This window comes from Bos mutus, chromosome 21, assembly GCF_027580195.1.
Source record: "Bos mutus isolate GX-2022 chromosome 21, NWIPB_WYAK_1.1, whole genome shotgun sequence".
NCBI lineage: Eukaryota > Metazoa > Chordata > Mammalia > Artiodactyla > Bovidae > Bos > Bos mutus.
This window is the reverse complement of record NC_091637.1, coordinates 32322588-32450394: the sequence shown is the minus strand read 5'-3', so window position 1 is coordinate 32450394 and position 127807 is coordinate 32322588. Positions and strand designations below refer to the sequence as shown.

The following is a 127807-nucleotide window of genomic DNA, read 5'->3' as shown; positions in this document are numbered from 1 at the left end:
AGAGGGCACTGGGAAGGCAGGACTGGGTCTAGTATGTTTTTGCATCATTCCAGACCAAAAATACTCTGAAAGGGATGCAGCTAACAAGTAGTGCCACAGCTAGTGCCAAGGGCAGAGGGCTGGAGAGGTCACAGAGGCCAACAGGAGGGGTCCTCAGACAACAGAGGAAGATGCTCTGAGTTCTGATGCTCCTTCTGGAACTTAAAAAGTAACCTCTGGTGGGACTTCCCTGGTGGTCCAGTGGTCCAACGCAGGAGACCTTGGACATTGGACTCCAGACTTGGTCAGGGAACTAAGACCCCACATGCTGCAAGGCAATGGAGCCCGTAGACAACAACTACTGAAACCCACCCGCCCTAGAGCCTGAGCTCTGCCGTAAGAGAAGCTACCACAATGTGAAGCCCTCAGGCCACAACTAGAGAGGAGCCCCCGCTGGAGGCAGCTAGAGAAAGACTGCCTGCTGCAAAGAAGACGTAGCACAGCCTAAATAAATAAATATTTTTAAAAAATAAGTTAAAAGTAACCGCTGACCTCACCTTATTTCTACATCATTGCAATAGAAACTTCAGGCTGCCTTTGATTAGAGAAGAAACCCCTGGTGGTTGGATTTGTTTCTGTCTCAGATGGAAATGGCAACCCACTCCAGTGTTCTTGCCTGGAGAATCCCAGGGACGGGGGAGCCTGGTGGGCTGCCGTCTATGGGGTCGCACAGAGTCGGACACGACTGAAGTGACTTAGCAGCAGCAGCAGATGTTTGGACCAGTAAGGATGACTCCAGGTTGAGTTCATTACCCCATGAAGAAGTTCGTTTCAGTGTTGTAACCGGATGCTCCTCTGGAGGACTATTTAACAAGTATTTTATATGCCTGGCACTGAGTCTGCCCTAGGGTTACAACCATGAACAAGACAGTGGTCTCTTCCACATGTAAGGAATGGAACATCGTAAGCTATGTTAGTAAGTGAGAAAAAAGCAAGACCCAAATAGTGGGTATATCATGCTGTCACTTGTATAAAGAAAGAAATGAATATGTATTTGTAAATTTATTTATACACCGAAAAGGTTTGAGGGGATACGCAAGAAAGAGAGCAGTGGTGGTCTCCCAGAGGGAAACTGGGATTCTTGGGAACAGAAGGGAAGAGGGAGACTTTCCCCTATATGATCAATTATACATTTTAAGTTTCTTTTAAGAACTTTTTAGTGATGTATAATATATATACATAAAGGTGAAAATATGTGTACAGCATGATTTTTGTAAACTGAACACACCCATGTAACCAGCACAGAGATCAAGAAATTCCCAACTTGTCAAAGTCCTCCTATGTCCCCTCCCGGTCACTACTTGAGTTACCACTATTTTGACTTCTAACAACATTGTGTGTGTGTTTAAATTTTGCACATGTATGTATAACCTTTTCCAAAAAAATTTTTTTAATAGTAACTTAAATATGGTTGTTATCCCAAAGCAGGCAAATGGCTCTAGGGCTAAGCTGGAGTAGGAAATGGCAAACCTGAGTAGCACAAATCACCGAGTGGAAGTAGAAGAGATTGAAGTTTCTCAACCCACTATTTTCACTTGTTTTTGCCAATGACCCTCAGGATACCAGGAGTTGGTGCAACACAGCTAATTAATTAGTATTGAACTCAAACTTGAATCCTAGCATTCTGACTCCTCATGCAGGTATCTGGTGACAGAAATTTTAAAAGGGGGAGGTTGAACTGAGTGAGCTAGGAGAGAGAGATCAGCAGAGTTTTCAGAAGCACAGCTGTGTGTGTGGGCGTGTGGGTGTGTAAGGGAACAGTTTTCTGGAACTGTTGCCTATCACAGTCCAAACAGGATAATGTTTGGAAGTTTCTGAGCAGAGACGTAAGGAACAGAACCAAGTGCAAGGCAGCTGGCTGGATTTGCTCTAAGTGCGAAATCTTTGGAGATTCAGAGTACAAAGGCTTGCCTTGAACTGCACGCTTGAGCTAACAAAATCAAGTGCAATACTGTCTTTCTGTTCACTCAAATCTTAGAAACTACAAAACGATTTGTAATACAAAAGATTGGAAACAATGTAATGGCCCATCAATAAGATACTCAGTAAATAAATCATGATACACACATATACTGAACTAATAGTTCACATTTATTTAGCCTTACCAAGTGCCACACACTCTTCTTTTCATTCATTAATCTCACCATCACAGTATGAGGTAGCTGAAGTTTTGATCTTCCAAAAAGCATAAATATATATACATGTATGTGTGTGTGTGTATAAAGTAGATCCATATGTATTGACAAAGGCTTGGATTTTTCAGTGCTTGGCTGCAGGGCCTCAAAAGGAAGGCTAGAGGGTTGAAGGAGTATAAGCGACAGGAAAAAAAATCACAGTTTTATTAAATTAACATGAACTGAAATCTGAAAGTGGAAAATAAATTACAAAGAGGGAACCTTAGGAAGAGGAGTGTTAGGGGTTGTACATTTGTTTTTTGCTTTGAAAGCACAGGTTTCAAGTCTGTCTCTAGAAAGCTTACTCTCTCCTTCCTCCCACCTCCTTCACCAGACGAATCTGACTCATCCTTAAGGTCTCGCTCAAAAGTCACTTCCTCAGTAAGATCTTCCTTGACTACTCCCTGAACTGCTCCCTGTTACTCTCTCCTAGCACCTTCTTATTCTTTATTAGAGAGCTGATCACAATCAGTAATTATGCATGAGTTTCCATGTTCACTGGCCTCGTGTCTGCCTGCTTAGCCAGGAAGGCAGGAGCCACATCTGTCTTGCTGGCCCTGGTACCCTCAGTGCCTAGAGCCTAGTACCTAGTAGGCAGGTCCTTCATGAATATGTGTTGAATGACTGAATCAATAAGACAGCCACCTTAACACTGAGAGCTCTGTCTTACCATTTTCTCCTGCCTTTTTAAATATTTGTTTGAGTCTAGGAATAGAAGTATTTCCAAAGCTGTGATTAGAATTTTGTAAAGTTTCCCCCATAATACCTTTACTTCTAAAATCTAAAGGTTCTCTTAAATATCGCTCCAAAATATCTACTGCCTATGAAAGACATGTGTAAAAGACAGATACAGATTAAGTAAGGCCAGGGACTACCCTGGCTGTCCAGTGGTTAAGATTTTGCCTTCCAATACAGGCAGTGTGGGTTCAATCCCTGGTCAGGGAGCTAAGATTCCACATGCCTTGAGACCAAAAAGCCAAAACATAGAACAGAAGCAATATTGTAACAAATTCAATAAAGATTTTAAAAATGGTCCACATCAAAAACATAAAAAAATAACAAGGTCATGCTGCTGCTGCTGCTGCTGCTAAGTCGCTTCAATCGTGTCCGACTCTGCACAACCCCATAGTCGGCTGCCCACTAGGCTCCCCTGTCCCTGGGATTCTCCAGGCAAGAACACTGGAGTGGGTTGCCATTTCCTTCTCCAATGCATGAAGGTGAAAAGAGAAAGTGAAGTTGCTCAGTCGTGTCTGACTCTTAGCGACCCCATGGACTACAGCCTACCAGGATCCTCTGTCCATGGGATTTTCCAGGCAAGAGTACTGGAGTGAGGTGCCATTGCCTTCTCTGAATAAGGTCATACTACTAACCAATATCTAGGGTAAAAATTTGTTCTCATTTATTCATAGGCCAAATCTATAATCACTAGGATGGCCAAAGTAAGGAAGGTGAAAAATCTTGTATAGATAACAGTTCCCCATTACCAAATACCTTAGGGCCTGGTATTTACCTATTGCTATTCTCTGCTTTTTTCTATTCTTTTCCTTTTTCTCTAAGCTAAAATATGATCTGTCTTCTTCATCACACAGTTTTCTTATCCAACACCCCTATCTACCACTCCCAGATCACGGATTTATCGGTTACTAGTCTATGTCGGATGAGATGGCTGGAAGGCATCATCAAGTCAATGGACATGAGTTTGAGTGAACTCTGGGAGTTGGTGATGTACAGGGAGGCCTGGTGTGCTGCAATTCATGGGGTCGCAAAGAGTCAGACACAACTGAGCGACTGAACTGAACTGAACTGAGTCTGTTACGTCTATACCTGATACCCATTGTCTAGAGTTTACCCAACAGTCTGAATTGTAATTATTTGCTTATTTGTCTGGTCTCCCCCACTAGACCATGAGTTCCTTGAAGGCACCATGAGTTCCTTGAGGGCACCATGAGTTCCTTGAGGGTTCCTTAATGTCTTACTCATTGCTGTCCCTTCAGAACCTGGCATAATATATAGTTCAGAGAAGCTGGTACTCAACCAAAGTTTGCTAAAAGAATGGACCCATCCTTTTTTGCAAACAAGGTCCATGCGTTCATGCTCAGTCGCTTCAATTGAATCAGAATCTTTGTGAGCCTATGTACTGAAGCCCATCAGGCTCCTCTGTCCATGGGATTCTCCAGGCAAGAATACTGGAGTGGGTTGCCATGCCCTCCTCCAGGGTATCTTCCCAACCCAGGGACTGAACCTGCGTTTCCTGCATCTTCTGCTTTGCAGGTGAGTTCTTTACCACTGAGCCACCAGGGAAGCCCTAAACAAGGTCCATTTCCTGTCAAAGAGTACCAAATAGGTTTGGTTACCTTGGATACTTAATTGCTCCTGGGAAAATATTCAATACAGGTGCAAGGTACCAATTAGTTACTTTACTCTTTGACTTACCTGTGTTAGTGGGGAGGCCAGAGAAGAATGCGTAAGGTCCATAGATAGATCTTTATTTGAGCCAGTTTCAACTTCCTTTTAAAAAGTTTTGTTAAAAGTTTTGTTAATGAGAAGCAGAACTGACAGATTTGAGTTCCATCGTTTATTTCCCAGACTGAGTGCAGAGAAAACCTGAAGGGCAAAAACAGAGGGAGAGACAGAAGACTTGAAAGACTGCCAACCCCCTCGGAGGGAGGAATGGAGGAAGTTTGCTAAAAATGTTGATGGTCTGTGCAAAGCCCCAGCCAGAAGAGCTCTCTAGGTTTCAAAATTTGCCTCTTCCAGTTCCACATTGTCCCTGAGGATGGGAAGTATGCTCCTGGGCTGGATCCAAAAGTGAGGCCTACCTCCCAGTTTCCAAGGCTGCCTCTGGGGTCATTTTTGTGCCTCATCAAAGCAGATTTTAAAAAATCAACTTTTCAAAATACTCACCATCTCGTGAAATGGATGTGAGAAACAAATGTACGCATCCTACTTTTGGGGACTCTGTCCCTTCCCTCAGTTATTTGCTGCCTGAGGCCATTCTCTTATGATTATTGGACTATAGTTGATTTATAATGTTGTGTTAGTTTCAGGTCTAAAGCAAAGTGAATCAGTGATACATATACATATATCCATTCTTTTTAGATTCTTTTCCAATATAGGCCATTACAGAGTATTGTAGTTTCCTGTGCTATACAGTAGGTCAGGAGTCCCCAGCCTTCTTGAGGAAAGGGACAGGTTTTGTGGAAGACAGTTTTTCCATGGACTAGGGGTGGGGGAGATGGTTTCGGCTTTACCCACTGCTCACCTCCTGTTGTGGAGCCTTGCTCTTAACAGGCCATGGACTGGTTAGTACCAGTCCTGCCTGGGGGTTGGGATCCCCTGCAGCAGTAGGTCCTGATTAATTATCTATTTTATATATATTAGTGTATATATTGGAGAAGGAAATGGCAACCCACTCCAGTGTTCTTGCCTGGAGAATCCTAGGGACGGGGGAGCCTGGTGGGCTGCCGTCTATGGGGTCACACAGAGTCGGACACGACTGAAACGACTTAGCAGCAGCAGCAGTGTATATATGTCAATCCCAATCTCTCAATGTACCTTCCCTCTACCCTCACCCCCTGGTAACCATAAATATATTTTCTACATCTGTAACTCTATTTGTGTTTTGTAGATAAGTTTATTTGCACTCTTTTTTTTTTTTTAGATTCCACCTATAAGTAATATCATATGATATTTGTCTTTTTCTGACTTACTTCACTCAGCCTGGCAATCTCTAGGTACATCCATGTTGCTGCAGATGGTATTATTTCATTTTCTCAGGCTGAGTAATATTCCATTGTATATACATGCCACATCTTTATCCATTACTCATCAGTGGACATTTAGGTTGCTTCCGTGTCCTGGCTATTGTAAATAGCACTGCAGTGAACACTGGGGTACATGTATCTTTTTGAATTATGGCTTTCTCTATATACATGTCTAAGAGTAGGATTTCAGGACCATATGGTAGCTCTATTTTTAAGTCTTTAGGTTTGTCTTTTTTCCCCTTGTTTAATCATTTTGTTTTTTTTTAAATCTTATTGGAGTATAGTAGTATAGTTGCTTTACAATATTGTGTTAGTTTCTGCTCTACAGCAAAGTGAATTAGCCATACACATACACATATCCCCTCTTTGGGGGATTCCCTTCTCATTTAGGTCACCACAAAGCATTGAGCAGAGTTCCCTATGTTATACAGTAGGTTCTCATTAGTTATCTATTTTATACTTAGTATCAATAGTGTATATATATATATGTGTCAGTCAGTCCAAATCTCCCAATTCATCCTATCCACCCTTTCTCCCTTGCTATCCATGTTTGTTCTCTATGTCTGTGTCTCTATTTCTTCTTTGTAAATAAGATCATCTATACCATTTTTTTCATATTCCACATGTATTAATATATGGTATTTGTTTTTCTCTTTCTGACTTGCTTCACTGTGTTTGCCAGTCTCTATAAATGACCTAAATTCCATTCCTTTTTACGGCTGAGTAATATTCCATTATATACATGCACACATCTTTATTCATTCCTCTGTGATAGACATTTACATTGTTTCCATGTCCTCGCTATTGGAAATAGTGCTGCAATGTACATTGGGGTACATGTGTCTTCTTTTAAATATTTTTTTATTAGTTTTTGTTGCACTGGGTCTTTGTTGCTGCAGGCAGGCTTTTCCTAGTTGCAGAAGAGGGGCTACTCTCCATTGTAGCACACAAGCTTCTCATTGCTGTGGCTTCTTTTGATGTGGAGCACAGGCTCTAAGGTTTTTGAGCTTCAGTACTTTCAGCAACTGAGCTCAGTCATTGCGGCTCCCAGTCTCCAGAGCACAGGCAGCAGTTGTTCCAGGGCATGTGGGATCTTCCTGGACCAGGGATCAAACCCATGTCCCCTGCGTTGCCAGGTGGATTCTTAACCAGTAGACCACAAGCAAAGTCCAACATATATTTTTAAGCAAGCATGATCTTTTGTTTTATGCCTTCACATATGCAGGGCAGGAAAGATTGATAAGCTTTGAGCTTTTAGCCAGCGTATGACTGGTTCCTTTGGTAAGATGAGCTGATTTTTGAGTCCCACTTTGTCTTAGGCTTTTGTTATTATACTCAATCTTTACATCAAAAGAAGAACCAGATTAATTTTTAATTCTGTTTCCCCCTCCAAGTACTGAGAAGTTTGATCTTGGGCCCTGATTGATTGTGACTTACCTCCTGCTCCGTCTTCCCCGAAGAGTGTCTGCTATCTAATAACAAGGCAGACGTGAGGTGTAGAGGGGTCTGGGAGTGCTGGGAAGCTAGCAGTAGTGAAAGTGTATTAAGAACAGCCTCAGCAAGAATATACAGTGGAGAAAATACAGTCTCATCAATCCTCGGTGCTGGGAAAACTGGACAACTCCGTGGGAATGAATGAATTAGAACACTCCCTGACACCATGCACAAAAATAAACTCAGTTCAGTTCAGTCACTCAGTCATGTCCGACACTTCGTGACCCCATGGACTGCAGCATGCCAGGATTCCCTGTCCTTCACCAACTCCCGGAGCTTGCTCAAACTCATGTGCATTGAGTCAGTGATGCCATTCAACCATTTCAATAAACTCAAAATGGATTAAAGTCCTAAATGTAAGGCCAGATACTATAAAATTCTTAAAGGAAACCATAGGCAGAACACTTTCTTTTTTGACCCACCTCCTTGAGTAATAAAAATAAAAATAAACAAATGGGACCTAATTAAATTTTAAAACTTTTACACAGCAAAGGAAACCATCAACAACACAAAGAGACAGCCCTCAGGAGAAAATATTTGCAAATGAAGCAACTTACAAGGGATTAATCTGTAAAATATACAAACAGCTCTTGCAGCTCAATATCAAAAAAATGAACAACCCAATTTAAAAAAATGGGTGGAAGATCTACATAGACGTTTCTCCAAAGACATACAGATAGCTAAAAAGCGCATTAGGTGTTACCTCAAACCCATCAGAATGGCCATCATCAAAAAATCTACAAACAATAAATGCTGGGAAAAGTGTGCAGAAAAGGGAACCCTCCTATACTGTTGGTGGGAATATAAACTGGTACAGCCACTATGGAGGTTCCCTCAAAAACTAAAAATAGAACTACTCTCATGTGACCCAGCAATCCTACTACTGGGCATATATCCAGAGAGAATCATAATTCAAAAAGACACATTTGGGCTTCCCTGGTGGTCCAGTGGTTAAGACTCCACCTGCCAATGCAGCGGACATTCGATCCCTGGTCCAGGGAGATCCCACATGCCATGGAGCAACTAAGCCTGTGCACCACAAATGCTGACCTGTGCTCTAGAGCCTGGGAGCTGCAACTACTGAGCCCATGCTCTGCAACAAGAGAAGCCACCACAGAGAGAAGCCTGTGATCACAGTGAAGAGTAAGCCCCGACCACAACTAGAGAAAGCCCAAGCGCAACAATGAAGACTCAACGCAGCCTAAAATAAATTAAATACATATATAAGTGAAAGTCACTCAGTCATGTCCGACTGTTTGTGACCCCACGGACTATACACTTCATGGAACTGAATAATGGAGTGGGTAGCTGTTCCCTCCTGCAGGGGATCTTCCCAACCCAAGGATTGAATCCAGGTCTCCCACATTGCAGGTGGATTCTTTACCAGCTGAGCCACAAGGGACGCCCAAGAATACTGGAGTGGGTAGCCTCTCCCTTTTCCAGCGGATCTTCCTGACCCAGGAATCGAACTGGGGTCTCCTGCATTGCAGATGGATTCTTTACCAGCTGAGCTTTTTATTGATTTCTCTGTTAGAAAGGAAGTCTATAGCTGGGAAGGTCATTTCTTTCCCTCCTCCAAGGTATGCAGTGTGGTTTTTGTGGCTGACCTTTTTTTTGGCCACACCAGGTGGCAAGTGCAGGATCTTAGTTTCCCCCACCAGGGATCAAGGAACTTGCACCCTCTGCAGTAGGACTTAAACACTGGACTGCCCAGGATGTCCCCTTTTATGGCTCTCCTTTTAATCACATTCACGAGTTAAATACAGTTCTTATTCTTAGAAGTCTGTAGCATATCCAACCACCTGTTAGCAGCCTACACACCTCCTCTCAATCTTCTCCCCAGGGTCACTGCCCTGGGCATGAGAGAGGGGGGAGGGGTTCCCCTCCAGACTGCATTCTCATTCCAGCTCATCATTTCATTCACTCAGCAAACATTTATTGGTGCAAGTCATAGTGCCAGGCACCAGGCACTGAAAGATGAATAAAACCAAGTCCCTGACCTCAAAGTGCTTACCATCTAATAGAGGAAGCCTGTCATAAATAATTCAACCTTGCCCAAAGAGAGGCTGGAATGTCTTGACTAACAATAATGTCTTTGTTTGCATGGGTATCTTTTGCCTCACCAGATAATCCAGTAATGTGACATGTTATCAGCCAGACCTCAGGAGCGGCTGGAGAATGAGGTCGGCCAACCAGGTCTGTATGACCAAGTTCAATAACAAACTTTGAACACCAAGGTACAGGTGAGATTCTCTGGTTGGCAATATTCCATGAGTTTTGTCACACAATTACTAGGAAATTTAAAGCTGTCCATGATGCTACTGGGAGAAGACCAGTGGGCAAGATCCTTGTTCGGAAGTTTTCTGGACTCCACTCCATGCATTTCTTCCCTTGGTTGACTTAAATGTTTCATTTCACTGTGATAAACTGTAACTGGGAGTCAAACAGTTTTTGGTGAGTGTGCTGAATCCTTCTGGTGAATTATCAAATCAAAGGACAATCTTGGAGACTATCCTAACTTTGGGAAATAGATATGTAATGGAATGGGGAGGGCACAAAGACGAGAATGGCTAATTCCACCTGCAGAGGTAATGTTCCAAACAGGTATCTTGTCTATTCAACATGTAGATAGGTAGGGACTTCCCTGGTGGTCCAGTGGCTAAGACTTCATGTTCCCAACACAAGAGGCCTGGGTTTGATCCCTGGTCAGGGAACTAGACCCCACATGCCGCAACTAAAAGTTTGCATGCTACAACTCAAAAGATCCCGTGTGCTACAACTAAGACCTGGAGCAGCCAAAAACACAGATGGGTAGGTCTATTCATCAAGTGGATGAAATCAGAGCGAGGAGGGCTGGCTTGGGGGTTGGGGGGGAGAAGTATGAAACACGTGTTTGTACTAAACCATAAAGCAGCATGGCTAGAAAGGAGCAGTAAAAGCGGCAAGGTACTCCATGAGACGAGACAGACATACTAAGGCCAGGCCATGAAGAAACTCGCACAGCAGGCCAAGGAGCTTCACGTGTGCACTGCAGGCCATGGGGAGTCCTTGAAGTAACATGGTCAGATTTGCATTTTTACAAAGGGTCACTCTGCCAGTTGTTGTAACAGAGACTGATTAGAGCTGAGGGGGAGGTGGGGAAGACTGGTGGCAGGAAACCCAGGTGAGAGACGCTGGTAGTGCTGCAGCAGAGAAATGATGAAGACTTGAATTAAGGCCTGACTACTGACGAGTCACTCTCCCACTCATTTCAAACTCGGCTTGTCCCAAACTAAGCTCATTATCCTTCAGCCCCGGAGTCCCTCCCAGTCATGTTCTTCCTGAAATGCTTGTCCTTGTTAATAGCATTTAGGCACCCAAGTTAGGAACTTAAGAATCATTCTGATGATTCCTGTCCATTTCTTTTTTTTTTTCTTAATGTCTTTATGCATAATTTATGGCAAGACAATTACTCAGTCCTCCTTTTTCACAGATTTGGTATTTGTAAATTTGCCTACTTGCCAAAACCGGAAACCTCCCAAATCAACACTTCACACTTTTTACACTCATTCACATTTTGTCGTTGTTGGACATGACTCGGTCATGTCCGACTATTTTGCGACCCCATGGACTGTAGCACGCCAGGCTCCTCTGTCCATGGGATTTCCCAGGCAAGAATACTGGAGTGGGTTGCCATTTCCTCCTCCTCCTGTCCATTTCTTTCATTTCACAGCTAGCGAGTCACCATGTCCTTAAGTCCCACCTCTCTCTTCTCCATTTCCTCTACAATCTAAATTTGGAGTTAACGTTAAAATAAGTAGTATCCAATCACAGAAACTGACAACACAACCGTCTTTGAAATGGGTGGCAGGGGGTGATTTCATAATTCACAGAGAAATATGACCAGGAGACACATTCTATTCAGTGATTGATAAATCATACTGGCTCATTTAAAAATATGAGGGCATACCCCTGAGAAACATCCTTCAAGGTACCATTTAACAGTATCAAGTTGTATGTGGTGATGTTTGGCTACGTTCTTTGATTCCTGCATCTGTCCCCAGAGAGCATTCTTTGAGGGAAGTAGTCCTTCCAGACCCGATTATTTTTGGGCAGAGCCTGGTCAAGTCTCTACTGATACTGGCATGCACAGCTCCTGAAATGATACAGTTGGCTGCTGAGAGCACAAACTAGAGCATTCAGAAGATCATTAAACAGAGACTAAACCTCTAAGCAGCCTACAACATGCTTTTTGGCAAGGGGAACACGATGTTCCTATTACAGAACTGACCTAAATTCAGGAAGCAGCTTACTGATGTAGGCACGCTTAAATCTGCGGCCAGCTGGGTCATTACTGGGTAGGGAAGGGGGTTTCTTCCTTCTCCAATTTTACAGTGTCAGCCTGAGTGGCCCTCTAAGAGCCCAACACTGAGGCTAGTTCCAATGGGGTGCTGAATTTGTATAATTAGGCTCTGCTTAACCACAGCTTCTGCCCAGATCCGTTCCCAGAATTGATCAACACAAAGAAACAACTGCATGTCAGACAAGATCTGACCTGGATCCCTCTGAACATTTCTCCGCAGGATACTAGTACACTGGAGTGGAATAGTGAAGACCTTTTGTCTACTAAGAGAAGTCCTAGAAGAGTGGAAAGCAGTATGGGAAGCAGATTGAGGCCATGGGAAATGGGACACATTTCCTGAACAAAGAGCAGAAACTAACTGGTTGGTGTTAGAGGCCGCCTTCCACCCCCGCAGCTGCCACAGAGCTCTCGTCCACAAATCTGAGTGGATGCCGCCTGCACAAAGCGCTTCATCAGCTCTCTTTCATCCATGATATAAAATCCAAAACCTCTGTATAACACACCTTACACACACAGGCCACTTAGGGTCAGGGCCATCTCTTTCCAGCCTCCTTTCCCACAGCTTCCCAGCCCCACTTCACCCTCGAGCCATGCTGAACCAACTTCAGGCCCCAGAGCAAGTCCTGCTCAGCTCTGGAGGGATGCAACTGCATCAACTCCTGCTTCTGTGAGAAACTCCCCCCTCCTTGTCCACAGAGCACATTTCTGTCCCTCCTGAGTCTCAGCCCAGCTCTGAAACCTCCCTCTGCTCCTCCCACTCTCCCCCGCCCCCCTTTCTGCACTAAAGCCATCATCCCACCATCTAGATGCTGGTGAGTTTATTTCCTCACTGGATCCTGAGCTCAAGGGCAGGGATGAAATCCTATTCCACACCACAGCCCACTCTACACCCCTGGACCTAGCACAAGGCTTATTTTCTGGAAGATGTTCAAATGTTGGTGGAAGCAGTGAATGAACTCTATTTGCATTTTATCTCTGGCTGTGTCGAAACCAGAGAAAATCACACTTGTCTTCTCAGAAGAGGGAACATATTCAAATACCAAGAACTGCAGTTCCTGGTAAGACCTTTTAGAAAATGACGTTACCAACAGCAGCAACTAGAAACTCAGCAGAATGCTTAAGCGCTAAACAGTGAAATGGGCCAACACTTGACAGTCATGGTTTGGGTAGCCTGAAGGAGTGGAGGTGGGGGAGATTCCTGACAGTCTAAAGTTTAAGAACCACAAATAACTTCTTAAGAATGACATATATTTACACTGTGGATCTGTGATACATTTTCACAGGAGTTGCTGCTCAAATCCGAGGACCACTCAATGTGGGAACCCTCCCTACTGTTAAAGCCAGCATTTCAGATAGTAGACAAGCTCTTCCCAGCTGGAATGGCTTCGGAAGGTCTGCCCTAAAATGAAGTCACTTTGTTCTTGTGACTGTCCACCTCCCCAGCCTTCCTCTGAGCCAACCACCATCCTGTGGCTCCCAGAGGAGGCTGCCCTGCCTAGTTCTCCATGAGGCTCTCCGGGTGGTTGGGGCTCTGGGGAGGGCTCTTCAGCTTGGGGGTAGACAGGTGCTCCAACTCATAGTGTCCATTCTCAGAGACCCTGGGTGTGAGCTTCCCCATTATGCCCTCCTTCTTGCTCTTCTTGTGCTCAATAATCTGCTGGAGCTGGTAGCCAGCATATTCTGGCTTGGTAGTCAGTGGGCAGGCTGGCACAGCTACGCCAAGAACATCTGACACCATGTAGGGGCGCAGCCAGCCCACCAGAGGAGTGCTTCCAGGGCTGTAGTGGGTCTGCTTGTGGTAGAAGAGAAGCCCATCCACCTACAAGAGAGGAAACCTGGGATGAGAAGGGACTCTGGGGCTCATGTCTCCAGGAGAGCTATGTACACTGCGGCCGTCCCTATGGTCCAGTTCTTTCTTCCTGGGTCACTGCCGGATGACAGAGAGTCCTCATTCTCAGACATGCATCTCTCTAAATGAAGAAATGGCCTAGAAAACGAAATTCTAATATACAGAAACATACACAGTACTTTCCCGTTCACAGGGTGCTTTCCTACCCACTATTTCACCCTCTTGAAGTGCGTGTTAGTCACTCAGTTGTGTCCGACTCTTTGCGACCCTATGGACTATAGCCCACCAGGCTCCTCTGTCCATGGAATGTTCCAGGCAAGAATACTGGAGTGGGTAGCCATTCCCTTCTCCAAGGGATCTTCCAGACCCAGGGATGGAATCTGTCTCCTGCACTGCAGGCAGATTTTTTACCGTCTGAGCCACCAGGAAAGCCCCATTTCACTCTCTTACCCACCATGAAAGTGTCTGAGAGTTGGGGCTGCTCCAGCTCCAGGAGTTCTGGGGCATCCCCCAAACACACTGAGGATGAAGGAGAAATCCACCTTGAGCCCAGGTCTTCTCTCCTCTGATTCCATGTACTTCCTACCACCTGGAGGTCCCAGGAGTGGGGGATGTGCTCCATGCAGGGAACAAAGCAGGGAAACTAGACAAGCCCCTCCAAGATGCCAGACTGCTGAGTGCAAGGGAAGCAGCGGTCAAGCAGCCAGCATTTCTGGCTGCCTGAACCTCCCCCTAAATTGTTTGAATGCTACATTCTGGGAAACTCAGTTTTTCTCAACGGGAAGACCTCCCACAGTTCCATATTTTCTTTTCTGTGATTCAGTGACTCATCTCTAAAAAGCATTTATTGTCACTGGGGCATAAGGGTTATAAATAAAGATGGTGTTCTTACCACCTTCTTAATTGACTCCCAGAAATGAAGGCAGCTCAGCCTTTGCTATTTCCTTATTCGGGAAGCTGTGATCCTTTTAGCAAAATTATATTCAGTTCAAGCAAATACTTGTGGGTGACTAGGCAGTATTTTAAAGGGTACGATGGGCAAAGGAAGTCTGTGTAGAGGGTACAGGCAGATTCTGAGGAGGACAAAAGGCCCCAGGGCTGAGCAGACCCTGAGGACCTGAGACTCTGAGTTGAGCACTAAAACCCTGGAGGTCCTAGGCAACCTGGGACAAGTCAGTCACTCTGCTGCCCTGCCACTGCTCAGCATGCACTGCCATCCCTGGGGACCATCTGCTGGTGGGAGGAAGGAAGGATTAGGAGTTCAAAGCCCTGTAGTCTGTCGGCCACAGAAGCGCCTTTACATCACAATCAGCAGTGGCAGTCAAACATGGGGCTGATTCTCACGCTTATAGCACAGAGGACACAAGGACCCAGCAATGGAGCCCTCACCTCTCTCTGGGCCTCAGTTTCTCCATCTGTAAAATGAGGGAGTGAGATGAGCTTTCCTTTCAGGGCCCTTCCAGCTCTGGCCATCTGACTTACCTGACTCTGAAGGGTCACGAGCACATCCTTTCCCAAGAGTCAGCTTTCAGCCCTTTTTCTGATGCTTTGACACAGCAAAGTCAGAGGCACTCTTAAGACTCCATGTAGCTGAGTTTCCCTGTGTCCCACAACCACATCAGAGCAATAAAGACAATGGTTTTGTTACCTCAAAAGGGAAGTCCATAGATAGCACCTTACACAGGCTCTCAGGGGTACAAGGGAAATTCTTCAGTCCCACAAATTTAAACTGAAACATAAATTAGAACAAATAATTATTATATGTTACAAACAATACTGGTTTCAGCAGTTGAAGACCTAAAAATATATCAAAGAAGAAAATTTTCAATCTCAGCCTAACCGGCCCCCTCTACCTGTCCTCTGAATTACTAGGCATAGAATTCTCAACCTTGTTTTTTACAGGAGAACCATCTGGGAAACTCTTAAAAATTACTGATGCCCAGGCCTCCCCCTGAAATTCTGAGTGAACTGCTCTGGGGTGGGACCCAAGCATTTTTGTTTTTTAAGCTCTCCAGTTGATTTTAACATATGGTCAAGACTGAACCACCAGGTTCTAGGTGTGGGGATTCTGTTATTCTCCCAACCTTATGACCGCTACCCCAAACGAAGTGCTGGTGAAATGCCACAACAGCAAAAAATTTTATACTAAAGCAACATAACAAAGTGATGAGGATTATGACAACCTCTCAGTCAGATTGCTTGGGTCTGAAGTGCACCTCTGTCCATCATTTAATCTCCATATGCCTCCATTTTCCTGTCTATAAAAAGGGATAATAAAAGCATCTACTGCACAGGGTTGTCAGGCAGACTCAGCGAGACAGTACACGCAGAGCACACAGACCAGCGTCTCAGAGGAAGCAGCGCCCGTGTTCTTTCTGGGCCTTATTGACAATGTCACTGAAGTACTGGCTCCATTTAATGTCCTGTAACTGGCTATCTAGTTGCCTTTAAAAATGCTGTAAGCAACCCAAGCAAATGCCAGTCTATAGAGCTTAACAAATAAAACGCAATGAAAATAGCCGTCCTGTGTTTAATCCCTGAAGGAACAGCAAAGACACTTGGGCTATCATCCTGGACCGTGGGACCTTGGGGAAGGCAGCACCCTCTCTCTGAGCCTGCATCCTCATCTATAAAAAGAGGGAACTCACTAGATGAGGTCACTCTTAGCTCAGATATAAAAGCAGGGGTTCTCAAAGTGTGGTCCATGGACCAGCAGTATCAATTTCACTGGGAAACTTGTTAGAAATGCACTCTCAGGCTTTACCCCAGACCTACTGAATCAGAAACTCTGGGGGTGAAGCCCAGGAGCTTGAATTTCAACAAGCCTCCAGTGGCTATGGATGCAACCTATAGTTTGAGAACCACCGTACTAGCATCCTAAATAGCATTATTAATAAAAGAAGGTATTAGCATTTTCTATCAACTGCTATTTATTGAGTGCTCACTAGAAAGACTTGCACATTTACATCATTTGGTTCACAGAACAGCTCTGTAAGGTAGGTGTTATTAACCCTGTTAAACAGATGAAGAAATGAAAGCCAAGTGAAGATATTAACTTAACCAAATAATTGTTAAAAGCCAAAACTGGAATCTGGATAACTATTAAGTCCATACTTTTCCCACTATGCCATGCTGCCTCAAAAAGACAAAATAAAGATAATTTTATCCATAATGATTGAATTCAGACAACAGAGCACTCCAAACTGATCCCCAGAACGAACTCTGCAGTCCTAGCACCAGGCCTTACTGGATTGCGCTTGGTTTTCTCTCCCAGTCCTTCTTCTTCTGGTAACTTTGAATGCAACCAGTAGAATCGGAAATCAGTCTGCCAAAGAGACAGGGAAAGATGAAATAAGGCTCACTGTTTCATGAACAAAATATTGTTTTATGAACAAAAACACCCCATTCTAAAAATCTGCTTGAGGGTCAAAAGGCACAGATGTCGTTGTAAGATAAATAAGTGCTAGACACTGAAAGCGCAACACGGTGACTACGGTCAGCTTTGCCGCCTGGTATACGTGACAGCTGTTGCGAGTTGTTGATCCTAAGAGTTCTCATGGCAAGGAAAAAAAAACTATTTTTTCGTATTTTTTTTGGTATCTATATGAGATGATGGGTGTTAACTTACTGTACCATCTATGTAAGTCAAATCATTGTGCTGTGCACCTTGAACTTACACAGTGCTGTATGTCAGTTACACTTCAATGAAACTGTGAAAAATAGTCACCTGATGGATGAAAACCTAAGCCCTCCTCTCATTACCCTCAATTCTGTTAAACACTGCTTTAAGGTCAGGAAGATGTCATAAAATCTTTGGATATATTTTCCTTAAATCCAACAGGATTATTAATAGCAGTAATGCCAATATTTATCAGTGAAGGCCTACTATGTCTCAGGCTCCATACTAAGGACCTTACGCACATAATCGTATTAATCATCAACCATCCTCTCCAAGTTGTATCATGACTATCTCCATTTTATGGGTGAGGACTCAGGCTCAGAGAGATTGTGTCACTCACCCGGGTGCACACAGCATTACCACAGGCCCAGGACTCTGCAACTCCAGAGCACACTGTGTTAACCTCTGTCTTACTTTACCTGAGGGTTAGAAACGACTTTGTAGTTGTAACTTCTCATAAACTACTACTTCTGATACATACCCTTCTGATGATATTTAGGGGCTTTTCTTTTTCTTTTCAAATTTCCAAAACCAAAAAAATAAATAAATAAATAACCCACAGTCTTTTTTCTTTATATTATCAAAATATAGGTGGCTTTAGTTACCAAATGTGTAGGCTGTGAATGTATGTTACGACATCCTTCAACAGAATTAAAGAAAAATAGATCCTGGATTGAATTTGTGAATTCTGAGTTTGGGGCTTGGCTCTGTGTTTGGGCAAGGTACTTAACATCTGTGGCTCTCAGCTTTCATATCTAAACGATCAGGAGTAAAAACAATAGTACATACTTATCTTTTAGAGTTGTTGTAAGGGATTCAGTGAGATCATGCTCACAAAGTGCTTAGCGATGCAGGTCTTGGCTATTATTTTTTGAATTAGATGCATGTTAAAATTCTGAACTACCACCATCTGGCATGATTTGGAAACCTAGGTTGGGGTAATGGCTATGGAAAGAAGCAGCCTATGGTGATAACCTGTGATTCGCATGCTTGGGCCTCTGTGAGGATCACCTGGAGGCTTATTAAAACATAAGCCCCATGCCCATAATTTCTGATTCAAGAGGTTGAAGAATCTGCATTTTGAACAACTTTCTGAGGCCACACATTGAGAACTACAATGATAAACTATTAACAGCTGAGAGGGAGCATTAAAAACCCACTACTATAAAACTGGACAGAGCTTGCCAGGTGGCTCAGGGGGTAAAGAAGCCACCTGCCAATGCAGGAGATGTGGGTACAATCCCTGAGTTGGGAAGGTCCCCTGGAGTAGGAAGTGGCAACCCACTCCAGTATGCTTGCCTGGAAAATTCCAAAGAAGCCTGAAGCTGGTCATTGCACAGAGCTGGACATGACTTAGTGACTAAACAACAACAAACAAAACCGGGACAAGGACAGGGAGCACGGGGGAAGAGACAGACCCTGTGGGGAGACCTGGCCTCTCTCTCGATGACTGCTTGTCACTTGTAAGTATCACCAATCTGAGAAAAATGTTGTGGGAAGCTGAAACTTGAGGGGAGAATATTGGGGGGGGTGGCCATCATACTAAGGAGGCCTTGACATTCAGGGTCAGGATGTGGCTGGCAAGGAGCAGAGGTGGCAGAAGTCTACCTGGTGCTGCTTACCACTGCACCTTCTCTCCTGGTGCCGCCTGCACGAGGCAGCATCCCCGCCACCTGCAGTCTTCCCTGCCAGCAAGCCTCCCACACTCTGGAGAGAGGGGTGGCTACAGCTTCCACGAAGCCCCAGCCTATCCCTCCGCTCTGTTTCTCCTTCCTCCCCTAGAGAATGGCTATGCTTCCCTTAGTTCCTCCTACCTCTTTTTAGAAATGAAGCTAATTTAAAACACACTCAAAGATGCAAGGAACATTAGGTGATGTTCTTGATATACCACATCCTGTGAACACCAAGAAGCTGGTCACGGACTAAACCCACGTGCTGAGCCACTTTCCTGGGAAAAGAGGAGAAAGCAGGAGAAGACATGAGGCGAGCGTCAGTCCTCACCTGGCAGTCATAAAACGGGTGTCCCCGCCAGCACATCACGTCCAGAACGTAGTAGGTTTGGTTCACCTCACTGTAAATGCAGTCCAGAATGGTGTAGTCTGTGGGCAGAAAGTCAGTACAGGGTTCCCATCAGGGCTCCCTCCACCATAATCTAGGGAGCCCCATCTTCGGGGCTTGGGAACCACATCCAACAACCCTCAGTGATCCCAGGAAGGCCCAGCACTAAGGGACAAAGTCTTCACAGCCTTTTCTGGCCGCCTGGTATAGCCCAAAGGTGGCCTGAGGTGTGTGAGTATAGGAGGGGTCAAGGCCATGCCACATGGGATCTCTGAACCTTTAGGTAAGGTTTAAGAGAAGCTCAAGTTTGAAGGCAAGTAACCTTCCATTTTAGTTGACGATTACTTTTGAGTTCCCATCATAGGTACTGCGTTCTGTGGGGAGTATTAACTGTAAGTCCTCCCTGCCTTTAGGGAAGTTATAGTCCAGTTAAGGAGATAAAGTGATCGAAGAGGAGAAAACCCAGCGCTGCAATGTGTAGCCCAAACCAAGATAAACGAGAGTTCCAGGAAAAGGGGACTGGAACATCAGGACATGCTTCACGAACAAATAGGATACAAATAGTCTGGTGGGATCAGAGGACTGAAATAACAGGGCGGGGGGCAGGGGAGGGCCCATTTCAGGCCAGAGTGAAAAAAAAAAAACGGAGGGATCTGGGCTCAGGACAGAGGACAGCAGGAAGCACTAAGGGAGCCTGAGCCGGTAGAGACAAGAGAACTGTGTAGGCCCAGCTCTGCCAACTCCTCGCTGAATGACCGCAGGCAAGTTATTTAACCTTTAGTCTCCTTGCCTGGGCCCAGGTGGGAGGGAGAAGCTAAGATGAGGACAAAGATAAAGGAGAAAAGGGAATTTGGCAGGAAGCCCCAGAAACAGCTTACTGTATGTTACACTTGGTCTTCTGAGGGACCTTTCCCCAGAAAATCACACCTGTCACCTTGTGACGAAGTCCATGGGAAAGTGCTGCTGCTGCTGCTGCTGCTGCTGCGTCGCTTCAGTCGTGTCCGACTCTGTGCGACCCCATGGACGGCAGCCCACCAGGTCCCCCGTCCCTGGGATTCTCCAGGCAAGAACACTGGAGTGGGTTGCCATTTCCCTCTCCGTGGGAAAGGTACACTGACTTTAATTCAGTTAAGTTAAAAGTGAAAGGGAAGTCGCTTAGTCGTGTCCAACTCTAGCGACCTCATGGACTGCAGCCCACCAGGCTCCTCCATCCATGGGATTTTCCGGGCAAAAGTACTGGAGTGGGGTGCCATTGCCTTCTCTGTGGGAAAGGTACACTGACTTTAATTCAGGGGTTTAATTCAGCAGGCCTCACAAGTGGCAACTATTCTGCAACTGAGGCGGCCTGACCTTGAAGGAGAGCCCAGTGGGCAGAACAGTATCTTTGTACAGTTCCAAAGGTGTTCTTTCAAAGTGGGTCTTTAAAACAACTAGGCAAGTAACCGAGCACTGTCTCTTACTGATTATAAAACTTAAAAAACAGACAACTTTACGTAGGCACCTTTCTCTGTTGTTGAGTTTCGCCTGTTGCCTCCTGGCAGAAGGGAAGGAAACGTGTTGACACAGTAGCCACTCTTGGTGTAGGCACTGGTAAGACCCTGTGGGGAAAGGCAGTTACATCAGGCATCAAGGTCTCCTCCCCTTTTTGTTTCCACACTCTGCACAGGTGCCATCCGTCCAAGGATGGCTCTCACCAAATCCCTCCCGCAGGAAAGCGTTTCAATCCCTGGGCGGGCACAGCTGCCTGACAGATAAGGAACACAGAGCGTGCAGAGAACCCCTCAAGTTGCAGGCCAGGCACGCTGGCACACGCGTGGGAGCGGCTACTCACCTGGGAAGCCACGATAAGGGATCTTTTTCCAACAGGGCACACGACCACAATCCATTCCTGCCCCAAATCTGAAGGGACGTCAATTAACCACTCTGACAGCATTAACTGGGAACACAAAAAATGGTGTTGAAAGTGAACGAGGCTGATGATCCGAGTAGAGAATGGACTTGTGGTGAGAATGGCGAAAGGTGAAGACGGGATGAACTGAGAGCCAGCGCTGACACACACACTATCGTGTGTAAAAGAGACAGTGGTGGGAAGCCGCCATGAATATTTAACACGGGAGCCCCACCTGGCGCTGTGATGATCCAAAGGTGTGGGATGGGGGTAGGAGGGAGGCTCAAGAGGGAGGGTGGCGATATATATATAATTATGACGATTCGAGTTGTTGTATGGCAGAAACCAACACAACATTGTAAAGCAATTTCCCACAAATTAAAAAAACAAACAAACAAAAAACTGTCAACAGGAGTGTGCTGCTCCTGTGTTTACAGTGACAAAGAATTTATGTCCTGGGACTTCCCTGCTGGTTCAGTGGCTAAGACTTCTCCTTCCCAATGCAAGAGGTCCAGGTTCAATCCCTGGTTAGGGAAGATCCCACAAGATGGATGCAACTAAAGATCCTGCCTGACAACTAAGAACTCGATGCAGCAAATAAATAAATATTAAAAGGAAAAGAAATATATATATATGGCTTCCCTGGTGGCTCAGATGGTAAAGAATCTGCTGCAAGGCAGGAGACCCAGGTTCAATTGCTGGGTCAGAAAGATCCCCTGGAACAGGAAATGGCAACCTGCTCCAGTATCCTTGCCTGGAGAACTCCACTGACAGAGGAGCCTGGAGGGCTACAGTCCACGGGCTGCAAAGAGTCGGACAGGAGTGAGTGACTAACACTTTCACTGCATGTACATATTATAATGAAAATACACGTAAAAGAATGAGAACAGAAAACCGACAGTGGAGCCTCCACCTCACTCGCTCTTAGTAATCAACTCATCTCCTGTTCACCCTGAACTTTAACTTCTCACCTTCATTATCTGCATCCATATACATTCTTACTACCTCACCTACTATACTGGAGGATGCAACCCTCTTTCTTTCCTTACTTTGTCCCCCCAACTACCTTTATCACACCATTATGTTCTAGGGATTATACCTCAGAGATGAATAAAATCCTTTACCTTGAGATGCTCTAAACTGGATCAAGTCCCAAACTACTGACCCAAATACTACACCAAAAGATGTAAGGAAATCTACCTCAAAAAAAGAAGAAAAAAGGCTGTGGTAAAAGGAATTTGAAAAGATCTGCTCTTTCATTCATCACTGGTTCCTCCCATTGATACCACCTATCAGGTAATCCCTCCCACTGAATCTATCGTCTCTCCCATCTCTCCTTCCCTGTAGGCCACAAAATACACAACCCCTAATCCTCAAATCCAAGGCAAAAATAAAACTTTATACTCTACATTTCTATTAAGCTCTTCCACTTTCTCTTTAACTATGAATACTTCATATTTCCTGCTGCTGCCTTCCCACCCACTCTGACACCCTCAGTCCAGATTCGCTGCCTCACATCCCTGCCTGACCTCCCCGCAGCTGAGCATCTCTATTCCCTCATGTCCCCCTCCTTCCTCCGCACCTGGTGCGATGCTGCCAGTCGTATTCTCCTTGACACATGCTTCCTTGGCTCCGTGACACACCACTTTTCTGTTTTTCCTCCAAACAGTCCTCCACACACTCTCCCAAACATGTAAATAATCTTCAGAGGGCTGTTTTAGGTCCCCCTTTTCTTTTCCTCTTAGATGCTATCCCCTGTTGGGGTGAATCTCATCTACTTCTGTAGCTTTACTTGTCATTCCAAAGAAGATGCCTCCTAATTCTCTTCTTTTTCATCTCCAGAATTCTTTCCTTTGCTCCAATTTTGTATTTCCAGCTGTCCACTTGGTATCTCTTTCTCTGCTGGTCCTCTCTGTACCTTAAACTCAGCATATCCAAAACAGAATTCACTCCCTTCTGTACCCTAAGTACTTCCCATCCCTGAAACACCCACCCTTCCCCTTCTGCATTCTGTGCCCTATTAATAATATCATCACCTCCCTCTGTGTTATTCAATCTTAAATCCAAGGCATAATCAACAATCCCTTAAACAACAGTAGTAATGCAACATCAAAAGCACAAATGACAAAACAAAAGATAAATTAAGATTACATCAAGCTGTAAAACTTCTGTGCTACCAAAAATATTAAGAAAGTGAAGACAATGGAGAGAGGAGCGAGGAGGGTTCAGGATGGGGAACACATGTATACCTGTGGTGGATTCATTTCGATATTTGGCAAAACTAATACAATATTGTAAAGTTTAAAAATAAAATAAAATAAAAAAGAAAGTGAAGACAACCCACATAATGGAAAATATCTGCAAATCATGTATCTCATACAGAACTTATAAAGATGTATCTCACACAGAACTTATAAAGAACTCTTACAACTCAATAACAGAAGACAAATAACTCCACTTTCATATAGGCAAAGAATTTGAACAGACATTTCTCCAAAGATACTGGCTAATAAACACATGAAAAGAAGCTCAACATCATTAGTCACTAGAGAAATGCAAATCAAAACTATGGAACAGCACTTCACACCCACTAGGATGGCTAAATCAAAACGCTGGACCATAACAAGTATTGGCAAATATGCGGAAAAACGAACTCTCACACATCGTTGATGGGAATGTAAAATGGTATAATCACTTTGGAAAACAGTCTGGCAGTTCCTCAAAAGGCTAAACACAGAGTTATCATACGGCCTAGTGACTCCCTCCCAGGTATATATCCAATAGAAATGAAAACGTATGTCCTCACAAAAACATGGTAAACAAATATTCATAGCAGCAATATTCATAATAGCCCCAAAGTGGAACAATTCAAATGGCCATCAACTGATGGATGGAAAAACAAATGTGGTATATCTATACAACAAAATATTACTTGAAAAGGAATGAAGTTCTGACACATGCTGCAACATAAATGAATCCTTTTGCTAAATGAAAAAAGCCAGACACACTTTTACTGCCCTCAATAAACTCACCATCAGCTCTTTTAGCAAACCTAGCTCCCTACCACAATCTCTCTCTTCCAGGCCTTTCTACACACTGATGTGGCAGTCATCCCATGAAGTCCCACCTCTGCCCCTGGCTCAAAAATTCTCAGTGCTTCCTCACAGTCTAGGCCAGAGTCTAAATCCCTGTACATATTTCTGCTATATACCACCCCCAACCCTATGTTGCTCCATCCACACATACCCTCTGTACATCCCTCCTGAACACATCATATATTCCTCTCCCACCTCTGGGCTCTTGTTCAGCCTTATTGTGCTGCCTGAAACACCCTGAAATACTCTGTACCTCTGCCTGTCCTACCCACGATTCAAAGCTGTCTTCTCTTTCATTAACCTTTTCCTGATTTTGAAACCCTGCTTCCTTCCCTGCTGGAAGTTAATATCACTTTCTTACTGAAAAAAAAAAAAAAAAATATACTCTACACTTACTGGGCTATTGCACGGGCTATTTCCAGCCCATGTGTACTTTCTGAGCATAGCCTAGCTTAACAAAGAACAGGGCCTTCAACAATGTTTGCTGGGGACTTGCCCAGTGGTCCAGTGGTTAAGAGTCATGCTTCCACTGCACAGGTTTGATCCCTGGAACTAAGATTCTGCATGTACAAGGCTTGCACAAGTTCCTTGCACAAAGTTCAATAGAACTCAACTGTACTTTGTCACGGAAGACGTCGTCTGTGCTATATTTGAGGCAGAGAAAGAGAATGGGAGTGTGTGTACCCAGAAACCATATTCTAAAAGTAGGAGAGGACGCTGAGGTGACAAGACACTCGGGTTACAGAGAGAAGTATGCAATAGCAGGGTAGACCCCTGGCCCCACTCAGATACATGCCCTACCTCTGGAATACCTGGGTTGCCTAGAGCACTGGACAGTCTCCATGCCTGCCTCCCCTATGGCACCACAAGCCACAGTGGCTTCTCCTCTGGAATCAGCAGGGCACTAAGTCAAGTTTGCCGTAGTGTCTGTTATAGTGGTCTCAACCTCAGCTGGCTAGCCTGGGGGTGCTGGGCAGTTCCCAGTGTTCAAGGGCAGCTGTACTTCCAACCTCCAACCACCTGAATGTAAAGGTCCAAGACTGGCATATTAGTCCACCACTTGAGAAAGATTACTAACCTGGGGGGAGGGGTGGGGCACAGTGCTGGGATGGGCAGGCCTAATCCAAAACATCTGTACAATGACTAGTAAAGAAAGACAAGAATGGAATCAACTAGCATATCAATAGCTCAGCGGGTTTTGGCAGCAGGTCAGAAGCCTTTGCTAACAGCATGGGGTGATGATTCTGAAACCCACTATGCAGATTCCATCAGCGACACCCATCAGCACACAGAGCTGTAAGCCATCTCTTCATCTCGGAAATGTTCTCTACATCAGCACTTTCAACGCAGTTCCTGTTCTTCCTATCTCGTTCCTCTCTGTTCATGGTAAGTAAAGAGCTCTGACTGCACAGTAAATGGAGCAGGACCAGCTACACCTAATCTTCTCTGGACCACTCACTTGATTAGCATAGCGTTTTGGTAACTCCTTGCCAGTGTCAACGTCCATTTCCTCATCATCTTTCTTTTCTTCTTCTTCTTCACTCTCCATCCCCGTCCAGTCATCTTCAGCCAGTCTTCTGGCATGGTTCACATAATCCAGACGTTTTCTGAGGGGGGAAAAAAAGGCATAAGGCCAGGTCTTTATGTCTCACAGGAAGACACCCTACAATGTGACAGATGTAATTCAAAGTCTCTAAATTCAGGAGCAATTTGGAAATTGTGGTGGGAGTAAGAGATGATAGAATTTCCTTTGTAAGCCTTAACTAGTGACCACCTCCTCACAGATCCTAAATAGGAAACCCAGTTTAAGCACACTCGGCTTTCTTCAGAGTTTCCTAGGAACAAGCAAAGTACAATATTTAAAGGAATTTTCAAGTTTTGCTAGTGGCTGATCCCACTCCCTCCCACTCCGCCCTAGACGCCCATCTCCACGTAGGTGAGAGCTGACACTTCTCTGCCTGGCAGACATCAGTCTGAAGGCTCTCAGGGACTGCAAGGAGGAAACGCTGGGATGCAGTGAGAAGTCTGAGACAGGTACAGCTTCTGTGGCTTTCTGAGGAACAGCAATGCATCTCTCCTAACTTTCAAAAAAGACCACTTAGAAGAGCTAAGGAAATCTAATAATAATGTATCAACATTTATTCATCAGCTGTAACAAGTATACTATAAGATGTGGGAAATTCCCTGGCAGTCCAGTGGTTAGGACTAGGCATGTTCACCACTGTGGGCCTAGGTTCAATCCCGGGTCAGGGAACTAAGACCCTGCAAGCCGCTCAGTATGACCAAAAAAAAAAAGAGTGAGAGAGAGAAAGGAACTTGATGTCTAGAAGACAGATTTTTCACCATGTACTCTTTTATGTATTGTGAATTTTGAACCATATGAATGTATTATCTATTCCAAACTAATTAATCACAATTAATTAACTGTGGAGGTTATGGAGAAGGAGCGATCTGAGAATGTAATCTGCAAGCAACCCAGAAGCCCCAGGGAACCATCTCTGCTACACACGTCTAGCGAGGAAGCAGTGGGCAAAATGGAGACTGCATCGAAACTGCAGCTGTTGACAGTTTCTCCTAATCCTTAATTCCTTACCCAGAGGAGGCCTGTGTTGCACCGAGAATAAAAGGACAGGCCTCGCCTTCAGAGCAGCCCAGCCTCAAACGCTCGCTATTCTATAAACTCTCTTTCCCTGTTTGCTCAGCTTGGCACTGAGACTGAAGTGTATGGAAGACATTTCCTCAGATTCCCTGTGGAATTATTTGTCTGGAACTCCCAAGGGTTCCACAGAAACATCTGGGCTGAAGGAAGACAGGAAGCCCACACCAACCAAAGCCAGAAGTCAGAGTGCAGGAGAAGCCACACAGGGAATGTGGGGAATGGAAGTCTGGGCGTGACTTTCATAAGCCCTTAAACTGCAAAGCTCAGTACTGCTGCCAGGAAAAAAGAAAAGAAAAAGTTAACCAGATAGTTGAGCTTTTGCTTTCAAACTTCAGTCTCTTTCTACTTCCTCATCTTTTCCCAAGCTCTGGATGTCAAGGATGTCTACCTCTGCCAGGATTTATACCTCCCGACCTTGTGAGCAAGAACAATCTACAAAGGGTCCACTTTGAAGGGGGTTCTGTAGAGACAAGCCTGGAGCCTCCTGTGTGGTTCACAGCTGCCAGCCTACAGAGAGAAGCTAAGGAGTTAAAACATCTCTTACAATTTCTGCAGTTCCAGTAACTGGCGCCGCCGCTCACTCTGCTCCAAGGAACTGTACTTGGACTTGTACTGGGACAGGCGGGGGTGTGGGGCGGCTGTGCTGTTCAGATCTTGAGACACAGAAAAGCTACCAGCCAGGGCTTGACTCAGTTCTTCCATCTTCCCTACAAAGGAAAACATAAGAAAATGGTTCATTCATTTTGTATCACCTCCTGGGTACAGGCAGTTATGATGTAACATGATGGCTACATTCCTAAGAAACCTCACTTAATCCAAAATCACAATTATTTCCATTGGGGAAAAAAGGAAATTAAAGGGTGAGTTACATATGAGCAAAAACTTTTTCCCTCACAGATATTTTAATAATGGTCATTTTGATAGTTCTGAGTGTATAAACTTCAACATCAATCACTAAGCAAATCCACCTGGTGACTGAATCTAATTTTTGCTCTTTGTCATCATTCACCAAGGATCTTGTCACTAATTCCTTCTTACTATCACTGACATTCAGTGACGTGATCAAGTATCTAGTTTTTTCCTGAATAGTTCTAAAAATCTGTTTTTCGATAACTAATGTAATTGTCTTTTTAAGACAATTTTTTAAAAAGTAATTTCAGATGCAGTTTGATGGGCTGTTTAGTTTTCTAATAAATGCGAACTCACATCAAGAAAATCGAGCTCCAGGAGAAGTGCTGGTTCTGAAGCCCTGGGAGGAAGACAAGGAGCCAAAAACCCAAACCTGGCAGTTACTTTCTTGGTCTGTAGTTTGTTTTGTATGTTTGTTTGGGGCAGGCAGAAGCAAAGTTTCAAGGTCACATATGCAGGACTCACTTGGAAAAGAACTAGAATATGGAAGGCCACCTCCCAGTTCAGTGAACACCAGCTGCCCTAAGAGTGTAAAGGACTAACCCGTGGCACATTTGGGAGACAGAGGGTGGATGTCACACTACAGACAGACCACCAAGGGCAACCCTCAAGAATGGGAGCGGAAAGAGACGACTTCACACTTCACTCACCCTTCCCTGAATGAAAGCATGGGGCAGTACAGAAGCTTGTCGCTCAGTCAAATCTGATTCTTTACAACCCTATGGACTGTTTGTAGCCCACCAGGCTCCTCTGTTCACGGGATTTCCCAGGCAAGAATACTGGAGTGGGTTGCCACTTCCTGCTCCAGGGGATCTTCCCCACCCAGGGATGGAACTCAAGTCTCCTGCTTAGCAGGTGTATTCTTTATTATTGAGCCACCCAAGAAGCCCGGCACAGGCGCTTACCCAAGGATTAAATGTGCGCCTCAGGGAATTCCCTGGTAGTCCAAAGGTTAGGACTCTGCTTTCCCTGCCCAGGGCTCAATCCGTGGTCTGGGAACTAAGATCCCACAAGCTGCTATGGCCAGGAAAAAAAAAGTGTGCCTCAGACTGGAAGAAAACAGGAATATTTGGGAGAACTGGACTCACACAGCTGGGCTGGCCCAACCCTTCAAGTTCTGGTACAAACCAGAGGGCACCACTAATGCTCAGCTCCGCCCCAGGCCAGCTCCAGTCCTCTCAGCATCAAAACCAACAGGTTCATTTCAGAGCCTCCATAGTGAGAAATACACTCTATGCGCCTCTACTTGGCAACGAGTTATTTTCCACTGCACACTTGAACTCATTTTATTTCTTAATTTACAGCATTAGGGTTTTTTTTTTAATGCCTACCGCAGGGTTTGTGGGATCTTAGTTCCTCAACCAGGGATGGAACCCCACTGTGAAAGCACCAAGTCCTAACCACTGGACAGCCAGAGAATTCCCTAGTTTTTTGTTTTTTTTTCTAATTTGAAAGGACATTTTGTGTGTGTGTGGTTAAAAACACATGACATAAAGTTTACCACTTAATCATTAAGTGTATAATCCAGCTGTGTTAATTACATTCACCGTTGTGCAAGCAATTTCCAGAACTCTCTACTCTTGAAAAATGGAACCTTTATACTCACTAAACATGAATGGAAAACAAAAAAAACCTTAAAGTTTATCAGTATGGATTTGAGGCGTACTGACACACATATGTTATGCAACTGGGGGTGGCCATTCATGGTTGAGGCTAGGTGGTAAGTACTTAGGATTCTAAATTGTATGCTATTTTCTGTATTTTTCTATACTTTTGTGTAAGTCTGAACACTTCCATAATAAAAAATTTTAAATATTCATTATGTCTTCGGTTTACCAAGTAATGACCAAACCAAAAATACATTTATTAGGCCTCATCATGCCTTATCGTGGTGTGGGCTCACTCTCTGCCAAGAACTATAAAATCCTTAAAATTGATGCGTTGTACACTGGGGTGGGGCGACTCCCCTCCCCCACCCCCACCCCACCCCACCCCACCCCCCCCGCTCCCCTGTACCACGCTTTTATGGCTGTCCTTGGCTAGCTCCTGCTCTTTCAACCCATTCTTCGGATGGAGATGACTTGGCGGTCTCATCCTCCATCTCCATTCACCCTCTCACTCTCAATTTCCGACCAGCTCAGACCTCCCCTCCGAGCTCCAGACCCCGCGTGTTCCCCGCCACGGCTCCTTCCTCCTTTCCCTCCCCCTCCAGGGACCCCCGCGTCGAATCCCCCAGACCAGGATTTGGGCCTCCTCGGCGTCTCCCACTGGGCTTCAGTTCGGGGGCCTCTACCTGCTCCACTCGACAGTCCTCCCCGCCACATCCCCGCACTGTTTTTCTCTGTGGACGAGTGCATGACTCGTCCTTCCCCCACAAAAGTACCCCGAGGGGTCCTGGCTAGACAGCCGGGAACTTGAGAGTTGAACCCCGCCCAAGGAGAGGCCCCGGTCTCGCTCGGCGCCCCAACCCAGACCATGCCTCGGGAGGCCGGGAGCGTGAAGCCGGCCCGAGGGAGTCACGGCCGGGAGCCTAGGGACAATTCCTGAGCCGACGAGGCCCAGACTCGAACTCAGGACTCACCAGGCCGAGGTGACGATTCCACGCGCAGCCTCCACCACCGCCGGGCCGACCAATCAGCTGCCGTGAGAGAGCCAGCCCCGCCCCCTTGGCCGCCGCCGGGCCCACCCACCTCGCGCTGGTAGTTTCCGGCTCCTCTCGCCGTTGAGAACTCTGGGAGTTACTCGGGGATTCGGTCACAGGTTTGCGGTTACTTCCGTCCTCAACGGCCGGGTATTTTCCAGTCCGCTCGGATTTGGGGTCCGCCTTCTCCTCCTGTGTTGTGACCCGCCTGCAAGGTGACTTGGCTGGGCCGAGGCCTCACTCCCTGGCACAAGCTGCTCCAGGTTTCTTCGGCTAACAACAGGAACTCCGATCTCGTGCCCGGGCATTCAAGTTCCTCCAGCGCCTGCGTCCTGTCGCCTCCCCCAGATCCGCACAGTCCTTAAGGGTCCAGCTGCAGTCCACTTCCACTCCCGTGCCCGTGCTTATACGGGCAATGCAAGTTGCCCTGAATGACTGCTCCTCCTCACCCGCCCGCGGATCCCTAAGTCTCAATCGTCCCCTCCCCATTTCAGTTCAAGGTTTCCTTAGAACACTGGAAACCTTGATTACAGCCCGTTAGTCGGCTGTGAGCTTGGCAATGGTAGGGACCTGGTTTGATTTCTGCCTCCGGCAAACGGCAAGGTACTGGTGAAGGAATGATTGAATTGGTGCTAAGGGTAGAGGGAAGCAGCTGAGGTTTAGGAAGTTAATCAAACTAGACAGCGGCCTTTGTAAACTAGGACCGTAGAGATGCAAAATAGAAATGTGAATAGCCATTTATTGAATACTTACGTTGAAGTGGATACCGAGTTTCACACGCCCTATCTTATTTAAACTTAAAATAATACAAGGAAGTAGAGACTGAAGCGAGAGAGGTTGAGTAACGGTGGAAGTCACACAGCTTTTGAGCCAAATAGTTAAGTTTGCGGCATGGTTGTCTCACAAGGAAGTTGATTATTACTATACTACAGAAACAGTGTTGGCACGTTTTGAGTCCAAGGAATGCCAAGGTGTGGATGTGTTGCATATTTTATATACACGATTCCATCCATTTGGAGGTCAGATTGATGGAAGGGTAGAGGGGTCCCGGAAGACCAATTAAAAAAAAAAAATTTTAGAATTTATATAGGTGAGCTTTAACTTGCAATGATTAGGCTGTGCACTAGGTTATTTGATGAATTGGCAGATAAAAGCTGATTTATGAGACCGACTTTGACACCAGGATATTAAGTATTTTGTGTCTTAGAACCACAATTCTCTACCCACCACCACGGAGGTCACAGAAAATAAAAGCCCTATACATTGGAGGAAAATAGACTGACATGGACAAACTCATGCACTGAGGTCCAGGAGAACGGCTCCAGTCCATCATTCACACCAGATGAATAACTTCCCATGTCACCGAAAAAAACAAACTAAATGGCACTCAGCCCAGGAGCTCATTTGGGGCCAGTTTACCATAAGGGGAACTATGCTCTACCTGCAACAATGATACCATAACTGTAGACTCTTGCACTCCACAAGGTTGGCCACATACACCTGTATTTAATGTCTTTAAACCAATTTACTTTTTAGAAAAGCCTAGTACTTTAATTGTGCCCATCTTTGCATGACATGTTCCCTTGGTTTCTCTAATTTTCTTGAGATCTCTAGTCTTTTTCATTCCATTGTTTTCCTCTATTTCTTTGCATTGGTCACTAAGGAAGGCTTTCTTATCTCTCCTTGCTATTCTTTGGAATTCTGCATTCAAATGGGTATATCTTTCCTTTTCTCCTTTGCCTTTAACTTCTTTTTTCAGGTATTTGTAAGGCCTCCTCAGACAACCATTTTGCCTTTGCATTTCTTTTCCTTGGGGATGGTCTTGATCACTGCCTCCTGAACAATGTCACAAACCTCTGTCCATGGTTCTTCAGGCACTCTGTCTATCAATAAAGGACAGAAATGGTGTGGACCTAACAGAAGCAGAAATATTAAGAAGAGGTGGCAAGAATACACAGAACAACTATACAAAAAAGATCTTCATGACCCAGATAACCACGATGGTGTGATCACTCACCTAGAGCCAGACATCCTGGAATTTAAAGTCAAGTGGGCCTTAGGAAGCATCACTACAAACAATGCTAGTGGAGGAGATGGAATTCCAGTTGAGCTATTTCAAATCCTAAAAGATGATGTTGCCAGCAAATTTGGAAAACAGCAGTGGCCACAGGACTGGAAAAGGTCAGTTTTCATTCCAATCCCAAAGAAAGGCAATGCCAAAGAATGCTCAAACTACCACACAGTTGCACTCATCTCACATGCTAGCAAAGTAATGCTCAAAATTCTCCAAGCCAGGCTTCAATAGTACACGAACTGGGAACTTCCAGATGTTCAAGCTTGATTTAAAAAGGCAGAGAAACCAGACATTAAAGTTCTAACATCTGTTGAATCATTGAAAAAGCAAGAGAGTTCCAGAAAAACATATATTTCTGCTTCATTGACTATGCCAAAGCCTTTGACTGTGGATCACAACAAATTGGAAAATTCTTCAAGAGATGGGAATACCAGACCACCTTATATGCCTCCTGAGAAGTCTGTCAGGAAGCAACAGTTAGAACTGGACATGGAACAACAGACTGGTTCCAAATAGGAAAAGAAGTATGTCAAGGCTATCACCCTGCTTATTTAATTTACATGCAGAGTACATCACTCGAATGAAGCACAAACTGGAATCAAGATTGCTGGGAGAAATATCAATAACCTCAGATACCCAGATGACACCACCCTTATGGCAGAAAGTGAAGAGGAACTAAAGAGCCTCATGATGAAAGTGAAAGAGGAAAATTAAAAAGTTGGCTTAAAACTCAACATTCAGAAAACTAAGATCATGGCATCTGGTCCCATCACTTCATGACAAATAGATGGGGAAACAGTGGAAACAGTGAAAGACTTTATATTTTGGGGCTGCAAAATCACTGCAGATGGTGACTGCAGCCATGAAATTAAAAGATGCTTGCTCCTTGGAAGAAAAGCTATGACCAACCTAGATAGCATATTAAAAAGCAGAGACATTACTTTGCAAAGGTCCGTCTAAAGCTATGGTTTTTCCAGTGGTCATGTATGGATGTGAGATTTGGACTATAAAGAAAGCAAAGCGCTGAAAAATTGATGCTTTTGAACTGTGGTGTTGGAGAAGACTCTTGAGAGTCCCTTGGACTGCAAGGAGTTCCAACCAGTCCATCCTAAAGGAAATCAGTCCTGAATATTCATTGTAAAGATTGATGCTGAAGCTGAAACTCCCATACTTTGGCCACCTGATGCACAGAACTGACTCTTTGGAAAAGACCCTGATGCTGGGAAAAATTGAAGGCCAGAGAAGGGGACGACAGAGGATGAGATGGTTGGATTGGCATCACCAACTCGATGGACATGAGTTTGAGTAAGCTCCGGGAGTTGGTAATGGACAGGGAAGTTTGGCATGCTGCAGTCCATGGGATCGCAAAGAGTCAGACACAGCTGAGCGACTGAACTGAACTGAGTACATTTATTTGAAAGAAGAACACCATAAAATTACCTTAAATCACTTCCCACTTTAATAGAAAGTACCTATGAACTCAATAGTGAAGATAGTATAATGTTATAATCTAGATACTGATGTATACAAAAAAGTGTAAGGCTGTAGACTTTGTAAAAATCAGATTAGCAAATGTTGGAGAAGTCATAAGGAGTAACACAGAATTCTTCTTTTATATAATTAGAAAATTCACAGCAAACATCTACTTTCTCAAGTTAAGACTTAATATTATTTAAGGTGTAATTTGGGGATTTCCCTGGCAGTCCAGTAGTTAAGACTCTGGTTCCATCCCTAGTCAGGGAACTAAGATCCTGCATGCTGAGCCACATAGCCAAAAAAAAAAGGTGGAATTTGTGTACCCCCTAAAATCTGGTAGGGTTTCCCAGGTGGTGCAGTGGTAAAGAATCTACCTGGCGATGTAGGAGACACCAGAGAACTCGGGTTCTATTCCTGTGTCGGGAAGATCCCCTGGAGAAGGAAATGGCAACCCACTCCAGCATTCTTGCCTGGGAAATCCAATGGACAGAGGGACATGGTGGGTTACTGTCCTTGGGGTTGCAGAAGAGTCGGACAGGACTGAGTGACTGAGCACACAAAATCTAGTAAGCACCTACAGGCAGAAGAATCTCTACCTTGAAAATAGGAGATTGAGGGCAGAAAGGTGTCCACCCTTTTCCCAAAGAAGCGCCCTGAGTGTCACTCAATTAACAAATATGTGTTTAATGCCTGCTGTTGGTCAGGTACTGTGCCAGGCCCAAGAGATACCATAATGACCAAGACTGAGTTGATGCCTGCCTTTCAGGAACTCACAGCCCAACTGTGGTAGGAAAGATAAACATAGATGCCATAGCTGAATGCAGACCAGTACCAGGGAGCTCAGGTAACTGGGCAGAGAATGAGTTGGGTGGAGCTGCTGAAGCTACAGTGTTTGGGAAAGTCTTCTCCCAGGAGGTAACATCTGAATCTAGACCTAAATAATGAAAAAAGGAGCCAGTCATAAGGATAGGAAGACCAACCATTTCCAGTGGAAGGCACCATGGGTGCAAAGAGAGGCTTTGTGTGAAGGGTAGACAGAAAGCCTTTATACAGTTCATGAGGTTCCCTCGGCAAGTATACAGGATGGTTTGCCATTCCCTCCTCCAGTGGATCATGTTTGTCAGAACTCTGTGCCATGACCCGTTCGTCTTGGTTGGCGCTACACTGCAGGGCTCATAGCTTCATTGAGTTATGCAGGCCCCTTCACCATGACAAGGCAGTGATCCATGAAGGGGTGAACTGTAAAGAAGGTAGAACACCAAAGAATTGATGCCTTCGAACTGTGGTGCTAGAGAAGACTTCTGAAAGTCCCTTGGACAGCAAAGAGATCAAATCAGTCATCAACCTTAAGGGAAATCAACCCTGAATAATGATTGGAAGGACTGATGCTGCTGAAGCTGAAGCACCAGTATTTTGGTCATCTGATTTGAACAGCCTACTCCTTGAGAAAGTCTCTGATGCTGGGAAAGATTGAGGGCTGGAGAAGAGGGCGTCAGAGGATGAGATGGCTGGATGGCATCACCGATGCAATGGACCTGAACTTGGGCAAACTTTGGGAGATGGTGAGGGACAGGGAGGCCTGGCGTGCTGCAGTCGACGGGGTCGCAAAGAGTCATATACGACTGGGTGACTGAACAACAACAACAGACAGAAAGCCAGCAGGAGGGGGAAGCAGGAGGCAAAGGGAGTCACAGAGGCAGGCGGGACACAGGCCTGTGGGCCAAAAGGAGTTCAGATTTTACCTCTGTTACAAAGGTTTTTAAACAGCTATAACATAACCAAAATTGAGCTTCAGAGAGAGTACACTGGCTATTGGATAGAGAACTGAATTCAGCCAAGCGAGCATGGAGGTCAGGAGGTCAGTAAGCAGCACTAGCACTCAAGTTGTGGCAGTGGACATTATGGGAAGGGCTGGATTGGGGATATAGTCTAGAAAAGAAACCAAGAGGGCTTACTGTTCTTAAAAGGAAGATGTCACTAAGAATTATACATGTGTAAAAGTCTAGCCCCCAGCGAAGACTTTCCCCTTGAAGTTACTGAAATTGAAAAGGGAACTGCTTTCCCCTATGTAATTCAATATTTAAGGCCTGGAGGGGGAAACTGAGACTGTGGAGTTGAAATAACTCCCTGAGGCCATCACCTACGCCATCTTAAGGACCAGTGCTTCTCACTGCCCACTTGGAGACACCTGCAGGAGGGGGCTTTTTCAGCTGATTGTGGCAGGAAGGAGAAGTTGAACTGAGAGCGTGACAAAGTCGTGTATCAGTGGGAGGGGTCCCATGAGCCAGGATGCAGAAACTCAGTCATAGGAGACTATTAAGTTCTGGGACATGGCAAACCTCTTCTCCACCCCAGCATGGTTCCTGGGGCTCAGCTCTGGGTTGCAGGAAGCATGTCAGAGTGATTAAGGTTTTAGGCTCTGGAGTTGGATGGCTTGGGTCTAAATTTTAACTCAGTTACTCGCTGGCTCTGGGGCCTGCATGTTTATTTCATCTCCATATGCCTCAGTTTCCCACTTTGTAAAATGTGGCTAATAGCACCTACCTCATAAGATTATTATAGTTAAGTGAGTCATTCCAGGGAAGGTCTTTAGAACAGTACCTGGCACAGGCTAAGTCCTCAAAAATGTTGTTTTGTTTGTAGGCAGAGGAACCAGAGATCAAATTGCCAACATCCTCTGGATCATCGAAAAAGCAAGAGAGTTCCAAAAAAACATCTATTTCTGCCTTTGACTGTGTGCTGCTACTGCTGCTAAGGCACTTCAGTCGTGTCTGACTCTGCGACCCCATAGACGGCAGCCCACCATGCTCCCCTGTCCCTGGGATTCTCCAGGCAAGAACACTGGAGTGGGTTGCCATTTCCTTCTCCAATACATGAAAGTGAAAAGTGAAAGTGAAGTCGCTCAGTCATGTCCAACTCTTAGTGACCCCATGGACTGCAGCCTACCAGGCTCCTCCGCCCATGGGATTTTCCAGGCAAGAGTACTGTGTGGATCACAATAAACTGTGGAAAATTATGAAAGAGATGGGAACACAGACCGCCTGACCTGCCTCTTGAGAAACCTATATGCAGGTCAGGAAGCAACAGTTAGAACTGGACATGGAACAACAGACTGGTTCCAAATAGGAAAAGGAGTACGTCAAGGCTGTATATTGTCACCCTGTTTATTTAACTTCTATGCAGAGTACATCATGAGAAACACTGGGCTGGAAGAAGCACAAACTGGAATCAAGATTGCCAGGAGAAATATCAATAACCTCAGATACCCAGATGACACCACCCTTATGGCAGAAAGTGAAGAGGAACTAAAAAGCCTCTTGATGAAAGTGAAAGAGGAGGGTGAAAAAGGAGGGTGAAAAAGTTGGCTTAAAGCTCAACATTCAGACAGCAAAGATCATGGCATCTGGTCTCATCACTTCTTGGCAAATAGATGGGGAAACAGTGTCAGACTTTATATTTTGGGGCTCCAAAATCACTGCAGATGGTGATTGCAGCCATGAAATTAAAAGATGCTTACTCCTTGGAAGGAAAGTTATGACCAACCTAGATAACATATTCGAAAGCAGAGACATTACTTTGCCAACAAAGGTCCGTCTAGTCAAGGCTATGGTTTTTCCAGTGGTCATGTATGGATGTGAGAGTTGGACTGTGAAGAAAGCTGAGCACTGAAAAATTGATGCTTTTGAACTGTGGTGTTAGAGAAGACTCTTGAGAGTCCCTTGGACTGCAAAGAGATCCAACCAGTCCATCCTAAAGGAGACCAGTCCTGGGTGTTCACTGGAAGGACTGATGCTGAGGCTGAAATTCCAATACTTTGGCCACCTCATGCAAAGAGTTGACTCATTGGAAAAGACGCTGATGCTGGGAGGGATTGGGGGCAGGAGGAGAAGGGGATGACAGAGGATGAGATGGCTGGATGGCACTACCGACTCGATGCACATGAGTTTGGGTGAACTCCAGGAGTTGGTGATGGACAGGGAGGCCTGGCGTGCTGCGATTCATGGGGTCGCAAAGAGTCGGACACGACTGAGCGACTGAACTGAACTGAACTGAGTAAGATAACCTTTCTCCAGCTTCCCTGGTGGTCCAGTGGTTAAGGCTCTGCTTCCAGGACTTCCCTGGTAGTCCAGAGGCTAAGATTCCATGCTCCCAGTGCAGGGGGCCTGGGTTCGCCTGGTCAGGGTACTAGATCCCACAGGCTGCAGCTAAAGGTCCCAAGTGCCACATCTAAGACCCAGCACAGCCAAATAAATAAGTAAATATATATTTTTTTAAAAAACTGCAGACAGCAGTGCTTACCCAGATTAAAGGGTTTGAAGCAGCTTGTCCAAGTTATGTACAGCCAGAAAGCCATAGGGCCAGGATTTTAATCCAGGCCCCACTGATTCCAACGTCCTAATCTTTACTCTGCAAGATCAACCGAACAACCAGTGGTTAGGACTCTTGAGTTTTGTTTTTTCTATTTGGATTCATTTTTGTTGTTTGTTTATTGGCTGCGCTGGGTCTTCATCGCCGTGAGTGGCGGCAAGTTGTGGCAAGCAGGGGCCACTCACTGCCTTGGCTTCTCTTGTTGCAGAACTTGGGCTCTAGGGCATGCAGGCTCTGTAGTTGCTGTGCACCGGCTTAGCTGCCCTGAGGCGTGTGGAATCTTCCTAGTTTAGTCACTCAGTCATGTCGGACTGTCACTCTGTCGTCCCCTTCTCCTGCCTTCAGTCTTTCCCAGCATCAGGGTCTTTTCTAATGAGTCGGCTCTTCGCATCAGGTGGCCAAAGTATTGGAACTTCAGCATCTTCCCAGACTGGGGATCAAACTGGCAAGCAGACTCCCAACCACTGGACCACCTGAGAAGTCTGTTAGAACTCTGATCTTTCACCACCCAGAATCCCATAAGCCTCGAGACATGACCAAAAAAAAAAAAACCAAATTCTCAGGCCCACTCCAGACCTCTTAAATCAGAAATTCAGAAGGAATGGGAAGCATCTGTTTTCACGGGCTCTCCGAGTGAGTCTGATGCCTGCTCAAGTTGAGAACTGCTCTAAGCCATAAGCGTATGGAACTTGGAGCCAGCAGCAAGCAAATCCAAGGTGCATGTGTGTGTAAATAAGTGACTGGGGTTTCGATAGTGGCTCAGTGGTAAAGAATCCGCCTGTCAATACATGAGACATGGGTTCGATCCCTGATCTGGGAAGATCCCACATGCCACGGAGCAACTGAGCCTGTGGCCCAGAACTATTGAGCCTGTGCTATGGAACCTGGGAGCCGCAATTACTGAAGCCTGCAGGCTCTAGAGCCTGTGCTCCAACAGGAGAAGGCACAATGCGAAGTCTGTGCACTGAAACTAGAGAGTAGCCCTTGCTTGCCACAACTGAAGAAAAGCTTGAGCAGCAAGGAAGACCCGGCACAGCCAAAATAAATAAAAATACTTTAAAAACTTAAATAACTAGAACTGAGAAAAAAAAAAAAGAACCAGAACTGAAACAACTGAAACTGTAAAACTTGTAGAAGAAACCACAAGGGAAAATCTTTATGACATTGAATTTGCCAGTGGTTTCTTGGTTACGACACCGAAAGCACAGGCAACAGAAAAAAGTAGATAAATTGGACTCCATCAAAAGTAAAAACTTCTGTACATCAAAGGACACTATGGGGAATTCCCTGGCAGTCCAGTGATTAGGACTCTGTGCTTCCACTCCCAGGGGCCCAGGTTCAATCCTGGTTGGGGAACTAAGATTCCCTAAAGCCGCATGGCATGGCCAAAAAAAAAAAAAAAAACAACCCAGAAAGCAAAAATAAGGACGTTGTCAAGAGTGAATAGACAACCTACAGAGAAAATTTTGTAAATCAAATATCTGACAAATGGCTAGTGTCCAGAATATAAAAAAGAACTACAGCTCAACCAAAAAGACCTATCTTAAAACAGGCAGGAGAGGACTTCCTTGTTGGTACAGTGGATGAGTCTGCCTGCCAATGCAGGGGACATGGATTTGGTCTGGGCTCTAGGGAGATACCACGTGCCTCAGACAACTAAGCCCATGCACCACAACTACTGAAGCCCACGCTCTAGAGCCTACGAGCTGCAGCTACTGAAGCCAGCATGCCCTAGAACTGGTGCTCTGAAACAAGAGAAACCACAGTCATGAGAAGCCTGCATACCACAGCTAGAGAGTAGCCCCCTCTCGACACTAGAGAAAGCCCTCAAGCAGCAGGGAGAATCCAGCACAGCCATAAAAAAAAATAAACAAAGTAACCCAAGGGAAGAAGCTCAGATCTAAGATTTTCCATTGTCCTCTCCCTATGGGGTCAGGACAGCATTCTTCTGCTAGCTTCCATGGATGACAATATGCACAGAATGCTGCCCCCAGCGAAGATCACCAGGCCAGAGCCTTTATTGGGGCTCCATTACATAGAAATGGTTAACTGTCAAAATAGGTAGCTAGTGGAATTTGCTCTATGACTCAGGGGACTCAAACCGGTGCTCTCTGACAACATGGAGGGGTGGGAAGGGGTGGGAGGTGGGAGGGAGGTTCAAGAGAGAAGGGGCATATGTATACCCATGGCTGATCCATATTGAGGTATGGCAGAAATCAATACAACATTGTAAAGCAATTATCCTTCAATTAAAAATAAATTAAAAAATGAATGGTTAACTGTCCACCTCGGGGCAGTTTTCAGCCCCTTCAAGACTACAGCTATTATTCCAAAACTCCCACCCTTCATCATGGTGTGGGTGTGGCTCAGAGCCCCACCCTAACTCACACTGCTGTTATCTGACTGTGCCAAGGGCACCAGGCAAACAAAGACATTCCTATCAGACATGACAGTCCAAAGGTTTAGGGATTACCTCCCAGAAGAAAGGGTGATGACCTTTTGGGGCAAAGTTATATTCTTCTTTTTTTTAAAAATATTTGTTATTTTGACTTCCTGGTGGCTCAGACGGTAAAGCGTCTGCCTGCAGTGCCGGAGACCTGGGTTTGATCCCTGGGTTGGGAAGATCCCCTGGAGAAGGAAATGGCAACCCACTCCAGTATTCTTGCCTGGAAAATTCCATAGACTGAGGAGACTGGTAGGCTACAGTCCATGGGGTCTCAAAGAGTCGGACACGACTGAGCGATTTCACGTTTTTTGGTTTATTTTAGCTGTGGTGGTGGATCTTTATTTGTTGTGACATGTGAGTTTTTTTTTTTTTTTTTAGTTGCAGCATGAGAACTCTGAGTTGTGGCTCATGGAATTTAGTTTCCTGACCAGGGATTGAACCCAGGGCCCTGGCATTGGAAACACAGAGTGTTAGCCACAGAACCACCATGGAAGTCCCCAAAGTTAAATTCTTTACTACACCATAATACCAGTGAGAAGTGGCTATGGCAAATAAGTGTGATAACTGTTCAGAATGACCAGACCCTGGGAGACCCAGAGTGAGGCCTGTTAGATTCTCCTCTGGCTTGCTCAGCTCCCAAATCCTCAGCTGCTAGTAAGTCCAGAGATGTAAACAGCCAACTTACTGTAGCCTCTGTCTTCTTCAGATAGGGACCGGGACTTCTCTGTATTAATTTCTCACGAGCTTTGAGAGCACCATGCCTATCACCAGGGCAGGAGCTAAGGAGAGACAAATGAAGGGTGCAAAATTTAAGCAGGTGCTCATTTTTGGGGTCTAGCAAGTGCCCTGGGTGCCTTCTCCCCTTTAAAAAAAATATTTATATGGCTGCACCAGATCTTAGTTGCAGCATGCAGGATACAGTTCCCTGTTGTTGCTTAGTTGCTAAGTCGTGTCCAACTCTTTGCGACCCTATGGACCATAGCCTGCCAGGCTCTTCTGTCCATGGGATTTTCCAGGCAAGAATACTGGAGTAGGTTACCATTTCTTTCTCAAGAGGATTTTCCCAACCTAGGGATCGAACCTGTGTCTTTTGCTTGGCAGGTGGTTTCTTTACCACTGAGCCACATGGGAAGCCCACATTTAAGGCTGAGTTGTGAGGCATGCAGGATCTTGGTTCCCCGACCAGGGATCAAACCTGTGCTCCCTGCGTTGGGAGCTCACTAGACCACTAGGGAAGTCCCTCCTTTGCCTCACCTTGATCCAGCCCAGCTGGTCACTACAAAGAGGTTAAATTTGAAGCAGTTATTAAACACCTACTGTATGCAAGTCCTCATCCTGGGGCCCATGGTGGTGACACAGCTAATTTTCCATCATGCCTGAGCCACACTCTTGGGCAGTCACACTAGCCATAGGCAACTTGAGACTAATATTAAAATACCATGCAAGTTAACTGCTGCTGCTGGGGGATGAGACAAATGCAGTTCAGCCAAGTTGCCAGTTTTCACAGCCAAGGCATCCTAGACCAGCTGACAGCCAGCCAGCCTACCTCCAGACTTGAGACAGCATAGTCAAAGTCAGCAGAGTCATTAATCCAATACACACTCAATCACAGAATCTAAGTGAGCCCAGCAAAGATCTGAAGTGCCAGGTGACCTGCAAATTCATGAGCTAAATCAATCCTTACTGTTTTAACTCTGAGTTTTGGGTTGGGTTTGTTATACACCGTTATTGAGGCAATAGATAACTGATACAGAAATTGGCCAGACCAAACCAACACAATAATAGGAAGCAACTATCCTTTGATTAAAAATAAATAAATTAAAAAAAAATTGCTCAGACCAGAGGTGCATGTGACTAAGTAGGCACAGAACTGGGCAATGCCAAAAGCTCTGACCTAAGTACTTACAGAATGAGGCCTGAGTTCTCTTCTTTCCTTTTGTTGCTACTCCTCTGGCTTGTACAGCCCCCAAACCCTCAGTTGCTCTTGACTACTGTGGTCAGAGGCATTTTTACCTCGACATAGCTCACATGCAAAATCATGTGCAAAGGCCTCAGGGGGAAATGGCAGCCTGGGACCTGCTTTTGTCCACAACGTTCCCAGGTCAGCTTGGTCCTGTAATTTTTTTTTTTTTTTTTGCTATGCCACAGGGCATGTGGGATCCTAATTTCCCAACCAGGGATCGAACCCACGGCCCCTGTTTTGGAAGCTCAGAAGTCTTAACCACCAGGCTGCCAGGGAAATCCCGGTCCTATCGTTTTGATTCTTCAGATCCAGCCAGAGTCTCTTGGACATCCCTTGACAATGAGGCCTGCCCAAGAGTCCATCTGGGCACACAAGCTCATTAGAGGGCTTTGTGATATCGTCACATCTTCATTTCACAGATGAGCAAACAAGGCTCTGAGGTGGGAGGAAGCTTATTTGTGATTAAACAGTCAATAAAAGATGGAGCCTATGTTCCACCCCTGGAAACAACAATTTCTTAAATATTCCAAGTTAAAATACCATAGTAATTTGAAAAAGGTTGAAGTGTTATTAAGGGCACTTTTTCAAACTTTAACAAAGGTTTTGACTCATCAGTGGATTGTGAAATTAACTTAGTAGGTTGGGACCAGCATTTAAAAAAATTAATAATGACACATAGTTTTATAAAACTTTTGTTTCAGTTATCTACACATTAATACTTAGGAAGCTGGCCTAAGTTGTGATGGCACACCAGGCTCCCAGAGGCTGAGGAAAGCTGACCATTCTTTTTTTTTTCCCCTTGTGATGAGAAACTTTTAGTATCTACCTAGTTAGTTATTTATTTTGGCTGCACTGCAGCAGCATGCAGAGTAGGGATCAAACCCAGGCCCCAACAGTGAAAGTGCTGAGTCCTAACCACCAGCAACAGGGAATTAATTCCCAAGCTGCCCTTTCCTTGATTCACTGAATTTGGGGAAGAAATGACTTTCAGTTCCCTGAGCTCTTTGTCCAAGCCTCTTTCTAAGAGAGGTTAGTGTCACTGCTTTTCTCTTTAACGAGAGCATTTCAGTCACTCTTTGATTAAGAACACTGCTTTTTAAAGCTGTTTCTTTTCCAAAAACTTGCTGCAGGTATAAACGTCGGACTGAGATCATACAAAACTGTAATTTATCTTAGCATAATGCACAATCTTCATAGAAAAGTTGGAAAATACTGAAAAGCACAAAGAAAAAGATTAAAACCCAATACTACTACTACCCAGAGACAATATTTTTTCCATTATTTTGTCTATGCTTATATGTCTTCAAAAAAATGCGGACACTATTAGTACTGTTTTACGTTTTATTTATTAACTTTTTGAGTCCTTAAATATCTTGTTACAATAATTTTTAATAGTTGTGCTTCATCATAAAGATATCCGGTAATTTAATAGGTCCCCTTTAGACGTATTTTCAATTCTTCCCTATTATATTCTATTTTGGGGGCTTCCCTGGTGGCTCAGACAGTAAAGAATCTGCCTGCAATGTAGGAGACCCAGTTTCAAACCCCGGGTTGGGAAGATCCTGGAGAATTCCCCTGAAGAAGGGAATGGCAACCTACTCCAGTACTCTAGCCTGGAGAATTCCATGGACAGAGGAGCCTGGCAGGCTACAGTCCATGGGGTCGCAGAGTTGGACACGACTGAGCAACTTAAACACACACATACATGGTGATGAAGATCCCTGTAATTAATTTTTTGCAAATATCCATTATTTATGCTGAATTCTTAAAAGGGGCAGTTCTAGGTCAGAAGGTGTATAATGTATGTTTCTAAAGTTCTTGATACATGTAAAACCGCTCTCCTGAGAGCTTGTACAAACTTGCCCTCCTGCCCCCTGTGTAATAAATTTTTTTTAATTATTTATTTTAATTGGAAGATAATTACTTGACAATATTATGATGGTTTTTGCCATACATCAACATGAATCAGCCACAGGTATACATACATCCCCCATCCTGAACTCCTCTCCCACCTCCCTAGTCTTAATATCAATTTTGCCTTATATATTACCACAGAGACATTACTTTGTCAACAAAGGTCCGTCTAGTCAAGGCTATGGTTTTTCCAGTGGTCATGTATGGATGTGAGAGTTGGATTATAAAGAAAGCTGAGCGATGAAGAATTGATGCTTTTGAACTGTGGTGTTGGAGAAGACTCTTTAGAGTCCCTTGGACTGCAAGGAGATACAACCAGTCCATTCTAAAGATCAGTCCTGAGTGTTCATTGGAAGGACTGATGTTGAAGCTGAAACTCCAATACTTTGGTCACCTGATGAGAAGAGCTGACTCATTTGAAAAGACCCTGATGCTGGGAAAGATTGAGGACAGGAGGAAAAGGGGACGACAGAGGATGAGATGGTTGGATGGCATCACTGACTCGATGGACATGATTTTGAGTAAGCTCTGGGAATTGGTGATGGACAGGGAAGCCTGGTGTGCTGCGGTTCATGGGGTCACCAAGAGTCGGACCTGACTGAGCGACTGACCTGAACTGAATTACCACAGAATCTTCTTTACTTCTCTGTGGTTAAGAGATCAGAGACAGAATGCCCATTATATTTTCTGTAAGTTTCAGTTTCCTCCTTAGCATGCTTGATTCCAAATTCTTGGTCAGTTTCCAGAGGTTCGGATTGTGGCGCTGTTGCCATAGGTAGCAGTCAGTTGGAAAGACTCAGGAAAATAATAGAGCCATACGGTGATAAAATGACCTGATGTACCAGTGAGATATTATTCTTTCCAAAAAGAAAGAACTATATTGGAAATTTCTCCAAGTCATTTTGTAAAGAAAGACATGTTTCAAAGCCCCACCAAAAATAGGCAAGTAAGTGGGAAGAGAGTAAAGGACTAATCAAAGGCAGCAGAGAGAACATGAAAAATTAAACTTTTTACAAGTTTAATCTGGAGCCATTCTGTCAAACTAGATGTCACAGGTAAGAAAATTTATATTGTTGTTGCGTGTGTTTGAGGATGTTGCTCATTTGGGTTCATCAGTTTGTTGCCTGGAAAGTCATAAACTTGTTGTTGCTTAGTTGCTAAGTCGTCTGACTCTTGCCACTTCATGGACTGTAGCCTGCCAGGCTCCTCTGTCCATGGAATTCTCCAAGAAAGAATACTGGAGTGGGTTGCCATTTCCTTCCCCAGGTGTGTGTGTGTGTGTGTGTGTGTGTGTGTGTGTATAACAAAATTTGTCATTTTAGCTATTTTTAAGTGTACAATTCAGTGGCATTATATTTGCAATGTTGTACAACCATTATCACTATCTATTTCCAATTTTTTTTCACTGCCCCAATCAGAAACTCTGGACCCATTAAATAATATTTCCCATTCTTTCCCCCCACTCTATATTACCATATTTGTGACAAGGAAAATGGAAGCACATAGAGGCCAAGTAAAATAATCGTTACACAGCTAGTTGGGCACAGACCTGGTAGCCTTCCGAATCACTTGTTTTGCAGTGATTTTTTTTTTTTTTTTTTTGGTTTGTTTTTTAAGCCCAAAGTTTCTGGTTACAGGTTCTAGTAAGTTATTTCTTTCCACTCTTTCCCCCCAAAGAGAGAAGAAATAGCTTTTCTAAAGAATCTTGAATTTTACTCCTAACTTTCTAAACCCAGTTTCCTTCATGAGAACTTTGAAGTTGTATCTGCTTGAGTGATAAAGGCAGGATTCAACTACTCCAAAGGGACCAGTCTGCCTTGCCCTGTGGGGTCTAGTGAGAGCTGGAGGGCTATAGGCGGTTTCTGCCTTCTAGAACCACCAAATTCTCCCCCATAAGATCCCTAATTCTAAGAGCCCTGAGGACACTCCTCAAATGGGCAAGAGATTCTGCTCAGCCACCAGAGCTGAGGAGTGGGATTCTTTCTTCTTCCTTTCTTAAAGGAATGGCACTGAAAAGAATACGGCCTTTGGAGCTGCATGAGCCTAGACCCGAACCCCAGCTTTGGACAAGTTATCCTCCCAAATTTGTTTGCCAAACTGAAAATGTCTAAATACCACCACCTACCTGTAAGGATTGTTAGGAAAAGAAACGGCAGCCTAGCATAGACAGGACCTCAATGAATGTTAGTCAAACCTTGGCAACTCAATGCCTGTTCCTTGTTCAATTCAAACCTTTACACCCTGTTGGGGACCAACCATGTTGTCTAGAGCTGCTGCTTCTCTGCTGGCTTGGAAACTGAGGTTCAGGAACTCTTTCTAAACCCTGATGTTTCCCACAGGCTGGCTGTGACAATGTTTGTACTTTGTTTGTTTGGACACACCCTGTGCCATGGGACATCTTTGTTCTTGACCAGGGATCGAACCACCAGCCCCTGCTTTGGAAGCACAGAGTCTTAACCACTGGCTCGCCAGGGAAGTCCCCGCATGACTCTTTTTTTTTTTTGGAGGCTAATTACTTTACAATATTGTATTGGTTTTGCCATATATTGACATGAATCCACCATGGGTGTACATGTGTTCCCCATCCTGAACCCCCTCCCACCTCCCTCCCCATCCCATCCCTCTGGGTCATCCCAGTGCACCAGCCCCGAGCACCCCGTACCATACATCACACCTGGACTGGTGATTCATTACACATATGATAATATACATGTTTCAATGCCATTCTCCCAAATCATCCCACCCTCGCCCTCTCCCAGAGTCCAAAAGACTGTTCTATACATCTGTGTCTCTTTTGCTGTATCACATACAGGGTTATCGTTACCATCTTTCTAAAGTCCATATATATGCATTAATATACTGTATTGGCGTTTTTCTTTCTGGCTTAGTTCACTCTGTATAATAGGCTCCAGTTTCATCTACCTCATTAGAACTGATTCAAATGTATTCTTTTTAATGGCTGAGTAATACTCCATTGTGTATATGTACCATAGCTTTCTTATCTATTCATCTGCTGATGGGCATCTAGGTTGCTTCCATGTCCTGGCTATTATAAACAGTGCTGCGATGAACACTGGGGTACACGTGTCTCTTTCAATTCTGGTTTCCTTGGTGTGTATGCCCAGCGGTGGGATTGCTGGGTCATATGGCAGTTCTAACTCTTAAAAGAAGCATTCCAGCTCCACCACTTATTGGCTATGCAATCTGGGGTAGTTTGACCCATCTCTGCCTCAGTTCCCTTATTTGAACAGTAGAGAACTGGGCTCCCCACATCACTGAATTGTTGGGTTAAACGGATTAAGATACGTAACGCACTAAGTGTCTGACATACAGTAGAAGCATTTGCTATTATTGTCATCTCCAGTGTCACCTTCTCGTTTCTTCACCAAATGTTGCTTTACACCTGGGGAAATGCAGATGGTCCAGGGAAAAGCAACCCACTGGTCTTGGCGTTCTGTTATTTTCCTTGTAGTGGTACTGAGTAAATGCGATAGTCTTCCTACCAGTGAGCTGGCTGCATTAGAACAGATCCTCTCCCTTCATGTTCCTCCATTGTCAACAGGCTAGGCTCCCTGACTCCCAATCCACCCTTTGTGTCCCTCAATAAAACCCACTCTAATTGGGCAACAAACCTTTCTCTAAATTAAAGGCTGGGCAGGTATTGATGGTGGGCTGTGATGGATAGGAGCTGTGCAGCTGCTGCTTTGGGCAGGCAGCCCTGGAGCCTGCTGAGGTCTCCACTCCTAAGATTTTTCCAAGACCCTCCTGGGCTACTTCTAACCGCTAGATAGACAAGCTACAGGGTGATTATTTCCTTAGGCAAGCAAACACTTCAGCCCTCTAATATGGTATTTCCTGAGGCTGGAATAGCAACAGGAAGTCCTGTGGGGAAGAGTTCTGCCAAAACACTCATTCTGAGGAAGGGATCAGTAAACTGACAAATCTGCTCAGCCCTGTACAACATCCTGCAACCTCCACACGTGGAACTCAGGGCAGGTCTCACCCACAGGCAGCTAGCTGCCATCACTATTCTTCTGTGGGTTCCTGAATTCAAGGAGACCTATAGATGCGACTCTGTGTGACAAACCCAGACAAAAATTTGCACTTAAAAAGCAGTTAGGCCATTTATTGGCATTAGGAAAGCATTCCTTTAAACAACAGAAAGAACTCTGAACAATAAAATCGCATCTATTTTATGAAAACTTGAGACCAACCTCTATGACATCTGTACACAGTTTAATCACGAACAAGAGCAAGGATTCCAGTTAAATAAATTAAACCACACTGTCCTGTTACAAGGAAATGAAAGGAAAGCTGGAGGCGGGGGTAGGTCCTCCCCCATCCCAAATCCTTGTATTCACACCACTGTTTCAGATCCAAGAACATAACAATTCCCCAGTGCAGCACCAAAACCGCTTCCCATTGTTTCTTACGGCAGTCACTGAATTACCAATTGTCCGAAGGCTAAGAAAATTTCGTGGAAAAAGGGCGTACCCTTTGGCTCCGTGCGTGGCCTGTAGCTGAGGAGGCAAGTTCTTAAGAACAGACGACTGGCTGATACATGCAGTCCTGGCGAGGGGAGATCCGCTAGGCATCCAAATCGAAGTCGTCACGCTCCTCATTGTACTCCAGCACGTGCCGCTTGATCTTGGACGAGTCAACCCAGGTGACAAAGTCCTCCATGCTTCGCGTGACAAGGAAGGCGGGGTCGGTGACCACGTCGGGGCCCACGCGCACGTGGCCCTGCTCCACGAATGCCACAGCGGCCTGGAGGTGCTGCGCCATGCGCAGCTTAAGCAGCACGGTGGGCAGCCGGCGGCGGCAAAAGGACGAGGCCGTGACGAAATCGCAGAGCTCCAGCGATCCCCGCGTGGGCACTAGGCCGAGAGCATACAGCTTATCCAGCAGCGCGGCCGAGGAGCGCACGCGAAACGGGTCGCGCTCAGGCAGATCGCGCAGGCGCCGGGCCAGCTCGCGCACAGCACGGCTCAGCTGGTTGTAGCGCGTATAGTCCTCGCGCCGCTGCAGCCGATAGCGCCGCAACACGCGTAGCTCATGCAGGTTGTGATCTGTGACCTCCCAATTCAAGAAGTCCACCTGCTTGAGCAGCTTCTGCTCGTGAAACTTAAGCTTCCGCACCATGATGGCGGCTCAAACGCTGCCAGACCAGAGGCTCAGCGCGCATTCCAGCTGCCGCGCGACTTCCGCCTCAGTACGGCTAGACCCGGCCGCCTTGGGGATCCTGCGCCAATGAAAGGAAGACTCAGGGCCAGGCCTCCCATGTCCATTGGTCAGGATGAGGCCACGCCCCGTGATCGTATCTCGCGTTTCTTCTCCGCGTTCTCTGAGGGAGGCGGAGGGAAGAAACGCCTGGAGAGGCCGGGGATGGGAGGGGCGGCCTCCTAGGCGAGTCTGCGCGGTTTTAAGTTGCCGAGAATTAATTACCTAGTGCCGTAATTATTTCCTCTCGTTTAGGTTTCTGTCATTTAGGGCCTCTCTGGAGAGCCTCTAACAGAAGAGCTGAAGGGGATAGTTCCGGGAAAGAGGGGTGACCGCCGCGCTAATATGGATTTAATGTGCTAACTGACCTTGGCCGGGGCGGGGGGGGGGGGGGCTGTCCTCCCACCTTGTGGGGGCTTCTCTGAGCCGACAGGGGCACAGCCTACTAACCGCAAGTCCATTACGAGGCGGGCGGAGGTTTTTCAGCCTACCAATTGGTGCTTGAAGCCACTGAACCTATTCAGTACTGATTCCCAGGCTACTTCCTGCATGCCCAGAATCAGGATCTACGCAGGAGTCACTTGAAAATCTGTATTGTTAACAAGAATGCCACGTGATTCATAAAATCCAGTAAATTTGAAAAGCTTGGATTAGTACAAATCCTGACTCTTTAATCCGGGCTGAAAAGAATTAGCCTGACAGGTTGGATTTCTGGAGTATTTAGTGAACACACAACACTTTTCCTGCAAATTATGTCTGTTTTAGTTTAGTGTAGCGCTAACAGGACTAACTTCTTTATTTACCCAAGACTTTGACGCCACCTAGCTTCTTTGCCTATAATTTTATTTTTGTATGCTTTTCATTGTTTTTTAAAGATACAATATTTGATATGGGCGATACTATATGTAACATATGTGAGATACAAAGAATACTTGTGGACCCAACAGCCAGTTTAAGAAAGCATCACCAGGACCTATTCAACCACTCTCCCAGTCAGAGGTAAAGATATCTGCTCTCCTGAATTTAGTGTTTATCTTTGCCTTTTGTTTAAAAAGAAAAATAGTTTTATCATTTTATGCATCCCTAAGTATACTGCAGATGGTGACTGCAGCCATGAAATTAAAAGACGCTTACTCCTTGGAAGGAAAGTTATGACCAACTTAGATAGCATATTCAAAAGCAGAGACATTACTTTGCCAACAAAGGTCCGTCTAGTCAAGGCTATGGTTTTTCCTGTGGTCATGTATGGATATGAGAGTTGGACTGTGAAGAAGGCTGAGCGCCGAAGAATTGATGCTTTTGAACTGTGGTGTTGGAGAAGACTCGTGAGAGTCCCTTGGACTGGAAGGAGATCCAACCAGTCCATTCTGAAGGAGATCAGCCCTGGGATTTCTTTGGAGGGAATGATGCTGAAACTCCAATACTTTGGCCACCTCATGCAAAGAGTTGATTCATTGGAAAAGACTCTGATACTGGGAGGGATTGGGGGCAGGAGGAGAAGGGGACGACAGAGGATGAGATGGCTGGATGGCATCACTGACTCAATGGACTTGAGTCTGAGTTTGTGATGGACAGGGAGGCCTGGCGTGCTGCGATTCATGGGGTCGCAAAGAGTTGGACACGACTGAGCAACTGAACTGAACTGAACTGAAGTATACTGAGAATTTTCTTACTTGAAGCATAGCCCATGGATCAGCAGAGAGCTGTTGAAAATGCAGAATTTCAGACCCCATTCCGGATTTACAGAAACAGAATCTGCATTTAACCAGATCCCCAGGTAATTTGCATGCATGATATTTGAGAAGTGTTGCTTAGATGATATCACATATGGAATTTTTTTATATATAGCTGCAGTTGCTTTTTAAAAAACTGCTGCATTATATTCCATTGTTTTGTTGTTGTTCATTGCTCAGTTGTGTCCAACTCTTTGCGACCCCATGGACGCCAGGCTTCCCTGTCCTTCACTATCTCCTTGAGTTTGCTTAAACTCATGTCCGTTGAGTTGATGATGCCGTCCAATCATCTCATACCCTATTGTTCCCTTATCCTCCTGCCTTCAATCTTTCCTAGCATCAGTGTCTTTCCCAATGAGTTGGCTCTTCGAATAAGGTGGCCAAAGTATTGGAGCTTCAGCTTCAGCATCAGTCCTTCCAGTTAATATTCAGGGTTGATTTCCTTTAGAGTTGACTGGTTTGATCTCCTTGCAGTCCAAGGGACTCTCAAGAGTCTTCTCCAACGTCACAGTTTGAAAGCATCAATTCTTCAGCACTCAGCCTTCTTTATGGTCCATCTCTCACATCCATATATGAGTACTAGAAAAACCATTGTTTGGTTCTATCCAATTTATTAATCCATCTCCTGTTGGATTTTTCTTTTTTTGGAGTGACTATTTTTTAGCAGTACTACATTCCTGTAGGTTTCCTGTTGCACCTATGCAGTAACTTCTAGTATACATCTTGAAGTTGAATTACTGAGTTGTAAAGGATCCGTGAACATGTAAAGTGCATGCTCAGCTTTACTAGCTATTGTCAAATTGTTTTCCAAAGGGGCTGTACCAATTTATATTCCTTTGTCACTATATGAGAGTTCCCTTTGCTCCTCATTCTTGACAGTGCTTGGTTGGTAGACTTTTTGAATATTTGTGAATCTGATGAGTGTGTGATGGCATTTTACTGTGATTTTAATTTACATTTCCTGATGAATAAAGGTTTCATATATGTTTCTTCCTCTGTGGAATGCCTCTTTGTGTATTTTTCTATTGGTTTGTGGAGTAGGTAGCATAGTGACCCCCCCTCCCAAGATGTCCACCCAGAGCCTGTGAATGTTACCTTATAGGAGAAAAGGGATTTTGCAGATGTGATTAAATTAAGGATCTTGAGATAATGACATGGTCCTGGATTAACTGAGTCAGTCTCATTAATCACAAGTGTCCTTAGAAGTGAAAGAGGGAGGCAGAAGAGTCAGGGAGATATGATGATGCATGCACAAGTCTGAGGTGTGATTTCTGACTTTGAGGATGATTGGGAGCCAGGAGCAGAGGAATGTGGGCAACCTCTAGAAGCTGGAAAAGGCAAAGAAATGGATGTTTTACCTAGAGCCTTCAGGAGGAACATGGCCCTTGCTGACACTTTGATTTGAACCCAGTGAGATCCACTTTGGTTTTCTGATCTTGAACACCGTGAAAGAATAAATCTGTGTTGTTTAAAGCCACTGAGTTTGTGGTAATTTGTTGTAGCTGCAATAGGAAACATACAGATTATTTACTTTTTTTTTTTTCTACTTTATTTGAAGGTGTTCTTTGTATATTCTGGATAGTAATCCTTAGCTAGTTATCTATGGTGTGCAAATATATTTTCACAGTTTGCACTTCGTCCTCACCCTTCATATTCCCCCAGCCTCACTCCCTTCCATCTTCAGCCTTTGTTCAGTGTGTGGGGGAGGACTCTTGGTTAACTCCCTTCTCCCCAGACAATACACATAATAAATAAGTAAATTATATTTGTTAGCAGATGATAAGTGTCATGAAACAAAATTGAGCAGGATATAGGAGAGCTTGGGGTGAGGATGGGCTGTAATTTTAAACAGGGCATGTGAAGGTAGGTCTTACTGAGAAGGTAATATTTCATGGTGGGTTAGCCATGTGGCTATCTAGAGGAAGAGCATTTCAAGAAGAGGAAGCAGTGAGTGCAAATGCCTTAAGATAGAAATGTGCCTGGCATCTCAGAAGAGGAATAACAAAGCCATCTTGGCTGGAGCAGAGTGGGCTAGTAGGTGAGGAAAGGGGGCTCAGATAACAGAGGCTCCAAAGGCTCTCTTAAGGTCTTTGGTTTTTAGGTTGAGTGAGATGAGGACACTGGAGGGTTTTGAACTGAGAACTGACATCTAACTTATGTTTTAAAAGAACCACTCTGACTGCTGTGTTGAGAACAGACTGTCAGGAGGCAGAGGTGGAAACATTGAGGCAATTAGGAAGTTGTGGTGATGCAAGTGAGAAGGGTGGTAGCTGGGACCAGGAAAGCAGTTGTGAGATGCCAATGAGAGAGGAGTTCCAGAATAAGGAGAAAGGTCAAAGAATGGCTCCAGTTTTGGACCTAAGCAAGTGGCAGAAAGTACTCATTACCTGAGATGGGGGAGATTGCCAAATAGAACAGATTTGGGTGGCAAGATTAGAAATTCAGCTTTGGACATGTTGGGTTGGAGATGTCTACTAGACATGCAAAGAGAGATGGCAAGGAGAGCGACTTGTAAGTCTGGTAAGTCTGGGGTTTTATTTTTTATTTTTCTTTTTTGCCAAACCTTGAGGCATGCAGGATCTTAGTTCCCCAACCAGGGATAGAACTTATGCCCCCTGCAGTGGAAACATCAAGTCTTAACCACTGGACCACCAGAGAGTTCCCTCAGTTTGGTATCAGCCCAGAGAAAGGCCTGGGCTGAAGATTTAAAATTTTGGATATTATTGGCAGAAAGATGGTGTTTGAAGAAGTGAAAATAGAAAAAGACAAGAGGACCACGCTACTAGTAGGGCACTCTGGTGTCAAGAATTATTGACTTTGTCCATTTCTGGCATTCAAGATGTCGAAGCAAGGTGTGAAATTCTGGATTTCCTTGGGTCTTCCAGCTGGAGCCATGATCAACTGTGCTGACAACACGGGAGCCAAAAATCTGTATATCATCTCTGTGAAGGCAATCAGCGAATGACTGAATAGACTTCCTGCTGCTGGTGTGGGCGATATGGTGATGGCCACAATCAAGAAAGGCAAATCAGAGCTGAGAAAGAACATACATCCAGTGATGGTAATTTGACAATGAAACTCATACTGAGAAAAGATGCTGTGTTTCTTTATTCTGAAGATAATGCAGGGGTCAGAGTAAACAATCCCTGGAGGAGGAAATGGCAATCCACTCCAGTATTCTGTCTGTGCACGGACAGAGGAACTTGGCGGGCTACAGTTCACGTGGTCACAAATAGTCTGACACGACTGAGCAACTGAGCACATAGTAAACAGTAAAAGCAAGATGAAAGGTTCTGCTGTTATAGGACGAGTTGCAAAGGAGTGTGCAGACTGTGGCCCAGGATTGCATCCAGTGCTGGCAGCATTGCACGCTTCTTCGATGTATTTGTAAAAAAGATGTAAAATAAAAATTATTCCCTCCCCCCCCCCGGAAAAACAAAACAAAACAGAATTATTGGAGAGAAGCGGATGAACCAGTGTAGTAGAAGGGAAACCAGGAGAGTGTGGCTGGCCAGTGCAAATGAAGAAAGTGTATCCAGGGGGAAGGAGTGATCAACCTGGTCAAATGCTACAGAGAGCCTAAGTACAAGAGAAGGGCTGAGAATAACCATTAGGTCATTGATGACTGATAAAGAGTTTCAGTGGAGTGTGAGATTGAAAGAATGGCTAGAGGGGTTTAAGAAGAGAAAGGGAGGAAAAATGTTGGAAGCACCTGTTAGAGATGGCTATTTTGAGGAATTTGCTGCAAAGGTGAGCAGATGAAGGGACTTGCTAGATGGTCCAGTAGTTACGAATCTGCCTTGCAATGCAGGGGGCATGAATTCAATCCCTGGTCAGAGAACTAAGATCTTACGTGCTCAGGGCAACTAAGGCTGCAAGCAGCAACTTCAGAGCCCTTGTGCTCTGGAGCCCATAACATGCCATAACAAAGATCCTGCATGCCACAAGTAAGACCTGATGCAGCCAAAAGAAAAAAAGCAGAGGTGGGGTGCGGGGGGGAGTAGTTGTGGCGGGGGAAGTGGAGTCAAGAATCTATTTTTTAAAGATGTGTATTGACTCTTCCCTCAGTATCAACATCTTGTTGGTTGTCATTCCAGTCTCTTCTACCCCCATAAAATCCCAAATTTACTTCTCCCCAGACCGTTACCGCAGGCCTTCATCATCTCTTGAATGCATTTCTGTAGTAATAGTCCAGTGTGTCTACCATGCTAGCCGCCAGCAGAATCAGCCTGGAAGCCACTGGCCATAGTTCTCCCTTGCCGATTCCTTTTCTAAAGGAGGAAAGCTGGGATGGGGATGGATGCTGTTTCCTGTGTCTGAGTCAGGGTCCCAGCAGGAAAGAGAGAACACACTCCAATTAGAATAACACGAGGAGAATTTAATAAAAAATTTCCCAAAGGAATGGGCAGGGTGTGGGGAAACCGCAAAGGTTAGTGCAGTTGCCTGAGAGTAGTAACTGTGGGTCCTTTTACCCATAGGTTTGAAGAGAGTTGGGAATAGAAGATATAGGTTCTGGAAATCTCTGTGAAGCTTAAGAGTGAGTTTTCCTCAAGAACCTGAAAATAGGGTGGCCACTGTGAGACAGAGACCACCTCCTCCCTCAACAGATATGGAAGTAAATCCAAGGTGTGAATGTGTATACATATGTGACTTGGGCTTCCCTGGTGGCTCAGTGGTAAAGAATCCACCTGGCAATGCAGGAGTTACAGGTTTGACCCCTAATCTGGGAAGATCCCATATGCCATGGAGCAACTAAGCCCGTGTGCCACAACTATTAAGCCTGTGCTCTAGAGCCGGTGCTCCACAACAGAAGCCATTGCAACCGCTCTAGAAGCTTGCGCACCGCCACTAGAGAGTAGCCCCACTAGCTGCAACTAGAGAAAGCCTGCGTGCAGCAACGAAGACCTAGCACAACCAAAATAAATAAAATTAGCAATATGTGACGGAAGTATTTGGGAACCAACTAAAGACCATCAAGGTGGTGGCTGGGGGTCCCTCTGAGGGGTGGGGTTGAACTAGGGGTTAGGCCGAGCGCCGAAGATACTTTCAAACTGTGGTGTTGGAGAAGATTCTTTAGAGTCCCTTGGACCTCGAGGAGATGAAACCAGTCAATCCTACAGGAAATTAACCCTGAATATTCACTGGAAGGACTGATACTGAAGGTCCAATGCCTTGGCCACCTGATGCAAAGAGCCAACTCATTGGAAAAGACCCTGATGCTGGGAAAGATTGAGGGCAGGAGAAGAAGGGAGTGACAGAGGACGAGATGGTTGGGTGGCATCATCAACTTAATGGACATGAGTTTGAGCAAATGCTGGGAGACAGTGAAGGACAGGGAAGCCTGGCATGCTGCAGTCCATGGGGTCACAAAGAGCTGGACACAACTGAGTAACTGAACAACAACTAGTCGGGTGAGTAGAAATCCCATCGATTGTCAGGAGCAACAGTTAGAACTGGACATGGAACAACAGACTAGTTCCAAATAGGAAAAGGAGTACGTCAAGGCTGTATATTGTCATCCTGCTTATTTAACTTATATGCAGAGTACATCATGAGAAACGCTGGGCTGGAAGAAGCACAAGCTGGAATCAAGGTTGCTGGGAGAAACATCAATAACCCCAGATATGCAGATGACACCACCCTTATGGCAGAAAGTGAAGAGGAACTAAAAAGCCTCTTGATGAAAGTGAAAGAGGAGAGTGAAAAAGTTGGCTTAAAACTCAACATTCAGAAAACGAAGATCATGGCATCTGGTCCCATCACTTCATGGGAAATAGATGGGGAAACAGTGGAAATAGTGTCAGACTTTATATTTTGGGGCTCCAAAATCACTGCAGATGGTGACTGCAGTCATGAAATTAAAAGACGCTTACTCTTTGGAAGGAAAGTTATGACCAACCTAGATAGCATATTCAAAAGCAGAGACATTTCTTTGCCAACAAAGGTCCATCTAGTTAGGGCTATGGTTTTTCCAGTGGTCATGTATGGATGTGAGAGTTGGACTGTGAAGAAAGCTGAGCGCCGAAGAATTGATGCTTTTGAGCTGTGGTGCTGGAGGAGACTCTTGAGAGTCCCTTGGACTGCAAGGAGATCCAACCAGTCCATTCTAAAGGAGATCAGTCCTGGGTGTTCCTTGGAAGCACTGATGCTAAAGCTGAAACTCCAATACTTTGGCCACCTCATGTGAAGAGTTGATCACTGGAAAAGACTCTGATGGTGGGAGGGATTGGGGGCAGGAGGAGAAGGGGACAATGGAGGATGAGATGGCTGGATGGCATCACCGACTTGATGGACATGAGTTTGAGTAAAGTCTGGGAGTTGGTGATGGACAGGGAGGCCTGGCGTGCTGCGATTCACGGGGTCGCAAATAGTCGGACACGACTGAGCGACTGAACTAAATTGAAATAAAGGTAAAATGTTTACAACAGTCTAGCACTCAACAGGAGAATGGCAACCCACTACAGTACTCTTGCCTGGAGAATCCCATGGACGGAGGAGCCTGGTAGGCTGCAGTCCATGGTGTCGCAAAGAGTCGGACACTACTGAGCAACTTCACTTTCACTTTTCACTTTCATGCATTGGAGAAGGAAATGGCAACCCACTCCAGTGTTCTTGCCTGGAGAATCTCAGGGACGGAGGAGCCTGGTAGGCTGCCATCTATGGGGTCACGCAGAGTCAGACACGACTGAAGTGACTTAGCAGTAGCAGCAGCAGCACTCAACAAACACTAAGGGAGTAGCTGCTTCTTAACAAGTTTGGAGAGAGGTTCTGCAAACAGAAGAAAGATCACAGAAAAGGGGTGTCCTGAAAGCAGCTGTGGGAAACATATTCAGGCTCTGGTCCTGGCCATCCTAGGCTGAACTGAGTCCTTAGAATCAAGGCTGCACCTATGGTTGAGGGGACCAGACCTCAAGGTTTCTTGGCTGAGAGAACCATTGGTTCTTCCCATCCTGGGGCATTCAGTTTCACTGGACTCAACTTCTGGTAACTGGGCTTCCCAGGGAGCAGCTCAAATTGCCTTGATCTATTGATGCATAAATTCAGGTGTGCCTGGACAGTTCAATTTCTCTTTGCAAAGTAATACCTGGGCTTTTGGGGTTTGCACATAAACCTTTATTCTGGTCAAATGCCAGCTCTGTGTGGGGCATTGGATCAACTCACTGAACCAGTTAAATTGGCTTTTGGAGCCAGAAGCCTGCAAATTACACCCTTCAAAACAACTCAAGGTGGGGAATTCCCTGACAGTTTAGGGGTTAGGGCTCTGTGCTTCTAGTGCAGGGGGCATAGGTTCTATTTCTGTTGGGGAACTAAGATCCTGCATGCTAAGCCGCCAAAAGGAAAAAACAAAATAAAACAACAGCCCAAGGTACCCACCTTTACAGCACCACCTTGTGCCAGTCAATCTATAAGTGGGGAGTATGAGCATGAGGGGGGAAGGAGGTTCTAGATAGAGGAGGCTATCTAGACAAGGCTCAGGGCATAGCCAGGAAGGGGAGTAGGGGCTGAAGCCTTTGTTCATCTTAGGTACCTCCTGTCTACTTAAAAAAATTGGACAACATGAGAGTTGCAAGTTAAGTTTTATCTGGGGCAAAATGCAGATTGTAGCCTGGGAGACAGCACCTCAGATAGCTCTGAGAAACTGTTCCACAGAGGTAGGGGCTGGGGGGAGGACAGTATATATGTGATTTTGGTAAAGGGGGAGTACATTGTAATCAAGCAAATATTTTTTGTAGGTTTCTGCTAGTCTTGTGAAGCTTCTTTTCATCAGCATTAAGGATTTTAGTTTTAGTGCTTTTCTTAATATGAAGAGACACAAGAATTGGGCTCATAAAATCAGCTCCCGAGAATATCTATCTGAAGACCTGTCCTGCCAGTTTTTCCCTGAGCACAGAGTGCCTCATTTCTGCTTTCCACCCTGAACTCCTTCAGGGGTGTTGAAGGCCAGTGCTGTAGCAGCACATGCTTTAATCCTTATAGTTAGATAGGTAGATGGCAAGTGCCAATTTGTAGTTGACACTCCTCCTCCAGGAAGTGTTCCTTGATCCTTGTTCAACCCAGGTTAGGATAGGTGCCCTTCCAGTCACATTTCATGGCACTGACCACACTGGGCAGGGAACGTCGCTTTATTTTCCTGATCCGTCTGAACTTCTGGTAGGTGAAAACAATGCCTTGTTCGTCTTTGTAGCCCAGGAGGCCTGGTACAGAATACTCAGTTAATGTTTCCTTGAGTGCATGATCAAATGAATGAGACAAAGACAGAATGAATGAACAGAGGACAAGAGTTGTTAGGTCGCTCAGGCGTGTCCAACTCTTTGGTACACCATGAACTGCAGAATGCCAGGCTTCCCTGTCCTTCACTATCTCCTGGAGTTTGCTCAAACTCATGTTCATTTAGTCGGTGATGTCATCCAACCGTCTCATCCTCTGTCACCCTCTTCTCCTCCTGCGCTCAATCTTTCCCAGCATCAGGGGCTCTTTCAATGTGCCAGCTCTTCTTATAAGACAAGAGGGGAGATTGTAAACTCTCCAGGGCAGGCACCCCCACTACCTTCTGGTACCCTGATCCCCAGTGCCCAGCACAATGTCTGGCAGAATCAATGACCAGGGTCAAGTACCCTTTACCTCTTCCCAGAGCCCCAGCCCGACCATTCCTCTAGTCTCCGTGGTGCTAGCAGCCAAGACACCGGTCTCCGCCAGCCGCCGCACAAAGCACGGCGGAACCTGATCGTGCCTACTCTTGTTCCCCGTCACTACAGATGTACAGTCTTGTCTTTCTCCCTGAAGGGAGTCGCCCAGGACAGGGGTTCTCCTGGCCCTGTCCGTATAGGGTACTAGGAAAGCTTTTTCCGTGAGGGCATCGCTGGCTCTGGGGCCCCCTCCAGAAAACAATCCCCAGGCGGCGCCACGGCGGCGTTCCGCCGGGGCGGTGGCGGGGCGGGGAAGCGGGAGCTGGGGTCTGCGGGTTTCCGCGCACCCTTCCTCCACCTCCCGGGTCCCGGCTCTGGCGCTCTCCTTGTAGCCCCGCACGTGGCAAACGCTCAGAGTTTTCCTCACTTGCGTCACGGAAAAGGCAAGAGGGTGACGGAGCCCGGGAGGCTAGGCGGCGGCTGGAGAGCTCCCCCGCGCGGCGTTTGAGCCCCTCGGGGCGAGAGGTGTCTCTCTGAGAGCGCGGACAGGCTGCGGGGGTGCGGATGCCCTAGGGTCTGGCCCCGGAGGCTGCCTGCCTCTCGTCCGCGATCGATCGTCTCCTTGCTCTCGCATCCCGATCTCCCCGCGAGTGAGTGAAGGCGCCCGCCACAACAGAAAAGAGAGAAGTAGGCGGGAGCCAGGCTGCTGCGTCCCAGGCCCGCGGGAGGGCGGAGCCGGGCCGTCCCTGGCCAGCCAGGACGCAAGGAAGTGCCGCGGAGTTTGCCCAATTCCCCAGCCTGCTTTTCCTTCTCCCTCCCTCTCCCCACCCCTCAACCCCCGCCTCCCCTTCACCCGCCGGCTATTCCCTCCTTCCTCGGGACGCCACCTCCCGGAATCGCCTTTTTTTCTGTTGTTTTGGATCTGGCTTCTCGCTGGCGGCGCCGAGGAGCCGCGAACGCTAGAGAAGAACGCGGGCTCGGGGCGCAGCCCGCCGCCCACCGGCGGGATCCCGCAGGGCAGAGCGGAGGACGGACGGACAGGCGGCGGGACTGACTGCCGGCCGCACGGTCAGCTCTCCGAGCTCACTCTCCAAACTCCTGTTGAGTGTGTGCGTGCACGCGAGGGGTGCGGGGTCTACGTCCGGCGAGCCGGGGCGGGTTACCAAAGGATTACCTTTGGACGAGGGTCCTTGGACTCGGATCAGGGTCATCTTCAGGCTCAGAAACTGCTGAGGAATTAGACAAACAAAAGAGGCCACTCAGCTAGTGGCCAAGAGTCGCCCGAGCGCCTCGTCGCGTCCCCTCCTTTCCCCCGGGTTGGGGCTGGCCGCTTGGGGGCGGGGAGAGGGCACCCGAGCCGGCTGGGGGCTGGGGGCCGGGCCGGGCCGCCGGGTCGCAGAGTTGGCCGGCCTGTTGTGTAAGCCTTAGTCCTTGTTTTCCCGGCCTGGCTTGTTGTGAAGCCGGACACATCCACCCCTGGATTCGATTCAGGAGGCTGCCGCTTTTCTCCTTGCCCCTCTTGGATTTTCTGGATTTTTAAAAACCCAGTGGTCCAGGAAGAGGAGGAGGAAGGAGGAAGGAGATCTGCAGAGGAATGTGAGAGCCTCCCGAGGCCCAGGCTGGAGGAGCCAGAAGGAGCTGGGAGCCAGAGCTGCCGGAGTTTCTGGGACGGTGGTTTCCGAGTGATTCTCTTCTATTTTAGAACATTGTTCCAGCGGAGAGTGTCGAATTCTTGCCTGCTCAGGGCTGGTTTTCTCCGAGTCATTTGACTTTTCTTCTAGGAGTGGGAGGAGAGACTCTCCCCTGCAGGGGCTGCGGAAGGAAGGGAGGAAGACCAGGGACATGAGCCGGCCCGGCTCACAGGCGAGTGCGGGCAGACCTGGTAGGGCCGATTCTGGGCCGTGGACATTGCTTTGAAGAGAGGGAGGCTGGATACCTTCTGTGGGTGCTCAGACCCCACAGTAAGGGCTGAGAGACTGAGGGCTGTGGCCAGCCTTGAGTTGCTCGTGCATCCCCGGACACCCTAACAAGTGTCCTCAGTTCTGGGCGGGACTCTCCTCATCGTCTCTACCACTGGCCCAGACATGGCACTCAAAGGGCGAGCCCTTTATGACTTCCGCAGCGAGAACAAGGAGGAGATCAGCATCTGGCAGGACGAGGACCTGGTCATCTTCAGTGAGACCTCGCTGGATGGCTGGCTGCAGGGCCAGAACAGCCGTGGGGAGACTGGGCTCTTCCCTGCCTCTTACGTGGAGATCCTCCGTTCTGACACCGGCTCCAACCATGCCAACTACTCCAGCAGCCCCGCAGGCTCTCTGGGCACCCAGGTGAGCTTATATGACAGCTCCAACACTTCCAGGAGTGGCGGCGGCAGTGGCTTTCTGTCAAACCAGGGTAGTTTCGAGGAGGACGATGACGATGACTGGGATGACTGGGATGACGGATGCACGGTGGTGGAGGAGCCACGGGCCGGTGGGCTGGGCACCAATGGGCACCCTCCGCTCAACCTCTCCTACCCTGGTGCCTACCCCAGCCAACACATGGCCTTCCGGCCCAAGCCACCCCTGGAGCGGCAGGACAGCCTGGCATCTGCCAAGAGAGGCAGCGTGGTGGGGCGCAACCTCAACCGCTTCTCGTGCTTCGTGCGCTCTGGCGTGGAGGCCTTCATCCTGGGTGACGTGCCCATGATGGCCAAGATCGCTGAGACATACTCCATTGAAATGGGCCCTCACGGCCCCCAGTGGAAGGCCAACCCCCATCCGTTTTCGTGCTCCGTGGAGGACCCAACCAAACAGACCAAATTCAAGGGCATCAAAAGCTACATCTCCTACAAGCTCACACCCACCCACGCCAGCTCACCTGTCTACCGGCGCTACAAACACTTCGACTGGCTCTACAACCGCCTGCTGCACAAATTCACTGTCATTTCGGTGCCCCACCTCCCAGAGAAGCAGGCCACAGGTCGCTTTGAGGAGGACTTTATTGAGAAGCGGAAGCGGCGGCTCATCCTCTGGATGGACCACATGACCAGCCACCCTGTGCTGTCCCAGTATGAGGGTTTCCAGCATTTCCTCAGCTGCCTGGATGACAAGCAGTGGAAGATGGGCAAACGCCGGGCTGAGAAGGATGAGATGGTGGGCGCCAGCTTCCTGCTCACCTTCCAGATCCCCACAGAGCACCAGGACCTGCAGGACGTGGAGGACCGCGTGGACACCTTCAAAGCCTTCAGCAAGAAGATGGACGACAGCGTCCTGCAGCTCAGCACGGTGGCCTCAGAGCTGGTGCGCAAGCATGTGGGGGGCTTCCGCAAGGAATTCCAGAAGCTGGGCAATGCCTTCCAGGCCATCAGCCATGCCTTCCAGATGGACCCCCCCTTCAGCTCCGAGGCCCTCAACAGCGCCATCTCTCACACGGGCCGAACCTATGAAATGGTTGGTGAAATGTTCGCTGAGCAGCCCAAGAATGACCTCTTCCGGATGCTCGACACACTGTCTCTCTACCAGGGACTGCTCTCCAACTTCCCCGACATCATTCACCTGCAGAAAGGTAAGAGCCAGTGTGGGCTGGAGACTCTGACAGCGTCTGCGCTCTGCAGGGCACAGGGGCTATGAGGATGGCCTAGATGGAGCAGAGCGGCTCAGCTAGTCTTTCGGTCTCTGTCTCATCCGTTCATTCAGCAAGGGTGTTGAGCACCTAGCAGATGACAGGTGCTATTCTAGGTACAGGGATATTTATGGGCAGGGCTGGTCCCTGTCCTCATGGAGTTCACTGTTTACCTTCTTGTCTGTTCATTCATTCACTCACTCACTCATTCATTCATTCATTCATTTTCTCTGTTTCTGTCTCATTTACTCATTTACCCATTATACATCGAGTCCTCCAAGTTATTAGGCTGGGTTCTGGGAACACAGAGCTGACCAGGGCCCAGGCCTTGCCCTTGAGGAGCCCACAGGCTTGTGGGGGACATGGACACAGACCCAGATAACGAGAGCACAGAGCGTACCTATCAGAGCATAACGCTTGTCAGCAGCTCACCTCCCTGCCTTTGCAACTTCAGAGACTGTTCTCATGGCTGCACATCCTATCTGTGAGCTTCCTCCCTATCTGTGTTCAGGAGGGTTGGCTCTCCCCATTTTGCAGATGAACAAGCTGTGTCCACACAAGGGTGGCTGCACAAGGAGTCCATGGCCTAGCTGGGACTGTCCCTTCCTTTTGCACCTCCCCAAGGACACATGCATTTTGGCCACCTCCCAAGCTCAGCTGTGTGTTCAGTTCTCACGGTCTCCTCCCTAGGGGAGGGACAGGATGGGTCCCTGTTACTGTGGGGCTATCAAGGAACTGCCAGGGAAGTGACTCATAGCCGGGTCACCGAGGGGCACCCGGACTGGGCTGAAGGAGAAACCGGGGGTCCAGGGCACTGCCCACATGGTCCATCCGATTCCCCCTTCCTGAGCCTGGCTTCTCTTCTTGCCTGAGCACTGAGTCAGGAGCTGACCGGCAGGTGGCTGAGTCTTGTGGACTACAGGCAGGGCAGGAGGGAGGTGTGGTCCTCCCCAGGGCTGCTTGGTAACTCAGGAAGAACGTCTGCAGGGCGTGGGGCTGGATCCCAGGCCCCTGAGCCCTGAGGTCAGGCCTGGCTTGGTGGAGAGTTTTCCTCTGGGCGGGGCCAGGAAGCCGGCTCTGCACTGAGCCTGGGGGACAGCAAACATCACGCCCTACCCTGGTCACTGGTCGTAAACCAGCCTTGTTTTCCTTTTGTTGTTGTTGTTCAGTCACTAAGACGTGTCTGATTCTTTGCAACCCCATGGACTACAGCACGCCGGGCTTGCCTGTCCTGCTCTATCTACCGGAATTTGCTCAGACTCATGTCCATTGAGTCAGTGATGCCATCCAACCATCTTTAGGAAGTTAACTTCTAGAACTTCTCCAGCTTCCAGACTCTTTTCTCCCCTTACTGTCTCTTCTTCCTCCTTCTCCTCTCTGTTCTTTTTTTCCTTCTCCACATTCCTCTCTTCCTCCTTCCCTTCTTTCAGCTTCAGGAGACATGACCTGAGTTCTGGTCCTGGCTCTGCCCCCAATTTGCTGTGTGTCCCTGGGCAGTGCCTTCCTCTCTCTGGGCATTAGTTCCTCAGTCTGTAACACAGAGTGGACACTGTGAGCTCTCAGGCCTTCAAGGGGGTGGGGTGGGGAAGAGAGTCCTGGGGAGGGTCTGGTCGAGGACAGAACGATGCCTTAGTTTCGGCTCTGAGTTCTGGGCAGGGACAGGGCAGGGGTGGTGGCTGGGGCCGGCTGGCCCACTGGGGCAAGTGTCGCCTTAAGTAGAGCCACGCTCTGCTGCTCTAGGGCCTGGGAAAGCTGGTTCAACCAGCTCCTCGGATGGCGTGTTCCTGTGTGGGCAGCAGGAGAAAGGTGAGCAGGGGCAGTGATGAAATAGCTGCCACATGTGTGGCTGGGGACCCTCCATCTAGGACAGAGCTAGGGGCAGGAAGGCAACCCTGGACTCAGGGCTCCCAGGCTCCCATTAGAGCAGGAGGGATAAAGGCAGTCTGGCCTTTCTGGCCCTGGATCAGGGGCACAGAGCTGAGAGGGCCACTTCTGAGTTTCCACTGGAGGCTAAGATGAGGGGTCAGTGGTCCTCTGGGGGTGATGTATTCAACTTCAGACAGATGCCGCATCCACCTTCCCTTACCCAGAGGACCCCTCCCCATTTGGCCAAGGGCTTTGGGGCTTACTATTCCACTTTCTAGGCTCTGTACCACCACTCCCAGCCCTGTGTGGGGCAGGTACTACAGTGGTTAGGGAGCGGGGCTGGACTCTGGCTGAGACAGAGTTGGGCAGGCTTTGGGGAGCCACAGCCTGCTATGGGGAGAAGAAGTCCCATGGTGGCCCTGTGGATAGAGACCTTTCACAGAGGGAGGAGCAGGAAAGTTGGGCCCTGGGTGCCCAGGATGCTGTCAGCCTGTTCATACACTTTCTAAAGCATGGCGTGCATGTGGGAGAGGCTTTGGAAGGAAGGAGACAGGAGGCCTGGTAGGGTTTAGGAGACCAGAATTTGGACAAATGTTGTCTTTGAGGTGACCCTGATTGAATTTCCTCCCCTGAGAAAGCTTAGGAAAATGGGCCATGGAACCCATTTGGTGCAGAGGTGAAGCCTACCAGCCTTGTCTGCCCACCAGCCCAGTCCCTGGAGCTCAGTCCAGGGGTTTCTCCTAAAGGGAGAAGGGTAACCATGTGATTAATCATTCAAACCAAGGCAGTCTTTTGGGGGGAAAAGAGAGCCTTGATAATAGTTAATCTGGGACAGCAAGGGGAAACAGTGGCTGTCCAGGGCCCCTGCCTGAGAGCCAGCCAGGGCAGGACTCTGTCCTAAGACTCGTCACAAACCACGGAGGTCAGTGTGGGTCCCCCCATTCTCCGATGAGGGGCAGTGAGGTGGGCTGATCATCAGAGCAGGATTGGAGCCCCAGTGTCTCTAACTCCACAGCCAGGTTGTAGCCACTGTGCCAGACAGATGGGAGAGGGGGCTCCCTAAGGGCTGGGTGCCTGGGGTAGATGAGCCAGAGGGGAAGGACCAGGGAGGGAGTTGGTGCTCTCGCACCAACTCAGCTGGCATCCTCTGTGGAGGATGGACGGAGGCCCTCCAGAAGGCAGGCCCTGGACCACACAGCATGCATGGAGGGGTCACAGTGCTCACAGGTTGGCCAAGGCAAAGTGGCCCTTGCAGGACCAAGTTCTACCCTGGGGGAATAGGTGGGTCTAGCCTCTGTGCTCTGGGCCATCACAAGCTCTCCTTCTGCGTCCCCTCCTAGGCTCCCATGAACAGAGAATCATATGGCCCTGAGCCACCACCAGCTGGGTCTTGGCTGTGACTGAAAAGCAGTTTGCACCTAGCTGCACATAGCTTCTGGAGCTCTTATCCTGGAGCTCCTGGAGCTCCATCCCAAGTACTTTAAACATATTAGTTCAATTAAACCTCTGCTCTAATTAGAGGGCGAGGACCATCATGATCCCATTTTACTGATGTGGAAACTCTAAAGTGCTATACTGCCCTGAGCAGCTGTCAGCAGCATCGTACGTAGTCCAGCCTGTCCTGTTTACAGTGGGGAGACCTGCAGTCCTTGTTGGAGGTGACACAGTGGACTAGGACCCAGACCTCCTGCCCTCAACCTAGGGTAGGGACAAGGTGGATTCAGGGGGAGTTTAGGGAATATGCCTGAGACCCTGGGGATCTGAAACTCCAACCTTCCCGTCCCTGTTTCTGGGATCCGGTCTATAGGACAACTGCCATGGCAGGAGGTGCCCGGGGTCCTCAGCTCTCATGGTGAGTCCTAGGTGGAATGTGGTGGGGTGAGGGGGGACTGGCCCAAGCCCTGACTCCCGGTTTGTCTCTGGGGTGCGTTAGTGTTAGCTGGTACCAGTCCCACATCTGAGTCACAGGGTGGAGGGTGACAGAGAGCAGGGTGGGGCCTCCTCTGGCCCCCAGAGCCTTCGCCCCCCATCCCTGGCTCCCTGCCTGTCTGTGGATACCTAGCAATTGCAATAGATTCATTCCTATATCTGGGCCTCGATTTCCTTCCTCTAAGGCCGTGGACTTGTGCTTACTCGCTCAGTCAGGTCTGACACTTTGTGACCCCATGGACTTTGTAACCCACCAGACTCCTCTGTCCATGGGATTCTCCAGGCAAGAATACTGGAGTGGGTAACCATTCCCTTCTCCAGGGGATCTTCCTAACCCAGGGATCGAACCTAGGTCTCCTGCATTGCAGGTGGATTCTTTACCATTTGAGCCACCAGGGAAGCCCAAGGCCATGGGCTATTTAAGACCTTAAATAGCTTCTTAAATGCAGGTCCATCCCCACTGCACCCAGACTTTCTCAGGAAGGTGGAATCCAGGCTGATATGTTTCCTTTGCTGAAGCCTAACTCTAGTTTCTTTGTCCAGCTATTTTCTACCTTTCTTCTTCTGGTTCTTTCTACCTCTTGGGACCTTCTCAAATTCCTGAGTCCATTGTCTGGACGCCTCACGTATGTGCCTGGAGGACTTGGCCTGGGCCCCCTGCAGTAGAAGTGGTGTCCACTCCCCGCTCTGCAGGGCTCCCTCAGGGCCAGATATCCCACACTTTGTGGGCAGGAAGGAGGCTGGGAGCCCCTGGACAAGTCCTTTCCCACCAGGGCCTGAGTTTCCTCTGAAGAGTACTGGTGTGGTGGTGGAGGTGAAGGTGGCCCTGGGGGTAGGGGCTGGACAGCTGTCCTCTAAGGCTGCTCTAGTTCTGAAGCCTCTCAGGGGGGTTTCATCTTGGTCCCATGGTCAATCCCTCTCCTTCTGCCCAGGTCTGGGCGATCAACCTAGGGAAGGGACACAATTTGGAAGAATCTGAATGAATCAATAAGGATGGAACAAGAGGCAAGAAGAGGTGGTTCAAGGAAGGTGCTGAAAGGGCTGAGCGGGCTGGGAGCTGGGCACTGCAGAGTTCTTTTGGGTGCTGTGTTGGCAGTCCTGGAAGTGTTGCAAATGTGAGTTGGCTTGCCCGAAATGCCACTATTTGCCGATTAGCACACACTTGCCGTCTTCCGTGGGTACTGCTCCTTCTAAAGGCAGGGTTATTTCCAGCACATAGTAAATGTTCAGTAAATGCGTCCTGAATGCATCCAACAACTTGAGAGTAAACAGATTACGTTTCAAAGGTCCCTGAGAGGCTCCCCCTTAAGGAAGAGGTGAGAAGCATTAAAAACAAGCCTGTTACTCATGTGCGGTGGGTGCTTTTGAAGCGCTCCGGGAGCATGCTGTCCTCTGTACCAAGCCTGCCCACCTCCACACTCTTCTTCACACTGTGGATTCCCTACAGCCCTGCGAGGAGTGCCTGCCAGGCACAGGCAGACTGCCTCCCCGGCTCAGCAACTGCCCACTGGCTTCAGCGCAGAATCAGTCAAGTGCCCGTTAATTCAGAACTGAAATCCTTTCACCAATTGCTTGTTGATTCACTCAGGTTCTTCCAAATTGGGTCCCTTCTGCAGGTTCATCCCCTGGTTCCCCGTCTGTCACCTGGTTATGACAATGGCCTGCTCTAGTCGCCTGGGGACTGGGGTGAGGAGGGAGCAGAGCCTATATGAGAGACGCACACAAAGGAAAACTCCAGGTGGTCTCTGTTTTAGAATCAGCAGTGTGATGGTGGCAGGGAGAAGGATGCTCCCTGTGGGAGTGGCACCTGATCAGAGCCTTGAATTATGCATAAGGATCTGGGAGGCAGAGAGAGAAAGGGTGCGTTTGATGAATATGGGGGTCAATGCAGAACAGGTGCAGGGGTCAACTCCCAGAGGGCCTCCCAGGCCAGGAGAACGGGGGACCTTGCTCTGCAGGCCAGAAGGAAGCCAGGGGAGACCTGGAGCTATGGGTGCCAGCTTGGCTGCTCTTCAGGTGCTATGGAGAACCTCTCAGAGGTTGGGACTGAAGTGGGGAGACCCGTGGGGGGCCTGTTGCAGCAGTCCAGTGAGATTGAATCTGTTTAGCAGACACATGTCAGAATCTGCGTGGGCTAGGCTTTGTTCTAGGTGCTAGAGACATTGAGCTCATACCTGGAGGGATGCAGTCAGAAAAACCACAGAGAGGTAAGAGCTGTGGTAGAGGGAAGCCCAGGACACCTGGGAGCAGGCGAGGCACCTGATGCAGTGGGACTGCCCAGAAGGCTTCCTGGAGAAGGTGATATCTGAGCTGAATGGGGAACCAGCATGAGGGCTGATGAGGCCTGTGGTGGATGGGGACAGCCTGGTCGTAGAAGTCAGTACAGCTAACAGGGCTGTGACCAGTCAGGTGTACGCTGCTGGCAGTGCCTCATGTTTGGAGGGAAGATGGTACATCTGGCTTAGGACATGCTGAAGGTGAGGGTTCGGGGAACATCCCTGTGGAGACATCAAGTGGCTGGACCGTGGGTCTGGAGTCCAGGAGGGAGGACTGAGTTGAGCCGATGACGGTACTGTCTGCCCTCGAAGGGTCTCAGGGCGGGGTTAGGGAGCGAATGGGAGAGACCGGAGCCCTAACCGCCCTTGACCTCCGCTCTGCCTGTGCCAGGCGCCTTCGCCAAGGTGAAGGAGAGCCAGCGCATGAGTGACGAGGGCCGCATGGCGCAGGAGGAGGCTGATGGCATTCGCCGGCGCTGCCGCGTGGTGGGCTTTGCCCTGCAGGCCGAGATGAACCACTTCCACCAGCGCCGCGAGCTCGACTTCAAGCACATGATGCAGAACTACCTGCGCCAGCAGATCCTGTTCTACCAGCGGGTCGGCCAGCAGCTGGAGAAGACGCTGCGCATGTATGACAGCCTCTGACCGCTGGCCCAGGCCCTCGGCCCGCCCCCAGGGCCTTCCCACACCAGCAGTGCCTGGAGGGCGGGGAGTTGGGGGTGGCCTTTGGAGGAGTCATGAATATCCCTGGGAAAGTCCCCCACCCCTTAGAGCTGGGGGCACAGCAGGGATGGGAACGGGGCCAGGAGCCCTCCAGGCCCAGGCCTGGGCTGCTGGTCAGTCACTTGAGGCCAGGCCAGGGTCTTAGCTTCCCCGGAGCCTATAGCACATGCCCACCTGGCCACTTCCCCCTCATTCGTTCAGTAGACACGCGGGCCTGCTGCAGTCAGACACTGGGCATCCAGGGCTGTGACACGCCTGCTCTTGTACCCAGTTGAGGTGGGGGTCAGACGCAGAAACAGGCGGGGGCAATACAGAATGATCGATGGTAAGGAATGGGCTTCTGGAAGCTCGCGGAAGGGACCACTCGTTCTGCCGGTCAGGGATAACTCCATGGAGCAGGTGACATGTGAGCAGTGTGTCTTGAAAGATGACAAGGAACTGCCAGACAGTAAGTGGGGACAGTGAAGGGGGAAGGCATTCAGAGAAAGAAACACCTCTTCTCCTCTCCTTTGTCTTTCCCCAGCAAGTTTGGTGCCCCCTTGGTGTGTCCCCTTGTGTGACAGAGGGTGGGGATCTGCCTGGCTCCCATGGCCCTGGCCCTGCCCTGCTCCCCCCGACCCCACAGGAGGGGCTGCAGGCCAACTCCCTCCCGACTCCCCCTTCACCAGCTGAGCCCCCTTACCCCCTGGCTAGGGGACCATGCAGCATCTTTGCCCTGGGCTCAAGGTGCTGAGACAAGCCACAGACCCCAGGATTTTGGTGGTACCTGCCTGGAGGGGACACCCGCAGGTTACTGGGTATTTGAGTTCACCAGCCATCGCTCTCACACTCCTGGCAGGCTTGGACCTCCGGCTCCCAGGGGCCAGCTTACCCGTCGCCCCAGGGATCCTGGACCCACCTGCCCATCACCAGGCTCACTGTGATGCCATCCAGGTCCTGGTGGGATTGTGCTGTCTCCCACTAATGTTTACATCCTCAAGGGGGCTCTTCCCACACCCCCAGGTCGGGGTATGGTCAGAAACTGACAGATGCCACTGCTGGCCTTCCCAGGAGGTCATGGCTATTTCTGGCTGCTGCTGCTTCAATCTTCATTCTTTCTTGTTTTCTTGATAAACCTTTTCCAATTAAGATAACAAAAGTATGACTCCTTATTTGGATCCCGGGGCAGGGGATGAGGGTGGAGGGAAGGGTGGAGCCCTAGTTGTCCCTGGGAGCAGCTGGACCAGATTCTGAGGTCGTGATGGGCACAGCATTCACTCCAGAACCTCAAAAGTTGGTGGGGGGAGGGCAGTGCTGGTGGTCGGGGCTAGCTGGGGGCCTCTGGGTGGCCATGGACCCCAGCTCAATGCACACCCTTTCGAGACCTCACTCTCCTCTTTTCTCAAACGGGTGGAGTCCTGCCAGGGCTTTGGCCCTGCTGCTCTGTGATCCAGGACTGAGGGTCACATGAGGAAGGGACAGTCTAGACAGGGGGTTCATCTCCAGGAGGGCATATCCCAGCCTTGTCCCCAGGAAAGCCCAGTCCAGGAGAGGGGGTGGGACTCAGACCCTGTGTCCTTCCCTGGGCCGTCCAGTCCAGGGTGCCCAGACCTGCAGTGGCTTCCTGGTTGGAAACTGAGGTGGACCCCCAAGCTGTGCCCTTGGATGTATCCTAGGCAGGATGGACAGGAATCTGCACACAGGAAAGAGGAGGGCTGGAGGGTCAAGGTTCTCTTGGGGGCAGTGGAGACTGGGCGGAGGAAGGGAGGCTGGGGTCCGGGCATCAGGGGAGGCTTTGGCTGGGCTGGGGGCTGCGGGAGCTCACGGCAGTGAGATAGAATAAGGGGCGGCAGGTACAGCGGGTAGAGGCAGCAGAGGCTCCCTGATTGGGGCAGAGCGTCCTCAGAGGAACTTCTGGAATGGGCCCCTGGCCCTGGGTCAAAATTAGGTCAGATTTGGGACTTTCTGTGGAATTTTCCCCTCTCTCCTCCCTGTCCTCCTTTCATTTTCCAGCCCATCTGAGGCCCTTCCCACCCTTAACCTCTTCTCACTTCAACCTCTAGGCAGCCTTCTGCAGTGAGCTCTCTGACTATGGGGAGAGGCGAGGGTGAGGGGGTGGTCTTCCCAGGGCTCGTCTGTGTTGAGTGATGGGAATGCTCTTAACACCAGTGCCTGGAGAGTCCCCTGTTCATGCTTCCTGCCCTGGGAAGAGTGTCGCCTCTTGTGTCTCTTGAGAGGGGTGACCCCCTCCCACACCTTCCGTCCTCAGGGTGAGGGGGCTTAGTCTGACACGTTTCTCAGGAGGGGCTGCACGCAGGAAAAGTATCGAGATGTGAGGTAAGGGAAGGGAAGGACGGGCCAAGCCTCTGAGGTCTCTAGGCTGGGACGGACGTCTGTGTGGTGGAAGCGGGGATGTCACAGCCCTTCTCTCTGTGAGGATCAGGGTGCTGGGGGAATTTGAGATTGATTTGGGCTGGCCAGCCTCTTTCAGCAAGGGCCGGGGGACCAGTGTGCGTGGGGGCCCAGTCTGGTGGTGGCTGGGGCTACTGGCCGGCCTTAGTCACACACCAGGCAGATGTTCCAGACTGAGCTGGGCCCAGCTGCCTCTAGTTTCCTCCCTTGGGAGGAGGGTGGAAAACAAGGCCTCTCTTTCTGCCCTGGGCAGCTACCAGGACCTGGAGGTGGGGGGCAGGGGACCCTGAGCCTGTCTTGGCCCAGCCCAGGGAAGGAGTCTGCTTTGTGGCCTCAAATGGGGGTTGGAGAATGGGGATGGCTCTGTGATCCTGCACCCTATTGCTTCCTGGGCACAGGAGGGCCATGGACCATGGGGCCACTGCTGGGCCACGGCTGTAGCAGAGCCAGGTCTGGTCACAGACACGGTTGCCCAACCCAAAGCAGATACAGCCACACAGCCTGCCCATGGGCACACAGGTCACACCTGGCTCCACACACACACACACACACACACTCGCATGGTCACATGCTGACACACCTGTACTCCTAGCCACAGTGCAGCAGTCACACATCCCCAGCCACGTCCACACTTGCCCACACCCACATGCACGTCGTCTCTCTCAGTGACTTTGTCACTCATGGCCCCACCATAGTCCTGTGCACGCAGGACTCACCCAGTGGCACACACACTCAAGCCATGCGTGGCCACAAAGTCGCACGTGCACGTAGCGAAGGTGTCACACACATAGATGCTCTTAGAGTCGGCCTGCATCATCTCCTGGGGGAACCAGTCTGGATCCTTCATTATCTGACACCACCAAGTGCAGTTCCTCGTTGCACAGACGGGAAACCTGTCTATATCACCCAGTGGGGATGGGGTATGCTCTGGGGTCAGAGACCAGTTCCCAGTAGGCTCTGTGGCCTGGCCTTGGCCACTCCTGGGCAGTTCCTGGGGCCAGACTGCCTCTGAAGGCCCCTGGCTGAACCCACTCAACTAAGCTCCAGGCATCTCACATCTAAGAGCCAGGATGTGGTGGGCAAGTCCCAGGCCTGGGCGGGAGGAACATTCCTGCACCATCTCCTCCCCAAGCCTGCAAGGACTGGGCCCGCCCTGCCTGCCCGCCCGCTGACTCAGGCCTCCAGGAGCCAAGCCGGCTTGGCTCCCTCACCCACCCCAACCCACCCCAACCTGCTTCCCCACCACTGCAGCTCTGATCCCTCTCTCTGCTGCTTGGGGCAAGAGGAGATGGTGAGGCCTTGGCAAAAAGACCATGAGGAAGCATAAAAATTCACCTCCCCCAGATATAGCTCAGAAGGGCTGATTGTGAAACCCTGCTCCGGGCTTTGGCAAAGCTTTTTTCCTTTGGTTTTGTTTGGTTAGTCAAACCCCAGTGCAGTCTAGTCTGTTTAAAAAGCAGTGTCTCACACGGTTGTGTCCTCCGTGGTCCACATGGCAGCCCTGGTAGGCAGTTATGCCATTTCACAGACAAAGAGGCTGAGGCTTGGCCTGAAAGAGGATGCGACCTGGCTAGGATCACACAGTGGGTCAGGGGTGCGGACAGACTTGAACCCAGCTCTCTGGCCTCATTCCCTAAAGTCACCTTGATTAACTCCAGAGGGGTTGGCAGATCTTAGCTCCAGAGGTGTGAAAGAATGGGAGGCTGGCAAACTAACTGCTGAAATGTGCAGGGACTGTGAGGGTGGGGTGAGTCCCGCCAGCCCCCCAGGGATGAAGAGGCTGAGGGTGGCATTGCACAGCGAGGTCTGCAGTGACTCAGGGTCTCCATTTACAAATGAACACGTGCGAGGAACATCACTTCATTTTTCTGTAATGACCTGAATTTCCCTTTTGCTTTCTCGTTAACCCACCCAATAGAAAAGTAATCTGAAATCAATCTTGGGACCCTCCTTTCCCCAGGGAGGCATGTAAGTTTTGGGGTTGGCACGTTTGAAGACTCTAGGCAGGCCCCTGGCACTTTGAATTTTAGAAGCTGAATCCCTGATCCTATCACTCGTGTGAAATTTTGCCTGCATTCCTCATTAAAGGTCATTCATATATACTTACTTGAGTTGGGTTCAGTTAATTACTTGACAACGTGTTGTCGTGTAGATATTTAATTAAATTTTATTCATTTTGATTTTGTCTTTATTTTCTTCTGTTTTTTGGTGTTTTGCTACTTTTTGTCTACTTGGCTACAAACATGGCTGTGGACCCTGGCACTGGGCCTGTGTGCCCACCGTGGTCCCAGGTTAGACTGGACCTTTGGCTCATCCTCCTCAGTCTCCTGCCTTCCCACCACCTGCTCCTTTGATCCCACCCTTAAGCCTCCATGGGTCTGGCCCTTTTTCAGTTTGGGGCACTCCAGGTTCCTTCAATTGTCCCTGTGCCTCGTGGGCCTCAGGGAACCTCAAGGAGCTGGAAAATCATTCCACAGCCTCCACCGCACATTCAAGCACGAGGCGCTCTGGGAAGCTGCTTACAGACCCTGTGCAACCCTTTGTCTTGGTCTGGTTCTGCCTGGGAAGGGGTTCAAGTCCCCACTGCGTCTGGATCTCCCAACATCTGGGGCATCCACCATCCCCTGGGCAAGGGGTACTGTGGTGGACAATGGATGGCCAGTGTTTCACAACCACCCAATATGCAAGAGATAATCAACATCATTTCATAGACCGGGAAATAGGGCCCAGTGAGGGAGGTGCAGAGTAGCAGAGCTGGTGTGAGTGGTACCCAGGGTCTGGGCTGCCTCTGGTGGGGAGGCAAATGACTGATGCCCGAGGTAGGAGCTGGGGGCTGGCTGGTGCCTGGAGGTACCTGAGGTCTCTTCTGGGCTGACTTAGTCCCTTGGCTGCCATTGGAAGGAGTGCTCTGGGTGAGGGTAGCATGAGGCTCTGGCAGACAACCCTGCTGCCCCCCAGACACAAAGCCCCTTTCCCTCCACCACTCAGAGGCAGGACCGACGTGGCTGAGCCTGAGTACAAACCACTCCACACCTGCTTGTTGTCAGGATGTTACTTAATGCTGCCATGCTTCCGCTTCTCCATTTATAACAGGAATTCCAGATGGCTGTTAGGGGGGATTTATGAGCCAAACACGTCAGCAGGACAGTGCCTGCACATAGCCAACGGCCCAGTAAGGAGAAGCTGGGATTACCAACCGCCAAGCAGCCCTAGAGACAGGCAAGACCAGGAATACCGTTACCCCGCTACATGAGTGAGAAAACTGATTGGACGAGCCCTCGAAGGCCACCCAGTGGGTGGATGTCAGGGCTGGGCCCGAGTGCACAACAGCAGCCACTGAATGGCTGCCACGTGCTGCTCCGTGGTGGGCATCAGCCTCAGTATTCCCGGGAACTGTCTCCTTGCTCACCACGGTCTGGAAGGTGAGAACCACTTCTGGATTTCTCCAGCAGACGGAGACTCAGAGGCAACGAGTCACCTGCGTGAGACGGCGCAGCTGCTTGGTGGCAGGCAGGACTGACTTCTGTGTGGACATAGCTGTGCCCTTCCCACGGCACCAGGTGCCCTTCCAAGGCTGGCAGGCTGGTTGGTGGGCTGGGGTAGGTGGGCAACTGTCCTGTGGTAGAGCGAGTGCAGGAGTGCTAGGAATCAAGGGGAATCAGTGGGGAGGTGGTGGGGATTGGTGGAGGTGACCATGCGCCTTCAAGGAAAGGCAGAGGGCTTGGCCCACAGTGAGCACTAAGCAAATATTGAGCGATAATTTTCTGTGGGCTTCTCTGATGGCTCAAGCGGTAAAAGAATCTGCCTTAGGCTGGGGTATGGGAGCAGGATCTGGAGGCGACTGGACAGATGAGGCTAGGGGCAGGGGGCTGGGTTCTGGTGTCCAGGAAGAAAGTGAGTCAGGAGTCTCCTTGCTCAAGGGGCCGACATGGGAGGTGGTGGTGAGGGTTGGTAAGGAAATGCTAGGACTGGGGACCCTGTGGGTGCTGAGGCTGAGCTGGAGAGCACGGGGGCTGTAGTCCTGGGGCTTCTGTATGGGGCAGGCAGGGGTGGTTTTAGGGCTGTATGCCTGGTGTCCCAGAGTGTGTGCATCCCCCTGTGTGCTTGCTGGGGGGCTGACGCTAGGTGTGAGGTCCCCACCGGGGCGCTCTGTGCCTGTAGTCAACCGGCTACACATGCTCCCCACTGTGTCCCCAGCCCTCACTTCCAAGCTCAGGTCCTGCTTCGGAATCATGCTTGAAAGTGAACGTGAAAGTCACTCAGGGGTGTCCGACTCTTTGCAACCCCATGTTCTATCCAGGCCAGAATACTGGAGTGGGTAGCCTTTCCCTTTTCCAGGGGATCTTCCCAACCCAGGGATCAAACCCAGGTCTCCCACATTGCAGGCAGATTCTTTACCAACTAAGCCACAGGGGAAGCCCAAGAATACTGGAGTGGGTAGCCTCTCCCATCTCCAGGGGATCTTCCTGATTCAGGAATTGAACCAGGGTCTCCTGCATTGCAGGCAGATTCTTTACCAACTGAGCTATCAGGGAATCATGCTTAGCTCCTCTCTTTTTCTCGCTTCACATCCACCCGTGAGCAAAGTTCCTCAAAAGAAATTCCACATTGGATCTGTCTCACCATCTCACCAAGAGTCCCAAGCCAGTGCCATGCTTGCCCAGACTACTGAGTAGTCTCCATACACTTCTGTTGTCTCCTCCTCCCGAAGATCTAACAGGAGCCAGGGTGAGCTTTTTTTTTTTTTTTTAATATTTATTTGTTTGGCTGTGTTGGGTGTATATATGTGTAGCTGCCGCACGTGAGCACCTCCTTGCGGCTACTACAAATACTCCAGTTGTAGTTTGCGGGCTTAGTTGCCCCTCGGCACATGGGATCTCAGTTCCCTGACCAGGGATTGAACCCGTGTCCCCTCCATTGGGAGGCAGATTCTTAACAGTTACTGGATCATCACGGAAGTCTCCAGAGTGCTTTTTAAGACCATATTATAAGTCAAATCACATCTGTCCCGTGCTTTTGACCTCCAGGGCATCCTGCTGTTCTTAAGAGAGATTCCTAACTCTTATCACAGCCACAAGGCCCCTTTGATCTCACTGTGGAATCCTGTGTATTTTGGCCACAGATTTCCAGACCTACTGAGCTGCTATTTCTCAAGCTTGTTATACCACAGGACCTTTGCATTTGTGGGTCTCCTCTGTCTGGAATGTTTTTTTTCTGCCTTCTAACAAAAAGCTATATTTCGCATCTAACTTGGGCACTTTTAAGTACTTGTAGAGGAGACTGTGTGATATCTAGAGTTTGCTGGAAGCAACGGGTGCTGGGAGTGAGACACTGGCCCAGGGTTGATAATTGTTCTTCCTCCCAAATGTCTGTGTGGTTTGAACCTCAGTTAATTCAGGTCTTTGCTTAAAACATCACCTCCTTGGAGAAGCCTTCCTTGACTTCTTAGTTCTAGTGCTTTGTATCTTTACCCTGCCTTTTCCCCTCTTCATTTTACTTATTATCAATTGCCAATTATATATGTACATGTATTTAACTTTTTATTTTGGAAAGTTTCCAGCATATACAAAATAGAGAAGCTAATACAGTATCATGGATCGCTGTGTATCCATGCCTGAGCTTCAACAATTATCAACCCTGGGCTGGTATCTTACTCCCCATGTTTGTTGCTTCCAGAAAACTCAAGATATCACACAATCTCCTCTGCAAGTTAGATGTTAAATGTATCTGTTTGTTAGAAGATAGCCTTCAGGGGACCTGGGGTCACTCTGTCGTGCCCAGCATGGTGCCTGGCTCATAGCCGGTGACCCAGAATGTCTACATGGCTGTGTCTCGGGTCTCTGGGGAGAAGGTGTGTGTGGGTTCTGGTTTGCACAGGTCGGCTGCTCTCAGGGAGTGAATTGGCACATGTCTGCGTGCACAGCCGCATGTGGCAGTCCCTTAAATTGTGTGTGTGTGCACACACGTGTGTGTTGCCACAGCAGCTGGTGGCTGAATGCATGCTTCTCCCCTGATGTCATCTCCCACACCCGCTAGGAGCCAGTGACTTGCTCTGGGGAGCCGTTCCCTCTTCCTAAGCAAAGTGTGGGTGCGAATGGGTGGGAGGGATCAGATCCTATCCACTGCCCCCACCCCAACCCCGCCCCCACTTTAGAGGGCTGGGTTCAAGGCCAGAGCAGAGAGCCCCTCCCTGTTCCTCTCTGGTTAGCAGGAGGCTGTGCTGTCCTAGCCGGCCGCGGGCAGCCTCCTTCCCTCCCTGGCACTGGAACCCTGCCCTGTTGGCCTTGGCTGGGTGAGGTGTGGGGTACATACGTATGAGGGTGGTGGTGTCCCAACCTGACCTACTCTTCAGGCTCCTCGGGTGACTCCTGGGTAATTGGGCAGACAGGGCCACTCACACTGTGGGTGACTGGGTGCAGAGCTCTGGTCCAGGTCTCAGAGCCCCCAACTTCCTACCCTGGTTCTGTGTCATAAGGGGTGGGCCCTGGGGTCACGGGCAGTGGGAAGGAGTGCTTCCAGCCCAGCACCGGGCTTACTCTTGGGGGCAGCTTCTGCTCAGACCTGGCTTCCACAGGAGCGTCTCTCAGCCTCCTCCCAGAGCCCTGTCTGCTCCAGGGCCTGTCTCTTCCTCGCTCAAGCTCTGCATCATCTTCCTCCCTCTTAATACTCCTACTGAACCTCAGGTAAGTCCTCTGACTCAATGGGGAGGCGGGAGGTCAGAGTGGGGCTGCTGGCTTCTCCTACCCAGAACCTGGCCCATTGCTGCACCCCTCACTCTCCCTGCCCAAGCCCAGCAAAGCACATGCTCCCACGTCCATCTTCTTCAGGTGGGGGATGCATGCATCTGGCCTTCCAGAAAGATTGAACATTTGTTCAGCACCTACTGTGCAGCAGGCACTGTGACGGCTGTGATAAATTACAAAGATCACAGCAACACCAACCTGGAAGCACCTACAACATGCCAGATCCACGCCAGGCAATTCAACAACTGCTGTTACAACAGCGACTCATCACAGCGTCGACATTTACTGACTGTTTACACACGTACTGAGTGTTCACTGTGTGTCCGGGCTCTTCTAAGAGCTTTGCAACAGCCATGACCCTTTGAAACAAAGCCTTGGTCAGTTTCTCTGCTAGGTCCTAACTCAGGCAGAGAAGCGGGAGCTGGCCTGGGCCTCTGGCTGGACACATTGCACAGATGCTGGAAGGGATAGGAGATGGGGCAGAAATGAAGCAGTGGGGCTCTAGGCAGAGAGCGGGTGGCCTGCTCCTCCCAGCTGGCTCTGTCCTCTCCGGTGTCAATGATCCCATCACGAGTTACAACAGGTGGGTGGACTTGTACAAGTTCACTGGGCGGGCACAGTCACCACCTCTGCCCTCCCTCCTTCAGTTCATGGATTCTGCCCCCAGACTCTGAGGTCCTCAGGGCAGACCGTGGGGCAGAAGGGCGAAGGTCCTGAGGTCTGGAACCTTCTCGGAGTCCTCAGACCTTGCCCCAGCCATCTTTGCAGGTGACATGCTCACAAGGCAACCTTTTAGCCGGGTTGACTCAGAAGGGGCCTTTCCGGCCTGAGTCACCGCCTTCCAGGAGTGCCCAGGCTCTGCCAGCCTCGCCCACCTGCTTGCTTGCTCAACAGCCCTTTACAACAGGCTCCACCTTCCTCAACAAGACCCAGCATGGTTCCCTCTGCCGCTCTCTGGTTCTTGGCGGTCTCTGCCCTGGTCAGCATGGCTGGCAGCCCTGGCCCACCTGCGTTTGCTCTGCTGCCTTTGTGGGAACCAGGAATCCCCCTGCTGGGAGAGGCATCCTTGGCATCTGGAGGGTTTGGAGACTCAAGGAGGCCCAGCTCTGCCAGCGGATTGCTGTGTGACTGTGGCAAGACACTCCTGTAAGGTTGCGACTCTGAGCCCCCAAGCTGAATGCAGGCGATCCAGCAGTGGTTAGACCAGCTGGGCCAGGAAGGTTCTGTTGAGGGGTTGGAGTAGCAGGGGAGCCTGAGTGGTAGGGGTTCTAGTTTGTCTCCCCCCTCCTGCCCTGTGTAATTCATTTTGACTCTCTCTGGTGGGCTTCCACATTTAACTTGGTCAAAGTGTTCTGCCCATGAGATTCTGAGCAGATAGACTCCAGGTGTCTGGGTGGGAGGGAGCCATGGTTCAGGTATGGAGGGACAGAGAAGAGTCTGGGAGGGAGAGAGTCAAACTTGCCCCTTAGAAACCTGAGATCTGCCTGGGCTCTAGAGGGGAGGCGGAGCCGGAGCAGCAGCGGGGAGCCTCATCAGCTCTCCTGGGGGATAAGGGGAGCTGGGAAAGGAGGTCTGGGTGGGACTGGTATGCGAGACCTCTGGGTCTGTGGGGAGGGGCTGTATTCTGGCAATAGATGTTTCTTGACCATCTCTGCATGCCTAGCATTGGGCTGGCATGACCCTGCCCCGAGGGAGCACATAGCGTTGAACTGTTTCCTATAAGGTGTAGACCTTCTGCAGGGAGGGGCTGCAAGGCTGGGATCTTCTCCCAGGCTGGGGGCCTCTGAGACCTGGGAGGGAAGGGGACCTGCATGCTCCAAAGACAGTCCCAGTAGCAGGGCAGCACACAGGCTGGAGGTTAGAGTCAGCGTTTATTTTGGGGGGGCAGAAGAGTTAGCCTGGAAGCCTCCGTCCAGCCCCTCCTGCTCCCCACCCTCTACAGGATGGAGAGTTCTGGGGAGGCCCAGCCCCACTTCCTGATCAGGCTGGGAGGTAGACGCGCCAGCGGCTTCTTCCCTCTTCTCCTGACTGCTGTGCCCTGCCCTGGAGGAGACCCGATGCACTGACCGGTAACCCTAGCTGGACACCTCCCTTCTTTGTCCCTCCCTCTGCAGGTGGGGAGGGGCCAGAGAGGGAAGGATGGGCTAGATCACAGCCAGCTTGGTGCACAGAGCTGCTGCACTGTCCAGGCACCTGTCTGTCGCTGGGAGGTAAGGGTGGGAGTGGGCAACTCCTTGCCGACTCTTTTCGCTGGATCTGACCTCCCTGCCAGCCTCACCCTCCCCTGCTTCAAGGACTTAGACAACCTAGCTAATTTGGACTTCAGGACTGACACCTGAGCCCTTCATGACCTCACAAAGCTTCAGAAGGAAGCCTCGGGTTTAGCTCCAGGCTAAGGGCTACCTGAGCTGGCGGTTCCTAGATTGGGGGCCGGGGAGCTCTGTTAAGGTAGAAAAGTCACTTCTGGGCCACTGGTTGATTTAAGCAAGAGCTGCTTCTGTCTTTAGGGACTCCCAGGACATCTGAAGTGTGAAGGAGCACAGTACAACCCACCAGTTATCCTGATGGCCACACGGGGCTCTCCGAGGAGCTGGCACCTTTCATGACGACTCAGCCATCAGTTAAATACTGTACCTCATTGCACTGAGCATGGACATGTGAGCAGGAGGTGGGCTGGGCATGCTCGGCATTAGCACTGCATGCCTGCTCCTGCCATGGAAAGACCCGGCGCTCTGTAAGGAGAAACGAAGCAGCCAGAGCCAGAGGCCCTCCCACTCTGGGCTCCCCCGCACCAGCCAGCTCACGCCGCTAGGTTGGGGCACACGTGGTGTGGTAGTTACTCACTGGCATGTCTGGGGCTCTTCAGGAAGGGCTGGGTATATAACTATTTGCATCTCCCACAGGATTTTTGACACCAAATGCCCTTGCCAATGCCTGACTAATCCCAGCGGTGATTACCCAGGGATGACATTAACTATGAAAGGACCTAGGATGGGACAGGGGCTGCAGAGAGAGGAGTCCAGCATGTCTGGTTCCCCCATCTTGGTTCCACTCACTTGCCAGGGCTCCCTCACATGTGCCAGCCAGGAACAGCAGACCCAACCTGAGAAGTTGGGGAGAGGCGTTGCTGCCCAGGTACCTCCAGCCCTTTAAGATCTGGAGTCTTCAGGGCCCAGAGGAAGATACTAACACCCTTGGCAGTTCCCATTGGTCAGGAGAGATTGGTTGTGGGGAAGGAGGACCATTTATCTTGCTTCCTATTGGAGGACAATGGTTCCATCTCTGTGGGTTCTACAGCCGCCCCAGCAACTCGACTTAAAGGGCCAGATCATAGAATGAGGAGAGGGGCTCAAAGGAAGCCCCCCCTTTTTTTTTAGCATCTAAGAGGCAAAACCACTGAGAGTGGTGGGCAAGGCTTCTTCTGAGCTGGGGACCTGGGCCCCTCTGTGCCCTACCCTGCTCCCCACACCCCTTTCCACCATCTTTCCCGCAGTGGGGTCACTTCCCCACTGTGCGGAAGTGAGTTCGGACCTGGTGCTGGGCCGCATGTCCCGGGTCCCACATGGCCAGCTTCTGGGACTGTGGGAGGACTATAGGCAAGGGGCACTCAACTCTGGAGTTTGTGTACCTGTAAGTACGTGTTTGTGTGTGTGAAGGGGATACATAGGCAAGTATGTATCTCTGGGTTGTGTTTCTGAAGGTCTGAAAGTACTCAGCTGTGAGCACAAGCCCACATTGTATGTGTGTGTGTGTGTGTGTGTCTAACAGGGTCAGAGGCTCCCGGACATTCCTGAGTGCTTGTACACAGGCTGGCTACTATTCTCAGTGCCTGGGAGGAACCAGCTCCTTAAATGAAGGAATGGTGAGTTATTTTGTAAAGTGGGTAGCAACCTCCTTAAGTTGGGGGTGCTTATCTGAAATCTGCAAGGGATTTACCTAATAAACTGAGGCCCCATATTTAGAATGGACTCTGAGGATGGCGTGCCAGTCAAAGACCCTCTCCCAGGTCCTGGCAGAGCCGCTGGCACAATGCCTGGGTGCCAGCCCACTGTCCAGCCCAGGCTTGAAGGAGCAAGAGCAGTATAGGCCTGTGCCAGCTCGCTGGGGGCAGGGCAGGCTGGGCCACGTGAACAGAGAGGGTGTCGTCAGGCCTCTTGGGGGAACCTGAGCCGAGCGAGATCCTGCCTGGCGGGTCTGTCACCTTCATCTCAGCTTACACTCCCAGGGAAACTGGCTGCTCTGGGTGGAGGCTGGCCCCAGATATCAGGGCCCCGAGGATGCAGCCTTGAACTCCAGAGAGAAGCAGACCAGAGAGTGGGGCATGGCATGGAGACGCCCTTGGCAGGGCCCCTGGGTGAGGCTGGCGTGGGGTGGATTGGAGAGGCCAGGCTTGAAAAGGAAGCTGGAGCCAGGACTTTGAGCTCTGGGTACAGAGGAATCTCTGCAGAGCTGCTACTTATAGGTCCTGGCCACCTTCCATGAGGGGGAGGCTTTCAATGTGGCAAGAGGAGCTGGCTGTGCTCAGGGTTCTGGTCTACCCAATGCAGGAGACATGAGACACAGGTTCGAACTCTGGTTTGGAAAGATCCCCTGGAGTAGGAAATGGCAACCCACTCCAGAATTCTTGCCTGGAGAATCCCCATGGACAGAGGAGCCTGGTGGGCTACAGTCCGTAAGGTTGCAAAGAGTCAGAATGAAGTGACTTAGCAAGCATGCATGGCTGTCTGCTGTGCGAGACTCTAGACAAGCCTCTTGCCCTCTTAGTCCCCCCGGGTCCTCTGGGGGCCCTTCCTGCAGTGACCTACCAGGATTCCAGGTTTCCTTCCCAAAACTTCTGAGAGTAGGGGAAGTCCTAGGAGGCTGGATGCTGAGATGTGAAGGGCATCGTGGGGAGGGGTGGTGCAGGGACAGCAGTGTGGAGGGGAGGGAATCTCCTCTCTTGTCCTAATTCCTGGTTCAGATGCTACAGATGTGGAGAACGGCAGAGAAGTGATGCTGCTGAGCTGCCAGAGGCTGGCTGGGGCCCTCCACCCCCAGTGCAGCTGTGCTCAGGTCCCAGACACCCCTCCCTTCACCCTCCCCTCCCCTGCCCTCCCACGTCCCCCCACAGCTCAGACCACTTTCCTGCTGCTTTTCTCCTGAGGACTTCAACCTGCTCCCAGGGCCTGGGCTCTTCTCTGGGACCTCGAATCTGTCTCCATTGCCCACGACCCTGGGAGACCCTCTGAAGGGAAAGGACCAGAGAGTGGTGGAAGCCCGTCTGAGGAGGCTTCGTCTCAGATCTCTCTCTGACTACAGGGACAGGTGACTTGCTGGCACACTTGCTGCTTGCTCTGCCTTTGGAAAGAAACTCTTGGTCCTCTCGTTGGAAGCGTTTGTCGTTTAGTCCCTCAGTCGTGTCCGACTCTTTGTGACCCCATGGACTGTAGCCTGCCAGGCTCCTCTGTCGATGGGACTGCCTAGGCAAGAATATACTGGAGTGGGGTGCCATTTCCTTCTCCAGGGGATCTTCCCACCCATGGATTGAACCCGTGTCTCCTCCAACGACAGAGGGGTTCTTTACCTTTGAGCCACTAGGGAAACCCTGTTGGAAGGGCAGAGACCAGCAGAAACCTTCCATGGGAAAATCTCCAGGGAACCGAGCAGATGCACCTGTGGGGTCCTCCTCTATCCCTCTCCCCATGCCCCAGCCTTGGGATCCCCAAGTCCCCCTCTCTCCCTCTCCCCATGCCCCAGCCTTGGGATCCCCAAGTCCCCCTCTCTCCCCATCTTTGCTGTTCCAACCTCTTGAGAGGTGGACAGAGAAACAAGGCTGTGGAGCCTCAAACTCAGGCTAAGACATCTACAGCTGGGGCTCTGAATGTTTCTTGGTTTTGTTTTTCTTTTCTTCAAGCTCCTTGGAGAGGGCCTAGCTTATCTCTACCGAACCAAAGCCCCATCCCACAAAGACTGGCCCACCTGCTCGCACAGGTGGAGGCAGAGGAGATCTGAAAGGCTCCAGGAGGTGGAAATTCAGGCCCCATCTATCCTGGTGACTGGCCTGGGGAAGTGCAGCCTAGTGTGGACAGGGGCCCAGTGCATGGTCAGAAAAACAACACACAGCTGTCCAGAACCTCTGAAGCACCTTTTATCCAGGCCTCACAGAGCCCAGTGCCCCCAAGTACCCCCACCCCCAACAGTCCTCAATGGGCACAGGCATTGCAGCACTCCAGGGCTTGAGACCCTGTATGCTCCCCAGCCCAGCCCTCTCTGGGGCCACAGACCCACTTTCGCCTAGCCATCAGCCCATCAAGGTGGGGCCTTGGGAGTGAGCTGGCCTCAGACCTTTCTCCATCCCTTACCCCAGGGGCTCCATCAGTCTGGGCTGGCTCAGCACCATGTTAAATAGCTTCCTTGCAATCCCCCTTAAATAAAACCATCCCAGAGCAACCCACCCACCTGGTACCCTGGCTATATGATTCCACTGCTTATGCTTTTGAGAGAGTAGGGGGGACCCTCTCTTCCTGCCCTCTGCTCCAGGGAATAGCATCTCCCTGAAAAACCAGGGGAAGAAGTTTTCCTCCCCATCCTGGGGCAGAGATGAGGGGAGGCCTGGCACGGAGTGGAAAATCCAGGAATCCCCATCTGTCCCCGCCATCCCTCTCTGTTCCTTGCCCTCTTAGCAGCCTAGGTCAAGTGTGACTTACCCAAGGTCACAGACCCAGGACTCAGAGTCCTGCTCATCTAGGAGGTGGCTCTAGTTTTGATCACCCACACTAGCTCCAGGGCAGGGGACTGACTCTGTTCTTGGCCCCTTGCAGTTCTCTTGGCCAGAAGTGAGCCGGAGAAGTTCCAGCTCTTGACTCCACTTGGTCCTGGATCCCTGGGCCTTCCTCCCAGCACCCTCCATACCCTGGTGTCCCCAGGACTCTCTGGCCCAGGGGAGACTCAGACAGCACCAGGGCATGGGAGCAATGGGGCCGGGGCCCGAGCAAGCCTGTCCCTGGCCCAATCGGCATCTGGCCCAGGCCAGGCCTCACACCCAGTACTGGCCGTTCTTGAGGGCAGGGTTGGCTGTCCGGCAGAACTGCAGCAGCTCGGGGTCAGGCTGGCCCCCCGGTGGGGGCCCCTGGCCAGGCACGGCCGTCAGGGGGATGGCCTGGCCTGGTTCCACCTTGCGGAAGGTCTCGGCGTCACTGGCCAGGCCGTTTCGGGGCTTGGCGGTCAGCACCTGGACGTTGTGCTTGCCTGTCTTGTTGCGTTTGCGGAGGTAGAAGAGCAGAGGCACGATGAGCGCCAGGAGCAGGAGGACCAGGCAGATGGGGATGATGATGCTGAACATGTTGGCCTCCAGGAAGCCCAGGAAGCCCCCGCTGGCCACGGGGGGCACGGGGCTGGGGGTTGCTGGGCTTGGCCCGCCTGTGGGGGTGCCGCTCTCTGGCTCCCCGGCTTCGGTCCGAGCAGCCTCAGGCAGACTGAGCAGGGCCACTCTGTAGGTCCGGGCTGCGTTGAAAGGCTCCGTGGCAAAGTCCAGCGAGGCCACAGCGGGAGGGACACCCCTTGCCCACAGCTCCAGAGTGAGACTGTCGCCCGTGGGGCCGGGAGAGCTACCCTCTGGCCTTCCCACCTCCAGCCCCAGCCGTCCATCCTCAAGGTCCCGCTGAGTGAACTGCTCCACAAGCTGGCCGCCCCGCGGCTCTGTCCTGGCCCGGGGCACTCGTACCACGCGGCCGTGCCGGGGTCCTGCCAAGAGCCGGAAACGCGGCACACTGCCCGTGCGGTTGGCCAGCTCTCCCGCATCTAAGACAGTGGGGTCCAGGCGCAGGGTGGCACCCTGGGGCCACGGCCCACCTGTCCACACATGCAGCAGAGCCCTCACGGTGACGTTCACCGTGGCAGATGCGTTGGCACCCCTGGCCAGTGCCAGGATGCTGAACTGATCCTGAGAGGAGGAGAAGTTGGTGAAGGCAAAGACCACGTCTCCTTGGTCTACCTGGAGCTGGCTGAAGGCTGTGGCAGGCTGCCCGCCCACCAACAGATGCCCGTAACGGGGCCCCTGGGTGAGGCGGTAGGCTGCGTCCGGCTCCTCCCGATCGGAAACCACTCGGAGCTGCTGCCGGCTCAGGGAGGAGCGCCCTAAAGCTTGGGGCACCTCCAGGGGTGCCCGCAGCTGCACCTCAATGGCTGAGGGAAGGACGTCCACGGCCAGGGACATGAGCAGGGGCGGGCTGGCCCCGTCGGACACGCTCAGCTGGAACACGCCCACCACACTGCTCCCGTTGGCCACGAATACCAGGCGTCCTGCATCCACGTCAGCCTGCGTGAAGCGGGTCACCGGCCCCGGGCTGGCCCCCGCCAGGCTCAGGAAGCCGTTGTGGGGGGCCCGCTGCACCTCATACTCAATCTCTCCGGGAGCGGAGTCTGGGTCCACCACGCTCAGCTGGGCCCGGGAGACAGGGCTACGGGAGCCCCGGGTGAGCCGGAGCGGGATGGAAGCCTGAGGCTGCGGCGGCCGCTCATTCACATCGCGCACTGTGATGGCGAAGACCTCTGAGGTCTGCGGTCCTACCACGGAGGCCCCCGCCGGCCCCTGGAGGTGGGCGCGGAAACGGAAGCCATCCTGCTGGGTGCCCCCGCCTCCGTGGGCGTACACCAGCTGCCCTGTGGCCAGCTCAGACTGCAGGAAGTGGGGCCGCCCGGCGTGGAGGGGCTCCTCGGACACCAACAGCTGGCCCCGCGTGGGGAACTGCGTGATCTGGAAAAGCACGTCGTGCTCCAGGCGTCGGGGCGATGGGATGCTGGCCAGGAGGTTGGCAGCGTCGAGGGCTGCGGTGGTGATCTCAGCCCTCTGGCCTTCGGAGACCCAGAGACCTGGGGACGGGACACAGGCTGTGAAAGTCCCGTCCACCGAAGGGAGAGCCGTGGACCTTCAGACCAGAGTCTTCAAGGCCGGGATGTCCCTCCCTGCTTAGACCAGGCACCCCAGCCTGGGGCTCCGGGTCCCATGAGGACCGGTATATATCCCCCTGCTCAGCCCACCTGCCCATCCTCCCTGTAATGTACCAGGCCCTCAGAGCTGACATGAGCTGCTGACTTTTGGCCTTGTGCCCTCCACCCCCAAATCTGCCAGCCCATCATGCTGTTCACCTTTGTTCCTCCAGAGGCGGCTGGGGCGCTGGGGACAGGCAGCCTCGAAAGTCACGGTCACGGCAAGGGTGGCGACCATGTCGGGGGCAGGGGGTGAGGACAGCTGGAGCTCCAGGGCGTCATGGGCCTCCCAGAAGGGCTCGGAAGGCATCTCGTGCTCATACAGAATGTTCCCAGCATATACCTGCAGGGACACCCACTGGTTGGATGAGATCCTGCAGGGCCTGGAACCCCCTCCGAGGCTGGCACCAATACAGGGCACTGGGGTCTCCCTGGCAGACACCCAGAGCTCAGCCACCCTCGCGGCTCTCCCCAATGTGCCTCCGTCTATGTCTCCATCAACTCAGGGGGTCACCATAAAACTGTCACACGACAGTGAAGAACTAGGCTCTGGATCCGGACGCCTCTGTCAAATCCCAGCTCTGCCACCTTGGGTGAGTCACCTCATCTCTCTGAGCCCCTGGGAAAGCAGTACTCTATCTGTGCTTCTCTCCACAGCAGTTCGGTCCTCTTTTGTATGAAATCCCTGTCCCTCTTCCCTACTGAAGCCGCGGCTTCTACCAATGCCCATCTTTTTCCCACGGCGTCAGTGTCCCCTCAAAGGCATCAGTCCCAATCATTAGGTAACTATGCTATCCACCCATCTTAAAGAAGAAACTTCTCCTGACTTTACTTTTTACACCAACATATGTTCTTCCACCTTTTAGGCTCTTTGCAGCAAAAAGCCAGAAGGAATAGTCTATACTCTCCCCTATGCGGTCTTGAGCACACCCCCCCCCGCCGACTTTGGTTCCTGCTGTTGCCAAGGGGACCGTGGCCTCCATGTCACTGAATCCAGAGGCCAGTTCTCAGCAGCCCTGGACACAAGTGAGCGGCCCTTCCTCCAGCCCACCCGATGGCTTCCACGCAGTTCTGCTCCCTTGGTTGACCTCCAGCTTCACTAGTTGCTTCTTCACAGACTCTCCTACTGGTCCCGCCCCTTCCTCGCCCGCTGCGCCCCCCCCACCCCATGTCTGTGGTTTGGCCTTGACACTCTGCCTACAGGCACTACCCACGTGCTCTCACTGGGTCTCACGTCCTCAGATGCCAGCCATGAGACGACCCCTTTATTTGTCTCTCCAACCCCAGGCTTTGCTCTCCTGAACTCCAGGCTCATAGCTACCTGCTTCCTGGGCAGCTCCACTGGGATGTCTGAAGGACATCTCAAACTCAGCATATCCGAGACAACCCCTGACCTCCTCTGCCTCTCCCAGCCTTCCCACTGCGGAGGGCATGGCTCTGTTCGTCCTGTGGCTCGGGTCCCCAGACCCTGAGTCACCCCTGATTCCTCGCTTCCTCTCTTACAGTGTCATCTCTGGCCTGGATCATTGCTGGAGCCTCCTAACTGTGTACTGGCTCTCTCTCTGCCCACCACGCATGCGTGCTAAGTCACTTCAGTCGTGTCCAACTCTTTGCAACCCTATGACCCTAGCCCGCCAGGCTCCTCTGTCCATGGGGATTCTCCAGGCAAGGATACTGGAGTGGGTTGCCAGGCCTCCTCCAGGGGATCTTTCTGACCCAGGGACTGAACCTGGGTCTCTTAGGTCTCCTGGATTCACAGGTGGGTTCTAACACAGAAGTCAGGGTGAGCCTTTAAAAATCTAAGTTGGGTTCTGTCAGTCTTGCTCAGACAGTGCAATGGCTCACCACCCTTTACCTTCAAAGACCCTGTGTGACCCGTTACCTGCGACCTCACCTCCTCCCTCTCCATTCCAGCCACGCCTGCTGTTCTCTAGGGCCAGCTGTGTGTTAAACACCAAGGAATAGTCTCCACTTCCATCAAGAAATCCACTCCCTCCCCTTCTAATCCCAATGTGTCCTCTTGGCTTATCTTTTGTTTTCCCCTTTTAGGAGACACAGGGAACTATTTTCCTTCTCGTGGAAAAACAGGACTTGTGCAATAGTGCGAAGGAAGCCGACTGGGGTCACAGTGTGTGGGAGGTTCGAGGCTTCCTTCTCACTGTTGCACCGGGGTTGTGGTGAAGTGGGGCCCCCTGCCTGGTCAGGAGGGGGAGGAGAGCTGGAGGTGCTCTTCAGAGGCTGTCCGGGAGAGGGGAACACAAGCTTTTTAAGAAACTGGAAATCAGGTTGCGTGTGGGTGAAATACCCCAACGGTTCTATCTTGATCACTAATTTAAAACTATTAATTGCATGCGCAAGCCAAATAAAACACATCTGCGGGCCAGCTGTGGTCCACAAGGACTGCCAGCTGTGACCTCTGGCCCGGGGCTGACCGATGAGCAGGAAGGAAGCAGAGACCCTCGGGAGCTGGGTGGTGGGAAGCTGGAGGTCTGAGTACACGAGGTGCTTGTGGGTGGGGGGGCTGTCCGGTTGGGGATGAGGCAAATCACAGGCGAGGTGGGGAGGGGTTCCTGACCTCTGGGAACCAGCAGCATCCTTTGCTGAAAGAATCTTGGACTAGCAATCCGAAGGCATAGCCCCGGGATGGCTTCTCCCTAGCCATGGGATCTGAATAAGGTCCCTTAAGTCCCTTGACCTCTGTAAGCCTCAGTTTCCTTATCTGTAGAATGGGGACACCTGGTCCCTGTCTTCTCTCCACTGCCCCCGGCTAAGAGTACTGCGCCACCATGGCGCTGTCAGATCCCACCCAGTTCTGCCCTGCTCCCTTCACCAAGGGGAGGGTGTGTCTGCCTCAAAGCCTCCTCCAGCTTCCCTGGGTGGCGCTGCCACCCTGGCCCCCTGGTGGCCATTCAATCTAGTCCACAGGGTGGGGGAGGGGCCTGAAGTCCTCCTCCTGCTCCACCCCTCTCCCTGGGCATCCCAGGGATTCAGGGTGCACAGCTGGCCTGCTGAATATTTAATTGTGGGGAGAGGTGGGAAGGGGGGCCATAGCAGATGCTGGGAGCACAGAGAACCCCAGCCTGGGGGATGGTGATGTGAGAGACCTGAGAACCTCTTCCCACCCTCATTAAAGTTCCTTCCTGCCCTCATGTGTAAGACATTCCCCCCACCACCCCCCGCCGCCACAGGGAGAGCCTTCAGGGCGAGCCAAGGCTGCCCTTGAATGCTGGGCGCCTCCTGCACTTACAGGGACCTTAATTTAAATGATGGCTGCTGGCCTCACTGGCCCAGGTAGCACAGAGCGCTCTGGGACCCCAGCAGAAGCAGCCTGGTGGTCTGCCTCTTCCCATGGCTGAGAGTTCTAGCTTTCACTGGTGGCCTCTGCTCGGGGGCAGCTGTGTCCTGAAGCTGCCCTGAAGCATGGATGGCAGCTTCATCCCCAGCTTGACTTACTCAGCTGCTTGTGTCCACTCGTCTGCTTTCAGGACCCACCCTGCTTCTTTCTGGCTCTTCACCTGAGCCCGGGCTCACATCTCTGCCCACAAGCCCACCAACTGCCTTCATCCCAAACTCTACCCACCCCAAACCAAACACTGTCCCCCACCAGCCACTGGGGTGTCTGGTGTATTCTATGCAGTATACCTTTGCCCTAGTCCCCTAGGGTCCGAGTGCAGTTCCTCCTGGAAGCCAAGTCTGAGAACCTGATCCCAGGAGAACCAGGGCCCTAGAGCCCTGGTCTCCTGCATCCTTCTTCCTTCCCCTGGAACACTAAGCCCCATCCCTCCCCCATCCCCCAGCCTGGCGGCTTCTGGAAGGTGAGGCATGCAGGGCCTGGACCATGGCGGGCCCAGGGAGGCTGGAGCTGGTACCCGTGCCCACAAGTGTGTTCAGGGGGGCAGTGGGCCTTAGACTGGATGGAGTCTAAGCCTCGAGTGGCTGAAGAGAGCGGCCCTTACCTCTGCCTGAGTGAAGTTCTCCAGGGCCTCCCTGGTGCTGCCCCGCTGGGTGTGGAAGAGCCGGCCAAGCTGGGGGCCCCGCAACACCCGGTAGAGCAGGTGGTGGGGGTCAGTGCCCGCACTGGAACTGGCTCTCAGGCTCTGGCTGCTGAGCGGCTGGACGGACCCTGCGAGAGGCCAAGGGGGACTGTCGGCCTCTGACCAGGAGGCAGGGCCAGACCCGTGGCCGCTGGGGAGGCAGAAGGGCCCTGGTGTGGCTCACCCACCTGGGCAGACGGTCAGCGTCCGGCTGCCCTCCAGGGAGAGGAGCAGCTGCTTCTGGGCCGTCACCCGGAAGAAGTGTCCCGCGGAGCTGTGCTCGCCGTCAGACAGGCTGAAGCGGAAGCCTCCGTCCAGGGCTCCTGGGACAGGAGGGGAGTTGAGCCTCGCCGGCCCGCGCCGGCACCCAGCCTCGGGGCACCCCCACCTCTCGGCGCCCACCTCTGTGTGAGAAGAGCACGAGCCCGCCATCGAGCTGGGCCTGGGTGAAGCTGTGGGTCTCGGTGCCCGGCGCCGTACTCAGCACCACCCGTCCGTTGCTGGGCCGCTCCAGGGTGTAGACCAGGTCCTCAGGTCCAGAGTCGCTGTCTGTGCCCCTAAGGGCCTCCGCTGGGATGGGCACCGTGGCCCCCTCCCACATCTGGGGATACAGGCCTGTGAGGGATCTGATCCCACCAAGCCTACCCACTTCATTCCTCCCTGGCCTGGAGGCATCATCAGGGCTCCAACCACACTGCCATCCGGGGCTCCCCCGCACAAAGGGGCCCTCCACCCCATTCACTTTCCCCTGTTGGCCCAAGGTTCCCACGCCCAGGCTCCCTGCTCTCCATCTGCCCTAGTCCAGCTTGTCCCTCAGGGCCAGCTCATGTACCCCTACTCCAGGAAGCCACCAGCTTTCACCCATCAGAGAGTCTCCCCACCCTGACCCACAGCGCCACTTCTGTGGTTCACCGGCAGGGCAGGGGTCTCCCTTCAGACCCTCCATGGTGAATCTGGGCAGGGGCACAGGATGGGAATCGGATCAGGATACTTAGAAATGGGCTCCCCTTCCAGGTGAAGGATGGGGTGGGAGGCTTGGTGAGCTGGAGAGGCTGGCGGCAGACCACTGCCTTGCAGCACTTGATGGGGGCGCAGGTGCTCTCAGAGCAATCACGAGCCCCCAGCCCGGTGGGTGAAGGCTTCCTGGGTGCAGGCAGCCCCTCCCCATGCTCAGAGTAAAGGGGAGACCCCACAAGCCTCTCTCCTGTTAGCAGGACAGGATCCTATTCCGAGGGTCCTGTTGGGTCAGCAACTCATGAGCAGTATTGGGGAGGGGGTACCTAGAAAACCAAGCACTCTGGGGTTTCCTCTCCCAACCCAAGGCTGACCTCAGCCAGAGCTCTGGAAGGAGGGCGTAATGTATAGACCAGGCCTTAGCACAGGGCTCCTGGTACAAACACAGTGGACAGCACCACCTGGTGGTGAAATGGCACACAGCACCATCTGACTGTGGTCTCCCGGCAGCCCTCTGCCTGAAACCTACCCTCTGCAGGCCTCCCCGGCACCGGGCTGTTCCCCACAGGTACATCCTATACACCAAAGATTCTCATGTCACAGGCAGCCCAAATCGGCCCTCTTCTGAAATCTTCCATAGCTGCTGCTGAGCCAGAGGCTATACCCTAGAGGTCAGCATTCAGTGCCCTGCCCGTTCGCTATCCTGCTGTGTGGCCCTGGTCAAGCCACACTCTTTCTTTTCCATCGGTGACTTCCACTGTGACCCTGGAGAAGTCCTGTCACCTGTCTGGGCCTCAGCCTTCACCTCTGCTGGATGGGGACCCCACTATCCTGCAGTAGTGTAAGAGTCAGGGGATTTGGGGGTCCAGCTGTGGCCTGCACTTGCTGGGGGTGGAAGTGGGGAGCAGTTGGAGTCCACCCCTAAGGGTTTGAAACAGTTTTCCTCAAGAGTCCTGGTGCTGAGCCAGAGCAAAAGCTTCCTGATGAGGGTGAGTCCAGGGAGCAATGGGACTAAGCTCATGTCCATTCACAAGGCTGTCTACTGCATTTGTAAGTGACCAATTACAAAGCCTCACAGCTGTGTTCTATTTTCAGTGCAGTAGCTCTTCTCTCCTCCCAATAACCTAGGGTGGCATGGGGCAGGATCCCCATTTTACAGAGGAGGAAACTGAGGCTCACAAAAGGGGAGCTCGGTGCTGGGCCTCTCTGGTGGGGACGGGGACAGCGGGAGGCGGTCCTACAATGCTCTCACCTGCAGGCCTGTGTTTGTGGTGAGGATGGGGGGCTGGTCGTTGACAGGCAGGATGGTGATGGTGAGGACCACGGGGTGGCTCTGGCGGTCCATCTCTGAGGCGTTGGCCACCAGGACAAAACTGTCTTCCACTGTCTCGCTCCCATCATGCACGTAGCGGATCAGCTGCTGTTCCACCTGTGGGCAGGCCCCGGGCCGGAGGTCAGGCCCCAGCAGGCCTGAGTCCCCTGGTGGGTCTCAGGCCCAGCACCCTTCATGCCCTGCCTTTGGGCACGGGAGACTGACTCCTTCAGAGCCTCTGCTTCTGCGGGCAGTGAAGGGGACCGTCATTTCTCCCAGAGTGAAAGAATGATGGAAATGGGGACACTCATTTCTCTCTGCTGGTGAAGGAGGGTGAGATGAGGTGCTCTGTAAATGTGGGCTCCTGCCTCCTCTCCTTGCATACCCTCAGACTTGGCCCCCAGAGCTGGGCTGTACCCTGGGCCTCCCTGACCGTACCTCTCTCCAGGAGAAGGCGCTGAGGCTCCCGTCTTGAGGTCCCTCCTCTCTCTGCAGGGCCCCATGCCGGGGCGGCTCCAGCACCTGCAGGAGGAGGGCGGGCAGCGTGGGGAAGTAGGACCCCGCGATGCGGAGCAGAGGCGGGGCCAGGGTGCGGGCCCCGCCCTCCGGGACACTGAAGTTCTGTGCCTCCAGGGGGATGGCGGCGGGCAGCACCTCCAGCTCCACGCGGACGCCCTCGAGGGGAGCACCCAGGCCTGAGGACACATCCAGGGAGAAGGTGTCGCTCCAGACCTCAGGACGGGAGTGCAGGTACAGGACCCTGCCCGCATCCACTGCCTCCTGGGAGAAACGGTTCACGGGGTCCAGGCTCGGCGGCTCAGCTGCCACGGCGCCAGGCGACAGCATCACCAGGTAGCCGGCGCTCGGCTGGGTCTTCACTGAGAACACAATATCCGCTGGTGGCACTGCCTCCTGGGCTGCCTGGTTATCAGAGGGGTCACAGGGGGAGCCTGTTGAGGCCTCTGAGACACACACACACTCTCTCCGAGATGTACACAACCACATGGCCTCAGGTTCAGTGACACGGACATACAGTCTTACCACATGCCAATGTGTGCCCCCAGACACGTATGTCACACACGGATATACACACTGACTGTCCATGACATGCTATTGCCACCAGAGGGCGCCCCATCCTTCTGCGCGACCTGGATTCCTACACTACGGGGCTCTTTGGAGCTTGCAGACCCGAGTCCAGTCCACAGCCTGGAGGGAAGGTGCTCCCTCATCTGATGACCCAGTCATAACAGGCTACACACCACCCCAAGCTCACAGCTCACATGTTTTATTCTGTCCCCCTGCCTGGAAGACTGTCCCCCTGCTCCCTGCTGTTAAACCCCAGACTCTTCAAAGCCTAGCTCTTCAAAGCTGCCTTCTCCTGGGCAAAGATTTCCAGCCACCAGATATGTTTAGTCACCATCTGCCCCGAAGTCTCGACAGCCTCAAAAACCACAAGAGGCTCAGAAGCTGGCAGCTTATTCTCAGTAGGAGAATAAAGCCCAGAGAGGGCAAGCGACTGGTGTGAGATCACAGAGCAAGGCAACGGACCTACTGGATGGCCTGTGGTTGCTCAGTGAGGTTCCTGGGTGGTCAGTGGCCCTCAAGGCCTGGTCTGAGGCACAGGAAAAGAACAGAGGACACAGGAGCTGGCTGGCAGGATGGGTGTGGGGGGAGCCAAACCTGTCTCTAAGGCCTGTAATCCTCAAAGTCCGCACCCGTCAAAACCCTTCAGACAGCCTACTCCTATTAGAGTGCAGATTCTCAGGCTCCAAATCAGAGTCTGTGGTCTGGGTAGAGCCCAGGAATCGGCATGTCGAGCACAGCGTGTACACGTGTGCATGTGACATGTGGAGGGATATGCAACCCACAGGCAGCCGTGCACACTAAACACTGTCCAGAAACCCTCAGGCACACAACATACAGAGGTACAGGCACACACCCAAGGCACATACACACACCTGGCCCAGAAGCCACCACAGTTACACCCCAAACCATCCAAGCAAGCATGCCTGCCATGATTGCTCGGGTTAGGGGCCGTTTACTCGGCCCAGACCCCTGCTCAGGCCCCCAGCCCTTTACCTCCAGCAGGTCCCTTCTGATTTCAGCTGCCTCTCCCTGGAAGACGTAGATCTTCTTGTGCTGGACCAGGTGCAGGGGGGCCACTGGCCCCTCGACGGCAATGGTCACTTGCAGGGTGGCTTCTGTGTGCACAGGCCCTGCCTCCACAGAAAAGGCCAGGGTATCACGGGGACTGAGGCTGCCGTTGTGGTTGTAGAGAATGGCCCTCTCCAGCAGGTCCTGCTGGGTGAAACTGGTGACTGGCTGGCCGGCCCGGAGCAGCTGCCCCCAGCGTGGACCGGCTGTGACCTGGTAGTGGACCTCATCACCACTGCGGATATCTAGATTGGTGTCCAGGGGGAGCACGTCTGTGTCAATGGTGCCCTGGCCTCCTTGAGGGACCACCAGGCCAGAGCCATTGGTCACACGGAGGTAGGGTTCTGAGGCCTGCACTTCGAGCAGCGCGGTGGCCTGGTGCTGCCCGTCGGACACCTGCAGCTGGATCCAGCCGCGGTCGGCCCCTGAGTGTACAAACAAGACCCGCCGGTTCCTGAGATCCTCCTGGGTGAAGCGGTATATGGGCCGAGAGGGCTCGTCCACAGCTACGATACTGCCAAAGAGGAGGTCCTTGCGGGTCAGCACCAGCTGAGCATCTGCAAAGCCAGAGTCGGCGTCGCTGAAGGCCACATCGTCCGTGGTCAGCAGCCGCTGCCCGCCACGAGCCACGTGGAAGATGCGGCTGATGGTCTGCACAGGAGCGTGGTCGTTCACGGGCTGGATGGCCACGCGGAAGACACCCCGTACCTCCTCCCAGGCCATGTCACTGCTGCCCTCGCCCTGGCGGGTAGCCACAAAGGGGATGTCATCTTCTGTGGTCTCGGAGTTGTCATGCTGGTAGACCAGCCGGCCGTGCAGCAGGTCCTCATTGGTGAAGGATGTCACTATGGTGGCCTCATCTTGTGCGTCTCGCCACACCAACCTGCCGTGGCGGGGTCGCTCCATGACCTCGTAGAGGTAGTTGGCGCTGTTGAGACTCTTGACAAAGAGGTGGTCAGCAGAGAGGACGCCCTTCCCGCCCTCGGGCACCGAGAGGAGGACATTGGTGAGGACGGGGGCGTCCGGATCACCGCCAATGTGGATGGGGAAGGTGTACAGCGGGGAGAAGTGCGGCGGGGCTGTGACACGGAAACGGAAGGCGTCCTCAACTGCCTCTGAGGCACGAGCTGTGGCCCCATAAGTCACCTGGCCAGCCCGCAGGTCGTCCTGGGTGAAGCTCTGGCCGTCTGACAGCCGCGTGCCCTGAAGCTGAAGATTGCCCTTCCTGGGGGCCTGAACCACCTCATAGTGGAAAGTGGTGGGGTTCAGGCCTGCCTCCTCCAGGGTGGCCTCCAGGTGGGCTGTGGTGAGGGCCTCCTGCTGGGTGTTCTGGGTGTGCAGCGGCTCCAGCCGCAGCAGCCGCACGGTGGCTCTCTGGATCATCACTGGGAAGGTCAGATTGCTCAAGGCCTCCTGGCCCACCTGCACCTCCAGGGCCACGCTCTCCACTGTGTCCTCAGCGTGGTGCTGCGGGTCGGTGCTCAGGTACCTTATACGGCCCTGCTCCACGTCCCGCTGGTGGAAGGCCCGTGTAGATCGCCACTCGGTGCCCTCTGCCCCGCCTGCCCCCTGCTTCTGCAGCTCCCCCAACCGCAGGGCCCCGGTGACTCGGAACAGCACGCTCACATCCTGCCCCACGGCATTGGTCTCCACCGACAGGTTGGCAGGCAAGACGGGTGCAGCGAAGCCCTGGGCCAGGCGCAGCCCCGTGTTGTGGAGGACTTGAATGGCTGGCCTGACGGCCACCACCTTCAGCGTGACTGGGGGGCTGGCTTGCAGCCCATCGCTGACCCGGAATGTCAGGTCTGGGGCGGGCCCGCCGCGATGGACATAGACTAGGCTGCCTGCCTCCAGCTCCCGGCAGGAAAACTCGGTTGCTGGCTCCCCGGGCTGGTCTCGGCGCTCCACGGGTAGGCCGGCGGGGGCACCGAGGAGCTGGAAGGTGAGGCCCTCGCAGACGGAGTCTGGGTCGTAGGCCTGGAAGACCTCTGGCCCCAGGGGCTTCTGAGTGTGTTCCAGGATCACCATGAGGCTGCCGTGCGGGAAGATGACGCGAGGTGGGTCATTGACAGGGTTCACCTGAATGGGCAGGATGTATGTTTGGCCCCTGCGAAGGCAGGAAGGCACGGCCCCCCGAGATGTCACTGACACCTCGAGCACCAGCTGGTCAGAGGGGTCCTCGGAGCCATCGTGGACGAAGCGGGCCTTGCGGTTCACCACGTCCAGAAGGGTGAACATCTTCCGTGCCTGGGCGCCCGGAATGTCCAGTTCCAGCTCGCCGTGACGGGCCCCGCGGCTCACACTGAACAGCACCTGGGACTTGCGCAGCTCGGCCTCATTCAGGTCCAGTGTGGGCTGCACGTGCCGCCACTCCAGCCAGGCTGTGCCGCCCTCAGCCACCACCAGCGGGCTGACGGTCAGCAGCTGGGTGAAATTGGCAAAGACCGGGGGCAGCCCCGGTTCTGGCACGCAGGGCACGGGCAGCTCCATGGCCGACCACACCTCGGGTGCCAGGGTGGAGAAAGCTTCGTATGGGCCATAGGCGTCCTCCTCGTACTCGTCTTCCTCTAGCCTGCAGCCAGCTGCCATGTTGCGGGTCAGCAAGGCTTCCCGGAGCCCCTGCCTCTGACCGTTGACGCTGAGATCCTCCATGCAGCCCAGGAGGGAGACGTTGACAGCCAAGCCCAGGCGGTGCTCTTGGAGGTGGCGAGAGGCCTCGGCATCCAGCCCCCCGAGGAGGAGATTGCCTCTTGGCTCCAGGTAGCTGAGGACCCCACGGTTGGAAGTCCGTGTGGGGTACTGGTCCACGGAGATTTCCAGCCGGTGAGCATCCACGTGGACGCTGACCTCGTGCGGCTGCCCATCGGCCACAGGCATGCTGTTGTGGAGCAGTACGGTGCCCTGGCCCTTCTCCACCACGGCCCGCAGGTGGCCCTCAAATATGTCCACGTAGATGAAGTCCCCCTGCCGGCCCCCGGCCTGGAAGGCCAGGGGCGCCTTTTGGCTCCGTGTGGTGAGTGTAAACTCCAGGGTGCCTTCATGCCGAGTGCCCCAGGCAGGGAAGGCGGCCAGCGAGTAGGGCCCAGAGAAGCCCACGGCCACATCGTCACCAGCAGAGAACTCCTCGGCACAGCCCTCAGGCACATCTGCCGTCAGCGGCCGGAGGAGGCTGCGGCCATTGAGGGTGGCCGAGTGGAGGCAACCCCGCAGGGGTCGGCTGGCTCTCGTCAGGTAGGGCAGGTCAAGGCTCCCCGTGCCCCCCAGGAAGAGCCCGTAGGGGACCTCCAGGGGAGTGCCCTGGACTGGGGCTGAGGCATTCAGGAGCCCATCGACTGACAGCAAAGCCCAGCTGTCTGACACGGTCAGTTCCACGATGTGGGGGACAGAGTCGCTCAGCAGCATCTCTGCCGGGGTCTGCACCCTCACCTCTTCCTGGCCCAGGAGAAGTCGGACCTGAGGAGACACGGTGGGAAAGGAAGCAGATTGCAACCAGCACTTCTGCGGTAAAAGCGTAACTGGCTCCCCACACTTGGGGTCCACCGAGCAGAGGGCCTAGGACAAGTGCTTCTCAAGCCAGTCCCCTCTTTCCTGCCAGCTCTTTACTCATCCCCCAAACCCTCCCCAAAGTGATTTCTGAACCAGGCCTGGATGGGCGCAGGGGACCCTGATGTGAATCAGATGTGGTCCCTGCCCACGCAGACCTGTCACACAGCAAGATGCTTTCCTAGAGATTCAGCCTAAATTCTTGTATGTCTCCCCCCTTTCCTTAGGTGAGAGGTGCCAGAAAAACCACCTTGGAATACAGAGGATTCCTCCCCTGGAATAATGGGCACCTGAGAAACCCTTGCTGTGTCCCCCAAGTAGAGCAAAACACCTTGGAGTCACTGAGGCAGCTAGGCTCATTGTTCAGGGAAGGGGCACCCAATGCTCGGTGTTTTGACTTGTCCAAGAGGGGTAGTCCTTGGGGAGAGAAAGTTGTCTCTAGGGCACTGACACAGAACTGGCTCTGGTGCAGGGCTCCCACAGCCAGATGGTAGAATGGGTGGTGGCAGAGTATGGAAACTGAAAGAGCAGAGCACTATGAACTTATGGCCTTGGGAGTCCATGTATGGAGCCCCTTTCTAGGAGTGTGTCATCAATATACCTGGCAGAAAGAAAGAACATCAGTGCCAGGTTGTACCAGGCCATGTTCAACAGTGACACCTTGTGGCAGCGAGAAGCAATGGCAGCATCAGATGGACAGAGGGGACCAGAGTCCTCTCCCCACTGGAGTGTGGAAACAAATGGCTCTCCCAAAGATGGACTAAGACTTCGTGTCCTCAAACTCTTCATGGTCAGGGGAAAGCCTCCAGAGACAGCCAGAAGACTCTTTGCAAATAAAACTTGTGGTAACTTGAACAATGAAATAAAATTAAGGAAGCTGTGGGGCTTCCCTAGTAGCTCAGTGGTAAAGAATCCTCCTGCCAATGTAGGAGACATGGGTTCAATCCCTGGGTCAGGAAGGTCCCCTGGAGAAGGAAATGACTACCTGTTCCAGTACTGTTGCCTGGAGAATCCCATGGACAGAGGAGCCTGGCAGGCTACAATCCATGGGCTCACAAAAAAGTTGGACATGACTTAGTGATTGAAGAATGGCAGTAGCATTCCTGGTTGTTCCATCACCGACAGACAGTGGTGATACTGTCATAGTGGTGATAGAGGGTGGCCAGGGCTTTGCCAGAGGAACGCACAAGGGTGCTGGGACCCAGGAGAGGGGAATCCGCCCAGGTGAGGATAGGGGTGCCCATGCTGAGACTTCAAGGGGAGGCTGTAGTGAGGCAGGTGCAGGGAATGAATGAAGCTTGCATCAGGCAGAGTAGTGAGCAAAGGCTTGGCAAGAGCAAGAGACCACGGGATGGCAGAGAATGGAGAGTGGTCAGCGTGCTCAGAACACCAAGGACCGGCGAGGGGTCGTGGTGAGAAGCGTGGCTGGAGAGCAAACGGACAGAACGGGTTCCTGAGGGGCTCACACTTCTGTCCATCTCAGAGCGGGGGCGGTGGGTGGGGGGCCCTTGAGGCCTCAAGGTGAAAGCGACATGCTCAAGGTCACAGCTGGTGGGTGGGGGGTGTGCACTGGAAGCTAGAGAAGGAGTCCAGCAGGGCGACATCACTGACCTGCAGGCGTCCGGAGTAGAGCTGCAGGAGTAGGTAGTCAGCCGGGCCTGCCGCCAGGAGAAGCAGGGCCTCGGGCTGTGCCGTGGAAAACTCCAGCTGTAGGTCTATGTCGGTCAGAGCCGTGGCCACGGGGACCTCCAAGTGGTTCTCTCCAAAGAAGGAGGCTGTGTGACAAGAGAGAGCTGTGGTGAAGTGCGGCCCTGTGCCTGGAGGAGGAAAGGAGCCTCAGGGTGGACGGCTGGGCCGTAGGGAGGGCGCTTCAGGCCGGGGCTCCCCCTTGGTTCTCCACGGTGCCCCCTGTGGCCTCAGCTGGTCCTGGCACCAGAAGGCACGGCCTTGCTTCATGTCCAGCCTGGACCCTGGCTCTGAAGGAGGTCAGACCCAGCATCCCAAGCATCGAGGTCTTCTCCTCGGGGGTTTCTGGGGCCAGAGGCTTCTGCCAGCTCCGGCTCTCTTCCCCTGGGCCCTAGAGGAATCCCCATCCTGGGTCTGGCTCCTTTCTGGCTCAAAGGGAAACCATCACTGGCTTAATCAAGTGGCCCGATGGCCACAACCCCCAGAAATGAAGCTCTAGGAGAACCATTGCTACCCAAACTGATCCCTGCTCAGATTCCTTCTCCGAGGTGCCCATCTGGTTTAGCTCCTGGACTGGCTGGCCACGGCTGAGCCCTGGTGGCAGTGAGTCCACAGAAGAGCAAAGGCTCTGAGCCCAGATGGACACCACGTGCGATGCCAGAACCAAAAGGGGCCAAAGCTTCCTCCATCACCCTGTATTGCTTCCTGCTGCTTAGCTATTAATGGTCCCTGGTGAGCTGTCAGATCCGGCCCCATTATTTCCACCGTGGCCCGGAAGCCAGGGTTCAGCTGAGTTCTCCAAGCCTGGGTCTCAGACTGAAGGCAAGGCCTGGGAGGGGCTGACAGTCTGATGGGCCTCCCAAGACAGGAGGTCATATTTGGGGTTTCCCAGGGTCACTGTGTAGACCCTACACTGGGACACCTCCTCTTTTTAAGTTGTCACCCCCTCCAGGAAATTTCTCCAAATGAGCTTCCCTTGGCCTCTAGCCTGCTGCCACAATTTCTGGTCCATTCCTTTCATGGAGACTAGTGCCAAATACTGACTCTGCCCCCTTGATGTCCAGGGCTGGGGTAGGGTAAGGGGAGACAGGAGAGGGTCATAAAGATGATTCATCCTCCTTGGGCTTCTCTTAAATCCTCTGTGAGTCAGTCAAGGCTGTTGGCCTCGTTAGGGAGGATCTGTTTCCCGGGGGGTCTGAGCCAGCTCACATACACCTGAGGAAGCTGCATCAGCCCCTGGAGGCGTCCCAGACTTGTGTGCCCTGAGGGCAGTCAACACGGTCTGTAGAGATGGAGGGATGCCCAAGAAAGAGGAAGCTCTCCCCTTCAGGCTGAGCTGAAATCCCTTCTACTTATCCCCTCTTGCCAGCACTTGCTGGCCACACCAGAGCCTTCTCTAGAAAGCTAAAGAAATCAAAGCAAAAGTGCCAGGCCATCTAGGTGGACACAGCCCGGTGGGCCCAGCTCATCTCAGTGTCCGCGACGGACAGACCAGGGAACTGGCAGCTGGCAGGCACCTACAGGGGTGTTTTATCTGCAAGGTCAAGGACTCTGAGGAACAAAATGCAGCACACTAAGCTGGGGGCAGCTACAGCGCAAGGAGCGGAGGCAGGTGGCCCCCCGTAGGATGGAGCCGCCACCACGGCAAAGCTCAGAATGGCTGGCAAGAGATGACCGTTACGTTTTCAGGAATTTTGTAAGCCAGGTGATGCTGCCCAGTGAGCCTATTCATACCACGGAAAGAGGCAAAACACACCGATCGGGGCTCCCTCTCTCCCGGAGAGCCTGCTGTTAAACCCTCACCTGCCTAACATGCACTGGCTGGGGGCCCCTTTGCTTCCCAACCGTGTGCGAGTGAGCACAGGCCCTCACCCACACTCCCTTTCACTAAAGGTGGATGTCAACCTGCCAGGGCGCGGTCCAGCTGGGGACCAGGCAGGAACTGAAGCAGCTGGCTGGCTCTAGCCATTGAACCACCCGCCCGCAGCGCCCTCCTGGCACGGGGGAATAGCAGCCTGTTTGGTCCGGTTCTCCAGGCCAGAGTGGGAGGGCGACAGGAAGCAGAGGTGCTTTCCAGAGAGAGCTGGGGTCTGAATGGGCCCATTGAGGGGCTGGGCCCTGCTGTTTCCTGTGGGGCCACGCGGGAAGGGCTCACACAGGCTGCCTTGTACAGCCGGGAGCGCACAGGCCGGGAAGCCCCCTCACCCCAACAGAGGCCTCTGAGGCCTTGCTGGCTGGGGTTTTGGAAACTCTGACAGTGCCATTCCCTCCATCTCCTGGTCTTCTGCTGCTGCCTCTCTGTTTCTGATGGGTGGCAGTGGTAAGAACCAAGAGTCCCTGTCCTGGGCGGTGGGCCAGGGGAACAGTTGGAGAGGGCCTTCAAATGGAGAAGGCAGGCAGGATAAAGACGGCATGAGCTAGGCATCAATCCTGGAGGGCTTCCTGGGGGAGGTGAGGGTTATGTAGAGGCGCGGAGAGGGAGGGAAATGGGCACTCTCAGAGGGAAGCAAGGCCAAGAGGCTGGCGGGGATGTACAGGTTCTGGAAATGCTGAAGACAGAGGAGTAGAGAGCAAAGCAGCAGGGGCCACACCAGGCTTGGCAGCCTGATAGGGATGTCAGGGCAGTGCGGGGGAGAGAGGAGGCCTCATTACAGCCTGGAGGCCTGGCCTTGACGTTCCTGGGTCAAGAAGACCCGTGATTCATCAAAACACCAGTTTAGGCCTGCAGCAGCCATGTGGGCTCTCCTCTGGGCCAGAAGGGGCCCAATTCAGGCCTCAGTGTCACCACTCTGTAAAATGGGCACCCCTTCCCACTCTCTCCCCCTCCTGTCTGTAGGGATTAGTCCTGGAAGTCCCTTTCTGGCCTGAGGTCTGCTCTCAAAGGTGAATGTGCAGAAGGTCAATGGTATGGGCTGCTTGGGCAGCTCCAAGCTTTTGGCATGGGGGGATCAGGATGCCTAGAGGGCCTGAGGACAAGCAGGAGGGGCAGGACGAGTGCCCCAGGTATGAGGTTCTCTGCCTGGAAGAAGGCACACAGGTGGGTGTCCTGGGCTGCGTAGCTGTGTACTCGCCTGTGTGTGCGAGTGTGTGGGTGGCTGCTGGGAGTGTGTTTTGGGTTTGCGTAAGGCGGTGTGTTTGTGCATGTGTGCGCGTGTGGGCCGGGAGCTGCCAGGACAGAGCAATGATTGTGCCCAGGCCTGTCCTGCCCCTCGGTGCCCGCCTGCCGTGACTTGGCTGCTCTGGGCTCCATGAAAGGGGCAGTGTATTCCTGGAGGGCTGCCACCCCTCCCGCCCAGCACCCATCCGCCCGAGAGGTTTGCCGAAGGTGGAGAATCCCGCAGCTTCCCGCCCTTCCTGCCCACGAACAGGGCGCTGCTGTCTGGGTCCAGGGCAGGCGCCTCCATCCCTCTTCCTGAGACGAGGGCTGGGGGCACAGAAGGAGTCTGTCTCCATCCCCGCCGCACCCCTTCCTTACACACGGAGATGAAGCCTAGGTCAAGGTCCCCCAACAAGCCACCCCCTGGCAGAGCATGGCTCATGCTGGCATCTCCTGGCTCCCTGGGCCACTCCTAGGATGTTTATGAGTGAGGACCGGGTCCCTGTCCCTGGGGGACCCCAAACATGAGGCTTACTTGCATTGTGGCGTTCAACCCTCTGCCTGGCAGCAGGATTTTGGCCTCTCAGTCTCTCTCAGGCTCCCCAACCACCCCCCAGGCCAGGGCCAGGGGCTCAAGCAAAGGTACCTTTCCAGTCCTGGGGCTGCTGCAGACCCAGCTCCTCAGAACCCCTGGGGCTGGCCAAGTTTGTCTCTCCCTGTCTCTGTCCCACGACTCCCTTTCTCTGCCTCTGCTCATCTACTTCTCTCCTTCTCTTGGTCTTCAGCCCCCTCTTCCCCTTCCCATCCTGGCTGTAACTCGGGGCACCACCCTTGCTCTAGGACAGTCCAGAGAGCCAGACCTGTCCCCCTCCCCCACCCAGCCCTGGGACCCCCATCCCTTGGTGATGGGTGCACAATATCAAGGCTCTCTGTGGCCCTTGCCTGGAGGAGGGCACTTGGCTTCCACTTATCAGACAGACAACTGAAGCTTCAAAGGAGAAGCAATTTGACAGAAGCAGAAAGCCTGTAGCTCCGGGCCTTGCCGCCTATCAGAGCCCTGCCTGCCTGGGCACCCCCACCCCACCCAGCCTGGGCAATCAATTTCTTTGTGCCCCGTTTCCATCACATTCCCGGTCGCCTGGGGGCAGCCAGGCAGCCCCGCAGCGGCATGCGTCATGGGCAGCAGCATTCCTGGGTGTCTGCTGCCGCCTGACTTTATAAGGGAGAAAGTTCGGGAGCCCAGAGCTGCTGGGCAGGATGGCCAGTGGGGAATGCCTGGCCCTGCAGTCAAGGGTGGGTGGTGGGAGACCTGGACCAGTGGATGTAGGGGAGGTTCAGCTAGTGACACTGAGATGGAGCAGGAGGTGAGAGGTGGGCGGGGAGAAAAGTGGGAGCCCATACATTCATTCACTCATCATTCATTCACCAATATAACAACGTAGCGATGGGAATGGAAAAGGGGAACTAAGTCGAGAGACACAGAAAGCCTGAGGAAGGTATTAAAAGTGAGCTTAAAAAATAAAGACCCCCCTCTCCTCTGCAAAGACTGAATTCGGAATCCAGATGGAGGCCTGAGGTAGGAGATGGAGGAAGAAAAACCAAGAGAGAGCAGGCAGGATGTGGGACAGGAGCAGGGAGGGTGAGGAGGCAGGGAGACCCCAGCCAGCTGGGGGAGGAGGGGTCCTGCTCTGGGGTGAAGCTGGGCTTCTCCTCCAGGACTTCTCCGGGTTTGGCCCCAGGGGTGACAGATCCTGTTTCTAACCAGATCCTTGGTAGGCAGCGGTGAGGCTGGGAGAATCCCTCTGAGGGAGTCTGAGGGGCTGCAGAGAGCGCCAAGGCAGGGCTGAAGGGCTCTCTGTCTCCCCTCGCTGGGGTGTGTGTGTGGCCCACCTGCGGGCTGAATGCAGCCCTGTGTGTGAGCAGGGATGGGCCGGGTGCTCTGCCCCGTCACCCAGGCTCTCTGGACCTCATGCCTGATCCCCTCCTCTCGCGCCTCCAAGGGGCTCATTTTTTCTTTACCAGCACTGTTCCCAAGCCAGGGAACCTCTGAGGAGGCCCGGGTTGGGTGGAAAGTTCCCTCTGATTCAGAACCAGAGTTTCCGCCCCCAGGATTGGCAGCGAGGCTAATGTTCCCGCCACCACCCCCTACCATTTCGGAGCTGGGAAAGTGAAAGTGTGGGGATGAGAACTCGACCCCACAGAGCACGGCAGACCCCCGAACGACCTCAGCGGGCTGCATGTGGGCATGAGTGTGCCTGAGTGCAAGTCAGCGCCATGCATCATGGCGGGTTGAGGGCAGGCGTGTGGGCAGGTGAGGGTTCGGTGGCGTGGGCCCAGTCTGGCTCCGGATGTTGGACCATGACTCCCTGGCTACACCTGATCCTAGGGCTCCCAGGTGAGGGAGAAGCTGCCACTGCATCTACTCAGGTGCCCGATCTTCCCTCATCACATCCCACAGTCCCCCAAGCCTCAGCCCTCCCAAACCGAGCTATGACCTTCCACCCAGGCTGTTTCCACTGAAGATAACAAGGGGGGAAAGTTAAGGTCAGACCAAAAGGACAGTGTAACCTGCCCATGGTGATGACACTGGGGTCATAGAGCCAAGGCTAGGTGGCTTAGCACCTGCCGGGGCTGGCGCCTAGGAGATGCTCACTCACCTGCAGTGAGCAGGAGATGCTCACTCACCTCATGGCACTGGCTCTGCTGCCCTGATTCCAGACCAGAGAGTGATCCAGAGCCACCCCAGTGGCCCGCCAACACACCCGCGCCTCTCCTGCCCCACAAGCCTCGGCTGTAGGAACAATAGCTTATAGGAGTCAACTTCCGTGGTGTCTTCCCTGGCGGCTCATGGTAGAGAATCCACCTGGAATGCGGGAGACCTGGGTGCAGTCCCTGGGTTGGGAAGATCCCCTGGAGAAGGGAACAGCTATCTGCTCCAGTATTCTTGCCTGGAGAATCCCATGGACAGAGGAGCCTGGTGGGCTACAGTCCATGGGGTCACAAAGAGTCAGGCACCACGGAGCAACTTTCACTTTTGCTTTCATGGGAGTTAAAAAAGCAGCCTTCTTGGGAGAGACAATAGCCGTCTCCATAGAGTGCAGGAATGCTGGGTCCTCCTGCCCACCTCCCCATCTCAACACTACAGAGACCTCACTGGGGTCAAGACGACCCCGCCCTTCCTCACTCCAAGAACTCTTGAGCTCTGAGACTCCCTCTCGGGGACTTAACCTCTTCAGTTGCCTTTCTGGTTCCTTGCAAGGCCCGAAAGGCCAAGGCAGGACAACAGTTTCCTTAGCTATTGGCTGATCTCTGACCCTGGTCACTGGCCTTGGCTATCATCTAATCAAGCATCCGGAGGCCACCCATGCTGAGCGGCATTCGCTGGGGAGCATTTCCAATTCACAGACCCCCTGTGGAAGGTGAGCACCCCTGGAGAGGAAGCAGGGGATGGGTGGGGGTGGGAGATGCAGAGCTTGGTCCACAGGCACCAACTGGGGCAGGGCTGGTGCCCTGGGCGCCCAGTCACGTGTTCCAACCCTGGGGCCCACGTGGGGCACAGAGGAAGTGGGAGGGAAAATGAGAGGTTTTGCTGGAAGCAGCAGCCCAGCGTCCACCCAGGCTGGAGGGCTGGGGTGGGGAGGAAGCAGGGCCCTCAATGAAGTCTTTGTGGAGACTCTTCTTCTCCCCAGGGTGGGGCGGCCATGGTGCGGAGCAATTCCCAGCGGCTTTTCCTTGCCTTGTAATTTGCCTCCTTCTAGGGCGGCTGGGTGGATTTCCATGCCCTTTCCCACATCCCCTTCCCTCCGGCTTTCTTGGCTGCAGAAGCAAGGTGGGATCCTCATCTCAGTAGGCCTGGGCTGGGAAAAAAGAGAGGGAAGGACCCTCGCCTGGCGTTGGGCCTGCAGCCCCCAGCCCCCAATAGGGTCCTTGTGAGGTTGCTCCCATTTTACAGGTGAGGAAACTGAAGCTCGAAGACGGCAGTCGTCTGTGTTAGGGTGTCAAGATGGGCTGTGGCCGGGCTGGGACTCAAGCCCCTGTGCGTGTGGCTCCAGAGCTGGGTGCTGTGGATTCAGGGAGGGGTGTGTGCCCACAGAGGCACGGAGGGGAGTGGGGTTAGTTACTGTCTGTGAATCGGAAGTGGAGCATCGGCTTCTGGCCCCAGGGGGAGGAGGGTGTGAGAGCTGGCCCCCTGCCTGGGCAAAACACACTTTTTCCCTTCCCTTCCTGTCCTTGGGGGCTCCCTCTCTCAGGGTTGGGGGTGGAGGTGGGAGGGAGTGAGTGGGGCGGGGAGCATCTGCTTGCCATGGGTGGTTTGGCAGCCGGCCTTTCCCAGTGTGGCTGGCTTGGGGCCGACCGGACCAGGGAAGGACCTTCTTCAAGGCTGGCTGAAGGCGGCATGTTCCAGAAACCAGTGATAAGTGCTACTCATGCCCACTGGGGTCTTGGAGGTCAGAGAAGAGGGTGGAGAGGCAGGGGTGTGGGCTCTGCCCAGGGTGAGACGGGGCTCTCTGGCGGGCCAGCCCCTGTTGTGGCCAGAAGCCAGAGCCTGGACGCCTGTTGCTCATCTCCGAGTCTCCCCATCATTCTGGGCTGAGAAACCACTGAGGGCAGGGCTGCCGGAGAGATGTCTCAGGGCTTCCCCCAGCCTGGCAGGCAGATCTTGGAGACAGTGAGTGTGCAAGCTAGGATGGGGATTCTGGAAGCAGTGACTGTGGGTTTGGACAGAGGCCTGGCCCCATTTGACTCAGATTATGTTTAACAGGCCGAGTGCCTCGAAGAAGCCACCACCATCGGTGCCTCAGTCCCCCCACCTGAAATATACGATAGAGGGGTGGGGTGACCCCACAGACAGAAGCCCCACATCCAGGAGACTGGGGGAAGCAGAGGCTTGGATCAGGGATCACCCACAAACCTATACACACACCCTTGGCCTCTGGCCAGCCCAGGCCAGCAGAAAGTGGCTGGTGGAGAGGTGTGATCACTACAGCAGGCAGAGCACGGCCGCCTCCAGCCTGAGTGGCCACAGGCCTGGCTAGAGTGGAGGCTCTGGAGGGCAGGACCCAGCGCCTACATCCGCAGGTCAGCTCATCTGCCATGCACACATGCACCAGCGGAGGAAACATCGGCACCCAGGGGCATGCAGGGACAGTGATGGTGCCCATAGGATGGCTTTTCCATCAGCACTGCTGTCTGACAGCAGACAGGCCGAGAAGCAAGTCCCTGGCACTGGTGCTGTGCCCGCAGGAGTGTGTGGCCTCAGAGGGTGGACCAGGAAACCTCAGTGCCCTGGCCAGAGGCCTCTGTGCTAACCAGGATCCACCAAGATCCCCAGACTGACACCCCCTGCCCCACCGCTGGGCAGGCCTGACTCCTCTTGGAATAGTTCCTGGCACTCTCACCTGCCAGCTTTGTAGACCCCTCCAGTCTGCCAGCACCCACTGAGCTGTGCTCCATCCCTGGCCCCCTCTCTACAGCCCCCCACTTCTCCCCAGGGTTCGGGCACTGCCTCTTTGCTCTGGTATTCCTATCTCTGTCTCCAGCACCAAGTCTCCAGGGCTCTGGGCCTGCCTGCCAATGCTCCCTGGACATTTACACCAGGAACACCCATGGGGAGCCCCCCAAACCCAAGCACACTTGGTCAAGCCAGACTCAGCATCATCTATCCTCCAATCTGCTCACCACCCAGTGAAGGGCCCACGGGCACCCACTGCTGGGCAGAAATCTGAAAGTTCCTCTGACCCTCTCCCTCCTCCTGACCTTGAATGAACTTCCCATCCATTCAGCCCATTCATCGTCCTTCAAATGTGTCTCCCATCCTGCTTCCCTGTGCCATTCCGCAAGACAGATGGTCACCATCCCTCGCCTGGCTTAATGAATTTCCTGCCTCCCTTTGTTAATCGCAGCACAGTTAGCCTAAACTGAGTCGCTCCATCATCCTCGCTTGCCTGGATGCCTTCTATGGCTCCCCAGTGCCTCCCACCAAGCCCCCAGTCCTCTGGTGTGGCACTGAAGATGCTGGATGACCTTGTTCCCACCCCACCAGGCTCCCCTGTTCACTCCTCCAAACACCCAAAGGTGCCAGCCTCACCAGACCTGGGCTGTTTTCCCTCCATACCTGACAGGTCTGCACTCCGGCGTTTGCTCAGGCTGGGCCTTCTGCCCAGCAAGCTCTCCTTTCCCTTTTGCCTGTGAAATGCCCTCAAGCTCCTTCAGGAAAGACAGGCTCCCCACCCTTCCCCGCAGCCCATAGCTCCTTCTCCCGCATTTGGGGTGCAAAGAGACTCCACCGCAGCTTGAGGAGCTGTGTGACTGTCACCTCTCTCTGTTAACACTGTGAGTCTCAGGGACAAGACTGGTGATGGGAGGTGGCGAGAAAGGGAGGAGAAGGCCTGGCAGGGCAGGAGGGGGCCGTGTTCCCTGGCTGACCCAGCCGGGAGGGGCTGCACCTAGGAGGCTTGCCCCAGCTCGGCCCCTCCAACTTGTCTTACCTCCAGGCTTGCTTCCAGCCCTCCCCTGCCCTCCGGGCCCCGGTGCCTGCAGGTTGGGGCAGGGTGGGGTAGGGTGGGACACAATGGCTGGGGCGCAGTGGGGCACTGCCCCAGCCGGGGAGTGCTTTTCTGGGCCTGTGGTGACAGTCTGGTGCTTGTTTTGAAAGAAAATAGACCCTGAGCCCCTATTTATAGCTGGAGGCCATAGCCACAGACAGGAGATGGATGGCGTTTGAGGCTGTGCAGGCCTGTGTGCAGGCAGGGGCCGGGGGTGGAGCCATTCCCAGGCCCCCTGCCCCCCTTTCTCAGCCTCCAAGCAAACTGTCTGAGGGATCCTAACATTCCCTGGGACAGGATGTAGCCTGTGCTCTGGGGTGAGAAGGTGGGGGCTTGGGTAATGAGGAAGGAAATTTTCTCGCAGCATGGGTCCCTGGGGCCCAGAGTCCGTGGTGGGAATGGCTGGAGGTGAGGGTGTGTGATGTCTAGGAGTCTAGGAGGCGGAGAAGGGCCTGCGGAGGGTGGGGGTGCCATCTGCCACTGTGACTGGGTGATGGAAAGAGAACAGGCCGGGGCCACAGAGATGGGGCAGCCAGAGAGGGCCAGGCAGCGGTGGGGAGTGAGATGGAGAGACAGCCTTGGGGAGAGACGGGGAGAGGCGGGAGTGGGGGGCCGAGCCGCAGGCCAGCTGACATGGTGAATAGAGGGGAGACGGGGGTAGCAGGGGAAGAACTGAAGTGGGGGTTCTGTTCCACAGAAAATCTTCACGGTGCTCTGGGCAGACTGGTCAGTGCACGTCGGATCCAGGTCAGGAAGGGCAGGAATCAGGCATCTCTGTGGCCTGTACCCCAGAAGGCCAGGCCTCTGCCCGCTCCCACCACCCCCAGGGCTGGAGACCCTGTGTGCCTGGCAGTCTACAGCTGAGAGGCCCCAGGGTCTCTTTGGAGGCAAAGCAAAGCTGTGGGGGCAGAGCTGATGCTGAAGGGCTTTGTCGCCAAGGTCTCTGAAGGGCTGTCCTGAACAGGGGAGCGAGGTTGTTCCAGGACTGCTGGGGACAGGTCTGGGTTCTGAGGTGCTGGGTGGGGAGTTCCCTGGGCTTGGAGGGGTTCCAAGCTGAGGCGGTGGCCCAGGCTCACACCTGCGGCTGGCTTCTATTCAGGCCCCTCCCTTGGTTGGGCTGCTGGGGGCTAGGGGGTGTCTATAGCCCTGGTCATGTGTCATGGAGTTATAGCCACAACCGGTGACTCAGACAGTTAAAAAAGGAGCAGCTCTGAGCAATGACTCAACTGGCTCTGGAGGGGCTGGGTGGGTCTGGCTGGTACAGGATGGGGTGGTCTGGGTTTATTTTTGGTGGGGTGGGGCTGGGGCCAGGGGGCTGGAAGATGGGAACCGGGGGTGGAGAGGAGCCGTTGCTCTCATCCCAGGAGAACCCCAGGGCTCTGTGCCAACTTAGAGAAACGGTTTCTCCATGCCAGGGAGCTCTGGCAACCCGGGCCGCCTCTCAGTCCTGTTCTAAGCCCAGCCTGCCTTGCTGTGTGGACCCAGACAAAAAGCCGGCTCTCCCCAGATAGAAGCAGAGATCTTTCTCCTGCTCCGAAGAGGCTTGAGCTCAGAATTTTAGAGCTGACCTTGGAGAATGGACATCTGACCCAGAGACCCAGAGACAGACAGAGGTTTGCTCAAGGCCACACAGCAGGGCCAGGTATCCCAAGGGCTGACATTACACATTTGGCTCAAGTTCCTGCAACATCTCTCCTATCCCAGGGCTGTCAATAGTTGGAGGGGCAGGCCCCTGTTTGAGTACCTTCTCCCTGGAAGGGCTCAGCTGGGCTCCAGATGAGTGTCTGGAAGTATAAGGGCCAGATGCTCAGAGATGGAGCCTGAGCTGGGGACAGGAGCCTGGACTCCATTAGCACACTACCGGGGAGCTGGCCAGTCTTTGCCCAACAGTCTATTCAGGGGATGAAGGCAGAGGATGCCCCCACACTGGGATCATGGCTTGCAGGGGCCAAGGCTCTTTACCCAGAGAATCTGTCCAGTTGGCACTCCCCTAGGCTGCTCACCCCAGTCTGAAGCTATTTCCTGAGACCCTCTCTCATCTCTACCAACTCTGATCTCACACATCCACAGACTCAGGCATCACCTATACCTCTGGTGGGTCCAAGCAGCCTAGGCAGGGCAGAGAGAATCCTCAGTTCTTCATTCTAGATCCTCTTGATACAGATTCAGCCACTGCTGCTTGCTGAGTGGCAGTAATAGCCCCCCAGGAGCTCCGGGGGAACCATCTCATGTCACCGGGCCCTGGCCTCCAGCCCCTACCATCACAGGAGCCCGAGAAGGGTGGGCAGAGACCAGGGAGAAGACAGGCTTCCAGGATCCCCACCCTATAAAGGTCTTGCTGCCTGCTCCTTCTCTCCATCCCCATCCATCTACTCCTGGGACGGGAGTCATTTGGTCACTCATTCAACAGATTGGTTGTGCTGCATCTTGGCTCAATTGTCTCTATCCAAGGGGCCATTAGGCTTTGGGGTGGAGCTCGGAGGGGCTTTTCTGCTTCTCCTCACACAGGAGAGGTGTGTGGACCTCAGCCCAGTGAGTCAATCAGATGTAGCCTTCCCACTCCCCTCCTTTTGAGGGGTCCTGGGCTGGCTGGCAGTTAGAGGCTGGCTTGACAGCTCCATTTTCCACATCACTTTGCCCCAGACAGACCCTCTCCTAGGGCCACCTCATCCAGTCCCCTGCTTTGGAAACTTTCTCAAAGATTTCTAAGCAGGAACCCCGCACTCCTGCCCTGCTCCAATGATGCGCCTGCCCCACTCCAGAAGAAGATGGTAATAACGGAATATTAGCAACCTCAGGAGCAGACACCTACTGAGCATTTACTCCAGACAAATCCTCAGCACGCAGGAGGCAGGAATTATTTATGCCATTTTAGAGCCTTTTCTGAGGCTCAGAAAGGCCTGGTCACTTGCATCGAGTGGCTGGGTGGGAACTGAATTCTGAGCTGTCTTCTACTGTGTTCTTGACCAGGTGAGCCTGGCCTCCTGCCTCCCCCAGCCCTGCAGAGCTGAGGACTCAGAGGAGGGAGAGGAGGGGCCTGAGTCAGGACTGTGAGGCGGGCGGGAGGGAAGCTTACTCTGAGCTGCTCCAAGGCGCCCAGAAAGGGTGATTGGTTCCTTCCCTCACTACGGTGAGAATGTGTGTGTGTGTGTGTGTGTGTCTGGGCCTGAGACTGGCCTGGCTGGCCTCCAGCTGTAGGAGAGCTGCGCCGGCCCCAGTTGCTGTACACAGGGAAGAGGCAGGGAGGGGCTGGTGTCGTGGGAATCAACATCCTGGGCCCACTGATATTTATAGCTGCCCCCTCTTGAAATACGGGGAGGAGGGGCTGCTCTTAGGTGGGAACGGAAGTTGGTCTCCTTCTCTCCGCCCCCTCGATCTTCCCAGAGAGCAGGAGGGCCCAGGCTAGGGGCCCTGGCTGGGTGGTGGAGCTGGGGGCTGTATCCTGAGCTGGGGGCTTCCCCCAGGCTGCTGGCTTGGGGGCTGGACACTCTCCTTGTTAGGCCCTTAGCCAGGCTGTTGAAAGCACTCTGTGTGTGTGTGTGTGTGCACGTGTGTGCAAGCATGCACACATACACATGCACACATACCTACTAGGTGTCACACTGATGGAGGTCACAGAACAAGGGCAGGGGCCAGGTAAGAGTAGGGGGAGAAAGGCCTGTCACCCCACAGAGATGGAGGGTGGGGCCCCAGAAGGGTGGTAGACTAGGCTGCAGCCCTCAATAATCAGTGGGAAAAGGCAGCCCAAGCAGGGGATGGTGCTGGAGCTGAACCTTGAAGGATGGAGAGAAAAAGAGAGACCAGTTGTAGGCAACAGCATGGGCAGCGGTGGAAGGGTCCCAGGGATTACGGATTGTTATCTGATGGTCTAGTGCACCAGCCAGACGATGGGACACAGCATAATCCTTGAACGTGGATCCCAGCTGATCTACTGGGGAGAGAGAGGGCCCAGCCACAGCCCTGGGTCCTGCAGGCAGGTGGCACCATGGCGGGTGCTGTAATCTTGATTTCGATTCTTTGTAAGTCGGGAAGTCCTCTCTTGTATCTGACCTGGCTCTCCCCTGCTCTCAGAATGTTTTAACTCAAAGCAATTAATTAGTTTTTAAGGAGAAGACAATGGCACCCCACTCCAGTACTCTTGCCTGGAAAATCCCATGGACGGAGGAGCCTGGTAGGCTGCAGTCCATGGGGTCGCAAAGAGTCAGACACGACCAAGCGACTTCACCTTCACTTTTCACTTCCATGCACTGGAGAAGGAAATGGCAACCCACTCCAGTGTTCTTGCCTGGAGAATCCCAGGGACGGGGGAGCCTGGTGGGCTGCCATCTATGGGGTCACACAGAGTTGGACACGACTGATGGTGACTTAGAAGCAGCAGCAGGAGCAAGCCTTTTTTACAAAGCCACAGAACGCTTTATCAAAACTGTATCTTACACAAAACCTCCATCTATAAACACATGTTCATGGGACTGCTATGCATGAATCAGGGTGGCACAAGCATCCTGTATCCCCAGATATGGGAATGTAGAGTCCCGGAGCACCTCGGACACAGTCTGAAAATCCCTGGTTGGCTCAGTGATCTCTACGCCCCTGTGGGCCCCGTCCTGGGCTCTGCAAGATCGTGGCGACCTCAGAGAAAAGCAGAGGGGAGGTCCGCCCTCTGGGAGCTGCTGGCCATATGGGGGAGGCCACATCCAAACCAGGATACAAGGACAAGGAGCCAAGAGGCCTACCACTCATCCTGCTAAGCACTTGCTGTCTGACTCTGAGAAAACAGCAGCCCCTCTCTGGGTCCTGATTTCCCTATGAACATCCTGGGGGAGCTGGCCTGGGCTGGGGAGTCTCTGCAGTGAGGTCTGGGAGGGGAAGCCACCTCACTGACCGTCAGGACACTTAAACCACGAGAGACACACACTGAAACAGTTTAGCCTGAGCAGTGGCGGGACGCCTGGCTGATACCCATCAGCACTGGGAGAGCTGGTGCTTTGGCAGGCTGGGAGCGGCAGGGGTGTGGGCAGGAGCTGAGTGGGAAGAAGGAATGGTCAACAGGAGAAGCACTGTCCAGAACATGGGTGAGCCATGCCACCAAGCCACCGTGACGGCAGCCCCAGGGCACTCCCCTGCATCTGAGGCAAATGTGGCTTCATTTGCCATCCCAGCTGTTGGGGGTGCGGTGGTAGGCATTCTTGAAGAGGATCTGCTTGTGCCGTGAGGAAGTGGGGAGGGTTTAGAAAGGTGAGGGGCACTTGCTGGAGGGGTCTGTGGAGATGGACACAGAGATCTGGGGTCCTCAGGGGACTTTCTCCTAAAGACATGTCTCTCTCTCCTCTGGTGGGGGGCTGCACACCTGGCCTGAGCTGGGAAAGGTGACTTTTGTTGGGGTGAGTGAGAACACCATAGCCCGTGTGCCCAAAGAGTGGCCTGAGGCTAGTTCCTGATGTTCTCAGAGTCTCAGTTTCCATATCTGTAAAATGGGAATGTTTGGTGACTTGCAGAGCTGCCATAGGGCTGCAGGACAACATGGCCAGTGCTCACTCAGGGGCTTTCTCTGGAGTTATGGACCGTGTTTGGAGTTGTGGACCCTTCTGAGAAGCAGAAAGAGCCACAAGACCCTACCCCAGGGAGAATCCAAGTTCAAAATTGTTCATATGAATTCAGTTCATTCAAAAATTACTCACATATATTCAGTAATAATGGTACTAGTGTTCTTTTGAAACACACCCTAAACCTGCACCTGGAGAAGGAGTCTTTAATTATATTTTCTTCGTCTCATCTCAAAGCATGTGGGATCTTAGTTCCCCAACCAGGGATCAAACCTATGCCTTTTTCATTGTAAGTGCAGAGTCTTAACCACTGGACCACCAGGGAAGTCCCTGGAGAAGGAATCTTAACTCTTAAAGGCTCTACAGTACCGGGTACATGCTGGGTCAGCGCATGTTAGAAGCAAAAGGGCAGCTGGATGGGGCGGGAGTCGGGGAGCGGTACTGAAAGAGCTGAGGGACCTGGAAGGGAGGAGACCCAAACCCCAGACCCAAAGGCCTCCTTGTTTACTTGCTCCTGGCACTGAAGAGGAGCCCCAGTGCAGCTCAGCACCCCCTGCCCCCCATCTTGTCCTCGCCTCTTTCCCTGAAGGCTCCACCCAGCCCAGGTCTGGGAGCTGGTTTTGTACATGGTTGCGCACGGGCCCACAGCTGTGTGTGCCTGTGTGTGTGTGTGTGTGTGTGAGGGCTGTTTCCAGTACCCCCCTCCCCACCCCCGCCCCGCCCGCCCCCTCCTGGGCAGCACGCCCAGTTCCCTATACACTTCCTCTGAGCGTTCTGCAAACCCTACTCCCCTCCCGCCCTTCATTGGCCGCCTGGCCCACCTGGCGCAGCCCCCTCCTTGGGCCCCCCAGGCGGGCAGCACTGAAAGGCTCTTCTTGTCTTGGCTATGCAGGCAGGCGGGCAAATGTTGGTAAGGGGGGCTCAGTTATACTTGGTTCTGGAACAGCACTTGCAGAGTCCGGGTGGGCTGGGCCGAGGGCACTGGTCCCTGCCCCGCTCTAGAGTGCTGGAGCCCCAGTGTACACACACACACACACACACACACACACACACACACACACACGACTCAGAGGCTGTCTCTGTCTCCAGTCAGAGATGGTCCCCCAGACCATTCTTAGAGGCAACAGTCTACCCTGGCTCAGTTCCTTGCTTCTGATGCTCCCCTGCCCCCACCCTAGCCCTGCTCTCTAAGACACCCCCATCAGTTCAGGGCCCCCACCCAGATGGTACAAGAACCCTCTCCACCTGGCACTCCCTCCTGAGTCCCACTTGTGCCCCTCATCTTCTGCCTTTCAAAGTCAGCTATACCAGGCAGGGAAGAGGTGCAGAAGCCGCTAGCCTTGTATGCTCTGTGGCCACTCTGACCTCCCAGTTTTGCTTGTGCTATACCCCCCTACTGAAACCACATCAGCTCCAACTCAATCTCCCAATGCTTGTGGCTCTGCCAGGACTCCCATAGGGCTTAGAAGGCAATGGACCCCACACTTATCATGCACACTGGCATATGGGCCCAAGCCTAGCTGACTACGCAGGTGGGGAGCTCCCACAAAGTGGGACTGGGGGTTTCCTCCTGGGCAGCTGGGCTTCTTTGTGGGTTAGACCACTTTGCTTCCTCCCTGGGCCCTCAGTTTCCCTGTGTGTACAATTGGAAGGTTGGCCCAGGTGGTCTCCAAAGGTGCTTGACTCTCAGGCCCCATGACCTGGATGTTCTGGAATGTTGATGAGTGTGGGGAAAGCATCCCAGTGTGCCTCACTCTGGTACCTGAGACTTTTGGGGTAGGCTTTTGGTGTCCAAGAGGGGTGGGAGTGATACCTTCTGTGGGTAGGGGCTGCCCCTATTACAGAGACCAGGACAGGGAGCTAAGCCAGGCCTGGGGACAGAGGTGGGCTGCTGGAGGGGAGCTCAGACTGGGAGGGGGAGAGGGTACTAGCTTGCCCACCCCCTCACCACTTCCAAATCCCTCCTAGAGGAAGGGGTTGCTTGATGTTTTTAACCCCACTGGCTGCTCTCCTCTCTAAAACCTGCACTGGCTCCCTACTGCCAGCAGGGCTTAGGCTGTGAGCTGCATTTTGCCATTTCAGGTTTCCGTGCCCCACCCCAATGGCTCTTACTGGCTTGTGCTCAAAATATATATGCCTTCCATCCAGGCTACTGGCCTCCTTATCTCTGCTCATACCCATCTCTGAGCCTGTGCTCCCTGACCCGCTTCCCATCCTCCAAGGCTTAGCTCAAGGATCACCCTCTGTCCCGCCCTAGTTTGCCTCTGAATTTCTTTTCACCACACTCCTCGTCTGGATCTTTGCAGACACGATAGGAGTTGCTGTTGCGTTTTAATTTGCTTTTCTGCCTTCTGAATGAGTCCAAGTCCAGTCTCTATTTCTGTGCGCTCCCGACTGTCCAGCACAATGTCTGCACATTGTTGATGCTGGGAAGGAATTTGGGAATGGCTCTCAGTTGAAGCCCAAGGAGGTGGGTCCTGGAGTCGCTCCTTTGACTAGAGGCTGGGGGCTGGGTGTGTACCCATCTCTCTAGCAGCCTAGATGCCCCCTTCCCATCTCTCTAGAGGCTCAGCCTATCACCCACCCCCTGAGACCTTGAAGGATGGGGTCCCTGGGGATGTGAACAGGGAGCCTGGGGATCCAGCTCTGACTCACTCCAGTGGGGGGCTCTCCCCTGACTCATTTCCCTTTTGGGTACCGCATGATTACTGTCCATTTGAACTGGCTTCCCCATCTGATGGGGAGAGGGGTGTGGCCTAGGGAACTTGGAAGGGAGACTCAGGCCCTTCTTCAGCTCAAAGTTGTTCTTGGGAATGGTCCCAAAAGATGTAGGCTGAAGCACTGATTCATACATACATGGGTATTAATGACTGATGGGCCCTGAGGCCACAGTTCTTATGGCATAACTAGACCATGCCTTCACTAAGGGAAGAATGCCATAATGGTGGGATTTCTGGCATTGGAATAGAGACTGGATATGTCCTAGCACCTCTCAGAAGGCATTCCATTTCTGCTGGAGTCAAGCACCAATGGCTGGGACAGGGAGGTGTGCAGAGGGTCGCCCAGGGCTGTCTGAGGGGCACAGGATATCTGAGGGGCGCCAGCCCTGCCTCTAGGAGGCTGAAGAGTGGGTGGTCCTGTCACCAGCTAGGCTTTCTCAGTGAGGAGAGAGAAGACAGGAAGGGGAGGAGGGGGTGGTGGTGAAGACAGAGAATGCACCCGGCAAAGGGGAGCAGGAGCAGAGTGGGGCGCAGCTGGAGGAGACTCAAGGATGCTGGAGGAGGTGGCAGCTGGGGTGCATTCGGGGCCCCACACAGGGTGGGGAGGGTGGCTTCCTCCCCGATGCCCACCTTGCAGCACTCCCCGTTCCTGGCCTGGGTGTTGGAGGTGGGGGACGTCCTGTCACCAGGCGTCCTTTGGGCCCTGACTCGGTCAGAGAGAGCCTGCTGGACACGGGGAGCCCAGGCGGCACCGGGGCGTCCCCTCTGGGTCTAGAGGACAATCCTGCACAGAGCCACGCCCTAGGCAAGCGACCCAGGGGCCAACCTCAGATAACCAGAGTCCACTGGACCCCCAGATGGAGAGACGTCGCTGGGGATCCTGCCTCCCCTGGGCGGGGTGGTGCTGCCAGAGACCCCAGCTGGGGATGGCAGAAGAGCAGCCCCCTCATTTCCCCGTCTGGGGGCCACTCCTGGGTCTTCCTGTCCCTTTTCTCTGCCTAAGAAACCCTCCACCACTCCGCCAGTCTGGGCTGGGGTCTCCGGCCCCTCACTCACCTGTGGATGCTGGTCCCACCAACACAGCGAAGGTCAGAGCCAGGGCCAGGGCGAGGGCTGGGAGCGGGAGCCGGGGACCCCAGCGCATCGCGGCGGCGGGCTGGGCAGCGGGAACTTGTGAGGAGCGGAGTCCGGAGCCTGGAGCTTGGACGCCAGAGTCTTCGAGTTGAGAGAACTGGCGCGGGCTGGCGCTCCCGGGCGTCCCGCCGCCTACTTAACGCTGGGGCGGGGCAGGCGCCGACCCGCGCTCCGGTTTCAGGCCGGGGCTCTCCCGGCGGCCCCCCCACCCTCAGCCGTCTTAAAGGGCCCGTGCTGGTTCTCCTCCCCGTCGAGGGTGAGAGGATCCTTACAGCTCGGTCAGACCCAGGCTCCACCTTAGAGATTCAGAACAAAATCCCAGAGGAGCCCGGATTCCCCGGGGCTCCGACTCAAGGGTTCCCGGGAGAACTCCTTTGGGAGGAGATGTGAGCTGGGCTGGTCCCCTCGCTTCTCTGCCCTCTTCTCTTGCAAGGATTGTGGGTGGGGGGCGTCCTCTCGCCAGGCCCGGGAGGAAAGACAGATGCTCTCCACCCCACGGACTGCTCTGGGGCTGCTTTGCCTCTGAGGTGTCTTCAGAATGCCATTTGGTCAGAGAAGCACCAGCCTGAAGTTCTGTACAGCTCTGTGCCCACTGGCATTGCCTCTTTAACCTTTTCTGCCTCAATGACTCAGTCAGTAAAGGAGAGATGTTTTAGATTCTCCCACAAGGCAGGAGGGATTCTCAACTCCATGGGATCTGCCAAGTGGCTGTCAACCACTCCTGCCCCGGTTTCATGGAGGAGGAGACTGGCTGAGAGCTGGAAGTGGTTCTCAAGAGGCCCCCAGCTGGACAGTAGGTACCTGGTCTTATGGGACCAGAACCCAAGGCCTCCTGAATCTGGTGTTTCAACTTCCTCTGGGGCTGCCTCCTGGAAATCTGGCCCTGGATTTAGCACCTACCTAACAGTTTCAGGCTGGGGCCCTGCTGCCCTTGGCTCCCTCCCAGGCAACAATCTCAGCCCTGTCCCAAACAGGAGAAAGGGCAATGTTACTGTAGAGCTTCTGGCGTCAAGAGGCTCTGCTTGCCCTCTGTCTAATCCCAGCATTGGCATCGCCTGGCCTCGGTTTCTTTGTCCAGCGAATGGGTGGAAGAGAACCCCTGGAGTGTCTCCCCTCTCTTCCTCCATCAGAATCTGTTACCCTTGCCTGCTTTAGCCCACCCCAAACCCCATCCCACCACTCACTCTCTCCTCAACCCCTCCCCTTGCCCAGTGATAGTCCTAACGTGTGTGTGTACAGCCCTTCAAAGTTTGCAACAAAATTGTGCCCCGTTCTGCAAATGAAGAAACTGAGGCAGAGGGAGGTTAAGGGACTTGAGCAAGTCTACACAGCTTCGCTGGTGGCTCAGACGATAAAGAATCTGCTTGCAATGCAGGAGACCCAGTTTTCATTCCTGGGTTGGGAGGATTCCCTATAGAAGGGAATGGCAACCCACTCCAGTATTCTTGCCTGGAGAATACCATGGCCAGAGGAGCCTGGTGGGCTACAGTCCATGGGATCACAAAGAATTGAACACGACTGAGCGATAAACACTTTAACTGAAACACAGCTGCTAGGAGGTAGAGCCAGGTCTTTGGCCCCAAGCCCACAGCACAGTGGTAACTGGGGCTCTGGGTTCAAATCCCAGCTCTCCTGCTTAGCTGTTCGACTTGAGCAAATCACTTCACTTCTCTGTGGTTTCCTTCTTTGTAAAATTGGCTTTGTGAGGATTAAAGGCTTTAATGTACCTCAAGTGCCTAGCCTGGGGTATACAGCAGGTGCTCAATGAATGCATGTCTTTTTTTCCCTCCTTGCCCTGTAGGCCTGCTGCACATCCTCCCTGGGTCTTACAGTTTTGCATGTAACTTCCAGAGGCAGCTGCACACAGTAGGTACCCAATAAATGCATGCTGGGATTGACTTAGAAGCCAGTTGCTGCTGTTCTGGGGGAATTTTGGCAAATCTAACAGCTCCCATCCAGTTCACCCTAGGAGGCCTGGGGTGGCTGGGCTGTTCTCAGCTGGTCTTGGTGGCAGTAAAGCCATCAATTCCATACTTGTCCCTTGTTTTTCCTTCTCTCCAAGTCAGCAAGGCACCCGGTCCTTGTTAGGGACTAATTACTGGCCAAGTATGGGCCCCAAGTTGCTGGGGCTGCTGAGAAGACAACATTTGGAGGAAAAGAGCTTTCTTCTTAGGAATGAAAAAAAAGAAAGGAGGAGAGGACTTTTGCTTCTTTATGAATCAAAAATATGGGTGGAGATTTCCAGCCACCCCATCTGCCTATCCTTCCCCCTCCCCGTCTTCTCCCATCTCCTCCTGATCCCCGCCCACTCAGATTTACCCACAACTACCAGGAGTTATTAGTCTGTCTGTGGAGCCTCCCACCCACAGCTTAGATTCAAGTCGGGATTAGCTTGCAGCCTCCCCCTGCCTGGTTGCTAGCTGGGGAGAGAAACACAGGCCTGGAAAAATAATGGCAACTGGCAGGGCAGTAATAACCCAATGTCACTTCCCTGCTCGGGCTTCTCAGTTTACAAAACATTCACCTGGTCTCTTGACAACCCTGGGAAGCGTGTGTGTTGGGGGACAGTGTTCCCTTTTCACTGATGAGAAAACTGAGGCTCTAGCGGTAAAGGGATGCTGGGGCACTGGAGCATACCTGCCAGGCCTTTGTTCAGCCTGTAGCCTGGGACTTGAGCCCCGGATTGCTGCTGAGCGGCATCATACCAGGAAGACTGGGGGAAAGGTGAGGCCTTTTGTCTTGAAACTGATCCCTGACCGCCTCTTTTCATCTCAGAACAAAGGCCACTGTTGGGCAGTGCCTGCTCCTGAATTTTCCCCCCTCCCCACCAGCCTCCTCAGCGTGCCCCCCACTAAGGCCCCTACATCCTCATCTTGAGTAGAGCCCACCAGGACCTCCTTAGCATCCTCAAACTTCTTCCTCTGCCTTCTGACTTTCTCTGGCTTGGGTTGGCCAGGGGTCCCTGGTGGCCATCCCTGACCGCCCCTGCCTCTCTGGCCATATCTCACCGTCCTCCAGGAAGTCCTCCCAGCCTTCCTTCCCACCCTGAGCTCCCTTTTCACAGACGCCCTCTGTATTCTCCTAGTGCCGCTGCCTCCCCGCCGCCTCCCCGGGGCACAGAGTTGACACAGTACTTCCTGTCCTCTCGGTAGATTTCTTCCCAGCAAAGCACAGGACAGGACACCCAGGATGGGGGAAGAGGAAGACCCAGGACACACTTGAATGAAGAAGGATGCCCACGGCTGAGGGCTGAAGGAGAAGTCAAAATGCCGCCTCAGTTTCTCCAAATGGTGGGCCTCCGGGAGGACAGATGATAGATCCTCGCGTCACGGGCTTCTCCACTGCAGAGTTCAGTCAGGCGTGCTGGCCGGGTCCTCCCGGTCACGCCCATCCTTACGCTGCTTGGATGAAGAGTGCCCGCTCTGGCTGTGGTCGTGGCCGTGCCATGCCTTGGGTGGGGCCTGGCACTCTGAGTGCCTCTGTGTTTTGTACCCTGACTGCCTGGGCCCCACCCAGGGAGCCTGTGGCCAAAGCCAGATTGGGGGTAAATGGCGGGTGCTTGTGCCCCAGTGGGGCAGAGCCTCAGCTCCTGTTGCCCAGGTCCTCACCTCAGGGAAGTGGCCTTCCACCATGAAAGATCTAGAACCCAGGCCACTACTGTGCAGTCGGGGCTTTTGCTGTCAATTCTGTGACCCCACAGTCACATGGCAAGGAGCTCCATAGTGGTGGGCCCCAGGCCTGGGCCCCCGGGTCGGCTAGGAGTGGCCTTGCTCCCGCTCCTGGCTGGAGGCATCCATGGGGCTCCTCCAAGCGCAAGGCAGCCAGGACGGGAAGGGTGGGGCCTGCTATTCCCAACAATTACATAGTTCAGGAGCTGAAAAGTTGTTTGCTGCCCTTGGGAGCCGGCTGTGGGCTGTGGATGGGAGGCCTGTGGCAGGGTTTCTCCTGGCCAGGGGCAGGCTCTCCCTGGGTCCAAGCTGTCCTGGGGAGATGGGGGTTGGGGAGGTCGAGGACCCTCTCAGGGCCTCTGTTCCCAGGGGCAGCATTCATCTTCCACACCACGTCCACAAAGGCTCGTGGCTTCAGTGGCTGTGACCAGCTGGCCGCAGCTGACTCCTCCTGGGGTTGTGCTATTTCTAAATATTGGCTCAGGCTGTTAACCCCTGCTCTGCTCCATCCGTGGATATTCAGCTTGGCTGCAGAGAGAGCCTCTGGGAGTCCTCGTTTGGATGGAAAATATTCATGAACGTATTTGCTCAGGGTCTGGTGTGGGGCAGATCCTTTTGGGGGCTGGGGTGGGGCTCCCAAAAGAAGGGTGAGAAATACCTGCTTAGGACCGGGGATGAGGCTTCAGTGGGTGTTAGGAGACATGGGTCTGAGCTGGCAGCTGGGCAGGGCAGTGGAAAGAATGTGGGGTTAGGAGCCAGAGGTCTGGTCCTGCCAAGCCTTTTCTGTGTGGCCTCAGGCGAGTCATTTCACCTCTCAGCACCTACACCCTCATCTGTAAACTAGAACCGCTATGGTGCTTGGATGACGCCCTCCAACAGGGCGCAGCGGCTTTATAAACTGTGAAGGGTGGCACCTGTTGGTTATGATGAGGGCAACTCCTGATGCCAGGGTTGTGTTCTCTGCACATCTCCCAGGAATCCTTTGAAGGAGAGGTAAGACTCACAACCAAGAGGCGGCTGGAGTGAGCTGACAAGGCTGTCTGCAGCCTGTGTGGGGCTTAGTGCGTGTCCCGCTTCACCTAAGGGTGTATAGCTTGGATTTCAGCCCCTGTTGGTCCCATTAGCTCGGGGTCCTTGTACAGTGACAACTCCGTGGAAGCCAGCCTCCAAGACGGCCCTCATCTTCTGACATTCACAACCCTGTGGAGTCACTGCCCACACTGAATAGGGCTGACCTGAATGGCCAATGAACATGTCAGTCGCTCAGTCGTGTCCTACTCTTTGCGACAGTCTGGACTATATAGCCCACCAGGCTCCTCTGTCCTTGGGATTTTCCAGGTAATAACACTGGAGTGGATTTCCATTCCCTTCTCCAAGGAATCTTCCCGACCCAGGAATCAAACCCAGGTCTCTTGCATTGTAGGCGGATTCTTTACCATGTGAGCTGCCAGGGAATGGCCAACAGGACTTTGCAGAAATGATGGAGTATGATTTCCAGGCTAAGTCACAAAAGACATGGCGACCTCTGCCTTCTTCTCTTCTGATTACTTGCTCTGGGGAAAGCCAGCCACCAAGACCTGAGGACAGTTGAGCAGCCTGCAGAGAGCGCCTATGGAGAAGAACTGAGGCCTTTTGTCAACAGTGAGCACCAACTCACCATTCAATGTGAGTGAGCCATCTTGGAACTGTATCTGCCAGCCCCTGTCACACTTTTGGATGACTGTAGCTCCTGACGGCCACTTCTGGAGACATCTGTAGCCAGAACCATCCAGCTAAGCCACTTCTAAACTCCTGACCCACAGAAACTGTGTGTGATGATAAATGTTTATCGCTCTTTTAAGTTCTTAAGCTTTGAGGATAATTTGTTACACAGTAAGAGAGGACTGGTACAAACTTCCATGAATGTAAATTGTAGTCTATTCAGCAAGACTGGGCCTGTGTCTGGGTTCAGAAAGTAGGACTCTGTTCCCATGAGGAGTGATCTTTTTCTTGATCAATCAATGGATCGACTCATTCATTTATTCCACAAACACTTCTTAAGCACTTACCATATGTCAGGACACTTTGCTGGGGACTAGAGCACAAGGGTAAGTGACAGGAGCCTTGCCTTTGGGAACTCATAGTCTCCCTAAGTGACTTGATGATTATTGGATGTGGGGAGTAAGGGCAAGGATGTCCAGGACATGCCCAGATTTCTTGCTTGGATACTTAGATGGGTTATGGCATCATTCATTGAGATAAATGGGGTCAGGGGGCATCTCATGAGAAGAGCTCTGAGCATGTTAATTTTTAGATGTTTTGAGAATTTCAAGTGACACTGTGCAGGCTGTCAGATACATGGATTTAAACTCCTAAGAAGGGCTGAGCCAGAGATATATATATATTTGGGAATTGTTGGGATAAAGATAATGGGAATGAAGCAACAGAGGAGACGAGAGTTCCCAGAAAGAGGAGAATGGTGGAAAGGGAGAGGAAGTTCCCAAGACTGAACTCTGAGACACGGACAT

The 127807-nt window shown here is 52.0% G+C and overlaps 5 protein-coding genes across 11 annotated transcripts in view; 2 read left to right on the top strand and 3 right to left on the bottom strand.

Moving 5' to 3' along the window:
* Positions 1 to 13044: 13044 nt before the first annotated feature.
* SNUPN (snurportin 1) lies at positions 13045 to 30778 on the bottom strand. Of its 4 annotated transcripts, none has more exons than XM_070358585.1 (9): positions 30641 to 30778; positions 27586 to 27748; positions 25842 to 25989; positions 21231 to 21335; positions 20901 to 20997; positions 19343 to 19440; positions 16910 to 16987; positions 15311 to 15391; positions 13045 to 13632 (listed from the first exon to the last, which is right to left on the bottom strand). In XM_070358585.1, exons 2-9 carry the CDS (start codon positions 27741 to 27743, stop codon positions 13309 to 13311), a joined length of 1089 nt encoding a protein of 362 aa, XP_070214686.1. In that variant the 5' UTR covers positions 27744 to 27748; positions 30641 to 30778; the 3' UTR covers positions 13045 to 13308. The 4 variants fall into 4 exon arrangements, with proteins under 4 accessions (XP_070214686.1, XP_005891829.1, XP_070214685.1 ...); XM_005891767.3 differs by having other exon boundaries at positions 30532 to 30656; XM_070358584.1 differs by lacking the exon at positions 30641 to 30778 and adding an exon at positions 30244 to 30477.
* An 18152-nt stretch (positions 30779 to 48930) lies between these two features.
* Positions 48931 to 50049, bottom strand: IMP3 (IMP U3 small nucleolar ribonucleoprotein 3). Its single transcript, XM_005891768.2, has one exon. The coding sequence runs from the start codon at positions 49972 to 49974 to the stop codon at positions 49420 to 49422; it is 555 nt and encodes a 184-aa protein (XP_005891830.1). The 5' UTR covers positions 49975 to 50049; the 3' UTR covers positions 48931 to 49419.
* Positions 50050 to 60608: 10559 nt separating this feature from the next.
* Positions 60609 to 85901, top strand: SNX33 (sorting nexin 33). Of its 3 annotated transcripts, none has more exons than XM_070358582.1 (2): positions 60609 to 63958; positions 76650 to 76820. In XM_070358582.1, the coding sequence occupies exons 1-2, from the start codon at positions 62497 to 62499 to the stop codon at positions 76718 to 76720; spliced, it is 1533 nt and encodes a 510-aa protein (XP_070214683.1). In that variant the 5' UTR covers positions 60609 to 62496; the 3' UTR covers positions 76721 to 76820. The 3 variants fall into 3 exon arrangements, with proteins under 3 accessions (XP_070214683.1, XP_070214684.1, XP_005891831.1); XM_070358583.1 differs by lacking the exon at positions 76650 to 76820 and adding an exon at positions 82451 to 85901 and having other exon boundaries at positions 60611 to 63958; XM_005891769.3 differs by lacking the exon at positions 76650 to 76820 and adding an exon at positions 70478 to 75380 and having other exon boundaries at positions 60624 to 63958.
* Positions 85902 to 86048: 147 nt separating this feature from the next.
* CSPG4 (chondroitin sulfate proteoglycan 4) lies at positions 86049 to 121779 on the bottom strand. Of its 2 annotated transcripts, XM_070358581.1 has the most exons (11): positions 121555 to 121779; positions 102519 to 102682; positions 97290 to 100817; positions 95943 to 96131; positions 95649 to 95732; positions 95151 to 95327; positions 93347 to 93545; positions 93133 to 93267; positions 92867 to 93033; positions 89070 to 89253; positions 86049 to 88793 (listed from the first exon to the last, which is right to left on the bottom strand). In XM_070358581.1, the coding sequence occupies exons 1-11, from the start codon at positions 121640 to 121642 to the stop codon at positions 86959 to 86961; spliced, it is 6750 nt and encodes a 2249-aa protein (XP_070214682.1). In that variant the 5' UTR covers positions 121643 to 121779; the 3' UTR covers positions 86049 to 86958. The 2 variants fall into 2 exon arrangements, with proteins under 2 accessions (XP_070214682.1, XP_005891832.2); XM_005891770.3 differs by having other exon boundaries at positions 95649 to 96131.
* Positions 121780 to 126791: 5012 nt separating this feature from the next.
* CIMAP1C (ciliary microtubule associated protein 1C) overlaps positions 126792 to 127807 on the top strand; it is a 9695-nt gene continuing 8679 nt past the window's right edge. Inside the window, exon 1 of the mRNA XM_070358266.1 lies at positions 126792 to 126965. The gene's annotated coding sequence lies outside the window, so the exon portion shown is untranslated. The remainder of the gene's footprint in view (positions 126966 to 127807) is intronic.

Excerpts from the sequence above, each read along its gene's own strand:
- SNX33 (XM_005891769.3), top strand. The coding sequence starts at position 62,497 with ATGGCACTCAAAGGGCGAGCCCTTTATGACTTCCGCAGCGAGAACAAG. Across the intron at positions 63,959-70,477 it reads CATCATTCACCTGCAGAAAG|GCGCCTTCGCCAAGGTGAAG; the intron begins GTAAGAGCCAGT and ends TGCCTGTGCCAG.
- IMP3 (XM_005891768.2), bottom strand. The coding sequence starts at position 49,974 with ATGGTGCGGAAGCTTAAGTTTCACGAGCAGAAGCTGCTCAAGCAGGTG.
- SNUPN (XM_070358584.1), bottom strand. The coding sequence starts at position 30,427 with ATGGTCTGGGTTGGGGCGCCGAGCGAGACCGGGGCCTCTCCTTGGGCG. Across the intron at positions 20,998-21,230 it reads CCCTTATCGTGGCTTCCCAG|GGTCTTACCAGTGCCTACAC; the intron begins GTGAGTAGCCGC and ends CTTTCCCCACAG. Across the intron at positions 13,633-15,310 it reads CTATGGACTTCCCTTTTGAG|GTGGATGGGCTTCTCTTCTA; the intron begins GTAACAAAACCA and ends CCTCTCTTGTAG.
- CSPG4 (XM_005891770.3), bottom strand. The coding sequence starts at position 121,642 with ATGCGCTGGGGTCCCCGGCTCCCGCTCCCAGCCCTCGCCCTGGCCCTG. Across the intron at positions 96,132-97,289 it reads TCAGAAGGGACCTGCTGGAG|GCAGCCCAGGAGGCAGTGCC; the intron begins GTAAAGGGCTGG and ends TCTGATAACCAG. Across the intron at positions 88,794-89,069 it reads CCGCCTCTGGAGGAACAAAG|GTCTCTGGGTCTCCGAAGGC; the intron begins GTGAACAGCATG and ends TCCCGTCCCCAG.